Source organism: Channa argus, chromosome 8 (assembly GCF_033026475.1).
Source record: "Channa argus isolate prfri chromosome 8, Channa argus male v1.0, whole genome shotgun sequence".
In the NCBI taxonomy this organism is placed as follows: Eukaryota; Metazoa; Chordata; class Actinopteri; order Anabantiformes; family Channidae; genus Channa; species Channa argus.
This window is the reverse complement of record NC_090204.1, coordinates 2,540,865-2,680,137: the sequence shown is the minus strand read 5'-3', so window position 1 is coordinate 2,680,137 and position 139,273 is coordinate 2,540,865. Positions and strand designations below refer to the sequence as shown.

Below are 139,273 nucleotides of genomic sequence, written 5' to 3'. Positions count from 1 at the left end.
AGAAATGAAAATGAATGGTAAACAAAGTAGATGGATACCATCTTTATTCGTAGCCAGCAGTTGGATTGTAGTTTTGAAAGGAATTTAAATGTAAATAAATGGAGTTAAAAGCCTTAAAAGCATTTGATAAAAGAATCAAATCATGTCTTTGCGAACTCATTAATGTTATCAGTCCTCAATCACAAGTTTTTGTCATGACATGTTGTGATTTCATTCACTTCCTTTGCTCAGGCTCTTAGGCTGGAACAAAATGCATACTTCAGTGCTGGTTATAGGCAAAGCTAAATATTTTTCTTTATTAGATTAGAAAATCAAGGTAATTTAAAGGTAGGTTGATTTTTTTTTTTCCAGATGTAATGCTGCTGACATTTCAATGATTGGAACACAATCAGAGTCATTCGGAAATCCATACTTCACAACACTGCATACTCTTCATTAATTAACTTCCTATTGATCACTGACCTCGCCACTTCAACTTCAACAATTTCCATCTCACACATCAGCTTACAATTCAGTCAGCTTGTGTTAAGGCAAAATACAGTGCATGGGTAATAATGTAAGTTTAATTCTTTTAGCCGGTCCTGTCACCAGCTTGGAGATTTCAAATGCTTTCTTTCATTAATGCAGCCAATAGGGCTCAAGGACCCATCCAACAGCAGGCTCAAAGGTTGGAGGACATTATAAATAAGTCTTTGGCACTTATCAGAACAAATTTTTCAAGCTAAACATGAAGTGTGTGTGTGTGTGTGTGTGTGTGTGTGGTTGTATGGTAGTTTTTATTTTTTCTAAACACTAATTTGCACTAAAAAGAAAGAAATAACAACAAAAAAAAAAAGCACCGAGATTTTGGATCACTCTTCAAAACCCGAAATGGTTGATAGAGCAACGCTTGCTCAGGAACTTTTAGGAGCGAATATTTTTCCAACCCTTTCCGTTCTGTTCTCTGACAACACGTCTCTGCGTTAACCTGAGTTAAGGAGCATATTTCTATTGAAAAACAGTTTTGAGAATGTTACATAATTTGTCTTTAAGTTATGCAGCATGCTGTGGCTTAATAAGAGCAGCTCTAGATGTTTTGTTGAAATTCTTGGAATACCAAAAAAGTGATAATGCTGCTTGCTGTGTGTCCCAGACTATGTTCTGGATACTATGGCAGAATGTGCAATTTCCTGTATTTAGGATGGAGTTTGTTCAGGCTTACATAAAATCATATCCTCAGAGCCTTTAATCTGGGTCCACACCTTAAAGCAAAGTTGGAAGTAGCCTGTAGATGGAAATTTAGCATCTTTGTCCATTGTGTTTGCTGAGAGTGTCCTGAGCATAATGACAGCCATACTGCATGGAGGAGACACCATTATATACTCAACAACTCCTCAACTTTTTGGACCATCTCCATGCAGCATTCTTTTTGCACCCTGAGCCTCCAGCCACCTGCACAACTCGTAATAAAACTGTCACAAATGAATGAAAGTCGGGTGGAGGCAGGAGGCGGTGGGGGTGGTTAACACAGATGTCCAAATAAAGTGTGAATGATTCATTTTGCCAAGATTAGTGGCATTCTCCGGCAGAAACTTTCCCATGCCAAAGGAACTCGACTGCTTTCATTACTGGCCCACGGATTGTCATCATAAATTGATTTTCTCTCTGAAAGACAAATTAAATTGCATATAAAATACAACAGAAAGAACAAGAACGTGTCTGTTTCTCCGTTTTCTTGCACAGCTCCCATTCCCTCCCTTCTCTTTGTTGTCCCCTTTTTGTCAATTTCCCATGTCTCTCACATCTAAGTGATCCAGAGTGTTCAAACTTAAATTAAGATCTCTGGCAAGATAAACAGTTAAAACCAGTTCCCATAGTTACGGCTCACACAGTGTGGTGATTGCATTATAATCCGACAGCAATCAACTCTAAATGAAACAGGGATGATAAGGGTGCTATTTTCTGTGTGTGTGCGTGTGTGTGTGTGTGTGTGTGTGTGTGTGTGTGTGTGAGTGTAGCTTATTTCTTTCCTTTGTTCGACTTAGATTTTTATTACCTTCCAATTAGGTCAGCTCCACAGTGCAGAGTTTTTGGACAAACATGGCCATGATGTGGGCAGAATGAGATTAAGACACTACAGGCCTCAGTGAAGGGCCTTCTGTAAGTGTGGAAAACTCAGCGTCCCGTGATAACTCGTGAAATAATTCAATTGACACTAAGCATGAATGTGAGTTTTGCCCTTCGACATTAAGCAGCTTGTCTCATCCTGCAATTCATTTACCTAAAATAGAAGAAGGAGTCTATGGGTGTGACATCATTCTGGACCTGCTAACATTTGAGTTTTACCAAAACACAATAACTATGTGTCCAAAAACCCTTGCTCAATGTAATGTGCAATCTTTATTACATTTTTTAAAAGTCCTTGTTTGGCCTAGAAAATAAATATTACTTTAATGTCACATGTCTGTCACATGATATGCTTCACATAACATTACAATAACATTACCAGTAGTTTTAAACCTGTCAGACCCATCCATCCAATCCAACCTCCTGACTAATTTTTGTGGGTCTACATACTAGCTGATGGAATTACGATCACTGCAACTGCTAGATGTCAAAAAGATAACATAACCGTATCTTTGGGTTGTTTTAGTCTGCTGGCACAAACAAACGAGCAAATCGTATTTTCAGACAAAACTACACACAAAACTATACATCCTCACGATCGTATTCTGACTGCCTCTGTGCAAAGAGTTACTAGAAAGAAGTCCACCAAGCTAAATGGCAAAAGTTTGGGTAGACACTGTCCATACATTAAAATATGTTTATTGATACAATGTACCAGTGTAGTTTGACACACTACATCCACATAATTGCAGAAAACAAACGTATAGTAATTTTACTTATTCTAACAGTATGATCCTTTATTGACCAAACCACCCATACGACATTGTCCCTGAGGTTTTGGGGGGCTATGACATATGTCAGGCCACAGTCATAACTCAAAAAAGCCACAAAAGGTCATTGTCAAGCAAACATACTGTAGGTTTTTCCAGGGCTTTGAACAAACATCCGAGGCTGTCATGAGCACAACATTTTGATATTTGTTCTTTGTTTCTAATCTTTATAAATTCTGGAGCACTTCCAACTTCACCATCAATTTCCCTTGGCCTCTTCACTAAACGGAGGGGCTTTCTTGTTCATTCTCCCATGTCTGAGACTTGGTGTCTCTGGTGGGAAGAATGCTGCTCATCTGAGATGTCTGCAGGTTGTCAGAGCAAGAGGGGAAAGGAGTGAGGGTAAGGAAAACCCTGAGGCAGCCCCCCCAGAACAAACAAGAGAGGCATCTGTGAGGGGAAGCCATCATCAGTCATCCTAAAGAAATTATCCCCTCCGCCGTGTGCCACTGATCAACAAGGAGCTGCGTGCTTAGACTGTGGCCTCGTGAAAAGACAAAACCCTCTTTCATTACTGGCTTGTTTTAATCTACATTAAAGGGTGAGCATATCACTGAATCTTACCACTTCTTTCATTTGAAGTTTTAGATAATTCAATAAAGATGGAGCAGATAGATTTGATGTGGTGCTTCAGTGAAAGAGAAATTAGCAGTGTGATGCAGCGCCGCTAAAGAAATGGCCCCAAAACGCAGCCTGCTTCAAACAAAGCAACACCATCGGCTCCCAATCCCTGTCGTGCTGTATAACAGCGACTGTATGCACAGTATGCAGTGTAGAGAAGAGCGTGTCATTGTAAATATAAAAGGGAAAGAGCAGTCATTCAGTAAAGTGGGGTTAGAGCCAAATGAAATATGCTCCCAATTACGGCAATGGGTGTAAGGAGCCAATAAAGTGAATGTCCCTACAAGACACTGAACCCTAATGGATCCCAACTAATTTGCTTTGACTGATGAATTTCCCACTCCGTTGTGTGGGGTTGAATAATTATGAAATTTATCACAAGACATTGAGACTCATTAAGGATTCACGACATTTCATTAAAGCAGTGTTGTTAGAGGCAGCACATGGTGTTCTGTTTGTGTTTGTACGTGTGCGCATGCAGAGAGTCTGAAATAGTGTGTAGAAGTAATTATCCCACGATTAAAGCACTTAAAGGAAAGGCTGCTTTTGCTTCTCTTTCATTTAGTTTCATAAGTCCATCATTTTATGTACATTTTTTTTACCTAATGCATTGACATGTCATTACTGTCAAGGGCTCCTGATGTGTTTTGAAAATGTGCATCTTGATCTTTCCAACGCCTACAAAATCCATTACATCTAAATGAAAATGTAGTGACATACTAGCTGTGCTCGTTTTACAACCCCTCCAGGATTTAGCAGATGTATTTGGGATTGTTGCGGCAAAAAATACCTCAACTTTGCATCAGCTTCTCCCAAAGAAAAAATAGTGATGTTTTTATGATGTTTTAAATTGCAAGGTTGCACAGAATTCACAGGGGATTGGTTGAAATAATTGTTGTGGTTATTAACCCATTAGAGGGTCAGAGTAATCAGTGTTGACGTGTTGCACAAAATTGTTCAGTATTTTGGGACATACATTTATTTGCTGTCTTTCTAAAAGACAAAAATATCAATGTCTTATTGAACGTTTTTGCGTTGAGTACGAAGCCATTGCTTAGAATAAAGGCTGGAGGCGAGGAACGCTGGCCGGTAGTGATGTTAAAAGCAGGCTTGTCGACACAGTATCAACCTTTCAAATATGCTTTGATGTCTCATTTGGCCACGACATAAATGACCATGTCACACTCATGTCATGCTAGTTTTGAACAGTACTTCTCATTCTGCAAAAGTATTTAATGACAGCATTGTAGACTCTGTTTTGATAATCAGAATTTTACTTTGTCCAGAGTAAATTATTTAATTCTATGAACTTCACTAGTTCATTTGTGGCCGTGTCTTGCAGTTTTTTTGCAGCAGGAAAAAGCCGGAAACAGAGTACTGAAATATCCCTGCCTTTTAAATTGACATCCAAAGCAAATTGTTGCCTATTTACTTATTCTAACAACACATCCAATGTTTTCTCTCTCTTTAGTTGCTGTAAGCACCAGTGTTCACCAGTGGAATGTGCTCACTGTTCAATTACTTGCTTTCTTCAGCTTCTACTGGTGATACTACTGATGCTAACTTCAGCTGACTATCAAATATATCATGTTAATAGAATATAACGGTCCACAACAAAGATTTGTTAATGCTATAGTCAGGGGTGAGAAAGCTGTGGGTCCTGATGCCAAAACAATGAGTTAAAATATTGATGAGGGGACATTCAATGCCAGATAATAATTTTACTTACTTTAATATAAAAACAGAAATTATAGCAGCTTTAAGTTATGTTGCCACTCTGACTGTGAGACTTAAAACAATCCTTGCACACTGTAATTCTGCTGTTTGCCAAGAAATTCTAACAGCACATAAATGTCCTTGAAATCACAAATTTCTTTTTATTTAGCAAATGCTTTTATCCAAAAGCGCAACACAGGGTTCAGTGTCTTGCTCAGTGACATTTTGGTATGCGACCAGGAGGAACTGGGGATCAAACCACTGACCCTGTGGTTCATGAATGAGTACTCTACCAACTGAGCCATAGTTGCCAAAAAACTTGGAAAAACTCGGGTTAGATGTGTCCGCCTTTTTCTAGTCTTTATACTAATCTGTGCTAAAGATCACGTTCATGTCCTGGGAAACAAAAACAAAAACTGGTCTCAATCTTGAACAAAGAAAACGTGTATTTGCCACAATGTTGAACAATATTTAAAACAAAGAAATCCTGCTAATACAATAATTTGCATTGTTATGACTAATTTCTGTTGTGTGCATGTGATTGTTGACTACTCATATCAACCGGGAACAGTAAGGTGCACAAGACTTACAGATTGTTCTTAGTACAATATTTGTTTATGTCTTTCTTAGCTGTTGATCTTAAGACCACTGCATCGGCCCTGACACAGTTGTTGCTCTGCCTGGGACTGATTGAATCAAACAACTGACTCAGAAATCCACTGATATATAGGGGGTCATTTTTAAATTGTGGATTCTATGTACTTAAGGTCACATGTTTTCTGTTTAATTGCAAACAATAACTAAACAAAATCAATACAATGGAATTAGGCATATTTTGAGATGGGAATATTGAGCAAGACACTCTTATGTGGGTTGGATTAAACTAATTTGGTCATTCTGAACGTACTTATTTTGATGCCATTTCAACTATAGTATACCTACCATGACCAAAGTCTCCCATAACATTGAGCTAAAATCTATTGGTTTGCAATGTGTTGAAAAAAAAAAAGGGCTTATATGGTGTCAAGAAATGCATCAGAAATCCTATTTTTTTAATCAAACGCAACACCAGGTTCCTTTACAGAAAATAAAAATCAGTGACACATTAAAATACAAATAGTTAATTAGTGAGCTTCAGGCAGATTTTGTTACCTTGGGACAGAGCCAAGTTAGCTGTACCCAATTTTAATTTCAATTACTTTTCAGGTTCCAGCACATCTGAACTCCAGCTATTAAACTATCAGCCTGAGTCAACATACTTCAACTTGAACATGATATCTACTTTACACCACTGTCCAAACCCCACCAGAACCCTCAGCTACTGACAAGTCCTGTCAGGTTTGGTTTCTGTAACCACCCTCTACTGTACTTCATTAATGAATTGGTTGGGAGTTCAAATCCATGATTTTCTTCCTTTTTTTATAGATTGAAGAAAACAAAAACTGTGGCTCATGAGGTAGAGCTGTTGTCCAATAGTCATAAGGACAGCACTTTGATCCCAGGTTCCTGACATACATCAAAGTGTCCTTGGGCAGGACAAAGTCCAAGTTGCTCCTGGTGAGTGAGGTAAGCACCTTGCACGGCAGCTCTGTCGCGATCAGTGTGAACGGGTGAATGAGAAGCAACTCTGGTCTGCACTTATATGGCACTGATAAAGTGCCATTTAAGTGCAAACCATTTATTTATCATTACCATGTAGAGAGAAATCGTTTCCTTTGACACAAATAAAAATGCCGCAAAGCACGATGAAGGTTAGTGTTGAATTCAGCTTGCCGCTGTACTAATTTTTCAAAGCCATTGGGATTGACTTATTCCCATGCCACTCAACTTTACTTTGTATGCATGCAGGCTTTACATTGACTGTGGTATCAACTGGAGCATTATCCATACAATGTTTAAGCTTAAAGAACTGTAAAAGGAATCTTTAATAAACTAACAAATCTAAATCAACCAGATCCGGAGTTTGCACAAACTTATATTAAATCAAATTGTACATGACATTTTACTCGACCAACTTTTATGGCTGTTCTTTGACTCCTCTTTTTAAGTGGAAACAACAAGTTATATTTTACAGTGCAGATACGAGAGCGGTATCAGTCCTGTCATCTAACTCTGCGGAAAATGTCAAAGTATTTCTTTAATGTGTTTTTAGGTAAGTAGCCAGTTGCTCATTCAGTAGATTTCATTTGGAGATCTTACTGCCATCCTCTGTGCAGTCATGCAGTGGGTCCTCTATCTGCAGATAATCTGAACTCTAATCTTCCCTCATCAGTTGGCTCAGCTAACAGAATATCATTCTCTCTAAAAGACAACATGCACACACACGCGCACACACACACACACACACACACACACAGAGTTGTAATAAAGTGAGTGTGTATCCCAAACAGAAGACAAGGCCACACAAAGCTGTGGTAAACAATCAAATGTGATCTTATGAGATGAGCTGGAGATAAAGTTATGCTGACCTACACGTTGTTTGGTCAGAAGACTGCCTGCGGTGTGTAAACTAGCTAATTGAAACGGGCCTCTCAGTGACTCAGTGTCATGTTAATAGAATATAACGGAGCAAATCCAAATCTGAAGTTAACCACCGTGTTGAATGTGGCCCTCTTGCTTTTTCCCACAGGACAAGCAGATTCATTATGAAGCACCGGGGTCTCCTTTTCATCTCTTCGAGATCACCCCTGTGGGGAGGATCAACACTGTGAGCCACATCTGACACTCTCTTGTCTTTGTTTAGACATTGAAATAGTATTCCGCCATATTGTTGTGGGCCACTGTCTTTTTATGGTCTTCCAAGCAGCTGCATTGTGAAGCAGGCTGAAAGATCTCAGTGGAGAAAGTAGATGATCAATTTGTGAGGGACCCCCCCCTCACACACACACACACACACACACACACACACACACACACGATCCCTCTCCCCTCGTCATCTCCAAAACCATCTTCCCCAAACAGCTCCCTGACCCCTCCACCTCCTCCTCCTTCTCACTTCAACTAGCCATAATTGTTTTGCAAAGCGAGCTCCGGCAAAAGAACACGCAGAGTAATTTCTCTTGCCCAGTTATGAAAGGCTCATTAAAATAGGCCTGGAACAAACAAAGCTTTTCCTGTGAGGCCTCTTTTCAAATCCATTTCATAATTTCCCTCTGTTTTAATCATTTATATCAATTAATCATTCCTTGGTGAAAAAGATATTCTTTGCCATCTTCTGTGGGTTTTTTTGTTCTAGTGAGGGAGAGGCTTGATGAGAATGTCAAGAGAATATGGCTCATACCAAGGTGGAGTAACACTGGCTTTGCCAAAGGGAAATCAGCTTGATGCATGCAGAATCTCTTCGGAGCTGCAGGAATAATTAAACAATTAAAGTCAAGAGAAAGATAATCTTTATACATCTGATGTCTTTCTAATGAAGCCAGGGGCATCCTATAATAAAGCTGTTTTGTCATGTAAAACCACTCAACCCGGCAGCAAATGGCAAAGAAGTTTTCTATGAGGTAACTTTTCTCCAATAGCAACACTTTTTTCAGTTTAACTGAAGAAGTCACCTAGTTTTGCACAGCGCAGTTTCATCGTGCCAAACTGCATCACTTTAACCTCTCAGTGGATAAAAGCATAATCTAAAAGAACCGGAATTCCTTTCTTTTGCAGGGTAGTCGTCGAAAATGTCAGCACCACATTATTTTCATTAAAAGGTGTTGCATTTGCTTCCAGTGCATCGTGTCTTTGATGACTGAATGAATTAAAGGATCTCAGCCAAAACGAGGTCTTGCAGATTAGCCTTAATAGATGTTGAAACCAATGACCTGAGGCTTAATGAGGTTGTAAACGACAGCAGGCCTTGCTGCGATTATTTCCAGTGACAGACGATGGCGCCACTACGCAGCTATTAGGCCTTGATATTTCCCAGAGGTTGGAGTCACCCTCGGTAAACTAAGTAGTTATTGAATGTCAACTAATTAAACTCAGACGTGAGATGAATGTAGCCTATTGGATGTTGCCATGCAGTTTGCATATAAAAAGCATTCAGGGATCCCGAATGAAAAAGTTAAAAATGTAGAAAACGATCTCGTCAATTATGAATGATCGTCTTTCAAAGTTAGTCACAGCCTTTTGTGTAAATCATCAACATTAAAGAAGATAAATTAGCTTTCACTCTGTGTTATAGCAAGATAATTAACAGCGCACACACTAAGCCTGTGCCTATTATAATGTTTTTTTTATTATCTTGCTGTCTCTCCAAGCTGTCTAGCTACGTGTATTTGACAGTTGTCTCTGCTCATGTCTTTTGCACTCCTCCGGTCCATCTCGACCACTGTCCTCCGTTTCCATCGCTCTGCTTGTCCGAGTCAACCTCGCCGCCCTCTGATTGGCTGGATTTGTTATTCTTCTTAAATGAACTGCGCGCCGATTGGCTAAGGCGGCACCTTCGTCACGCGGCTAAAAGGGGTTTTTACTGGAGGTTTCTTCCTGTCAGTGACACATGTAGAACAAGCAGCTAACGGGACCCAGAGACCAGAGCAGAGGACAGTCAATTATAGCCTGGCAGCCTCATTATTTCTTTTTTCCTTTTCTTTTGCCAAAACACGCACTTCTTTGGTTTCGAGGAAATAACGGCATGCGTTGATCTGTAATTACGTCTTGCAATGGACTCATTTTGTTGCGGCGAGAACAGAGCACTAAAGCAGCAACAGTAAAACGGGAAGCCTCTCCAGTGGAAATACTATCTGATAACTCCATTTGCTCGGCGCTCCGCTTGTCGCCAGTGAAAACACGAGCTCGAGTCCTTCGCTGAGGTTCGCTGTCGCGCGGAGCCGGAGGCCGACCGCGCGCGATAGTGCGTCCGGTTTTTCCCTGCACTTTTTGGGACTCCTGCAGCCTGACGTTACCCGTTTACCTACCTGCGCTTCCAAGTCATTAACTTTACAGCCATTACACTTACCAGAGACAAACGAGGTGGGTGTTAGCTGCTACTTCGGGCTCACTTGCATGTTGACTCAATAAAATGTATTTTATTCCTTGTGCTTGTGTTGCTGTTTTACGCTGGAAACTAGCATCGGCGCTTCCACGCGTCTTCATTTTAAGCATGCTAACACTTAGATTTGATAGCTTGTGTTACGTGTGCGATAGTATCCGTCCCCTGATTGTCTGCTGCTTACTCGTTTTACCCCGCAGCAACACCAGTGTGATGCTACATTTCTTCTAGCAACCTATGTTTTTTTTTTTCCTTTTCATTAAAAACAGCAGCCAGCGGACAGGACCTTTTAGCACATGACTGCCTGATCTGTTCCGTCGCTCCCTCTCTCTCTCTTTTCATTTCCATGACTTGGTCTCTGCGCCCAAATTGCCTGCCCGTGTAATTACTTGAGTTAGCCCATTTAAGTTAAAAGCCACCCCCTCCTCTTCCTCTCTTCTCCTCCTGTCCCCTCCGTCCCTCAGCGGAAAAAAAAAAAGAAACTCCTCTCTGAATGAAACTTGACGATGGTTCGTCTTGTTTATCCAGGGAGTCACTTTCAGGTCGGCTTTTTGATTCATCTCCTTTTAGATTTAATCAGCACTAAGGTACGCTGTGGTTTGTCCCTAAGAGCCATCGCTAATGGGCTTACTGAATGCTTTTCTGTGTGCACCCCCCACCCCTCCTCTCCCAACTCTAATTAGCCTACCTGCCTTTCAACAAAGATTTGGCTTTATCCAGGCATGTAGTCTGCCTGACCAAATTGGAGAGGATTCCATTTGAAAGAGCCCACATTAATTTTGGGAGTGAAACAAATGCCTGCATTTCATTAGCTTAGATCGCTCAACATCATTACAGCAAGTCTGTGTAATATCAAGGCTGTGTCTTCTGTTTAGTTGCTGCTAAATGTTGGTTGATAGTCCTGAGACGGATCATATAGTTTGGGTCTTGCAAAGCATCAATTGTTGGTTAAGGTAGAATCAACATGTCAACATGTGTTTAACCCAATTCTGTTTCAGCCTTTTCATACAGCATTCATTTGTGTTTTGCAGTAACACCACCTGCCAGCTATTCAAACTATTGTGTCTGTTCAGATTTTCTTAGGACAGCTCAACAAAAGTCTGTGCTGCGTAATTGTTCCTCTGATCCCCTGTGTTATCAGTTAACAGACATTCATCATGAGAGGTCCAATGAAGCAACAGCATGGGGATGAGAAAGAGATCAAGGGCAGATTAGTTCCCTAAATGACTCGTAGCTCTTTTGTAGCAGGACAGGACTCAGAACTCTTACCTTAATGAGATCAGTGATTTTGCTTTGGTATAGTTTGCAATGCACAACTGATGCCACAAGATGTTCAAGGGCCTGGAATTTTAAATGTGATTATTTACTTGTTGAGTGTGGTTCAAATCACACCACCTAGGTGTATAGAGACCCAAAATGTCTCTGTGACCAGACACATCCTGACCCTCTCAACACTGTGTACAAACCAATATTTACCTGGTAAAAGCAGGAGCTATAGCGTGTGGTGTGACATGCACAACTGATGGGAATGTCAACATCATCTCCTCTCTGTGTGTTTGTAGGAACAATGGTGAATCCTGGAGGCAGCACCCAGCCGCCACAAGTGGGCACGGGTTCCCTGTCCTGGAAGCGGTGTGCAGGGTGCGGGGGCAAAATCGCAGATCGCTTCCTCCTCTACGCTATGGACAGCTACTGGCACAGCCGATGCCTCAAGTGCTCCTGCTGCCAGGCCCAGCTGGGCGAAATCGGCACGTCGTGCTACACAAAAAGCGGCATGATCCTCTGTAGAAATGACTACATCAGGTGAGAAAATGATGTTGAAATGCATGCATGTTTTCTTTGGATTAGCACAACCTGAAAAAACTCACTTCACATCTTGTATCATTTTCTAAAAGAATAGCATTTCTTAGAAGCCAAATAACTTTACTTTAAATCTGTCCTGGAATATATTAAGCAACAATATTAAAACAAGTTAAATGTTAGGACTAAATGTACATAGATCTTTGCTGGTCATGCATTGATCTGCAAGTTTGAGTGTTTGTCTGCAGCACATGTGTCTCAAATTGTGCTAACATCATCAGTGCTCATTAAAGTATCCTGGTTGAAGTCTCCCTGCTCTACCCCAAAAGAGGTCAAACATGCTGGCACGTTGACAGAGCAAGAAAACAAACGGGTGGTTCTGCGGGCCATCTGCATATCCGTCCCGTTTGCCGTTTATGGTCAACTGAAGGACAGAACATTGGTCTTGTAGTATTTACAGTATGTTTTCGGTGGGAGACAAGTTTTGTGTTATTTTTTTTTTTTTTTTTGGTCTTTTTTTACTATACACATATTTGTATTTTATTATAGCAGGTAAACACTATTTAATTATCACAAATGCCCTTCTTAAATATTGAAGTAGCTGTGCATGACACCCAACCAGAGCTTATTGATGACACTCATTCTGGTAATGCAGAGCAGTCTGATGTGACAGGGTCTGGCACAGTTTACTGAAAGTTCACATACTTTCTTTAATCAGCTAGAGGTGCATTATACACTTTTGACTGCTATTCTTTAACACTTCCATGTACATTGTGGTGCAAACAATACAATAAGATGTGTAAATTGTATTTGATATGTGAACAGTTTATTTCTTTTGCATTAATCTAAAACATGGTACTGTACTACAGTTCACATGCAACACTGCTGTTAAATCTAATTCAAAATCTGAAGTGTGCCTGTGCGCTCTCCTACCCACCTCATAAAAAGGATGGGGAAGTCAATGGGGTGCTTCATTCATAATGGGACTATAACGTAATTAAAATTGGAAGGGGGAAAAATGCGGATACACCTTTCCACTTGTAATGAGAGCATGCTTGGTGGAAGAGCTAAAACGCATATTATGGAACCATGAGATCTCTGTAGAGATAAAGACAGGAGCAGGGGAAAAAAACATCTGACAGTGAGTCTACACAATTAAATGCTTTAATTATAGTCCCCCTCCATTTCCTTTAGTCCTGATGGGTTTTATCTAATGAGATCTGGTCCCTGGCTTGTATCCTCTCCCAATGACGTGTCCGAAATGAATGAGAGCCACACTGCAAACAAAACATTTAATTAACCAAATTGGCTTTTGAGAGAGAGCAAGAGAGAAAGACAGATAGAGAAGAGGGATTATTGCGAAGGCCATTTGCCGCTGATTTTTTTTTTTTTTTTTTTTTTTTTCCCTTCATCTTAAAGGGACAGACTCATTATAATAAACTGCCAGTGTGCCAATATGACATCCATTTTCAGCTGTATCTCCAAACCTTTATTAATACGGGTGATATGAAAATGTTCATCTGATTGATCATGAGTGGAAACGCATCACATCATTCCCATAATAGGGTGCATGTGTGTCCTGGGTTGATACCCATCTCCCATCAATCAAGGAGAAATATCGAAACAAACATTACAGGAGAAGCACCAGCTTTGTCATTTTCATGCAGTGCCACCAAAGGCCATGTCGAATCCTAATGCCCCAGTTGCTTTTGCCATGGAGATCATGTTGTTTTAAGCTGGAGGTGATATTATTTCTGTGGGCTGCTAGTAGAGGGAGAATTAATTTACTTGTGGCTGCTGGATTCAGGGAGAATGCTGTCCCCTTAATTGAATAAGCCTAGGTAATTAAATGGCACTTTTCCAATAGAATGTGTGAGGTAAATCTAATAGTTGGTTATTTAATATCACTTTGAAGTCTGCCCACTCAAGCACTATGACAGCACAAGAGAATGTTGAACTATTAGGCCAGGAAAAAACGGGATCTCAGAAATTAATTAAATCGCATGCAATTTAGGCGAAACGTTTATCTTGATTTGTCATAACAGAATTAATTCAAGGCCTTCAATTCACTTGGGGCCAGATCTGTTACTCTGAATTAACCAAGTGTAATTTGGCTGATCCACCACCACCCGCCACCCCTACACACACACACACACACACACACACACACACACACACACACACACACACACACACACACCTCCCCATCCCCCTCCTCCCAAAACACATGCAGATACACAACACAGATCCATGCACACCCTCTCTCATCCTCGCAATCTACACGCCCCTCCCCAGCCCCGGCCCCCCCTGCACCCTTTTCTCTAATGCAGCTCTTGCCATTATGCAAAGCCCCGCTTTAGTATCAATATGGCCTAATGCTTTTAAGGTGCTTTGGCTGCTGATGTAGAGAGGCATTTTTAATGGACTGTGTTGCAGAAATCATTGTTGTGGGGTAATTTTACCCTACTCAAAGGCCTTGGTGAAGGGGGTCTGCATTTACCAGACAGCCCAGCAGCAAGCCATGCTATATTTCACCTGGCAGTCAGTGCTGAAATGAAATCCAATAGTCGTTGCCCATATAGACAACAGACAGCTCCAAATGTGTTTTTATTTATTTAATTTTTTTTGTTATTTAATATAATCAAATGCATTGGTTGTAGCAAAGTCTGATCCATGGAGGGAAGAAAACAGATAAATCAAGATAAATCCATCCCCCAGAAACATATTAAGAGGCTTCTTTCTTTTTTTAGGAGGTGAAAAAGCAGAAACCCAATGTGTCATTGCAAATAAAGACTCCCTCGGCCTTAATTATACTGACCTGGGGTGTCTGCTTCACCACGGTGCTGTAGTTCACTAGCAGAAGAGGCCATTAGAGCCCAAGTTCAAAACGATATAGCAGCTTAATTGAGCACCTAAACGCTTTGGCTCCTTAAATCAAATGCTATCAAGAGCTATCCCTCGGTAAAAATGATCAACCTGGTATGTGTTCCGCACAGTGGTGAAATACAAATGGCTGAGGTGAAAACATCCTGTAGTCTTTGTTTCGACACCTCTCAAAAGCATTCATGTAGAGGAAACTCCTCGAGGAGTAAATTCAACTGAAACACGTTGTTCAATTCAAGCAAAGTTTGACTTGTAAAATGAGGTGGCTTTGATAGGCAGAAATGTCTTTGGGGGAGAAGCGTAGTTTTGCTTCTGCACACACAAACCTGCACGAGAGTCTTAAAGCAAGGCCTATATGTTCATTTCCACTATCATGTTTGTCCCAGTGAAATCTGCGAATTGGCAGTGTTGTGATGACAGTCTCCAGTTAATTAGTTTCTGAAATTGGGTTTTGATGAAGCCTTTCTAAATGATGCCAAAACAAAATTTGCTTCTGCCTTAGCCTGTCTTATTGAAAGCCATTTCTGTGTCCCTTTGCAAAGAGCTCTTGCTTGTTTGTTTGTCAATATATCTAAACAACTGCTTGGGTTATGGTTAGGAAGCATTTGGGCTCACGCTTCGTCTCAGCGTAAATTTGTTAAAGACTTTTCATAATATTGTCCTCAAGACTGTTTGAACAGGAAACATGGTAATCTTACAGCGCTTTCCTTTTGTTGTGTCTTTTTGTTGTTAATTTTTAAGAGCCGTACAACTTTACGTGATGGACACACACCAACGTTAACCACTCCCCATATCCCTTTCTTTTGCCATCCCTCTCCCCCTCTATCCCCTTCTCTCCGGAGCATGTCAGATGCTGTGGTCTTATTTGATTGCTTAGGAAAAGTGCAGTGATAGAGCAAACACCCGGTGAGATATGATGACAAATGGGTCCAGATCCCAGTAAATTACTTTCTGCTCAAATCGAAATTTCATTCAGTTTGCTGCTCACCGAGATGAAGTAATCTAAATTGTGGACTCAGAAGGAAGATAGAAGGGAAGCTGGAGCAAGCATTTCATTATCAAGAGGCAGAGGAGAGAGAGGGAGAGAGAGAGAGAGAGAGAGAGAGAGAGAGAGAGAGAGAGAGAGAGGAGGTTAGGGACGTAAGAGATGAGCAGAAGCAAATCTAAAGTGTTGACACCATGATTGAAAAGGTTAACCCATGCACATTATATATCAACCCGAGTAGCTACGTGTTTCTAATGGAAACACAGCACTGACAGAGCATTCACAGGAGTCGTAATGGCAAAAGCACTATGTCTCCGCCTGGATGTACAATCAGATCCTCTTAGGCCCTGATTGCTTATGTTCCAGGTTATTATTAGGTTGCAAAAAATGTGCACCAAAAGTAATATGCAGTTTCAACGCCAGATGCTTGTAGAGAACAGAGTACTGGATATTGTTGATACTGGGATGATTTTCTGTTTCTCTCCCTTGTTTAGTTTTTTTTTTTTTTTTTTTTTTTTTTCTCTCTCTCTCTCTCCTGCGAGTTTCTCCATCGAGTTAGAATTGGAGCTGAGGAATAGTGAACTTAGCACTGAATATGGTTTTCATTCAGTCACACACTCGGCAGACAAAAGAGTCGAAGCCGCAGTCCATTACACAAGGCCAAATCTATGCAGATGTTTACACTGGAGCCATTGTAACACTTGCTCCTTTTCTTCTTCTACTTTTTTTTTCTCAGATTATTTGGAAACAGCGGAGCTTGCAGTGCTTGTGGTCAGTCCATTCCAGCCAGTGAACTGGTGATGAGGGCACAGGGCAACGTGTACCATCTCAAGGTAAACTCCAGTTTATGTATGTGGCTTCGAGCCCGAAGTAAGAATGTTTCTCCCAGTTTTCAATACGCAACTTTGGGCAATCAAGCTAGCTGTGGCATGAAACAGGAAATTGGTCCCACAGGTTATCAAACTCTTGACGTTTCAAAGTCCACAGCATCTCATAGATTTGCGCAAGGTACCCTGGGCTCAGAGTTTGGCTTTCTGTGATTGGTTTGAAGGGAAAGCCTCACTCAAAAACCGTAAATATCTCTGCTTTGTCAAGTTTTCAGACATGTCTACTAACAAAAGTTACTGTGGCTTCACCGTGTTTTCTGTCTTATCCTAGTCATTGTTAATAAATGATGGAGTTTGGTTATATTGAATGATTTAATAGTTTGTTTGGATATCACTCTTTTAACAATAAAAAGCTTAACATTTGCAAAGTTTCTATGTAGCACATTAGATTTGCTACTTTTAAAAAACATTTTTTACAAACATTTTGTCATTTTACACACATTTGAATATCAATAACATTAGAATACTTGGTTAATATTGATGTTTCCCTGTACAATTTATTGATTCTCCCCACAGTGTTTCACGTGTTCCACCTGCCGGAACCGGCTTGTTCCTGGGGACCGGTTTCACTACATCAACGGCAGCCTGTTCTGTGAACACGACAGACCTACAGCACTCATGAATGGTCATTTGAGTTCGCTGCAGACAAACCCACTGCTGCCCGACCAGAAGGTAAGACCCCCACCGACACTCACCCTCCTTATGAACCTTCAGTCTTGAGTTCTTTGTGGCCTCATTTCAGAGGCTGCAGGCTGATAATTTCAAAGCAAAGGGCAAGTCGGTAAGAGCTTGTCATCAGTCAGCTGAAGTCGTTAGCAGGAAAAGAAAAACATCTGTAATTTTCACACCAACATTTTTCACTCTGGTTATATTGATGTTGTCGAATCAACTTCACTGCAAGGTATGCAGCAGATATTAAATCTTACGAAGTTGATTTTTATTTTTAGACAGCCAATGGATTTTTCCATTGGCTGTCTAAAAATATATCATTCTTGTTGGAGGATACATGTGAAAGTGATTTTATTTTTTTTGTGCTGCTGTCCTCACACTCAGTTTGTTATGAGCAGATACATACTTGACTCATCTTGAATTTATTTGCTGTCCCAGGGAATTGTGCTGAAAAATGACACATGTTGCCATTAATACAGAGTGTTTAAAACCGCATTTGACTTCTCTATCAACAAGACTTGGATCACCTGCTTAAAGTTATTACTCCGAAGCCAAAAATATGTATCCAAGGCCTGAGGTTGAACGCAGGCAGCAAACTGCAGCAGGTAGTACATCATGAATGCTGTCATCATGGCTTTCCCTGATTTGATGTTGATGCCTCCAGTGAAAGCAAAACAGAAGGCCTAATCATATACAAAGGATAACTTCATTCTTCAGGATAGCTTCATTCTGCCCGCAGGAGATATAATCATTTTTGCCTCACAACAAGGAGCTATATTGATACCTTGTCTGCACACAGAGCACACACAGAGATATGGTGGGTGCAGTGTGTCACAGTAAGACTGAAAGAGGAATTATATTGTTGGGAGCATGTATTTCACCTTGAGTGGTTTTGTGAGTAGAGGAGAGGTAGAACTCCATTAGGCTCCCACCCCCCCTCCCTCCACACACACACACACACACACACACACACTATCCACGTCACAGGCCTTTTAAGGGCTTGTCACTTTTACAAATCAGCTCTTAAAGCTCTTAGAGCTCCTCACATTTAAATTGAAAGCCGTTGCATTATCTAGCTTAATTTCAAATGTCTGTTTAAGTCCTTACTCCCACCCCCAGTGTCTCTTCTAGCGGGGCTAGTGTAGTAAATATGAGGCCTCATTGTTTATTTATGTGCTAACATCAATTGTAGTGAAAACTGCTGAATTATTGATGCTAAAATGCAATCTGAATATTGGCCCCGGTGCTTTAATTATAGCAGAGAGAGAATTATTAAATAAACAGAGATGCGTCGCTCAGTGGGTACAGTGTCAGGATGCTTTTGTTATCTCAGTGAGTGAAATCGGGAGAATGAAGCACTTCATCACACAAGCATTTTCATTTCTTTTGCTAAAGAAGAATTTGGACAGCCCCAGATAGCGCTGTTACTGCTCTCAAAATCAATATACCTCGTGTATCCTCAACAGCACTACATAAATTCAGTACAGCAGCACAGTTTGATTTAGCAGAGAGAAAATGAAGCAGTCACAGAAACACAGGGTTATCTGCTGACCATTGCTTTGATTATGTGCGATTCTGCTATGACATAATTGGTGTTGTCCACATTCAGGGTGTAGGACATTTGATGTTCATTTATTAAGCTTTCTTCCCAGCTTCTTCCTAATCTCTTTGTTCACAACAGACAAATTACCTCTCTCACACGGAGCTGCTTTGACCCAGGGGAGTGAGACCCTCCCAGCGTCAGTCACTTTAATTAGCCTCCAAGTAGGAGTTTGCAATTACTAATAGACTGAAGCCCTCCTAGTGATTTCAGGGATGAAGGGGGGGGAAAAAAAAAAATCGCCTCTTAGAATTATGAAGGAAAAAAATGCAACAAAAATAAAACAAGAAAGATGAAAAAGTTGGATGCTGGTAGAACTGAGACAGATAATTATCTTGACTCCCCTGCATTTTTCGGTTTCACAGGACTGAACACCTCCTGCAGTTATGTTGGAGCGTGGCTATAATTATACCAAAGAGATTCGCTTCATGAATGCACTTTTAAGTTAATGCTAAGTAAATGGGACACCAGATGGTTTTCAAAGCCTGGCTGATCAATAAATTAAACACTGGGGCTGGAGGAAAGTCGATTTATTAGGGTGTAACATTGATGGCGTATTGTAAACTGATGATCTTAATGATGGCCCACATTTTTTGTAATGTTCTGTGTCTGTCACTACTCAGGTGTGTTAGGCGGGAGCTGTGTGGGAAGCAGGAAGTGTGCCTTCATTTTAGCCCTTGCTCATTGTCACTTGAGACAGCGTGGATCAGCAGCACCCCAGCCTTTCAGATCTGTCCTCCCAGGCCCTTTGCCCTAAAGGAATCCTCTACCCATCTTACCAGTAACTTGACTTTTATTTCCGCAACCCACACCCAATGCTCAGCCTTCACCCTTGGCTTTTCCCCAAGTATGGGTGGATTCTTGCACTTACCACACCTCAATCGGGATGCTGAGGACTCCGTGACCTTGGAATTAAAAGACCGGAGACAGATCAGAATCCAAGGGGACTCTTCAGGAAGACAAAATTAAATAACACACAAGAGGATGTTGTGAATGAAGTGAGGGAAAGAGAAAAAGACTAATGAGGTTAGAGATGCAGGCTTTTCAACTCTGCACAATTTGTTAAAAGACATTTTGGGGAAAACCGGGACCTTTTCTTTTTTCTTTCTTTTCTATCTTCATTTCCCAACAACATGGTGTTTTCCACTTATAGATTTTAAGTGTTGTCAAAGGGGAATGTGTTTTGTTTCTCTTTTTTTTTCTTTTTTTTTTTTTCTTTGGTGGTATATATAAATATATAAAAGATGGGGTTTAAAAAAAAATCTGTGGCTTTTTGTGGAAAAAACGAATCATGAACACTCTTGGTGTATTTGTAAAACTACCATGTATGTACAGTTTGCATGTAAATGTCGTTGTCCAGACGTGGCTACAGTACATTCAACCTCTCCGCACTCAGTTCCCTCCTCCCCTTGAAACCCGAACCCATGGCAAAATGAAGAAATTTGCTTTTAGTCTGTAATGTAGAAACCATCACCAACATATAAATGCTGTATGAAAGAGAAATTTGTGATATTTTCCGAGACATTTGCTCCAGTATGGTGTATTTAATTAATAAAAATATCGAAGAGTATAAGGCTCCTTTTAAATTCATTGTAAAACTGCAGAATGTGGACTCAAGTTGGCTCAATGCGGGTGTATATTTTGCAATTATGAATAATAGTACTCGCAAGAGTTGTATTTAACTCCCCTAGATCTGCGACACTTCCACAGGCCCTTGTTTTTAACAGTGAAGCATTTATGTCTGAATGACGTAATTACTACAACATCCCATTAACTAAGAGCCCAAGAATTTATGTTACATGCAAAGGGGCTGATTTCAATGCGTGACTAGTCTGACTTACCATTGAACATCCTGCTGCACTGCCATTCAGTTTCCAGCCTGGCAATCATCAAGGCGCATGATGAGCGTCTAACTGAAAATGGATAAACATGTATCCTCTCTTTCTGATCAAATGACCATTTGCTATTCATCACTCTAAGACCTGACAGAAATAGAGGAAAATGTCCCTTTGAAGATTCAATTACTGCAGAGAGGGAGAGAGGTGTCTCTCCTTGGCAGGCACAAATTGAATGGGCTATTTGCAGAACAAATTGGTGTTTGAAGTCCTTGCAAGACCTAATAGGTCTGAAGGAAGGACCTGGTAATGGCTGATGTGCTTATCATCAGAGTCAGGGCCCCTCATGAGCCCGCTGCTGTTGCTGAAACAATGCTCTCGCACTTTCATGCAAAAAATCTGCTCAAATACAAGAGGAACGAGGCCTGAAGAGTAAACAAACATTTGTGTCTTTAAATTGGAATTTGAACGCAGCTATAAGTCCAGCAAAGTTAGGAAAACAGAAACGGACTCGATGCCAGCGTTTCTGAAGTCATATCCCAAAACCATGCACGTTGATTCCCAAGTATTGTTTTTGTATTGAGTGTTGGTGTTTGATTGTTGTGGCATCTTTAATCCTATGGTTCAAAGTTCTTGTCGTCTATGCCTCGTCAAATCCTACACACAGGAGATTTTTATTGTGCACTAGATGTTGTAACATGTCACAATACAAAAACAAAAACCCCCAAACAATGCAATGAATAATCCGTGTGCCACTTAGCTGCCATTTTTCAAGTTTCCATCCAAATATGGTGCCAATTTTAACTGAATTTCCAGAAAATCTGCCAAGGAAATTGATCCATTAAACCACGGACATGATTAAAGTAACATCAGTCAGGCCTCAAACAAAAACAATTTATAACAAGTTATAAAAACAAAAAATTAAATTTTTTCTCTGGAGGAAGGTTCAGTGTCGTCGTCATTCTGTTTTCCTCTGCCCCTTTTGTTTGTCTTTCTAGTGAAAGCTTGAGAGACGTTTAAGTCACAAGCTTCTTGTAGATCAGTTTTTCCTCCCGAAGTCTGTTCCATTGCATCTTGCTGCTCGCTGTTTTTAATATTTGTAGATGATTAGAGGTCGGTTCTGTTACTGATTAATACGACAGCAAAAACAAATTGATCCACGTTCAGGACACCACACAGATTCTGGTCTGACTCACAGCTGGTAAGAACAAGGAGTTAGAATGTGCCATGCTAAGAAAACTTGGTAAACGATTTTAATTTAGATTTTAGATCTGAAGACAAATGCAAATTTCTTTTTTTTCTTTTTTTTTTTTTACTGAATCAATGCAGCAACAACCCTACACTTGGTTGTGGAACATTAGTGGTAGCTGAGCTTGAGAACCTCACTCATGCAGCAGAGTCTCACTGCACAAAGCAATATGGTGAGATTAACAAAAAACTGAAACAATCTCCGGGGATAATTTAGCTTTTTCACATGACATTTAAAGGGAGCTTTGGCTAGATGTTCTATGAACTACTTAAAATTGGAATGTTGTGGGAATAGGGCTGTAAACGTCTCCAAAATGTGGTCAGCATTAGTACTTAGATAACTAGAAAATGCTTCAAAACCATCATCCTCATTTACAGTAGCTTAACTCGTGCATTTGATTTAAGGTCTTTTTACATGGTTTCAGTATGAATTATAAGACACTTACAGTTTGTCATCCACGCTTAATGTTCAGAGCACGTCTGCCATTTTCACCTGCTTATTAAACGCTAAAGTATCCCATTTTTGTGTTTAATGAATTATCCTTTAAGTTGATTTGGGCTTCGATTTTGCTTTAAAGTGACCTCATTAATCCACATCAGAACAACAGTATTTCGTGCTACACTAACGTTGGCCTTTTCCATTATGAAATCCGCTTGGTTCCATTAAGCTGTTTACTCTCTCTCTTTCACACACACACACACACACACGCACACACACACGAATACACATAAGCTGTACACGTGTGCACACAGATACAAACACACGTGTTCATATGTCTTTCCAAATCAACTTGTTGAACAAATCACACGGCTAAATTCCAGACTGACTGTAATTAGTTTAAAAACACTATTTAAACACAATCCAGAGTGAGGACTAATGGATCTCACCCACAACAATGGAGCACACGCAAATGACGCGTTTGCCTTTAAGGGAAAACACTCCAGCTCCTTCTGCGCTCACTTTGGAGTCGGTTTATGCTCCACAACTGGATTACATATTTATGATTAATCACTTTATATTTATTTGTAGTTAGTTTAAGTCATTCACACTTCACAATTTGATTCTGTGTTACTTATTATAGACTGTAAATGTGTGTTGAATAAATGATATAACACCTTATAGATGCTTTATGCCAATAACTTCAACACTTTATAAATGTATTTATTGGGCAGCATAAAGTTTAGTCTAAACTTCCCTTCTACGTGTAAGAACTGTAATAATTGCAGGCTTTATCCATGTAAAAAACTTTTCACAAATAACACAGATGGCCCTGTTGTTTCACTTGTCCTTTGACTTATGCCATCAAGTGTCCCACTGAAGTTGGAAAGACACTGGTCACAGACTGACACTACTTGTGACTACAAGTAGAGAAATGTCTTTTTACACCATTTTTGAATAAACATGCACACAAAGTTGATTTTAGAAATTCATTTAAATCTGTAAGTTTAATAATTTTGTGAAAGGCTGTAGGCACGGTAACGCTAACTCTAAAAAACTTAAGTGAGCCAAACCCAACATGAAGTCAATATAATTTCTGTATTTCCTGTATGGACCAGACCTAAATTAGGTAACGGCAGGTCCTGTCAGACTCGGGTCTTTTCAGTCCTACCTGGTTGAATTAATTTTCCCCTCTTGGTGTTGGACTTGTTAAGATCTGAACACAGCAATCACACCTGGACACAGACCAAACCAATCACACAGAGACCTTTAACTCATGTCCCAAACGTGACACAGTGAGAGCAGCATGTTTCGGCTAAACAGGAAGTTGACGGTTCATCTTCTTTACCGAGTTGTAAGCAATGGTTTGTTTTTTTGTATGTTTATATCTGCTGCAGTGTTTTGCTTGGTTTATTGCGTAATTTCATAGCATTTTTCCTTCCACAGGAATATCCATCATTACGTACCAGGGTCTACTTCCTGTCTTTACTTTTGTGTTCCTGCCCCAGATCCATTTAACCAATGAGTGGGCAAGACAATTCCACCTTTCGTGATGCATTCTGGTTCGCTTGGATTTTCCTCTGAGATTACGAAATGAAACCAGGGGGAAAAAAGTCATAAAAGTTTAAAAACTGGTCCACTGATTTAGACCAGAACCAACCAAGTTTAAAGGTGCCCTTTGAGTTATTTGATCGAAAAACTTCCCTGCAGACTGCTGCTTCTTTGTCCATGTGCATTTGTTGCTTGAAGGTATTGATTTTGGAGAAGGGGCTTCCTTCTTAGTCTGCAGTTTTTAGGTCTTGACTGTAGAAACCCTGCAGTTCCTGGCTTTTTCCTCTGTCTCAAGTCTGTACTTAGCTCTTTGGACTTTCATTGGACTTTTAAGTTGGCACAGAGAAGCCACCTGCTGTAGTAAGTCATAATCACAAACAGGGAGTGAAAACTGGCAAAAAAAATAAGACATTTAGATCTTTAAGCAGCACTGATTTTTTTATATGTATAGTTTTGAATCAAGCCTGATCACCGTTTTTAGTTACAGCTTACTGTAATAACTGTTGGGGGACTGGAGCACCATCTTTTGAGGTATGTGCTACAGCGGTTACCAAGGGTTACCCACCATCTTTTCCTACTTTCATGTAATGATTTTCTTACAGATGCTAGGTTAACACGGGTTTCTGTTTGGGTTGTAAGTTGGCTAGCGTTAGCTTTAGGAACGTTTTCATTTCAAAAGATTTGTCACTCCAACTCTAAAAAGATATAGCTGCAATATGTAAATGATAATACATGTGTCTGGAGGATGAAGAAAAACTAAAAATAAAAAGCTTTGCGCTTTCAGTTGTATGTTGACAATATATAAAACATACATAATTACAACATGGCAAAGTGCATAATGGGGCATTTCATGTTTCCAAGACCATATGATGAAAAAGCCTCTGCAATTAGAAATGACTATTAGTCATTTCCTGGTTTTCCTATATTGTACTTCCTCCAATAGTCGCTCAGCTATTATTTCTTTACTTGTTCCTTCATTGGTTCTTCCATCCATCTGTTTTCTTGGCTAGTCTTAATCCAATTTCGCCAAACCCGGTGAAAATTATGCATCTCACCATTGGGTTCCAGCATTTCTGTAATTACACTGATTAGGTCCAATGGGTTTCGTCTGTTCCTTTGTTCATTTGTATCTCATAAACCATTTATCACATTTTGATAAGACATGGGCAAGTGATGCATTTCACACTGAACTCCAAACTTTCAAATTCATACCAATTATAAGAAAATGACTGATTCTGTTAGCTATTTACTTTTGTTTCACTGGAGTCAGGATGGGTTCTTAATTAGCACCTGTAAATGTATTTTGCAGAATATTATTTTTATAATAGTTAACATCTGTCACATCTGTGCGGGGAGACTCTTAGCAGGAGGGGCTCTGATTTTAAAAAAGGTGCATCTATAAATACAGAGCTTCATCTGAACTATTTTACAATATTACAATTATCTATAATATCTAAATATTCTAAACAGGCTGTGCTTCACATTCATTGGTGTGAACATGAGTCTGCTGCAATAAGCTACAGATATTTCAATTTTATCTCGATAGAAATAATTGCAACAACATTTTTTTCTTAAAAGAAGTCTTTTTTTTCCACTGGAGATGTGAATCCAATCTAACAGACTCTTTAAAGAAGTATCCACACATGAAATAAAAAAAACCCAACTCATCCCGGAGCTGCTTCCTGTAGCTTCCAAGATCAGACAACATCCAGCGTAAATCAGGGTACTATGACTGTAAATCTCCATCAAGCCCATTACCCAAACAGGACTATGAACGCTCTGCCAATCAATTTCGAATAGTGTTTTACATATAGCGAATGGTGATGATGATCATGCAAAAACACTGCTAATATTGTGATGATAAGATTAACAAGAATGCTGGCAGCATCAGCAAGCCTGTCTGTCTGTGAAGACTCAACACATAGCAACGTGCTGGCCTCATGGCAACAAGCTTGTAGAGTTTGACAGCAGTGATTAGAGCGATCTGTGCTTACATTTAAAAATCTAATGCAACGTGCATAAAGAAATGGATGATCATTTTTAAATATCGGTGTGTACTTAAATTCAGTAAAGTACTACAGTACTACAGTAAAGTCCCGAAGCAATGTGCACATTAATCATACAGTAAAATGTTTTCCCACTAAAAAAAAATAAAATGACAGATAAGCTTGGAAAAAGATGGGGCTTCCATATCCAAACTAAATGTAAAATCTCACCTACAGTACATATGGTAAAATGGGTTCTGCCCGGTACATTTGATGTGAAATAATTAGTCTACATAGTATTTGATAGTTGTACCTGTATACAGTACACATAACCTGAGTATACTACAAGCTTTGGGAGCTTCAAATGTGACACCTCACCCATAACGAACATTGATATTTGTTCTGTGAAACACAGACTTTTGGGGTTTTTGTTTTCCATCTGGGACTTTGGGCTTCACATGTGAGGACAGTAACATTTGCACATGGAAAAAAATGTATTAAAAAAAACAAAAAACTTTTGTGTTTCCTACTGTTTGCCCGGTTTGTTGTTCTAGGTGTATGACTCTCATTTAAGGTGTAAGAGGTCCTGGATTCAGATCTCAGGTGAGCCCTTTTTCGTGAGGTGGATGTGGCTCAGTTGCCCCCGATGCCTCCGAGTGTTCTCAGACAAGACACTAAAACCACCTAAGAAGTGCCATCAAACGTGTGCGACTGTATAGTTTTCCTGTCAAAAACAAACTCTGTAATTCGACGTCGCTGCCGCCAACACATTCAACAGCCCCACGCTGTGTCTTGTACCTGACCGCGGCGAATTCACAGAAATGAGACCTCACAAACAGGAAGAAAATGACCCAGGGTGTTAATTCGTGTTGAGAGGAGCACGTGTCTGCAGACCACACATCTGTATAGCTGGTACATTAACATGGCATTCAGTCGACCAGGATCCAAGCTTTCAGTGAAACCTGAAGCCCCCTAAAACACCATAATGGTGCGAAATGTGGTTCATAATTGTCTTGTTTCAGCCCACCGTGGAATCAGCAAACAACTTAAAATAGTGCCTGAGCTCGGGTGCTCAGTTACTTAGCAGGGTGTTCAATAACACAGAGAGGGACATGCAAATATTGGTAAGGCAATTATTGGCAGTCGTGTTCGGCCTGAAGTAGCAGGTAACTCTATCTTCTCCATTATGGCTGCTGTGAACGCTGGTGCAAGGAGCACTGTTGAAGCTTTGCTTTTTACTGTTAAAAGGCTTCTTACCTCCCGACAAAATGAGGCTCACTTTACACTCAGATGTCCTTCACATTGAAAATGCACTTGTAATGTAGTCCAGGACTCTTGTCCTCCTGAAGCCACATTTACTCAAAGCAGAAACGGTCTGCATGCAAACGGAGTTTCAAAATAAAATGTAGGAATAAATGTGTGTTTTTACGTAGGAAACTTTGCTGCACATTTCCTTCAATGTATGGACAAAGTATCAGTTTTCCCCTCTTAGAAACAGAACACGACCTCGGAAACAACTATTATGACATTAGGGCTTTTAATCATTTTATAAAACAGTAACTTCATCATCTTTTTCAGAGAAAAAATAAATACACAACTTTAAGGAGATGGAAGCCAATGTCTGCATTGACACAAATGTTTATTTCACTGGAGAATATTACAAACATGACATCTGGGCAGAGGCAGCTTTTATGAGACAATGAAAAATGGAGTGTAAATACAAAAGGAATGAGATATTCAACATTCATGTTGTGTTTACTCTCTCGCATAAACATGCGCGCGCGCACACACACACACACACACACATCCCGTCCCTTTTTACTGGTCTGACTCTTGAAAAGCATTCCTTTTTCCATTTTCTCCCATTCTCCTCAAGAATGTAGTAACAATAATAACACATTAAGTGGGCTGAGTACTCTAAACACTCAGGGCTTCCTCTCACAGTAAGTGCAGAACCAGTTTGCCTGCTGTTGAAAGCATCTCACACAGAGTCCTACAGCGCATAGACAGTTCGCTTCTACCCCAACCCCCCCACCACCACCCCTCTCTCCCTCTCTCTCGCAGACTCCCTCACACACAATAGACCTCTACGCACTGCCTGTGACCGTGCGTGATGAATCGAACGCGCTGACCGGTGAATCGGAGGACCCTAACGCGTGATATCATGGTTTTCCTGCGCAGGTGTCCTGCGATGCCTGCAGAAAAAGTCCCATCTGAGTTCCAGCGCGCATCATGCTCCTGTCGGCTGGAGCCACCAGCATGGTGCAGCTCTGAGCAGGGGGTTAAATCCCCCATAAGAACACCAAAAGGTCACCAAATGCTGTTGTTTATCAGCCATCCTAAAATGAAGCCCTGAGTGGGTATCCTGTGGATTGATTTTAGCCCCTCCGTGCATGCGGCATAGCAAACACACCACGACGATTATCCCAATGCTCCCTTGCACACAAATACTGTGCGAAAAATAAAAGATTTAAGAGTGCAAAGGTCGAGGAATTACCTTCATTGCAATGATAAACTGCATGTGTTAGCGATGAATAGTTGCATAATTGCTAAAAATGATGTGACATAAAGTTTATGCATGTTTTGCTATAATCCTTCAGCATTAGCCTGTGGATAACAAGATGAGGACAACAACCTGATCAGGTTTACAGTGATGGTGGGACCCCTGCAAATGCGCGCGCGTCAAAGTCTTCATCCATATGAAAATATATATAAAACTTTCTATATTTCCGGCGTGTTTCCAGTTGAGGCGAGCAGCTGAACAGTACAAGTAGAAACAAAGAATTTCTCAGAGTTTGGAAGTGGAAGCCATTAAAGAGCACTAAATCAAGTTGCGAGTTGTCTCAGCCAAAGACTGTGTGATTTGGCATTATCTTTGCAATTACAAGGAAGGGAGTAGGATCTGTGTTAGATCTCTCTGTCTATGCCCTTTAAACACACACACACGCACACACACACACACACATACACACAAGGCAAAGAGTGAGTGAGAAAGACAAGCACTCCAGGGAGAGAAAATACACCTGAGGGATATCCTCTGTCTTTCATTTCATAGCTCTGCCTAAGTTCTAAATGAACTTAAATACCACAGTGATATAAAAAAAAAAGTGGGTGGTGGGGTGTGGTTGAGGATGAAGCATTTATCTTTATCAAACTGGAGTTATGTCTGTCAAGCGCTGTTTTTTTTTTTTTCACTCAGTGTCCCTTCTTTGCAGTAGTTGTCATATTATATTAAAGGCATACGAGTACATCTGAATGTAAAGAACAGGAAATTAGCAGAGACCAAGCCCTGAAAGTGAAATTCCTTTTTCATCCCCCGGTCAATGACCTATACATGTAATTATGGGACCAGTTCAAGCAGCTTCAAATATACCCTGAAGAGTGTCCTGCAACATCACTTCATCGCCTCAGAGCCGATGTTTTTTGGTTTTTTTAGGCATCGCAGCTCGCTGTTTCCTCATATGTCACAAAGATTCAGAATCTGTGACCTGAAACAGCCTGAGGAGAGCGACTTCACAGGCAGTTTCCTCGGGGACTAATGTGTTTTCAACCCGGCGACCAGCTTTTTCTCTGTTTAATGAGCTCAGTCATAAATAAATGCATGGCCTTAATTAGCCTGCGTGTGGCGGGGGCACTAGAATTAGTGTGGAGCTGTGGAGATGGAGGCTCCATGCCTGAGTTCTTCTGGAGATGGTGATCCGGGCGTGGGGTGGTGGCCTTTGAGCAGATGCTCTCCTCTCTTTCTGCTGGTTGAGGCTTTCATGGCTTCCCTCCTTTCATCTTAATCTTAAGCTGCTCCTCATGGAGCTCTCCTTGGCCACGGAGAGGCTTATCAGACCGTGGGCCAAACCTGGGCCCGATAATAATCATTTGTTTTATTTAGGTGAGGAGAAACAACATCACCGTCTGTGTCTTAAAACCGATTTCTTTGACCCAGCTGACTCAAGAGCACAATATTATGCCATGTTTCACCTGTTATAGATGTGAAAAGTACAGTTATGTGGCCACAAATGTCAGTGATGAGAAAAAATAACAACGTGTCAAAAATCTCAATAACTCACTGCAGCAGCCCACCAACTACTGACTATTCACATTAAGAAGAGTATGAATCAATGAATCACGAATCATTTAGACTATAAATACGAACAGTTCACGTTAGTGTCGGGTGTGAGTTTGACTCCAGAGACCAGCGCTTGGGTAAGTTTAGGCAAGAAAAGCATTTGGTTCGGGTTAGAGAACGACTGTTTGATTCAAGGTTAATGGGCACATTGTGTGTAAAGTCATTGTCGCATTGGCTTCTGCGAGGCCAGAACAGTGTTTTTCTAACTTTAACCAAGTGCTGTGACTGTCTAAACTCAACGTAACGTTTAAATAGTAGCCCTGTGTTTAATGAAACTGCTCAGAAAGGATGTTTATTTTTGCAACATTCCCTCATTGTGTTCATAGAAAATATAATTACGTTCTTTCCAATGCATATTTGTGTTTTCACTTTACTGGTACATGAACATACTTTTTAGAAGCGTTTAGACAGCGCTGACCTGAGGATCTGACGTTTACCCACATGAGACTAATTAGGACTCTCTGTGTCATAAATCCACGTCCTGGCAATGGTCTTCTTGATTGTCTTCAGCCAGAGGTAAAGAAATGAGGTGAGTGTGTCAGTCTCGGCGGCTCAGGTGAGCGGCTTTAATGAGCGACAGGACCGTTTACTGTACACAGGTGGTGAGGTGGGTGACTGCCTGTCGGGGATGTGGTGACTAATTCTGCTCTCACATTGCATTCTAAGTTACAGCGCAACCGTGAGAAGGCTGGGGGCCCCTCCCCTCCAGCATTGGCCTAAACTTGAAAACACACACACACACACACACAGAGAGAGAGAGCATCACTCTGATGAAAGCAGAGAGGGGCCTATCATCTCTCTTGACCAGTGCACCCGTCATCCAAAACATTAGTGCTCTTGAACATGTAAACAGCTCTCGCACGGTCCACTTTGCCGTCTCGCCACACATTAACATTTGTCCAAAACAATCTGTGGAGAGTGGTCCTGCATCAGGATTGTGCAAATACATTAGGAACAGACATTAGTAATATTGCAGGGCCATATGTGTGGCAGACCACTGAGGTCACCTGACACTGAAGGTCACCTTTTTCAGTTCAAATTATTAAGTGCTTCTCCTCTAATCAGATGAGACGTCCCACATACTGCCCTGCACATAGCAACCAGTTTATTTATAGGCTCCGAACTGAAATGACCAGTTGGTTTAATTTAATAGTGAGCAATAGGATTATACATGGAAACAAATTACCTAAGTGGGGGTACTCGCTACCAAAATCTTTTAACAATGATGGAAACCACGGACATGATGTCTCCCAGTATTATTTCATTATTGGGTTTAGCCTCCGCATCTGTCGGCTAGGCCTGGCTTCTGGATGGTCCCAGCTTGTGTCCAGACTGACGCACAGCTGCTAGCAGCTCACATAGAGCCGCGCGCCACGGCCATCCCACACTCCGGGGTCACGAAGGGGAAGGGCAATGTCTTCCCCTCCCACCAGCTTCCACAGGCAGTACTCAATTAGAATTCAAACGCAAAAGACGCCGGACGCCGTGAGACCCGACGAAGACTTTATCTGCACATCGGTGTGTGTCTGTTATTATGTCTCCCTCACGTTCCCGGCAGTGAGCAGAGCACCTGTAGTGACGCTGAAACTCTTTAAACACGAGTAAGCTCAGACATTATTGAATCAGATGGAATACAAGGGGCCGACATCAGCATACCAGCAGAAAGCTTAAAGACTGTGTAGTAAACCATTTCTCCTCTAAAAGAGTTGTGCTGGTGACAAGAGTTTTTTATTATCAAGGAATGCAATTAGACTTCAGCCTTAATATCTCAGAGGCTGTCACATTCTTAAACTACTCTGCTATGCTTGCCAACTGCAATCAGAAATAACTCTGTCCCTTCAACTTAATGAAAAACAAGTACTTGGCTATAAACTTGTAGTCATCCTCTATCCAATCACATTGTCTTGAGTAATTAAAATGATTAGCTTAATTAGCTTAATTAACTAAATTTGACTACAGGACATGGCCATATGGTGAAGAAAAACAAAGATGGGAGCTAATTAAAGTTAAAATAATGCAGGTTTTAATTAACTCAACCCTTAGGCATCAACATTTTCAAATTTATCCAAGCTGATAATTAAAAAGTCCTCTTGCCCAAGCAACATTTCTTCTCTGAGCTAATTAAATCTGGAAATAAATTAGCAACATGACGCTCCAAATATTAATTCCTGCTAGAAGATGACTTCACTTTCTAATGAAATTAATTAGCTGCACTGGACCCTCAATCAGATGCCAGGCGCTGTCCGTGAGCATAGACCTCATGTAATCTAGCGCCAGGCTAAGGGCCTGAGGGCAGAAATTTACAATTGTAATGAACACTCTTTAACTGTGTGTCTCTGTTAATATACCAAATGAACATGTAGATCTATTTATGCCAAGGGCTTCCTCATTTATAAAGGAGTGGTAAGACCAGCTAGTTAAAACTTTCTTTTTTTTTTTCCCAGAAAGAATGTGTAGTGTGAGAGAGCACATAGCTGCCAAAAGCAATGCCAAGACCAGCTTCAGCAGCCTGTAAGGTTCCACAGGCTGTGCCTGTGTGTGTGCCAGCCTATTACAGAAGACCCTCATGAATTCACCCCCCTACACTCTCTTGGCAGCTTAAGGGGATGACACTGTGGACGGGGGGAAATGCAGTAAAATGTATCCGCCTGCATTTTCTAATTCGTACTGTCCCCATTGCCTTTGCATATGATTTACTGTATATCGTGGGGGTAAAACAAACTTCATTATCCACCATTATGGCTGTGTTTAAACAGATGTCTGGCGCGTTAGAAACCTGACAAGTCAGCAATGGCCTAATGGTAAAATCTGCTCTCGCACAGAGACCTTAAGACTCGGCATCAAGCAGAAAACCCAAACTTTTCTTCATCAGTGGAAAACAGGTTACAACGAATTCGCAGAGATTTTTAGATAATGATTAAGACGATAGGACTGAGATGAATTTTTAATGACACCCATAGGGAGAATGCATAAAAAGGTCCCGTGTGTGGAGCCATGACAATGAGTCAGGTAAGATTCTTTCTGTGATAGTCAAATATGTTGCTAACACATGTGACACCTCAGCTACGGCAGCAGAAATACAATGTAGGTCAGCTTGATAATACGGGCACAATTCACATGTGCACAAATAATTCCTACGCATGTCCCAGTTAACACTGAGCGTTATGTTTCTTCTCGGAGGAGGAAGAATGTCTTTCAAGGCCGCGTTGAAGTTTTGTGTTATTGACACTGTACCTGCTACGACCGTACACAACAAACTGCATGGTTCTGTGTCGGGCCTCTGATTTCCATTCAATAATTACGTCAAGACAAGTCTGCTGCTCAGTGAAACCGATTGATAATCCGCATGTTCTATCACGCAGAGCCTGACACGGACACAAAGACGCAGGCCGCACAGTGCGTTGGCCCTCCAGAGGCTGTACCGCGTCCTCGCTCGGATGCTTGTTACAGCCTATTGGGAAAGTGCGGCATGAAGGGCGAACCTTCATTTTACCCTGGTGACAGAAGATGCTCTGGCCTTTGTGTGGAGCATGCTCCTTCCAAAAAAAGAAGCTCGCGGTGTCTTTAAAATTGAGATAATTGTGTTTACTGGGCGAGGAGTGGCTTTCCGTCTGTGCAGACAACAAACTCTGAAGAGGAAAAAGCAGCTCTTCTGGTTCTGTCACTTTTTCAATAATTAATACTCTCCGCTGGCGATTTTGATCCGATATGTAAATAGCTTCTCATCCCATTATGCAGAGCGCTGATGAATATGACAAAATTCCAAGAGATGACAGTCCAGCTCGCACAGTTGTAGGCAAACATTACAATACACTAATGACCCCGGCGCCTTTAATGTCATCCCATCTGAGACATTAGGGAATTTGAAATTAAAGGTACAGTTGGCACACACGCCAAAGTGGCCCTCATCTAAGAGGAATACCCACATCAGTCAGGATGCAGCCATGATGCGCCCGAGCCGAGCTTAAAGCTAGTTATAGCTCACATCAAAGCCCCGTCATCATGCCCAACAGCTACCCTTGCCATTTGGATCCCACTGAATCCGATCCTTTAGTTACATTTTTCAAGCTATCTCTCCTCCAGCTTCCACGCTTAACGCCATTAAAATAGAAAATATTGTGTTTTCTGCATCGGCCCCAGCCTTCGTTATTTCACAGACTTGTCCTTGTTATCTTGATCGCAGTAAACAAGCAGCATACACTCCTCTGAATTCTCCGCTCCAGTGTGGAGTTGTCTGACAAAGTGGTCAAGAATGCAGACACAATTAGCTCTACAAAGAAAAAGGTGGTTCGATGACCTTTGAAACAAAGGATTCTAAACACCGGGATCATGAAAACACCTTAGCTGCCGCCGTAAGGGCCTAACTCGTTTATTTCAGGTGTTTTTCATATGTTCGGCTTTGAAGAACAATAAATCTCAAAGCTCTCATACTGCTGCTCCGGGCTGCGAGTCTCCCCCCCTTTGGATATTTATAACGCAAAAAAAATAAAGCAGTATCAGTATCGGGTCACATACATACAAGGCTTTCAGACAAAAGAGGCCAAATCTGATGGCGACTGTTTACTTGATGTTCAGGGAGCTACTTTCCGAATTATCCTTCCGTGGGTTCTATAATAAGAGATATTGGGCTTTTTTCTCCCTTTTTATTGATGCAGATTAGTTCAACAGAGCGTGGCTGTGATTAACCTTAAAAGGTCATTTAAAATAGCTTTCAGGGAGCGTGCGATGAAACTTGGATGACCATTTCTAAATGATGTACTTGGAGACGAAGACCCTACACCAGTCTTGTTCAGTGACCCCCAAAAATACATGTTATGCTTTAAGAAGCACTGACAGCAGACAGAAGTCATTTCTAGAGCTCCTGGCATATGCACCTGCAGAAAGAATAAACCGTCTTCCAACAATATTACGTCAAGATTCCCTTAAACGAGTCTTAACATGTCTCCACCTGCACCTCTTGTGACCTGCCTCCGACATCGAAGGTTAATTCACGACGGGGTTAAAAACTTCTCTGGCCTTTCTGGTCAAACAACATCCCAATTACTTTGAGAACCTCGCGGTGAATGTCGAGGGGAAAGACGGAACGAAAGAGATGGAGAGAAGAAAAATACAATAGATAAAAGTCTGTCTCGGAGTAAAAGATAAGTTCTTATCTTAATCTAATGACTCCGCAGCCTTAATTTGTCAGACCTGGCTTGCCTGGAAGGAAGGAGAAGGAAAAAAAAGAGAGTTTCTTGTACACAGTGTTAATAAGGGACATCTCTCAAGTCTTGGTGTCTGCGAGCAGAAGAGAAAGGATCATCAGCTGAACGTTCGGTGGCAAAAGCGAAATGTGCTTCATTCTGTGGATGTAGTTTTTTACGTCTGCTAACAGTTGCTAATTAGCACCTTATCACCCTCCAAGTAGCTCTATACTGTGGAGACGCCAGGCACCGAGTATTTATAACCCAACTCCTGTGACTGAGGAGATAAACAGCTCCGTGTGGCCAATGGCCAGATCAAATATTTTGCCGGTGTTACGAAACTATTTAGCTGCATTATTGTGGATGAAAGGAGGAAATAAAAAGGCTTTTTAGATCAATTCACATGAGCTCGGTACTTTAAATGACACTCTGTTTGCTGTGTTAACGTAAAGTGTGTGTTACACCACCAGCAAACTAAATGTAATTAAAGACACTTAAAAACCACTTTATGAGTATTCACACCTACACAATCAGTGTGTCACGTTGGGTGTTTGCAGACAAACCTGCTACTGCTACGAGTGTATTAATTTATTGCATGGATGGATCCCTTTAGAACCAGACTGTTAAACCTGGCAGTGGTGGTGACATGCTTTGCTAACGGAGCTACACAGGACCAGACTGATGTAAATGACATGCAGAGAAGAAACAAACAAAACCAAAAAAAAAAAAAAAAAAAAAAAAAAAAAAAAAACACGCCTCCCGAGCCGCATTGCTTTGATGAGACAAAGAAAATAGAATGTGAGCATTGTGCGAGAGCAAATCTCAATAGATTAATTTGAAGTGTTCACTGAATTGTGATTCCTTTTAATTAATGATAGAATTAACTGCTTTGTTAATGTGTTCCTGGAGGAAATGAGCTGCTGGCAAATTCTGCAGCGAACAAAAGGAGGACACATCTCTCTTGACATTTATACGCGTCTAACTTTGCCAGTGTCAGGGTGCAAACAGCTCACATTGGGCAAAATTTGTCTCCAAGTAATGTTTTCCTGCACTGTTAGGAGAGAGTGATTCCAAACCACGACTGGGTTTGAAATCAATGAAAACGCTGCGCTTCTACAACTTGCTAAGGACGGGGGGGGTTTCACCGTCTCTCTGATGCGTTACACGCCCTGCCGCCCTTTCAGATACTGTGTTGTTCTTTTTGCCAGCACAAAAAGGAACCAGCTAGGAAGTCGTTCTAAACAAATAACCTGGACCGAAAGCCGAGCAGTTATCTTCGCAGTTTGGCTACAGAAGTGTAAGACGTGAGTAACTCTGCTTGTTGCCGTTTCTGACAACAAATCTAAAGTTAGTCATTTGATTTTTTTTTCTTTTTTCTTTTTTATTTGTTCTGTGTGCTTTCGAAAGATCCAGGAGAGGAAGGGAGTGGCCTGGCTGTCCCCAGTCCTCACAGAGGTGTCTCATTAGGACTGGCCCTAGGATTTCTTGGGCTCTAGACAGGTTATTTGCCGAGGGGCCCTAATCCGAAGGAAACAGGATATTGCCCTTTCATTGTATCGTCTAATAAGGTTGGGGATTGTGGGTGAGGTGGGTTTCCACACACCACACTTTCAAACGTTTCCATATAATCTCATTGGACTGATTTTAGGGGCTTGACCTATGTAACCTATGACATTCTTTATTATTGATGGTCTTCATGTAGTTTTATGCTGTGTGAAATTGACGCACTTTTGACTGGGGCAGATTATTAGATCTATCAGCTGTGGCCTTGTTTTTTGGTTATTTCAGGGATTAGAAGAGTTTCTTGCTTGCTTTAATGTCCTCACTGCAAATACTGTGTCATGAAGCAACCAAAAAAAAAAAAAACTCCCTGTAATAAACAACACATTCAAAGACACAGAAATACTAATACTAATAAAATGAAAAATGACCTGCTAAGACAGCTTTGAAGGAGACGGACAAGTCAGAATCTGTGTGCAACAGCTGTGCGTTTGAATTTAGGTTAATAAGTCTGGAGTTACAGAAGAGTGAAATAATAATTATTTATGGTACTGCTGCTGTGCCACATGTGTAAATTGTGCACCTTCCCTGTCTGGGTTGGGAGATGTGTCACGTATTGATCCTGCAGCTGTGTAACAGGCAGAGACATTTGATAAAGTCAAAGGAAAGGAGCAACATGCTACATCTGTTTGTCACTGTGTCTAAAAGTGACCATGTTCAGGACAGAACAAGAGTTGCTACTACACCCTGCTCACCTTTGCTTTGACTGGACCTGGGCCCGTTCAACCCCACAATCCTGACTTCTACACATATCAGAACAGGTGGAAAAAAACTCCAGACTCACTGAAAGGATCTGTTTTGAATGGAATTCTTCACTGCAGTGACCATAGACTGTAATGAACACTATCATCTTAAATATATACATTTTCATCCTGTGTGAACATCTCATTTTTCAATTCTTCCTTTTTCCTTTTTTCCTCTCCAGGGAGATATTGGAACTTGAATACATTTTGGCAGCATCGGATTTTTCTTTTTGGCACCCGAGTCGTTCTTGCACCCTCCATTAATTTAGAAACTAATAGTGCAGGTAGCCAATTTGTGCCACAATCAAAAATACAGGTGGCATCAACCACACAATCACATCCAGCATGTAAAGAAATCAAAGGAAAGTAGCTAAATGTTACCACATAGGGATTGTTACGCCCTCCATTCACAAAAGAAAAAACTCCCGTGGATCGGAGGATGCAACATATGAAGAAGGACAAAAGGTTAACTAAGTTATAATCCAAAGCTTCAAAATAAAAAAAACACTAAACATTAATACAAAAGAAATAAACGGGAAACAAAATGGACTGAAGACCCCGGCCACAGAGAACAAGAAAAAGAGAAGACAGTGGGCCATTGCTCTCGGTTTCTCCCCCTTTCACTTCCTAATACATGAAAACTAAATCTAAACAAATAAAGAGACGAATAACTGAACTACTGGTCATTTCCAGGCGCCACTAAACGTGCACCCAAACGTGCAAAAAGAAAGGGAAGGAGAAAACTCCTTACCAAACATGCAGCTGCACGTGTGTGTGTTTGCATGTGTTCTCTCCCTCACTTCCTGCACTACCTACTTCCCTTTTTTCTCCCTCCACCTGAGCATCGATTATACTCAGGTAACCTGCAGCAGGTTGAGGGGGGAGATGAACCTGAGGGGGAAAAAAAATGCAAAAAGAGCAGGACACACACAGGCGGGATCACTAGTGACCACCTAGTTTACTTACTGTAAGACATGGGCTGGGTCCGCTGGCTCAGTCCGAGTGCACGTGCTTGTTTGCAGGTGCGGGTGCAAAATCAAAAGGAAGGATATGTGATGCAATGTGCTGTGCTTAAATTAATATGACCTTCAATTACTTGTTACTTTCTCATTTGTTTAAATGCCTAATCTGGATCCCAAAGCCATCTCGAATCTGGCTTTGCGATGTTTACAACCTTTGTTTCGCATCATCAGTCAATGAGACTAAAAAGATAAATTCCAAGTTGTAATTACATCAAAACCACACAAGCTTCTCCCCATTTACTGCAGTTAAATGGACGCTAGGAAAAAGGTATTTGTGTAAAAAAAGGTATTTTTGTAAATGCACATTAAAGCTACAATATGCAACTTTTGGTTGCGATGCTGTACCGTTAGCACGAGTCTCAACATCCATCTGCTACACTGTGCAAAGATGTTGAAATGAATAGGAAGCTATGAACCAGGCAGAAACAATCCCCCACCTGTTTAATTAAAAGGGCTTCACTGATAAAAGCCTTAGAAAGGGAAAATCTCTGCAGCCAGACTGTGTCTTAACCTGTTTCCCCCTATAAGGAGAAGAATGATGCCGGGGAATCGCCGCCGTGTTCAGTGCGAGGAAACGATCAAAGCTACATTTTACTACCACACATAGAGAAATTGCATCGCGAGATCATCCAAATTAACGATGAGTTGGACTAAAAGCACTTGACAGCAGAAAGCCTACAGATCAACCTCAGAGATTTGATCCTCCATCAGGGTAACACTGCATGCATCAGCACAAACGCATGTTTGGAGTGGATTCCATGTTGCAGAACATTTTCTTTTTGGCAGCGTACTTTGTGATGATTTTGTGTTTGGGCAAAACATAGAGACAGAAAATCATTGCAATCTCAGAAACAGTGATATTGGATGTGGAATTGAGTGAGTATTACAGGCTACATCCCTGCAGTGGCTTTTAACACATACTAAATTACTCTGCGTCCACACCCATACTCAATATGAATCCATCAAAAGCGAAAGAGAGGGGGGGGGGGGGTAACAGCACTACATCTTTTCATCCAGTCATTCTAGGCATTTAATGAACTATTTGAAATATTCTCTCCAGTGAGTTCCGACATGTTTCCTTTAGTAAGAGCAGATTTGAAAGGGCTGTTTACTCAGAAACAGCAGCATGTTCCTCAGTCCTGTGCCACTGGGTATTTCTATGACAGCATACTGTGCTCTTTTAAAAAGGACAGGTGACCTATGTAGCTCTAAATTAAACAGACGTTTAACTCAAATAAGCTTTGGCGCAGGTTTTTTAAATAAGGCAAACCGTTGCTGGCTGCTGCTTCTTTGGACTAAGATGTCAAGATGGTTCACCTATCAAGCTAGGGATGTTCACACAAATGTCACCTTGTGTGAGTAGCTCTACCCCCACTGACCCTCAAAACAACAAACAACAGCTGCATATTCTATGCAGGAGCAGGGCAACAGGGCATCCGTTCGAGCATAATATCACGGAGCAGGCGATTCTCCCCGCGCAGGCCTGTCGAGCATGATGTACGTAGCGGACCAGTATCTTTCCTAGCAGAGCTCAGATTGTTTTGATATTTTTATTAACGTGTCCTCAATCATAAATCACCTTGGGGAACGGAGGCTGATCCCTCCTCTCTGCGCAGCATCAGATTACAGGTAGAAGACAAAGTTATCAGACACCTTGCCACGTGTCTCGTGTTTAAGCTACAACATTTCTTCCTGTGTTCGCGCATAAAGACCTAAATTCAGTTTACATTCAAACTCTGGAATGCAGTGGAATAAGATATACATAATATTATGTAAATGTCCTATATGGTGGTTGGGATTCAAAAGCAGCCTTCTATCCTTCACCGGTTTTTATCAAAGCTGGAGACAAAAGCAGTTGGACAGACACTTCTTGCCATGTCAGGATTTGATGTCATATCTCTTTAAATAACCTCAGAGGACATCATTTTGTGTTATTGTGCATCTTGCGATGTTATCTTCACAAAAGAGACATATTAATGCATTGTCTCAGCACAATACCGTCCATTTGCATCACAATAAGACTGCGTTTTTGTTTTTTTGCTTTTTGACTCCCCAGCAAACCAACCACACAGTGTCCCTGACTCAAGCCAAGCAGCAGCTGAGCCGTTCTGCAGCCACACACATTTTCATGTCATACTAACTTGCCAGTGTGCGCAAAACTGTCAGACTCCCTTAAAGGCTCTGGATGCTATGTGTAATTCCTTTAACACAAGGCCACGCAGATATCCTTATCATTGTTGTAATGGCGTGCTCATGCCACCCTGCATCCTGTAAGCTCGCACGAGGCAGCTGGTAATTCATTTAATTTATTCATCTCGACCCGCACGGGATCAGGTCGCACCGCACTCGTGTTGGAGGCCGGACGCTGCGATTGGTTCCTCAGAGGTGATCTCAGGGTCATTTGTGATCCCGTCCCAGGCGAGAAAAGCATCACTTACGACCTCTTATCTTCTGCCATGGATTCTGTTTCCATGAAGAACAACTATGGGAACACGAGGCGCAATGATAAGTATCGATCAAAACTGTGTCGGTTTGTGTTACAGCTACTCAGAATTTTAACTAGCACCTAACTTGATGAAAACATTTTCGCCGAACAGAGATTTCTTTGTTTGTTTAATATGTAAACACCATCTGCATTTGTTTAATCCTCCTCAACAGGTAGCCAACACTAAAGCGGATCCCCTGTCACTCACAGCCTAGGATATTTGGCACTCTGACACAGCGATTCAAATCTCTGTGTTGTTGCTTCAAAGCAAATATCTTGTTCACATGTGGTATGAGGCTCTGCGGGCGTTTTTAACTGGGTCTCAGTCAGTGCAGAGCGGGAGCTTTATCGCTCCTGATGGATCCGGCCACTCATTACGAGGTGGACTCGTCTAATGAGCTATGATTTCACAAAGGCCTTGGCTTGAGTTCAATCTAATATGAGTGTGAGGCATTAATAAGTTGGGGTGAGTTTTGTGAGCATGCACTCTGCAATTCTGAAATAGAATCATTCGAGTTTCCCAATTTCACACAGAGATCTTGCTGCATATCTTATGCATCTGTATGTTAATACGCAGTGTATACACCTTCGTATCAGTGTTATGTGGTAATGGTGGTGGTCACATTACTGAATCCTGCTTCTCCCAAAGTCATGTTAACCAAAGGTTTCGCTGCAGTGAATTTCCACCAGTCCTGTGCTACATTCAGACTGAACAAGTGATTCCCTGCAAGTAACTCGACGTACAATCTACTGTTAACGTCGTTAAATCTTCTTCATACTTACTGTTTACTGTTCATTGCTCTCCAAGTGGAATAAAGTTTAAAGCATAAAGTAAAGTCAGCACAGAAATATACGGTGACTTTTGTCATAGGCAATGTATTTCTCAACGAAGGTCATTATTAAAATAACTGCTTTCGTAGTCGATTATGCTGTTTTTGTTGGATAATTGCTCAGATTTTGTGTGGAAATTGTGAAAAATCTCTTCACATTGGTTGTGTTACCCAAAATATATCCCCCGTCCAAAGGTATTATATTTACAATAATAGCCAACAAAACAGAAACACATCTTCACATTTACTTTTAATATCTTTTGCTTTATAAATGATCAAAGCAACAATCTGTCATGCTTCAGATCACAGTCTGTGACATAGCCAATTTAATTAGACACCTGTCGGATAGGACCTACTGCATCTGTGTGCACCTTCCTCTGGGTTGGTGGAGACCAAAACAGAGCTAACATAACAGTGAATGTTGGAGTTAATTTAGCACATGGATGAAACACAAACACAAGCTCTGTCTCCCTAAAGTGGCCCAATAATAATTTATTTTGTGTGGACTTGACTGAGAAACCGTTTCAGCACTTGCGTTTTCTCGTAATGTAAAGAACATTTTTTCACACTGTGCAGCTGGAAACCACAGGCTGACATTGTCGGAGAAGTAGGTGAAGAAGAAATCCTACTTGCCGGGATTCCGAAGGATATTTGTCTTTCGCGATGGTCTTTTAACCTTTCGATCTGTCGTTTGCAGCGAGGCCTTGTCAGTGGGTATAGATCTAAAAGAAGCCCAGTGGAGGGGTACCCTCCCCATGTGCCCACCTGCCTCTCTTACTGCAGTCTGCTGTACCATGTGGAGCCCCAGATGTAGCCGGCAGAATAATCCACACTCATACACTCATGAAAGTGTCCATCTGGCCCCACATACACACATTAAGCCCTGGAACCATACAGGCATGGGGACACTGGGAAGCCTCTGCAATCCTGTCGTGGCATTTACCAGATAGAGCCGTGTGAGATACTGCTCGACTTCTTCCATTCTGTCCATAGAAAGACCGGAGCCGAGATGGAGCGCAGCTGAGAGTCACTTGGCTGTGACCGAGAGGTGAAACTGAGAGGGACTGAGCAGGATAAGGCTGCAGAGCTCACTGCTAGCAGAGCAGAGCCGAGTGAGGAGGATCTTTTTACATTAGCTGTGCCTTAGGCACACGCAGATTACAACCGAGCTCCTGCCTGGCAGGAGAGGCAACCACCACTACATCCCTGCATCACAGCTGGCAATGTTTATGCAATCAAAACAAAAGACTGTTTTTTTTTTTTTGTTTTTTTATTTCAAGGTTTTCTTTGCAGATCTGAAAAATATTTTATGTATTTTTCTTTGACTAAAACACACATAGACCTGAACAGCAGATAGAAGCCTGTCACAGCTTTTATTTGTTTCAGTATACAACAGTGGAGCACAACATTCAGTTATTGATGGTAATTATTTCATATACAGGCCAGTTTCCTGTAGAGCAAATACAAAATATATATAGAGGAACATTTACTTAAAATACATCAAGAGCATGTACATACATTGAGGGAGAACTCCTGTGTTATGTCCAGAGGCTTCGTCAGGAGCTATGTCAAGTGTGACAACGTAAGTCATCGTGGTCATTTACATTTAGGTACGACAATGAGCCTCTATCACAAATGAGTTTGGACTATCCAACAAACAGATGCTACTGGTGTCAGAACGATGCTGTATATTAGATGGTGTGGTTTTACCACTCGTGTTGTCGGAGACCTGTGGACAAATTCTTTGAATATTCCAAATAAATTCCCGTTAAGTAGTTATAACCTACATGTTAGGTATTATCTATGTATCCCGAGCCTGGTTGGATCTGATTCCCTCTCAACTTTTACTTTCCTAACTTGTATAACTGTACAGTTAATGTGAATTCAAAGCTGTAATAAATGAAGATAATCTGTAGATAATATGATGGTAATATAGCATAAGGGCTACTTGTGTGGTTTCTAGTTTATGTTTTTCGAACTCCCGTCTCACTGGGAAGCTTTGCTGCCGCTTCGAAAGCAGCAGCGGGACAGACGGTGCTCTCACCCCTGTGCGCGTCACCACTTCACAGGCTATTCAATTAGCAGAAGAAGCATGAGAGATATCGGCATAATGGAGCTGATGAGATGCACAAGGACAGGTGACACTAATCAGAGCGGCGCCCCATTGTCTCTGTGTGGGCATCATTAAGGAAAGAGAGTGATTTTTTTTACTCTCTGAGTCTGAACACACTCACGGAAGCTGTGTGCACTCTCCTTTCTATCATCAATTTGGAATATGCGAGAATATATCCACTGAATAAAGTGAAAGCGTGAGGGTTTCGCAGAGGAAAACCAGAATCTGACACCTCGAAAATAGGTTTGAAAGTGTCGGATCTCATAAATGCCACACTGATAAACTGAAACGCTGATACCTCGAGCGGCTGTTGGACACGTATAATACCCCATAATCTGTAAACTCCTCCTGTTAGCAGTTTCGAAAAGGCTAAGACCTCCACTTCACGACACATCCATTTTCCTCCCGTCCTCCGGACCGGGTGAGGCCGCTGATGAAGCGGCCTTACACAGATCCCAGCAGCCGGGGCTCGATCGGTCCTCCACGAGGCCTCTGGGCTGGACGGTGAAGGCGCTCTGCTTAGCCTGCTGGTACCGACTGCTGAGGTAGCTTGACAGACACCTGAGAAAACACCAGGGAAGTAAACATTAAGATAGAACAGACTCAGGGCCTCAAGGTCTGACTGCTTCATCCCACATATATCTGTCCAATTAGCCACACGAACACTTTGGACTTATCCCAAATAACTTTGTTAGTATAATAACATAATCCTGATCTCATTATTAAGTCCCTGTCCTCTTATTAACAGAGTCTTTAGTGCGTGTGGGAGACTCCTGCTGAATCCAGGGTGCTTGCTAAGCCATCTTATGTGATGTGAACATCCCAATGCAGGAAAAATGTCCAAACCAAGAACAGAAGTTTCATTGAGTATTATGTTGATTTTAAAAGCGTTTTATTTCACATGTGTATCACAACCTGCATAAATCTGGCAAATTACAGTAAAACAAACAAAACAAAAAACTGCTTGATACATAAAACATACATCATACATCATATTTTTTTGTCAGGCACATTTTGGAACATAAATGCCACGGGCCACCTTTTGTGTGATAGGAGTTTTCCTTTTAGTAGACCGAGGCCTTTAAATTTAAGACTACAGTAAAGATCAAAGTCATCAAATTTATTTTGCTTTGACTTTATCGATATTTGATATATTTAAAGAAGCCATATTATGCCCAAATTCTAACTTATACTTTATTAAGGGGGTCTATTAAAATAGTTTTTTTTTATTTGAAATTCAGAAAATACAATATTGGCTCTTTCTGCTACAGCTCATCCAGCCCAGGGAATGAAGTGGCTTGTTTCCGCACACTCTGTTCTGATTGGCCAGCTTGCAGAAGTCTTCCTGTTGGATTTAAGGGCATGGGGACCCCGAAAACGGAGGAAAGCCTGAAACCTTTTCACTTACACAAACACAGGCTCACCTGACACTTTGGACCTTTGACTATGTGCAATAGTCACACACAACTTTACAGAAGTACATTTATTATACCTGACCACAAGAAGCACACTATGGCCACTGTAACCAACAGCAAACTCTGTCTATTAAATCTGCAATAATTGATCTTCTGGACACGCGAACAACACAACATAATGTTGACACACTAAAATACAGAGAATGTGTAGCTGACTTCCCACTGTGTTAACTGTTAGGCGACGCAGGTACCGTCGCGTCAGGATCCGCCTGCCTTTCTGTTGCTAAACTCGAAGCTGTGTTTTGACTTTCTGTCATGACGCTGAAATGTGGTAGGTCAGTAGCTCAGTATAGCAGAAGTAAGACAGCGTGCTGCTTTTCCTTTGTGTGTATGAGTGTAGTCTGGCCGATCGCCAGCTTGTGAATTGGCAGATTTTGCACAGAGCCCCGAAACCTGTTTATGTATTTATGGTTAATAGGTTTTCAAATGTCATTGCTTGTTATTATTATTTTATTTAATTTCCCCAGGTAGGGTCTGTTTTCTTCCTCTTCATCTCTTCCCATCTCCATCCAATTTGAACAGCACAGATATGATTTATGATGCAAAACTAGTTAGCAAATCAAATTTGGAAACAAAACTAAGCCAAGTACTATTCACCCTTTAGCTCTAATTTGCCATCTATTGACCCTGGAAAAAATATCTGCCTCTGTAGCTGGTGCTCCATTATGTTCAGCCAGTGTACACTTGGTTTATCGAGCTTATTCACTAAAAACAGCTGCCTGCTGCAGCTGGAAACAAGGTTAATGATGGCGGTGAGAACGAGCCAACAACATAAAGCTGGGGGCCATAAAGTCAAAACAATGAGCTGAAAGGTGCTAAAATGCCGTGACCAACTATAGCGAAAGGGTTGGTCAGTACAATCAACACCTGTCACATTATTATTAAATATTAATTATGGCAGGTTTGATATTTGGCTCAATTTGCTCAAATCTTCTTTACCTTTTGTTTGTTCCCTTTCAGGGGTCGTCACAGCGAATCATGTGCCTCCATCCAACCCTGTCCTCTGCATCATCTTCTCTGACACCAACTAACTTCATGTCCTCTCTCACTACATCCATAAATCTTCCTCTAGACCTCCTGCCGGGCAGCTCCAACCTCAGCATCCTTCTACCGATATATTCACAGTCTCTTCTCTGAACATGTCCAAATCACCTCGACCTGGCCTCTGACTTTATCTCCAAAACATCTAACATGAGCTGTCCCTCTGATGTCCTCATTCCTGATCCTGTCCATCCTCGTCACTCCCAAAGAGAACCTCAACATCTTAAGCTCTGCTACCTCCAGCTCTGCCTCCTGTCTTTTCTTCAGTGCCACTGTCTCTAAGCCGAACAACATTGCTGGTCTCACCACCGTCTTGAACACCTTTCCTTTCATTCTCGCTGATACTCTTTTATCACACAACACACCTGACACTTGCTGCTCGCACTTGGATCTTTACCTCTTTTCCACACTCTTTGTTGCTAAGAACCGTTGACCGTAAATACTGCACCTTCTTCTCCTCTGCTCCCTGTAACCTCACCGTTCCACCTGTGTCCCTCTCATTGACTAAGCTTCATTCCTCTGTTTTCCAAAGCAGACCTCCACCTCTTTAGATTTTCCCTGCTCTCACTACAGATCTCTCACAATGTCATCTACAAACTTCATAGTCTATGGAGATTCCTGTCTAACCTCATCTGTCAGTCTGTCCATCACCAGAGCAAACGAGAAGGGGCTCAGAGCTGATCCTTGATGCAGACCCACCTCCACCTTGAACTCCTCTGTCACACCTACAGCACACCTCACCACGGTCTTACAGCTCTCACACATGTCCTGCACCACTCTAACATACTTCTCTGCCGCTCCAGACGTCCTCATACAATACCACAGCTCCTCTCTCTGTCATACGCTTTCTCTAAATCTACGAAGACACAATGCAACTCCCTCTGACCTTCTCTGTACTTCTCCATCAGCATCCTCAAACAAATACTGCATCTGTTGTTCTCTTTCTAGGCATGAAACCATATTGCTGCTCACAAATGTTCGCTACTCTTTCCCACAACTTCATTGTTTGGCTCATCAGCTTTATTCCTCTGTAGTTGCCACAGCTCTGCACATCTCCCTTGTTCTTAAAAATGGGCACCAGTACACTTCTCCTCCAGTCCTCAGCATCCTCTCACTCTCCAAGAACAAACTAGTCAGAAACTCCACTGCCACCTCTCCTGGATACTTCCATACCTCCACAGGTATGTCATCAGGACCAACTGCCTTTCCACTCTTCATCCTCTTCAACGTCCTCCTCACTTCACTCTTAGTAATCTTTGCTACTTCCTGCACCAGTCACCTCTTCTACTCTTCGTTCCCTTTCATTTTCCTCATTCATCTACTCTTCAAAGTTCTCCTTCCATCTTCCCATCACACTCCTGGCACCTGTCAATACATTTCCATCCTTATCTTTAATCACACTAACCTGCTGCACATCCTTCCCATCTCTATCTCTTTGTCTCACCAACCTGTACAAATCCACCTCTCCCTCCTTAGTGTCCAACTTAGCAAACAAGTCCTCATATGCTCTTTGTTTGGCCTTTGCCACCTCTACCTTCACCTTACACTGCATCTCGCTGTACTCCTGTCTACTCTATTCAATCCTCTCAGGGTCCCATTTATTTCTTTCACTCTTTCTCTGTGTACAGTCCTCAATTCTATAATATATTAGATATTAAAATATCTAATATATTATATGATATATATTATATTACAATATTCTAGCTGAAAAGCTCCTTAGCTAGAGTTTCGTTCATCCACACCTTCACCTAGGGTTGACAAAAGAGTTTTTCATCCCTAGGAATTCAGATGATGTCATCTGGAGGAACTCTGGGGAAGCAGTATGACCCTGATTACAAACTCCATAGTGTGCGCAACAATATAACACAATCTTAACTGAAGGTGATGTCATCTGAAAGGATTTTTCATCTAAAAGTAGAGAGAGATTTTGGTATAGCGTCAAAGTGAAGTGTAATTCCATTACATGTAGTACATGTACTACCCAAACTAGAACAATAGGAAGCCAGTTCAAAATCAGTAAAGGTCTAAGAAGTATTGCATGTATGTGCCAACATTTGTTGCAAAATATCGAAACGTTTTATTCCCAAAGAACACAAACAAATATTAATAAGCAAAAACATGAAACTGCAAAAGAACATCCAGAAATTACAAAAGCTCCTTTAATGTAGCTTATATAATACGCATATTGTCTTGAGAGATGGGTAAGTGCTACCATGTGATTCTTCATATTGCTGCATACTTATCACAGCACTAACTTAGTTATCATGAGCTGTATATGACTGATGTAATCATGACAGCTTGAATCTGACGGCCTCAAACTGTATCATTTTCCACAATCAGTGGCCACTTAATATCGAGACATACACCTTTTAGAACGGCCTGGTACCTGAAGGGGGCACCCCAGAAATCAAGACTGATGCTCGTTCCACCTACACCTTTTCAACTATAAAGGGCATTTTAACTATTGAAAGGTTTAGTATTGAAAGTGTTTGCTACACTGGACAGGAAACAAAAAAACACCCTCTTGCAGTGGACTGACTGAACACAGAACCTCAGGCCACACAGTAATTGTCTGCTCAGGCAAATCAATGCCTCAGATCAGAATTGAAGCATTCTGCTTGTTTACAACATCTATCATTTGTTCTTATCAAGTGCGATCAGAGCAATTTTCCCTCCCTTAATATAGGTTTGATGGGACATAGAAAAGCTCAATTCTGCAAGAATTGGAAAACACATTTCTTGTGCTTTGTGGTAACTAAACTGTCAGCAGATAAGAGAGTCTATAGTATCAACTTGTGGGTAATTCATCGTACAATTGTGCTGCTGTGTTTTCTTTTGGAGCAGCTTGGAAATATGGTTTGAGGCCTTTGCTCAGATGTCACAGCAAATGGTTCGTCCAACTGTTCACATGTAAAATGTAATGCAAAAATGTGTTTACTGCTGTCTTTGTCCACTAATTCTCTTAACTTATACAGCTGCTTTTTATTTCAAAGAAGTACATTTGTAACATTGCGTAGACTTAAATAGGCAAAAGGGCGACGGGCTACTCGTCCTCGGGCAGCCCTGCCAACTGCTGTAGACAGTAGCGTGAGGTGAGAGAGCAGTGTAGGCCACTTTGTATCATGTCAGTGCTAGCGGTTAGACGCCATCTCCACAGTGTCCCTTGTCACCAATCACATCCTTTTAAACCACCCAGGGAGCTCGACACCCCCCCCTCACACACACTCTCTGCCTTATCTGTCAATGCTGCTTAAATAATGTAATTAATGACTTAATTAACATTTCCATAATCTATTTTAATAAATCTAACACGGCATAATGAGAGTTTCTAACCTCCAGGCAATGGCACATAAAAATTCACAGTGCAGAGCTGCATGGTCAGGGCACTGTCTCAGCGCTGCAACTCTTGCCATGACAGTAAAGGAAGGAGAGGGCACATGTTGTGTGACAGCCTTCTGAAAGGGAGTTCAAGCCTGGCAAATGTCATGTGACTTCGTGAATGTGTCCAATAACAGAATGGCAGCATGAGGAGGAGGAGGAGGAGGGCAGATTGTTTTGAAGATTACTTTGGAGGTTCAAAGTGTTGAAACGAAGCCAGAGAGCAAAGCACTGAGATGGAAAGATTGTTGTGAAGACGTTTGTAAGTGGAACAAATAATACAACATTTAGAGGGTCTTCTTTTATATTATTTTATCGGCTATTAACACGTGAACTTGAAGCAGCCCTAGTACTTTTCGTTTTCCTGTCTTACAGTCTTTATCATAGCAGGACAATTCATTTTCCATTTGTAAGTAAAAAAGGGAGGACACATAACTGAAGAACTACACACATTATCACAGAGTTAGTCTGACATTGCTCGATAGTTTTTCATTTCCCGTCTCGAGCCAGTTTGAAAGCTTGGTATCAGCTCTGATCCAGAGCCCAAGGTAAACGTCCAATAATTAAGCTTTTGAACTTTGGGACCTTCTGTACATGTAACAAGTAGCTTGTAAAATACGTGTTGTAATAAGTCGACTAGTGAGTCAGAAACATATTTAATCAACATTTAAGTAAATATATGTATTAGATCAGACTTGTACCATCATGAAAGGACTTGGGTCGATATGTTCTCAGTTCTAGATGAGTTTATAGCAGCAGTGTGTGCTCATACTAAAGAGGAGTGTGGCTCACTCATTTGTTTTTTAATGGTTTAAGGACAATATGGAGGATTTTTACACAGGCAATACGTTAGTGAGGTCACATCACTCTTGGCTTTAGTCTTTTTGGGACATTTGTTGCTACTAGAATAATATTCAACAACAAGTACCAGTAGCTTGAAGAGCATCAAAATCAACACAGCATAAGAGATATAGTAATATTTGACCCTACACATCTTCTTGTTGAGATGTGGTGCTTACATTACTTACAATGCAACTTTGTCCCAGGCTGTCCAGCCACACTCTCAGGTGCGTTTTGCCAACGGCAGCTAATGGAGCTTTGAGTTGCTATCCTTTAAGTGAAGACAATGAGTTGAGCTAGCGAGGTCTTTTAAACTCCCCTCTCTCTAATTTCACACCCTTAGATTTCTACCATTTTCAAGCCTGCAAACTTCAACTGATGCTGACTCTGGTCACACCACTTGAGGCAATTTTACACCGATTTTACTCGGGTCCCTCTCGAGTCGCAAAAGCATTTATACAATGTGTTTATGCCCCGAGATCGGTAAACAGACTTGGATGCGTGAATCAGTGCGGTTTCCCTTTGAAGACAGAGAAGTTAAGGGCTGTGACACACCGAGCTGACATTGAGGTACTAGCACCAACAAAGACCAACAGCTGCGTCAGCTCGTGTCGACTTCGTCTCGGCCGACAAGTGGTACTAGAACACACCACAAAGAGGAGAGCCAAGAAACATGCAGAAACAGAACGTGGATAACAAAGCAAAGAGTTATCCATCCATTGTCACACTCTTCTGGCTCACCCCACAACGTTCATAACTACTTTTAATAAAAGATATGCGTGATAAGGAGTTACAGCAACAGTAGAAGTTGTACTGGCGTTGGCAGGAGTAGTGGCTTTCACCGAAGGGCTGAAGCAGGCCGGTTCAACAGCTCAAAATCGTCTGAAAAGCCACTCCCAGGATCTGACTCGCGCCAGTGGTGCGGGACACACAGCAAAGACTAAGCTGACGGATGGTCCACGACAGCCTGATGCTGGCTGACAGCGGACAGTTGTCTTGGCGTGCCCCGGCCCCAAGATAGAAAAGCATTGCATGATGAACAAAATGAGCACAGCTTCTGAAATTCTGAATAAATACAATGACAGAGCTGGTTTTTAATTGCTTTCCAGCAAGCTAAACCTGTGTCCAGAGTGTGGCAGCCGCGGCAACTGACAACAGGTAAAAAAGACACAGAGGTGCAGGCTCTCGGGGAGTAGCAAAAGGCTGCAGCCCCCCTGCCGTTAAACAGGCAGCACTGCACGTTGCCATTTCATTAGGAGTCATTGTAAATGATCACATGAGTGCTCCACATGGCTCCAACACAGTAAAAGGTCACTCTGAACTGTTTATCTGTGTCTTAAAGCCCCGTTCCAGCGACTAACAGGTCATGTAGTGGGCGACAGACAAGGGGGTTGCTCCTTACAAGGGCTCTCACCCTGGGGCTGAAAAGTGACTGAGATGCACCCTGACAAGGGGCAGCAGGAGGCTGGCACATCCCAGACAGCACAAGCACCATGGGGCATGGGTCTGCGAGGCCCACCATTACTAATAAGGGCACCCACCAACCTTCCGACTGTAACATTAATAATGTAAGCATCAGTTGGCAGCAGACCTGTTCAGTGCAGTGGAATACCTCCAGTGTGATGGGCTGTGCGTTAAGAAGACAAATATATGTACAACATATGATATTTCTGCTCCATGTAACATACAGTGCTTACTCTAATAATTTAGGATTAGAGCTTTAAAACAACACAAATATGCAACAATAATCTGAATGAGTTTTATTACTAGTGCGACAACATGTTTGAACCTTTTTTCAATGTGAAAAATAAAGCAATACCTGCTGCCGACATATGCCAAGAATGTAGCCCGTCTGAATGTGTTGTAAACAAACCAATTTCCTATCATAAAATTACAGCTCATTACCAGCGTGGATAAGGGCTACAACAAGATAATGATGCAGAAGCACATTACTAGTGCAACCATATTTATTAATTACCACTTCACTAGCCACATTCCTTGCAAAGGCAGTTAATGGGGGAAAAAGTTAAGAGCCTTGTTGAGTTAATTAGAAACAGACCCTTATTTTAGTTAAGACAAATACTGGGGGAAGCAGAGATGTAGGAGACAGTTTTAATTGTACTTGCTGGCACGAAAAGCAGTTAAGGGTAAATGGATGGTTACATCATTTCAACTACTGCAACTTCATAATTTACAATGAATTTCATTAAGCAGGGGAACTTGTCTAAATTGCAAGTCAGTAAAATCCCATCAAAAAGGTGGTTTTAAAAAAAATTTGGTGTTGCATTGTAAAGCTGAGTACTTCCCAGTACTACGCCAGCTTGGTTGAGATACTGCTTTAGGCAACTATAGATTACATAACCTGCATTTGTAATCCGACTACAGTATTTGCCATATGTTGCCTTCTAACACAGAGGAGATATTGTTTATGCCAGGAATCTTATGCATTATTTACAAGTTAGATGTTAATAAAAACAGACTGTTCATTTACTAATGGTTTACAGAACCGCAGGCATTGTTCCAATTAGCAATATCAAAATGGGAAAGACGACAAAATGAAAACGAGAGGGGTAGAGGGTGTTGCGGGTCAGACAACAACATGTTTTCAGAGATAATTATTTGGGGGACACGGATGGTCACGGCGTCTTGTTTTAAATCTTACAAGCAAATGAAAAATGGCTTGAAAATATGTGGCAGATTAAAAACACAACACACTACTATATTTGGAAAAAAAAAAAACCTTTTCATTATTTAAACCCATATATTCCGACGGTGTTTGGCTTACGTAGTTCAGTCCAAGGGCACTTAAACTGTGCAGATATGAGGGTTACTAAACACTGAGTACCAAGTAAAAAAATACTCACTTGATCAGCAGGATCTCTGTCAGAAAACCAAACGTGGCTGCTGCCACTTTGAAGGTGCTGGGTGGAGGTGGATTGGTGAAAGCGGTCATCATGCAGTAAACAACAAAGGGTACCAGAGCCATCAAAGCCAAAGCAGTAATCAGCACGAGCCACATCTGCCAATGGAAGGTAACCGACCGCCATGGACATCTTCTCTGGAGCTGGTACTGGGTAGTGAGAGAAAAACATGCAATCACACGAGTGAATGTCTTCGCCAACTTGGATGGTGACCAATGTAACCATTACATCTGCTAAACTTCAACATAAGAACAATTTGAGTGCGAGGACTGTGAGCATTTCAGTGTACACAGTGTGGCTGTATACTTTTGTGGGGTGGGGTTATGATAATAATTTAAACAACAAATTGGCGAATTTCAAGGCTCAGATGCCAAAAAAATGTTCTCATACCCTGAAACCCTGAAAGTTTGCGCGGTAATTACTGAATCTTTTATCAATATAGCTGCAATTAAGTAGCAGAAATAAGCACTTTTATCTAATTCCTGCAAGACATTATGCACTGTGGCAAAAGTTGCATCGGGTTAAACTTTTTTGGTGGACAAGCCTAGATTTTTTTTTTCCCCCCAAATGCCCTTTCTCTCAGGCTGGATGCTTTAACAGACTGACCTCATTTAAATGAAAGAGGAGGCTGTATATTTCGCACAGGGCTAAAGTCAGTCTAGATACAGCCTTAGTCTGCTAATGAGACTGAATTGCCATTGATTGTGGGTCACCTCAGTCATTAGGCCTGACATCAGAGCTAACTTCTGGCTTGGAGGTTGTTGTTTTTTTTTCCCCTTCTTTTTCCTCAACCCAGTAATGAGTGACGTATCTGGCCTGCTGATAGTTTTCAGTTCCAAGGAGCAGCTAGTTCAAAGATTTTGTAATAACAGAAACCTCAGAAATACAAAGAGATGCCTTCAAAAAAAAAAAAAATAAAGGAACAAATAAATGGCAATAAGCTGAAAAGCAAACAAAAAGTAATTTAGAATAAAATAAAAGTACAAAGAGCTTGGGCTTGTTCTTTCAATTACATTCTTCAACTTAATTTAAAAGTGTACATCATCAGGAGAAAACTTCTGTCTGCACATAAAAGATTGCTTAATCAAAATCACATGGGAATCTTTCAGCCAATCATCACACACTTGCTGGTGATCAGCTACTCTTAACCATGACATTGAGCCAGAAGTGCAGAACTCCAAACCGATTTGGCAGGCAGCTCCACAACGCAGTGACACAATGTGAACAGTACGTGTACCTCCTTCACAAGAACACTGTCGAGGACACTGACATAAAAATTCCAATTTACATACCACCACCGTGTGAAATAAGTGCTTGGTTTACTTATCTAACACATGTATGTGGTCATCTGTACAGTGTCCGTCTGGAGCCTATGAAACTGGGGTTGTGACAACATTTATGCTACATTACGGAACATTAAACAAATCCAGTTGGGGCTAATATGAACTGGTCTTAAAGAAAGTATTTTGACTATGTTAGTCTGTTTTTTTAAATATTGATGTGATGATAGCAAGCTTTATAAAATAATAATACTTGAATACTACAGGTTTAGGTTACATTCCAGTAAATCAGGAAACATTCTCTACTTACAAAGAATCTGTAATAACTGCAGATTGACCCTATGATGGTGTGAGTAAACAAACCCCTAATGCTGGAATAAGCTAAGTAATTCAAGCCCAGACGTGTATTGTATATCCAGTTCCTTTATATCACAGGTTTGGCACATAACAACGGTATAAAACACTTAAATGCATAACATGAATTACAAAAAAAAAAACACATATAAATACACACACTGGCTGATACCGAAAAACAAAACCCTAAAACATGCAGTCATCAAACACTGCCTTAAATCCTCGCCAATGTCGCCTTGGCCTGGAAAGAAACCAAATGACTCCAACAATGTTTGGTTAGTGGCTGGAATTCATCTGCAAATGCACACTTGCTTTGTCCTTTTTCATGGCCGCTCTTTATTAATTAGATTCTTTGTGCAACTGAGCTATCCTCAATGTTTAAGGTTACATCAGGCCCCAGTAAGTGGCTGCCTGATAACAGAATGCATCCATCTTCATTACTCAGCCCTTTCTGTCTAGGCCTGCTCCTCCACAAGTGAGCTATGTCCGTGGGTTCTAAGGAACTGATACATTTCATTGCATTCAGACCTGAACTTTTTCCTCCTTTGATTTTAGACTCTGTTATTAAATTACTGGGTTGTGGTTACCTTTCATATTGGGTCCTTTTGTGGTGAGTTGTCTTTCTCAAGGTAAGGCAGTGTTGCAGCCAAATGAAAACCAAACACCTTCTTTCGTGTTTTTAAATGAAAGACCATCTTTGTGAAGGCACTTTTGTCTGATCAATATCGCAGCCAAGTAATCTGTAAATCTTTTGCTATAATGACATTTCATCCTGTCCTACTGCATTAGCTCCATTTGAGCCATCTTTAACAAATTTGGGGTATTAAACAAAAACATTTTAATCACTCGGGTTACGCTGTCATTATTCTGGACAAGCTAAAGCTGTAAACCAAAGTCAGGTCAATTTCTTAAAAACTGTTGCTTGTTGTCATTGGGAACATAGCAACTAATAATTCTGAAATGAGTGCATCTGAAATTAGATTTCCAGCAAATGAATTAATAAATTAATCATATATTAATTAAATCCTAGCATTGAAGAATATTCAGCTTGTGCAATGTGTTTTTATAAAGCAAACCGCTTCCTTCTAATTTATATTTGCTTGCTGCGGGACAAAAAAAAAAAAAAAGAAAAGAGAGAAAAACGTTTCCACTGCTTAAGAAAGCCCAGATTTTTAAACAAATGTCTTCACAAACCAAAACACATGTTTTCAATCTTAGAGGAAATATCAATAAACTCAAATCCCAAGGTAACGACGGAGCGAATGTGTTGCCACACAGCGAAGGCTTCGTTTTGTTATACAGAGAACAGAACCTTTTAAGATGCGACTAAATGTGGTGGTCAGTCCTTAAGGTTTAAAAGCAATTGAAGACATTTTGGTGACAGTCCTTAAAAGGCACGGTTAAACGAAGCTGTTTGCCTCACATCTATCAGTAGGACCTCAGCCTTCAGTCATTTCAAGGCCAAGGCATGTTGAATCCAGTTAAAAGCACCACGATATGTTTTATTGTATTATTAAGCCAAATTAATTATCTGTGTAGAAGCTGAGTGAAGTAATCACGAGGACACAGACCTGTGTTGTCTCCATGTGACTCTGCATGGAATGTAATATTTTGGAGGGTAGTGGTTTTAGAAGAAAACCCCAATTAAAGACACACTATATGATGTGTATCCTACGCTTCTCAGACATACCTGCCCATTTTTGGTAAAGAACTGGAAATCACATCGGCTCGGCACCTAATCCTAAATTCCAACAACATGTATTCCGAATACTAGATTGAGGAGCAAGCTATAACGTAAGGAGTCAACAATCCATACATTAAGCACTTGTTAAAAATCACAGTGTGTTAATTACATCCTCATGTTTTATGGCTATGACCTTTAAACACTATACCAATCAATCAATACAGGATGGAGGCAGCCTATTGGGAATATTTAGATCCACAGATTCTGAAAGTAGGACACTATTTATCCAAACACAATCATTATTAATAGTCGGGCAGTCAGCCCAAATACATTTTCTGCATATTTTCCACATTACCGCCTCTTCCTTAGCACAAGTACAACCACTACCACATACACATTGTTCACCATCGAGATAATTAAGTGCTGCTACATTGGTACAGTACGGCCAAAGGCACAAAGGGACAAATGCAATGTCATCGTCATAAAGTCACTGTTAGATATTGTTGACCTCATTATTTTAACAATGTAATATCAAACATCAATGATAACATAAAAAGTTTTTGTATGACATTCTCAGCTATGCTCAGGATTGAACGCACGTTTAGAAAATCAACGGCAAGTTGGGTAGTTGTTCGTGGAATTCTAGCACAGTGCAAAATTCTTTTGAAAAGCAAACAATAAGCAGTTAATTTCAGAACGAGAGAATTTTTTTTTTTTCAATTGACATAACAGACTAGAAATTTAGCCTCTGGATGACGTTAAATTTTTTGTTTTTTTAACCTTTCTGAAGGTGATAACTCAGACAAAGTCATGGTTTTGATGGTTACAGACATGATTTTAATGCTAAGTACTGATCCATGCATGCACCCAACACACACACACACACACAACCTCCTGTAAAACTCAGAGAAAAGCACGGGCAGCAATACAGAGATATTAGTTTTTTTTTATAATTTTCAGCAAGGCTCAACCCTCTGACAAATCAGAGAACTTCAATTGTTTCTGCTTAATTATTAATTACATTTATTGAAATTTCAAAGCTGCCACTTCCAAAACTCTGCTATAGTATCATCAGGGACCAGCTCCCTTGCACTGGATATGCCAGTGAAATACCACTATCTTACATTCACAGGTTTCCTTTGTACAGCTAGGAATATTTAATTATTTTAATTTTTTCTTTTTGCTATTTGCTCTTGAGTTTTTAGTTTCGAAGATGGAAAAATGCACCATCCAGACTTTTGGCTATTGGTCAATTCCTCTTTAAGCAACTGTAACAGGGCCAAGTGTCCTTGAGCAAGATACTGAACCCCAACTTAGTTGCTCCCGGTGAGTGTTGGCCAGCTGCATAGCAGCTCCCCCATCGGTGTGTGAGTGTGTGTGTGATTGTGAGTGTGAATGGGTGAATAAGAAGCAGTGTTAAGCGCTTTGAGTGCCGATAGGTAGAAAAGTGCCATATAAGTGCAGGGATCTGGGTTTGTGTTCGTAAACTGGCTCAGTACTCAGTAACCTTTAACTAGCCGTTGGATTCGTGTCGACAAACTTTGCATAGATCTCCTAACTTCAGGTGCGACACATATTAACTGTATAACGTGGAAACGCAGAGCAGCTCTGAGACTGCCGCTCATATACATGCCGCTTGTTTGCCAACAAAAGAGATGAAGTTCTACTTAGCACAACCAGACTAGAAAGTCTATTAACTTATTGAGATTAAAAGCCTGATGCCTTCCCTCCTACCAGCCCCTCCATGCTCCCTTCCCCCCGGCCAGAACCACACCTCCGTAGGAGAAAGGTGATTGATGAGAGGCATCCGGCAGCTTGGAATCTCTTCTCTCATTAGTCTCCTTTTGCATGGAAGCCGTTTTAACACACTTTGTGAGAGCAGGGAATGGGGGGAGGGGAGTAAGGTATTGTCCACTCTCTGACTCTTTAGAAGTTAAGTACTTGCACTGAAATATTTAGCTTGTACATTAATCTCTGGAAAATTAATTTGCCATTTATACTTTCTCCCTTAACTTAAATAAAAAGAAACTTATTTTTTTTTTTTTTTTTTGTGTGAGGTTTCCACTCCCTACTCTTCATGCTCTGTGAGCTCTCTCTCTCTCTTGACTCATGGGACTCCTTGGAAATTAATGTCCCTAAGGGAGGTTGTTTGGACAATCAGGGTGGCTCCTATCATCGACCACTGAGGTTCTTTTGAGAAGACTTAGCTGCATTGGCAAAAAGGAAGCGGACAAATGTTACATATGCATATCTCTAAGGCAGACATGCTCAATCACATTAATGCCAGTGCAGCGCATTATTATGCACTAATTGCCAGTGGTTAGTAGGGTTACTTTAATGTGCTGCTGATTGTATTGCTGCACACCAAGTGGGGTCCATTTACTTTAGATAAATAACTTAATTGAATGCTAAGACAATAATCAAGATAAACAGAATCAATGTCCGTTATGGAAACAATTTACCTTGTGTTGCTCCTGATTCCATTTATGTTCTGAGTACACGTTAATGCAATTCAACCCACACATCTATGAAATGTAAATAAGGAATAATGATTAAAAAAAAAAGTAAATCTCTGCCTCTAAATTGTTACGGGACTGCATTGGATTCTACAGGACTGTCGCTTTAGCCTTTTCTAAACCAGAAAAAGCCAAGACAAACAGAGCGAGGAGTAGATGAAACCGTGTGTTTTATTAGCTTCCTGTCATTTGCTAATATCCTTTTTATTTTTGGGACTCATTCATAAATGAGTACAGTCACAATACTGATATATATATATATATATATATATACTGACATATTTCATTAGCATTAGTGGATTTGAAGAACTGTCCACTTAATCAGTACTTGTTTCCTGATATATTGCTAGTTTATGAGAACATGCTGTGTGAGAACATGAACATGCATAAATCTAAGCTTTGTTGTGGCCTGCCCAGGTATGTATGCTGAGCAGTACACCAAAACTAAATCTGATCGGAGACTCTTCATTATCATACTCAACATACCAATATTATAATTTGTTTAACTTAGAATTAAAGATATTTCCATGTCTCATACATGGGCCAACCAGTGAGAATTAAACCCGTAAGACCGATTCGTATTTCGCTTCACCCACCGTTACAGTTGCATTGTTTGTAGTGATCATCATCATGCATCTTTATCACTGTTTTATGATGTTGGTGTCAGCAGAAGTCAACAGAGCTGATGTTAGCTAAATCAGCTCGCTCATACTGTCAAAGCCCAGCTGAAAAAACTGAAAGCTGCAAAGTAAAAATGACGTGACTGCCTTTGTCTACCTCTCTTTCACATAGGATTTCATAAGGAAATCAACCTGCAAAATCTATCTGCATTATTTCAAATTGCATATGTGCTGTGCAGGAACAGAAACCTTGACAGGCGCACGAACAGTTACTTGGCAGATGGTCAATTGTGGCTCCGTGGCTCCATGCGGGGAAGTGTAAGACAGTGTGAGAGGATGTGCATGAGTGTATGTGAGTGGGAAAAACAGAGAAGGCATTGTGTGAAACAGTTTGTGTGTCAGAGAACGAGGGAGTGGGGTTTTGGTCATCTGCCATCGGATAAGATATCCTGACAAGGCAATCAGAGGCAAACAAATTCTGCAGCCACACGGGTTCAACTCTGTCGTTCTTCACCTTGATGAGCTTTTGAAAAATGGACTGCAGTTGAAATTGGTTTTGTATGAGAGGCTTCAGATCTGTCTCTTGTCAGGATTATTGCCACCTGTCTTCATTGGCTGCAAAGGTCTGTTAATTAATCTGCCTCTCCTTCTTAGTGCCCGGAGAGGACAGGGTGAACAGCGCTGCCTTCCCACGTCAGCACTCCAGCGTCAGATATACTATTCCAAACAAATATATGTTTAATTTAAGTGTAATTAAAATGCTACATCATATGTTTCCTCGCTAATTGTGTGAATTAAGCTCAGTGCATTGAGATATTTAATTTAGTTTACTACATAATTAAAGGCTTTTGAGGGACAGTGGTGCCTCTCACAGCCAACAAAGGTACAAACAGAGCTCTTCTGAGTGATTCCCTCCTGACTGATAGTGTCTCACAGTGAGTGCAGGGTATTTTTAAAAAAAAAACCCCGTTAAATTGACTATTTGCTCCCGAGGAAATACATGCAACGTGGTCCGTACTATAGGAAGGTGATCCCTGATTAAACATGTCAGCTGATATCAGTAAATGTAAGTGGAGGCCTGCAGTTAAAAGCACCAGCATGCGATCCAACATTGATTAATTGCACACGGATGGATTAATATGCCATTGGATACCCATGCCAAGCTTATCAGAGTAAAAGTGTTATTACACAACCATCAGCTGTGATGCTGTAAATGAGCAGGAGCAAACACATGTATTAGCTCCGGCTAGTGCAAGACCAATGGCAGGGGAACAAAAAAAAAATCCCAGCTCAGTGGCCTTTTTTCTTTTGTTGCATGAGCCCCAGTCACAATCCCACAGGATCTTGCTATTGGCCTCAGCCCCTGCAAAGTGTCAAATTGATCAAGTGTTAGCTGGGATTGTCTGCTGCCGAGTGTCTGCACCTGTGCATTCCACTAAGTGTTGAGATCCCAGTGATTTTGAAGTGAAGTTTGAACTTGGCCTGCTGTTTGCAGCTCAGGCGTACCCAGACATGCCTGGCTGAGAGCTGCTTGTATTGTACACACAGTCCTGTCACTCTCTGCTGTTCTGTTGGTATGTAAACCATCAGTGTCACACCAGTATGATATACTGGACCTGAACCTTTTTTTTTTTGTTGCAGTGCAGGTGCTGTCTAAAGCATAGCACGGAAATACTTCTGCCAAGTTACAACATGCAAATAACTCAACGGAACAATAACTTGGAGTTGGCCCACTGCAAAATTTAAGTTTTCTTCTGTTTTACATGTCTGAAGAAAGGGAAAAAAAAATCATCAGACAATCCATATTACCCCTCTGAATGCATGCCACAGTCCCCTTAATCAACAGCACTTTCACATAGGTTTGATTAAAGTAAAAATGAGCTGTTGTTTCTCCAAGGACATCTTTTCATGTGAAGAATACTTTTTCATTTAGCAGATGCTTATATGCAGAACAGTGTTGTTGCTGCCCACAGGTATAATCAACCAGAAAATTAATAATCATTCTGCAGGACTACAATTATTATGCTTTAGACAATTAATAATGGAGGCGAAGCTTGGGATGTCTGATTACAATAGTTATGCTGCATATCATCAAGATTTAAATTTAACATGTTACAATGGAATATCAGACACTAGTGCACATTACAGATGTTTAAATTTGGCAGTAGGGCGGGTCATGGGGGCTGAGGGATGGTGTGTCACCACCCACAACTCTAACCAAACTGCTATTAGAAAAATTACAGTGCACGGTAAGAACAGGCTTGACTACTGAGTAAAGAAAAGAAGTAAAAATAATGATGTGTCTCACCCAACACATTCTGCGGGTCCCTAAACTCATTATGCTGGATTAAATTAGTTGAATGCCTTACACTGTATTTGCCAAAATTTTGTTTAAAACTGAAAAAGTGCTGGTAAAAATCCCACTGTGTTGCTCTTATGCATTTCAGCAACAAGAAAGTGCTTCGTCACCATTATTTTGTTGTCAACTTCCTGTCTGCCAACCCCCTGTCTGCTCTGGACATCCAGCATGTGTCACGTTTTGTAACTTGACACCTGCTGACCACCTTTCACCTAAACGAGTTCACCTGTTTTATAATCCAGTGGACAATTTGACGCACTGCCAAATCTCTAAGGAAAAGACAGTTTGACAAACATAGCTGCGCTATTCGATCGGTTCACACAGCGGCTGTTCATCCTGTTGTTACAGTCATGATGATCAGAATGTGCTTGTGTGTGTGAAGTTTGTGTGTGATCATTTTTGGTAACTCTACATAAAGATAATAACTATGTTTAGTGGACAGTTTTAGTCCGATTTTTGTGCCTGCTCAAAGACAAATCGAAACAACCAAAGTACCAACACTTTACAAAATTATAAAGAGTACAAGAAGTGATATCTTGGTAGAACCTTTTTAGTTTGATCTGAATATGGACCTTAACCAGGGGAGGATGCCGGAGAGGCAATAGCACAATCAATGTAAAAAATGAACAATAAACATCAATTTAAACCCAATTGACAACCAAAAAAAACTTGTCTGTTTCCTCATTGCTTGACACAACAATGTCAAAATAACTTTGCACTGACAAGCATCCAATATCACCTGTGAAGGTGAACCTTAGCTTAAACTTTAAACACATTCTGACAAATGTCCTACCATTATTTTTTTCGTTACCCATCGGAGCAGACGTCTTACACACCGTGAGTCCAACTAACAATGAGTCCACTCAGTTTTGACATCAAGCTTTCACAGAATGAAAGAAGAAATACTGAAAAGCACTGGGGTCCAATACCTGAGCAGGATAGTCAGCTCATTGAGTGGACATAAACTTCCTGCACCTGACATGTGGTGGGAGGAGGATTAGTTAAACACACTCAACCTTGGCTGACTCACAGTTTGTGGAACCACAAAGTAATCTCGAGGCACATTCACTTAGCAGGCAGCTTGATGATCCCAGGCCAGTGATTTATTCATCTTAGGCACGTTGCGAGGCTGTAAGAATTTGTCAAGTTAGAATCCTAATTAAAACTGTTAATCACAGATTCCTGTTTGTTCAGCACTTGAGTGAAATGAAAAATGTGATCAAATTATTCATTGCTCCCTTTCAGACAGGTAAGCCGGTATAGCCCTGAGCGTCAAAGTGCCACAAAAGTTTTTTTTTAAAGGCTTATGAAGACTTTAGGACCTGACTTTTTCATTTACTTGATGTACATAGAAATTATACGTTGACATCAACAATTTTACCACCTGATCAGTTTGGATTTATTTATTTATGTAGATCAGCATGAGATGAGACATCATTTGTTTTGCCCAACTGTGACCTAGACATGTGCAAAACACAAACCCAGAACAAGTGCTGGGCAGCACAAACTCTATTAAAAACAATGCGCAAACCTAAAGGTGGTCAACCTACAGCTACAGCTGTGCCCCTTTGGTGTACAGTGGCTACAAGATGAGTTAAAATAAATAAAAAATGATTAACAAAAAAACTGTAAAATAATCATGACTGACCAAAACACTTCTCTCGGTGCAGAGTATAGAGTTGCCATCCATTCAGTATTGAGAACAAGCATCACCTTATGTCAGAATCCATTGTGTCAGATGACATTTATGATAAAAAAAAAAAGTTTGACAAGGGCTGGATCCAAATATTAGATTTTTGCCATATTTGTTTGTTGGGTTTTACACTGTAAATGTTCAGATACACTGCTTGGCACTACTTTCTTAATGTAAAACCAGTGCACAGAGGCAAATAAGAGGTCCACTTACAGCAACAAGAGAGGAAGTATCTATCCTAACCTCCATCCAGAGTTTAGGGTACATAGAAATATACCATTAGCTAATTCATTGGTTTGGCAATGAGCATTTTTCAAGTATGAGTAGCAGCCAAAGAATTGTGTAAATGTTTACACTGTTTAAAAAGTAGGGGATAATTAAATAAATCAAATAAAAAGCCTTGGGCAACAGTAGTTATTGGAGTTATTTTTTTAAGTTGCAGTTTTGTTTGTGGCTCAGATTACAATGTTGATCATGCTGTGAAACATTATTATAGATTAATGTGTTGCACGATGAGTGTAGACATTGAGCTTGTTCTTATGTTGATATTTTTAAACCCTTAACCTGCTTGGCTGGATTGAACAGGTGACAACATTCAGGTTCTATCATGCCATAAACCACCACATCAAGATGTTCCTTCAAGCAAATGATTTAACAATCAACTGGAAACTTTCCAGGGTCTCCACGTTGGGAAACTCCAGTGAGTGGATAACAGTGAAGAATTGTGGGGAGGTAAAATTTATATTACTGTAATTTACCCACTTGCTAGTGTGATATGAACCAATGAAACAAGGTTCCTATAAAAAACATGGGACCACCACCCTGTCGAAGCAAATTATAATGAAACCAAACAAACAAAGTCTGGGAGAATTGTACTAAGTGTCAATGATAAGATTAAAAGCATCTTGCGATGGCCTATCAACATGGAGATTAATATCCATAAAGAGCTTTTGATCTCCCCAACATAGGGTAAGAGCTATTCCATTGAAATGTAATACTCTGAAACAGGCAAAGACTGACATATCTAGGATAAGTCTATCTAGGGGACAGTATTCAGGAGGTGGATGTCCTGAAGAGCATGGAAATGTCAAATGTCAAATGTCAAAATACGGCAGTGGCATCGTGCTTATTGATATTACAGAAAAGAGCTTTTGGTTACACACTAAAGGCTTGTTAGTCCCACGTGGTGGGTTCATCTATCTTTTTATTTTAGATTTGAAAAGTTTTTTGGCATCTACAGTACTAGAGTATCAAAAAGAACACACAGTATATATGAAATGCATGGTGCTATAATTGGCTAGAAATCTTTCTCATGGCTTAATCAGAGGCAAAAGCCTTCCAAATCTGAACAACAGTCTTATTTTTTATTTTCTCAGTGGAAATGTTGGAAGTGAGCCTGCTGTCCTGAATTTCTTTTCTGATCTTATATTATAAGGTAAGAAAAGTAAAAAAAACAACAACAACAACAAATTAATGTTTATGACGTAAAATTTATTATGTAAAAAAAAAAAGGATGGTGCTCACCCTCTTTAAAATGAGTCACTTACATCACTGTTTTAGGTTAATGGTTTTAAAAGTCACTAAACTTGAGAAATGGAGATTATCTAAATGCAGTGAATGTGTTTCAAGTGACAAAAGAACACTGCCTCTGTGAAAGTTACTGGACTAGAAAGAGGTTCTGAGGTCTGATGTGACCATTTAGATTTTTGGTCATCAGGCTAGATGCTGTGCAGTGTCAGTCCAAGCCCGGTAGAAATTGGGGAGGGTTGCAAGAGAGAAACAGAGCTCCTGAAAAAAATAGTACAAATATTTAATGAATGGAGAAAATGCTAAAAAAGAAGACTTTTTTAAAGTGTTGGGATCCTGAGAAACATTGGTCATTGCAGTGAGGATGCAAAAAAATGATATTTGAGCTGCAGTAACCTATGGAAGCAGTTCCGTGTCAAAAATGTGAAATATATTAGCATCTATTTAGCAATTTAGTAATTTAATTCACACTTATATAGTTTAAAAGTTGAAATACATTTATTGCATAAGAGATTTGACTTTGAAAAACAATATTTCTGAATTTATGTGAATTATTGTTTACAGTTAATTTCAAACTGAAATTTCTAAAACTTGATTTCAATATATTTTAAAAGAATAAAAAAAATTGCATATTCAAAACCCAAAATTAAAGTCTCAATTTCTTCATTTCAGTAAGCCTAGTTCTGATCGAAATATTCAAGTTAACTCAAACAGACTTCGAAATAGATTTTAAATTCAGATCAGAACATCCGGGAGACTAAGGAACAGCTGAGGTTGGATGAAATCGATCTGACTTCTGGACAATGTGCTTACCAGGGTCTTTGTACCTGGGGTACTCTTTAAATGAATAGGAGAGCCCCTCCTGCGCAGACCCTGGTTAAGTGTTTTTTTTTTAGCTGTGTGTCTGCTGGGTGCACAGTACCTGTCCTGCCAAGCAGTGTTTAAATAGTTACCTGTTGTCTACCCAACAGTGGAACTAACTGTAAGCAAGCAACTGCAGAAAACAGCACTTTCTTAGCTTTATTTCTGTGTTTGGAGCAGAGCTTAGCATTAGATCCCAAAGCTGAGGAGTGACTGGAATCTACTGATGACATTTGGGATCTAACTTTCACTGCTGGGTTGGTAACGGTAGTCAATCTAAGTCAATTAATTAATGTAGTTCTCCTACAAAAACTGCACGCTAACTCTACTTCACTTGACCCTAGTCCACCCAAGCAGCCTTGTCACTTACTGAGAATTTTGCCTAAACTAAAAGCTTCGTTTTCCGTTGAGGGCATCGCCAGAGGAGCTACTACATGTCTTCTGGTGTCTATGGATCGTAGACTGAATCATAGGTTTGACGCCAAATACTATTTTACATGGGTACAGTCAAAGCTAAAGCGGTTCATTAACTGCACATCATACTTATTTTCATTCCTTGAAGTGTTTCCTCTTATTAGATGATTGGATAACATGCATTTGGTGATTCAGTGTAATAATAGCAAGAAGCAATAAGCAAACAAAACAGTGATTACCAGAAACAGCTGAGAAAATTACTGCAATATGGCTTCCTTAGCTTTATTTATTGGATGTTATTGTGATAATGTGATGTTAGTGATGCATTTTAACTTAATGAGGTGAGACAATGGTAAAACAGCAGCTTTTAAATTGATACATTGCTGTTGTCTTCACTGATTTTCCCTATGGGAGACTGCTGCTGTTGGGACCATACTGAGCGTTTATAACATTTTTATTTTGCCCCTTGGGCCTTTGTTTCATGGCAGTGCAAAACAAGTGGAGGCAGTTGTTTATTAATGTAACATACACATACTGAAATCTTTGAATATACTGTAACTGAATAAATATTTAAACAAAAATGAAATTATGTTTTAGTTATTTATACTCAGTTGGCAGAGCGGCTGCCCACCGACCAAAGGGTCGGAGGTTAACGCCCCGCACTTCCCGACCCATTATCGAAGTGTCTCTCGGCAAGACACTGAATCCCCAACAGCCCATCTCAATCCCAGTGAGATGGGCTGGTAGAAATTAGGGAGGGTTGCATCAGGAAGACAAAAATTACATTCATGTACAGTACAGGCAGGCTCCTCAAATGTCCAGTACTGGTTCAATTTTCATTTTGAGCAGTTTAACCAAAGAAAATTTGGTAATTATTGACTTTCTTTACACAAGAGAAATTATTTCATAGCAGTTTCCTCGAGAGAACGAACCCTACAACCTCCAACTGAAGCTAACGCCAGTTTGTCCTGTACCTGCTCTGAAACGCTTTACACTGAGCTACGATCACACCCCTTTAGGTAAATGCCCTGATAGAATTACAATAATTAAGAATGTGAAAAGTGTCTCTGAGTGACTTGAAGCGTGAGCCTTTTGCTTAGAAACTTTTAGAGGCGAAAATCTCTGCACCACCAGTACAGTACCAGTCCCAGTACCACGTCATCTACGAACAAAAAACTAAAATCATGTCAAATCTAAAACAATACATATAATTCTTCATACAGTGGTTCCCATATCCTGGTAATGATACAGATAGCACTCATAACACATTTGTCTTTCGTTTAAGTGTAAGTAAGTAAGTGATATTTAAAAAGAATAGAAGAATAGTTTTTGCGTCAGGTAATGTGGGTGAAACACAAACTAAATTCTAAACAAAGCATAGTGTTGAATTTGTGTGAATTTGACTTTCACTTTGTGTTTGAATTTGAATTTAGTGTTCAAATGGGTTACAGTTGTCGCTCAAGTCCTCTTCGTCAGACATAATTATCCCCCGTCCTCGCTCAGGTTAAGGTGTTCATTCTACCGTGTTGACAGTTCTTGTAAGTGGATGGCTCCACTCTAGAAGCCCATCTAGACATAGATGTGCAGCACTGGTGACCTTTAATTTCATTCAGGCTGTGTACAAATGACATCAGCATAGCCCACTTAGGAAAAAGAAGCCTATGAAGGAAAGTCTTTGCAAGATTGTAGCTAGTCTGGGTTTCGGCACACCGGCATTATCTACTCCCGGCCTTTAATGACTTCCTGCCGAGAGGAGCCACGGTGAGAGCCTTGACAGTCAGACTAAGAATAGCATTAGACACAAGGTTATCTGGGCATTACACTCACTGTAACATGCAATTAACTCTACTGCTCCATTTTCATTACACAATTATTCATTAATGTCAAATTAATTTTATGCATTGTTCTACATGACCAAAGCCTGATTACGGGGCCCTTGCACTCTAATATCCCAAGTTAACCGGTGCCAGCCTCACTTGCAGGCCGACTAATTGCAATTTAGTCCTAGACAGCACCTCCCTCTTTAAGCCCTCCTTAATGGAGCAACTGATTCACAGACAGGTAACGATTGGAAAGACAAAGTGCTTCTCTCTGTGAATGGAAAACAAATGCACTGCTGCTAAGCTGTTTTCTTTGTGATAGCACTAAGGTCTGCCCTTTGTATTCAGAGAGGGACAAGAGGTAATGTGTTTCCTTAAATCCTATTTGTCTTCCAATTCTATCTCCATATAGAAATAAGAAGACCCTATTAAATCACACGGGGATGTCTATACAGCAGGAGCAATGGAATTTAGTTTGTGGGCAGATAACAATTTGCATTTGCCATGTCAAGATTAAGGTTCCATATGTAAGTTTTTCATTATAAACTAGCTGAAAATATTCTAAAATGGTCTAAAGATTTAGGGAGGAACACCTTTCTGATCCATTTATTCTCTGCCTGGGTTTTGGGTATTCGGTTCAGTGATTTCTTTCCCCAGTTAAAAAAGAATTAGCTCCTAGTGCCTCCTACTTCTATGAAAAGAGTGGGCTTCACTAGCAATATTTCTCAGACAAAATGCGGCCTAGGGTCACACAGGCCACGGTTATAAGTGCCGTATATGATGGACAATTCTCACTTAAAACTTCAATCCTGCCTATTGGTTCACAAGGTAGTAGACTGGTGATGCTTGTTCACCGTCCAAAACAACTACCGATGTTTCCAATAAAGAACTAACGGCTATAACCAAGTTAGTCCCATTTACCACCAATTGCGGAGACGGTACAGCTAAATCTTAGAAATAGCCGCACCAGTGCGACCTGCAAATGCTGCATGCCGGCGTTTGTTTTTGATTGATGACATCATTGCATATTATGGGAAACACAAGCAGCGTGGGACTGTGCATTTCACACTGAAAAATGACGTAGAGTGTGCGAATATGAAAACTTATTTGATGTCTGAGGTGCTAGGATATTGATACTACAGTATGGAGCATTGGAATCGACCAACGACTCACATTCTCCGCACACAGCGGACAGCAGGCACAAAGAGAAACACAACTAAACAAACAGCCATGTTATTAACATTAACTTCAAAATTTAGATGAGATGAGGATCAAGAAATAACGTGTTGGACAGGTGGAAATTTCAGTCAGCTGATTGCACTTGTTGAAATGTCAGGTAAAAAAAAAACTTATTAGGTTTTGTCCTCCGAGAACAATGTATGGCTAAACCAAATATAATGAAAATCCATTCAGTTCATCTCCGTTGTTGAGATTTCATTCTGGACCAAAGCGCTGGGCTGAGAGATGGACCAACTGACATCAATATCCCCAGAGCCATGTTGGTAGCATGGCTAAAAAGGGCTATGACTGACCTTTCGGTTCCATCCATCTGATGGTAATTAGGTGCTGCAATCCCAGTGTTTATGAAGGTATTAACACAACAACTGTTAGGGCTTTTCTTCCCATCTTGTCTCTGTCCTCTATAATGTCTTTCACAGCAAGCAGCAGTGTGTGTGCGATAACTCAAACCTTATTTAGGGACAGCAAAATTGTTTCACACACTTCTGTAAGGGTAATGTGCCTCGTGCAATAATGGTAGGAAAAAACCTAAACTATGATGGACATTTTTTTTTTTTTTTTTTTTAATACACCTGGCATGGAACACATGATTAAAGAGTGCAAATTTGAGGGTCACCCCAGGCCAATTGGACCTGTCTTTCATGTACTGATTCACATCAAAGACGCTCAGGCAAGACTCCTCAAGGCATACAGTATGTGATCAAAGCACGCTCGTCTTTGCAAATTCTATTTTATGCTTGTTGTTCATATTATGTTTCAGAGTAACCATACAATCCTTATGCATAATTGGGAGGGTAAAAGACATTTTAATTTTTCCAGGACCACATTTCATGCACAAAACAAGAAATTGTAATGCAAGATAATGATTAATGTACTTCTTTGTTGATTGACCATTGAAAAAAAACTACTCTTTTATTCTTCTGTTCAACAGACTTTGTAAGCAGTAGGGCAGCAATTATTGTTCATTTTCAGACCAGGAATAATCAAGCCCTTCAAAAGAAAATTAGATAATAAGCATATAAAATATGAAAGGAAAGAAACAGCCAACTAGAGTCTTCACTCGGAATAAAAGAAGATGTGATTAGCGTGGCCAAAGGTTTACAACATTTTGTTGAATATAATAGATATAATTACTTTCATGTTGAATTGAATTCACTTCATAACAATATATCAGAATGGGGTGAAATATGTCTGGATTAAAAGTGTGATATTCTTTCTTCCGTGTCTTTGTTAGACTGAAGGTAGATCATGCTGCAGTCTGTTGTTGTTATTATTATTTTTATAATCACAAAAAAGTCTTCGAAAAAGCACGTTAATTATATAAATTATTTTTTGCTCCCGCATCAACACGCACATACAAACCATTAACAGAAGAAATACTTGGCTTCTGCAAAATCATTCAGCATGTATGATGTCTATAACGGCTCTTATTGACCTCATAAGGGCTTCTGAGCTAATCAGCAAAAGTGCTTTTCAAGAGGTTTTTTTTTTTTTAAATTTGCTGAATTCATCCTACTGAATTCCTCTCATAGAAACACATGTGGCCCTATTAATTTATTATTTAAATAAGTTCTGTGCTTGGAAATGAGTCCAGTAGCAATAGGCTATGTTATGTTTATGTGTAAAACAAATCGTATATTATTTTTGGGAGGCCGTGGCACGTTTGGTAGAGCAGTTGTCCACAAAGCACAGGGTCAATGTTCTTTTTGCCATTGAAGTCCCACGTTTCCCAAATGTACTGCTCACTTGTTTGACGCTTTGGAGGAAAGTGTCAGTTAAACAACTAATTGTACTTAAGCATGAGCTGTTAGCTGTTTGCTAACAAGCTAAATGTTAGCTAATATGCTCTCATGCTCTGTTGACCTTTTTCACTTTACAATTTCCCTTTGTATTTTCAGCACGGAGACAATGTCTTGTTTTTACATTGCACTTCATTTATTACGTTATTTAGAAAGTCTTTGGTAGTAATTCATACATTAGCAGTGACTTCCCTACTCATCTTGAGTATATTTCGAGTACAAGTCGCCTTGAGTGTTATCTTCAGTCCTGATGATTCAGCTACTGGCGCAGCTACAGGTTCATACCGATTCTGCTTGGTTACAAAAAGCACTTTCTTCAGCTACGCTTATTCTCCCTCTACGTGCCTCTTTTACTGTGTATTTCTACTGTAAACACGATACTGTATTGCAACCGGTATCTAGTTTAAGTTACTCAATCAAGAGACCACAATCAAACAGGAACTAGCTTTCTGGGACTATGGAAGTGAAACAGGCAAATACAGATCAGATATTTTACGTAATCATATAGCGGCTTGAATTTCAAATAATAAATTATCCACCGTGTCCGTCTGTATGGAAATGCTAAAGTTATGGGCAATAATCTTGCTCACTGATGTGTTTCTAATAGGTTTTGGACATCGATTGCATCGTAAAGCACAGCGTCATATGTTACAGTGTATCTGGCATCAGCTGTACTAACATTAGCTGTGTTTCGAGTATCACTAGTCTTTTCCTACAAACATTTTTAATACCAGACATTTGGACTTATGTTACTAATGACATTAAAATGGCTCATTTCTTACTAATCATCTTACTAAAGCCAAGACAGCCACAGTAGGCCTGCTTCACAGTATCAGGACCCTGACCAGAAGTAGTTAAATGGAATCCAGCCATCTTTAACTGTAATATTTACACCTACAAAACATGTCAAAATATCTTCCAAGACATGTGAGGAATGTTATAAACATATTAAATAACCAGACATAGAGTATCACAGATGTATTTAACAAATGAAATTTATTAATAGACAAGGCTTGAACACTAAGTCCACCGTTCATTATGCCATGTTCTTGCATATTACTTATTTTATTTTTTGTATGCTGTATTTTTTCCTGTATATTTAATGTGAGTATAAAAGAAAACATGTGTGCTGCGTGGATGCTAAGTCGGGGGAGCATAACCCACAAAACAGTTTCGTCAGTATTGCAAACGTTGATTTAGAAAACAGTTATCAATCTGTCTGCTCTTTATTCACATCACCGTGTTGATAGTTGTTGTGCCATTATCACCCGAGCTGATTGTTGAGGATTGATTAACAGCTTTGTGCATCCCCAACTTCTAATTTCTTTTTGTCTTTTAATTAAAACCCAGTGCACATCACCTCTGGCTGTATTATACAGCAGCCGAACAGAAATGAATGAGTGAATTGCAGCCTAGGGGTAGGAGCACTCCTCCTAAGATTATAATTGTCAAGATGAAACTCTCCTAAACAAGCTTCAGCAAAACAAATTTTCAAACATAAATTAATTCATCGCCTTGTATAGTGAATATATGCATACAATATTGTGTCACTGTTGTATTATTAATTCACACTATTAATCACAAATGCCAGTGTAAGTGTCCTGGAGATTTTTTTTTTTTTTTTTTTTTTTTTACAGATTTCCTCCTCCTTAATTAATAATTTTGAAGTGTTTGAATGAAAATAAAAAAGAAAGAAAAAAAAAAACTACCATAAAACCACTTTCATTTAAAATCATAAATAAACTAGGATTAGTTGATTTTACATCATGTAAAAAATACAATGCTCTTGTATTACAGAGTGGAGTCATTTCCCAGCTAATTGAGACAATAAAATAATTGCGGCTGGAAAATGCTAAACAGCAGTGCTGACACCAGTGTGTGTGTGTGTGTGAACAGTTTATGGACATAAGGGAAAACATCAGCGTGAGCACAAGAGGCCCTGGATGTTGATGGTGTACTATACATAGTATGTCCAGCTCGAGTGTTAAGATGGGTCTTCGTATTGTCCACTGAGAGTTGTTTACATTTCTTCAAAAGCTCCATTTAGTTTTCCCTGACAAGGTGGAATAAGTGACTTGGCCATGATGGATGGAGGCACCCGTGCTAATGGTGGCTCAAACTGTGCCCACTAGTGCACGGTACATTGATAAATTGACAACAGTTGGGACATGCTCCGCTAGCAGGGAGAATGAGGCTACCAGGACGTCCGACTGCTCACCATGTCTCCATGTCAGCGTTACAGCTCGCGGTGTGGAAGTCCCCAAACAGCTGCGGTGGAGGAGTGAGTGCTCGGAGGGGTATTTGGCAACTTGTGTTTGATCTTTGTTACCGCATGCAAGACTGAAGATGACTATTACTAAAGAAGTAAGAATTGTAAAGGTCCACAAATTTGCCATGTAGTGTAAAATTCTTGAACCACTTTTCAAACCTAATCCAAATGGAATCATATATAATGAATCAGTGCTTTCCTTACAATAGAAACTTAACTATTTAACTACTTTACTTGTTTCTTTGTGATGATTCCAAAGTCCTGTTTGATGGTAGTACAGTATTTACCCAAACCCAGACTTTAAAGCTGCGGAACTGTTTGTTTTTCTACAAGGAATCCTATAAATTGCGTAAAGTTTCCGTTTCTTACGCTTGGTCTTCTCAGCTCCTTGTTTTGGTTTCGTGGCGGGCAGAGATAAAAACTGAGCTGAAAGTCTACTGGGTGTTTGACTTATAATTGTCCTGTAACCAAAACCCAGACATCGTAAATGTTTACGTCGCTTGATTTGTAAATGAGCAACTTTTTCCTAACACGTTACGCACAAGAAACTTACATTCAGTCATTTATGCAGACGCTGTTTCCAAAGCAACGTACAAGTGTGGCACAAAGCGAGTTTACAGTGTTAAACTCTCACTTTACTATTTACAGCTTTTTGTGTGGCCCAGAAAGGAACAAGCTGCTTTATTCCGGTAAAATACACCAAAACAAAATTCTGCATGTTAAACTCCTCATGCTTGAAGCATCAGCATGTATAAAAACAGAAGTGCTTCAGTGTACAAATTCAATTCCGTTAATAATGACCTATAAACTTCAAATGGTTGTTATAAAACCTGCAGTTAGTTATGTAATCTGTATTGCTGACTATCTTTCACACAACTCATACAGTGTATAATGAGCATCAGTTCAGCTTACCTCAAATGAGACTCATAAAGCTTCCCTTGGCATCCTCCCTGCTGTCTGTTTTGCCTTAGTGTGATATTGGGTCCATAACAATCAGCACCACCCTAATTATTTTTGGCACTTCAAACTTGCTCTGAGGGAGAAAATACCAATTTGAGGCCTTTTAAATGCCTTAACCTTCTTTTTAAAGAGCCAATTATCTAGCATATCTACCCATGATGCTCAGCTTTACACCATTTCTGTCACTTCTTTGCAGAGAAACCTATTTTACACAATTAATGAAGATACTTAGTAGCTTGTATTTCAAAGTCCAAGCTCTAGTGTTGTGTGTGCAAGTTTATCTTTCAAATATCCTGCATGTGTGTCATCGCAGATTCTTTTACTATTAACAAGGACTCAGTTTTAAAGTGTCTTAGACTTAATTAGTACACAGACATGGAACGATGAACAAGAATTCATAGACTTTGATAAGTTTCCATTAGCATATCACCTAACTGTGGCAGGTTATGTTGCACTAACGAGAAGTAGGGGAATGAGATAGGTCGCATATCTCCCTTCGTATTGACAGAGCAACTTCTGCAAATTCTAAATGAAGTTAGTTGGAGCGCCTGTCTCTGCAATTATCTTACATTTGTAAGTACTTGGGTTACTCTGGTGATTAGTCAAGACCCCTCAGGCCTTATGAGATCAAATCCAGATGTGTCGGTCTGTTCACAGCTATGCGTGCTTAATTAAAAATAAAATATAAACCGTTGGAAAAACGACATTTTACACAACAAATTGTTTACTGAATGGACTTGATCATAATCTTACAATCTGAAGAACCCTACAGACTATGAGTTTCGTACTTTCATCACATTTGGAAGCTAAAGCCAGTCTAAGCCTCATGTGACTCACGTTTGTTGATATTTGTCTCATGGACATATGGTAAACGCCATGAACGGTCTGGTATCAGCTAATGCTGTTGTGCATTCAGCTTTGTCATACATGTGTCACTGCAACATTCTGCACAGTTTTCTTCTGATGTGATCAGTTTTCCCATTGGTCTTTACCAGGATGCTCTCTTAAATAACAAGAAGTGGAGACTTTAAACTAAAAGGTCTCATGTTTCCATTGCTTGCTAAAATTTCTGACTTTTACTGCCTGCGTGTTTACGTTCTTAAAAAATACAATTGTTCCTGAAAAAAATAAAAATAAAAACTGCACCAGCACGGCAATTAAGTGTCTTTTCTCCTTTTCCATTGCTCCAACACTTAAAGGCAGGTGCTTTTATTTTCATGACCAAGTGAGTGCCATTAAAACTCCATGGAAACTAATTTCAAATGTGATTACTGGTATACCTTTGCTGCAGCAGTAGTGTGATGAGTTCAAAAACAGCATATGTCTGTAGAAAGAAATGTCCATCTAAGTAGGTCTGCAACAGATGGTCCTTAAAAATAAAAGGTGTTCATTACCACTTTGTCGCATTGCTGAAATTGTAAATGTGGTACTGGATGACACTTCACTGAGGTGCTTGATAACTCTGCTAACTCAAAGCTGTATTTCCCATCACAACATCAATGTACATATAATGAATCAACATCATTACGATCGCACAGACATGCATGCATGTTCAAGAGCTGAATTTTAGGGCCAATTTAACCTGAACTCTTCGTCTCTGTTCACAGAGAGAAAGTCTCCTTAGTAACATAGAGTACAGATGCTTAGATGGCCTTTGCACAAGAGCCTGGTCCCATTACAATGTGTCATAGCAAAATCCATCCGCATCTTTACGATACAGTAATCTTAGTGAGTCACCTTACGTCTGGTATGTCCGAATGGTTTTCTGCTAGGATCTAAACTGACGAGCAGTTAGCCCAACATACATAGCATACATCCACCTGTGTTCCTTTGAAAGCTAAACTTAGTTTGTGGAAGTATTAAAATTCTAGCAGAGGAGAATTAAATAAAAGATGATCGTGATACAGCTAATGATAGGACAGCACTCTTACACGCTCTGGATCTGCGTTTCATCAAAGGTTATGATAGTTTGCCATGGGGTTAATGATGCAACGAAGAAAAAGATATGTGCAGATTTCAAATCCCTATACGTAGCCATTGAAAACCATCCACTTCTTCCACTGAAATAAAATGATTTTGGAGCTCGTTGTTTTTAAATGCTACAGTGTCCAGCCCGTACATGAGGAATCATAATAAGAGCTATGCAATGACACATTAAATAGTTTTCCTAATATTTTTTTCCCCTGTATTACGCTAATTTTACATTAGAGCACATTTCATACAATTTTCAACAACTTGATTCAAGAGAATGAGGGATTATGGCAAGATCATTTTATTACCATCGCCACATTTTACTATGTAGTAAATTAAAGCAACATACAAGTTGTGTAGGTTGCTTTAAAGTTTTAGTATTTTGTAAATAATACAAATTTTAAGGCTAAATGTGTTGAGCTTAAAATAAATGCAGAGCCATTCAACGGAGGGGTATTTTGTGTGTGAAATCAAGAAAGACAGATTGAGAGAGAGTGTGTCGGTGCATTTTGAGGGGGAGGTGTGTGTGCAATGTGAATGTCACATATTTCAGGATCTCCCCCCCCCCCCCCCCCCCCCCCCCCCCCCCCCCCCCCAACCACCTCTCCAAGCCTAAAATCATTTATAGGCCTATAAGCAGGTTGCCTTGACATTTTTGCAATGTTGTCATCAGCTTAGCCTAAATGCTGGGAAATATTGGAAATTTTGGAAAACGTGACGAGCCTTCACGTAGCATCAATTCATTCTGTTAACTTCAGAACTTTCACTTTAGAAAGCCATATACCAGAATTCATTTTTCACCGTTGTCACACATTTAAGCTTTGACAAGTGTTTGACTTTAAAACAAAACAAAGAACAACCAAACACACAAACAAAAAATGTCCAAAAATGAGAAAAGGTATATACATGAACAAAACATGCTACATTGAAAATCCATCAGCTTGAATAGAACAATTGCCTATCTCACTGATAGCTGCAGTGCGAAAGTTGAATAGCGCAGGGCCAGACAAAAACAACCCCTAAAGCCTGATCTATTTTCTTGTTTGGAGGTAACATGAGTTCATACATACCTTCTTGTGATTTAAATCAAGGTCATTAACTGCGATGTGTTGGAGGATGCAGAAATTGGGACATTAATCCTGAGGAAATAGTTATCTGCCTGAAGAGGTGTGATCAGAATGCAATAGGACTGGATAGTAGTGGATGAAAAATGTGACACCAAGTCTATGTCGCCAGACATTATCTTTCACAACTTTTGCACATAACTCCTGAACTATTCAAGATGTCACTGAAAGAGGAAAATCTAGGATCGTGCCTTTTGTTCCCGTGAGCCTCATTTCTCAGCTATTTATTGTGCATTGCTGTAATTCTGCCTCTGTTCTGGGCCTACTTTTCAAGATGAAATACATATTAACAACAGGCTTTACTTGCATTTTAGATAAGAATAATAGTAGTATCACAAAAGTATGAAAGCCTTGAAACAGGTTTATATGAGAGACCGTTATTTCTAGTTTCCCTCGTTCTCTCTTTTCATATGTTACTGTTTCCTTATCGCTTCCCAGTTTGATTTGCAGCTCTCAACTACTAATGTGCACTTTAAATCTTCCCAATATTTATATGTTGTCTTACTAAATTCTGCATAATGAAAACATAATGCAACATTTCCATAGCAGTAAGACCATCAGTACATCAGAGTCATGTGTTATGAGTTTCCCTCTCTACTCCTATTTTCAGTTGCTTGCATTTAGCAGTTTTTAGAACACAGTCAGGTTACTGTCAGTGACCTTTAATACTTCCTGCACTGATGTGCATTGGAAACACCTGCAGAAAGCGATGAGTCGAAATGACGCCAGAGTACAATCAATAAAAAGTATGACGTGGCTGTTGTTGTGGAATTCTGTTAGTCATGTCATCATGGTTTAACCTCTGCCTATTTCCAGTCAACTAGTTATTATGTGTCAGTTTTCCTGTGAGCAGCATGTGCGTGATAAGAGCTACAGCCTGGCAGAGCTAACATGGTAACGCAGGAATAAGTCTGGGGTCAGGCTGAGCATTATAGCACGTGACTGGTTAGGCTATGTCTTGAAAAACTGACCACCTTCTCTGGCGGACTTCATCATAGTGGGTCCTTTGGGAGTCTCCCCACTACTCCCCCAGGACAGTTTCATGTCTGATTGCTCAAACACGTTCCTTAAATGAAGTTAAACGTTAACAAAGCCATTAATGCATCGTACACAGTGCCAGCAACTTTGCTCCAGTTTGAAAGACGTTGCAAATGCTGCTTGTTCTCCAGAATATCTTTAAGAGTCCTCCCTCCTGCGAAAAACACTAATTGCTGACCTCATAATTGTACTGTATATCCATAGCTACAATAGTTAACCAAGTAGCTCTGCAAGTAGTTAGTCCATCACCAAACTTATAGCAGCATCTCCTTTGCATTTTTTTGTGTGACTGAAATGAACATAAAGCTGAATTTACCATGTAAGTTGGTATTAGTGACTGAGATTTAGCTTTTGCTATGTGACGCTAACGCTGGCAGTGTTTATTTGAGAATTTAGTTCTACGGTTCATATGTGTCGACCCTCCCTGAGGTTACAGTTATAGGTGGACTGGTGGACCCCTTCTCTTATTGCAAGTACTGCAAGTCTGTCCTGAGTTTCTTTTAATCCCCGTATTGAAAAGTGCTCCTCTAAATTACTGTGTTATTTGGAGACAAGATCAATTACCATTTCCCCACAAACATGGGATTATTTAAATTAAATTAAATCTATTTTTTCTTCTCACCTTGTTTACTTTCCGCTGCTGTTAATATCACATGGTTTCCCTTTCTGTTTTGGCTCTGTTAAAGAAAGCTTTAGATAATTCTGTGCATGTTTCAATTAAGGTGGGACATTTGTGTAGCTGTCCGTGTCCTAACATCTTACTCAACGCATTTTATGATACTTTCTACTGGGTATGTACTACAGATCAGATGGTGTTGTAAGATGGTGTTATAAAGGCAGATATTTCTTGTGCTCCTCGGGTTAGTGGCACCTGCCAACACCCTTTAAACAGATCAAATTTACTTAGGTGTCTCGCTGCACCGACTTGGTAAATACAGTCACACGTGGCAAAGGGGTAAGAATCTGGTTATGTCACAGAAGTTACCTTACGGAAATCTGATTTGTCAATTTCTTTCCACCAACCAACAGGGTGATGCCCGACTTGAAGACGAAGGTAGAGCAATATTGTTGTCGAGTGTGTACTTCACTTCAGCATCAATGATTTCCCTCTTCTCTTCAGAAACCCTATAGCATCGCTGCGTCACCGACATCAATGTCGTGCTCTAGGAAATTTGTTTTAGAAGGCGTGTCCCCAAATAGAGACGGATAACTTTTAATTAAATTCCCCAACTCTGAACGCCTTTCCTCAGGTAAAGGAGCCAACAAGGCATTGATCATCCTGTTCTTCTTTTCTAAAAAGTTCAACTCCTCTCAACTGAACTATTCAGTGGCAGAAAAAGAAGCTTTGGCTTTAATTTTGGCTTTGCAGCATTTTCATGTTTATCTTGACTCAGCAAGGCCAATACTTGTATATACTGACCATAATCCACTTGCATTCTTGAACTCTCTTCAGAATCCCAATCTGTTTTTACAGCCTTATAACCTAATAATCGAACATATTAGGGGTAAAGTTAACGTCATGGCACATGTTCTTTCCCGTGCATCTATATAATGTTCACGGTAGGAACCCTATCTTATGGGGGGAGTGTGAGGGCCTAAGCCGGATCTGGGTTTTCTCTTTGCCCATGTGTGGTTGGCTGTGTGTGCTGTGTTTTCCTTGTTTCCAGGAAGTCAGAGGGTGAAGTTTTAGACATGCAGCACACCTGTGTCGAGTGGGTTGGGATTCCTATAAAGGAGGCCTCAAAGATCTCCTCCATCTCCTCCCCAGCCTGCTAAATCTGCTACATTTTCACACCACCTATCCAACACTGCATGCAACACTAACTTGCTCAAAAACATTATTTAAATGTCTATATATTCAATTAAAACTTGTTGAATTAATTGAGAACTTTGTGTGACCCCCGTCCATTGTCACAAAGTATTGAGCCAGGTTGTGACACAGGTGAGAGAACTGGACTAGATCTCTTCGTGTAAAATGGGGTTTCTTCCGACACTGAAGTTACATTGTGACCAAAGGCGATTAGTTAAGCTAAACCCAATCTAGATATCAGCTTTGCTCGCTACAGTCATTTGCATATTCTGAAGCTATAAGATAGGATCATACACCTTTTACACGTTCACAGATGGGATCATCAAGGATCAATTGATGCATCAATGTATTTTGCTTTTCCTTTTTTTTCCAGCATTAAGTAGCTTTTGATAAAGTCTTAATTTCCTTACTACACCATTATTAGCTTTTGATACCAACGTGCCATCTGGCAAATGTTAAAGTACAAGCAGATAAGAATTCATAATGAATATGGTTGACTCTATGACAGATTGTAATAAAAGAGAGGGGCTGTGACAATTATCGCAGAGACAGAGCGTGAGGGCATTTGACAATGTGGCAGGCCCGCACTTGCTAATTGCAAATCTGCTCGTACTGTACATTTCTACAATCTCGCCGGCCATCAGAATTCTTTTATGTGCAGTCCCATTTTTATGTTCCCACTCCCAAAATCCCACTCTCCTGCATAAGTCCGACTGTGTTTTTAAATGGATTTTATTTAGATGTTAAATGGGGTTCAGTGATATATAACAGTAGACCTATAACACTTTCCCACCTACACATGGTGAGAATGAATCCAAATCGTTCTATTTCGCAGCAATGTCAACTCCTCCCCAGCACCACCTGTCATCAGGATATTTTGCAGCAATATCAGAGGAAACACTTTGGAGATTGTGTGAGCTGTGTGCTTTCATCAGTGCCCCTTAATTAAATCTACCTTTCCCCAGGCTCTTCCATGATCTCTGCAAATAAAATACAGAGTAAACACACCTAATTAAAGAAGTTAAAACCCAACCCAACCAGGTTCTGTCTCAATGTCAGAGGCTGGCATATCTGCAGAGGTTCTGCAGTGCACTGTAATTCCTCCCCTGCTCACAGTCAATGCAGGCTAAAATCATGTGTCATTAGTAAATTACACAGGTGCCAGAATGAGTTTATCATCTTGAGTATGAAAAGCTTAATAACCTTAATAACCTAAGGAGGTGCTTCTAAAACGGTCCTATCTTTTAAGCTAAATGAACATGCCACACTGATATGAGATTATCCAGCTTTAGAGCAGACACTGTTGCCGCAAGGTCTGCAGCCAGTTTATGATGCACTATTTTCCTCTAATCTTTTTCAACCTCAACAAGCAAGAGAAGAGAGAAAAATGTGTTGTGGTTGTTGTATTCAATGGTATTTTCCAAAAAAAATAAAATAAAAAAATAAATCTTCCAGACTAGTTGACAATTGTGGGAGGTTTTACTGTTAGAAACTTTAAGTGTATAGCCACACAGCTGCATAGAGCTCTTTACTCTGCAGCATTGTGGAAGGAAGAAGGCTTAGTTACTTAAGCAGTTTCAGTGTAATGGCAAATTATATTTTGTCTTTGCAATTAAAAAAAAAAGATTATGGAATTCATATCCTGGGTCTGACTTTCCAAAGCAAATAATCAAATAACGTTTCAATAGGTGGAGTGTGTTTACCAATTTAAGCAAAGACACCAATGCTCTGTCAGTATCTGGTATTTGTTTTGTGGCAATGTTCTTGAAGAAGACATAACATTTAAATGGGAATGACATTTTAAGAAATATTCAGTATTAGTCAACTATACCATGCAGGGTGCCCTAAAAGCCTTTTTAATATAAATAAAATGTAATGCATACAAAAGTAAAACTGTTATTTTCCAATCATTTCGTTACAAAATGTATTCCACGGTAAAGTACTGAAAGAAAAGAAAATACTGCAGACTAATGAATGTAATGAATATTCTATGCAATTTACGACTAATAAAAGACAAACACGATCAAATAAAAATGCAACAATCCCCAAGCAAATCTATATTTATCCAATGGTATAAAAGACTAAACAAACAAATGGAAAATAAACAAAGGGCTCAGTATAATGGTGGAGTTAGTCTGTGAAAAACGTCTCATATTTTTAAACTTGTAGTCATTTTTGGTCATGGATTATTGGATAATTACGTTTTGTTGCATTAGTACTTAGTTGCAACTAGGCCAAATTAATGTAGATGTACTGTATTACTCACTGCATGGAATTACATGATTGTAATGGCTAATCGAGGCTGCGGCGACAGTTATAGATATACTGAATAAATAAGTCCCTTCCACAGCTTCTTCTATCATACTTAAAACTATGCCTATTAGCTAAATACATTTTTGGTGTTACTATAGAAGAAATCAAATATTCAAAAAATCCAGTTTACAAATACTTAAACTAGTTTACAAGGTACACAGCAGGGTTAGTTTATAAACCTCTAGCTTTAAAAGTTAGCTTTATAAAGTTTTATTAATATAAACATCATGAAGGTACTTTTTATGGTAAACTTTATATTTGATTAACTGTAGTATTATGTACTAACTGATTCTTTGATTGTCATTTTCATCTGTGACAATTTTAATGTGGTTGCCAGATGCAGAGTTTTCATATGAGCGGGAACATAAACAATTCTTTGCACTTGTTAATTAATGTATATAGTATGGTGTATATCACCTCTCAGGTTTATAAATAGATAAGTAGATGAATAAATCAAGTTCCTCTATCTGACACCATGTCTTAAGAAAAAATGTTGGCTTAACAAGTCGAAAGTTTATTGTACAGTTACATAGGCGTCAGTGCATATTTCTTTGAACCAGCAATTCAAACATTGTCAAACAGAGAGATTGCCACATTTAATCAAGATTAAAGGAGAAAAAGTGCAAAAGGTGGCTGTGAGAGTACCCAGGACACTAAAATGCACATTCTGAACAGAGGATTCTGATGTAAATTGATGTTGCAAATAACGGTGGGTATGTTAAAAGTTGGAGTCACATTTTTATTTTTAATTGTATACTGATGTCATTTTTTTTTTTTGTGGTCATCATCGAAAGTTGTAGGTGGATGTAAACATATTAAATATCTATGTAATATGTATCTGTTATTTGTATTTCACTATGTCTCATATAAAAATTACTTGATTAAAATACTTATATATATATATACAAATTTGCACATAAGTAGTTTACACCAGAAACATCTAATGTGCATGTGCAAAATACAACAAAGTAATTTAGTAGTATTTGAGTATTTGGATAGCAAGTCTAAGAAATCTGTAAGTGGTACATTTCACATCACTGAGTATTTATATTTTGTGCTAATTCACATGTCTACTCCAACACAATTCTGAGTGAAATATTTTTCTTTTTAGTGCAGATTTACTTCAGATCAGATTTTAAATGCAAAACCTATATTGTTATGTGTTGTTATAGATTGAACTGCCTATGAGTGTACAGCATCAAAAAAAATTAATGATGAATTAAATTACATTTGAAACAATATAAGGTTTTAGAACAGGTCAGCTTATATAAGTACTTTTATTTTTATTTATTTTTTTATTCACAGGGCAAATGATGGTTTGGATGAAGGAGGAACAACTTCGGATGGGGGACAATGTAAAGTCATAATTTCGGATAAGCAGTCACATCTACATTTCTTCTTGCTGTAAGTATAAATAAACATTGATATTTAGAGAGTTTTAAGATGTTTGTTCGAGCTTTTTTATGTTCAGTTTAGAACCAGTGATTGGACAGACAGTTGGTTACACAGAGTGTGGCTGCGGTGGTGGAATAAAACAGATTCACAGTGAAGATCCCTGTGTGGTACCGATCACCTGCTGCGGGTTCTACTGTTCCGATCAAGGGCAGAAAAAGCAAGGAAGCCAAACCTTCCTCAAAGATCACCTGAACAATACTAAGTATCTGTCTGAGTAATAATGTGTGGTAAAGGTTGTTTCCAACCTAAAAAAAAAAGAGGCTAAGAAAAAACCTATAATTTGACTGTGTACTTGTAAATGTGTTTGTCAGTCTACTGCGCTTCCACTTGTGGCCTCCACAGTATGTGACTGTCTAACACTTATCTCTCCAGGAGTTATGGGAGTTAATGAGAGGAGCTTGACAATGTGAGACTACCTGGAGCCTGAGGGCCTGTTGGGGAGTGAGTAAACCATTAGCCATAGCTTCGGGGCAAACTGCTCCTAAAAAGTGGAGAGTTCTGCAACACCATTTATTACTAAAGCCTCCATGCAAAGGGTGACACTCTGCTGGTATTTACTGGAGACAGGGACAGGTTGCTTTGTCCTGCCACTGCCATCGCAGATATCTAATACTGTGTCCTGTCAGAAACTTGAAGCCTGGGCTGGTCAAAACAAGCCAGAGATATAACACTGACATACAGTAATCCCTGCAGCCAGCATACATGCACTGGCTTTTTAGAAAAAGGCAGCGAGAGTTGATGGAGACAAGAGTAATGGGTCTCTCCACCTGTAACATGATTCTGTCTTTACAGAGAGGCCTGAGGATGGGTGGGTGTGCTCACCCTCAGCTCTCCCAGTTGGACACCACTAATCTGCAGCTCATTGTCATTGTGTGATGGGTCAAGAAGATTAATTCCTCTTAGCTTTCTGGTTCTGCAAACAGCCACAGAAAAATGATAGCCATGGGAGCATTTTTTTGGCATCATATAAATAAGAAATGCAAGTAAAAATAGTACTTGTATAATTTGCGAGCACTGTTGCGATCGACAGTCATTCAGCGGGCATGTGAGACGCATGTCCACGTGGTTTATGTCAACCAAACTTTCCATTATTGATCAGCTCTTAGAAATGGTAACATCATGTAACACACTATAATGTAGATGTCGCTGTTTTGTATATATCTATTTACAGTAAGTCCCAATACAGCATGAAGTGTCAGTAACATATAACAGATGGTTGATTAGACAGTTACTACCCCATATTACCATATATTAAGTAATTAAACACTTTCTGGTGTAAAAAGTTTTATATGCTCATTTATAAACGTCTTAGAACTTATTCATAAATACAACCAATTTCTAATTGTTATTCTGTATCGGCAGATATTTGTTGACTTTTTCGCCTCCCGCAACTCTGCAGGGACAGTAGGTTATCGACATATAACAAGTTCTGTGCCTATTTTTTTTACGAGGCAAGATTTCAAATTTACTAAGTTATCTAAATCCTTTTGCTTAAAAAAGTTTGCTTTAAAATGTGTGGCATTAGTCTGCTGTATTTTCTATATAAATGTTAGGGTGGAAAGGACCTTGTACTAAAACTGAAAACAGAGAGAGTTATTCATGAATAACAACAAAAATGAGGCTTGAGTTCATGAAACATTTCATGAATATAGACAATGTGAAACTGAACAGTGTTTCTCAGACAAAGAACTCGAATTCCATTTCTTGGCAATAACATGGATGAGCATTAGAAAATTCAAAATAGTAGTAGCTCAAAATCCTAAACATATACAGACAGCTGATATCTGCAGTATAAAAGTATCTGTTTACAACAGGGAAAACACTCCATAAAAACTCAACCTGGTTAAATCTGACTGACATTTAATTTAAACAAAGGATAGAAACGACAACAACCTCAATTTTCAGCCGGACACAATCAGTTTAGAGTAGATTTATTTTCTTTCAGTATTTGGGAACTTGGGTTTTGAACCACAGGCATTAAAAGATACATAAAATATAAATAATGCATTAATGTTTATGCTCTATACTTCTAATAGGGGAGTGAATGTGAACCACCGTGCAACTATTAAACTCTTACTTTGCTGTACAGTTCAGATGCCTAAAAACCAAAGTGCCATTTTCATGGTAACACAGCGGAAGTTTGATGTAGGTGGAAGGTTGAGTTAAACTTTCCAAATCTTAAATCTACAAAGGTTAAGAACACTGGTGGATCACCAGACTTGGGGTCTTTTGAGTATATTACAATTACTCTAAAACACATGAAACAATTCCAAACATGGAGGTGATTTATTACATTAGCAGTGAGCGGTAGAGACCAGCACAAAGGGAGATTGTATGAAGATTACAGTGATGAAATAGTCAAATTTATTATCTTGACAGCTGGATATTCCAATTTCTTTGCCGCTGAGCCATGTAGATTTTCCAGAGAGCAAACACGTTTAAGTACTTCTTCAGAGTCAATTAAATCAGATACTAGTTAAATTACCATTTTTATTAACCTACAGGTTCACATTTTTGTAATTTTAATCACTATTGGAAAGACTATTAGAACAGCTTTTCTATGAAGACAGAACTAAGGGTCATTTAGAGAGCGGCAGAATTAATCACACAATGACACTTTAAATCTACCTTTCAATTCACTTTACACCTCGCTCTATGATTTACATGTGCATGGAGAATTAGCTCTGGTTAGTTAAAGGAAAGATTAGGAGTGGCAATGGGCTGCACCCGCCTAAACCTCCAGGAAACTTCAGCATCGCACCTGAGCCAAAGTAAGATTATTAAAATGAAGGTTGTACAGTATTTCAGGGGGCTTTAGAGCAGAGACGTTAAATATCCAAAGTTCAACTACTGTTAATATTAAGCTACAAATCATTTTCCATACCCCCTACCCATACCTGTAGAGTTTCCATCCCCTCCTCCACTGTGTGCCTCTGGAGTGTGGACAATAAATAATATAGCAAGAGAACATTAACCTTTAGTTGTGGTGTTAAGATGGAACCTTAATTAACGAGAGTAAATAATCCTTGTGATTACCTTTACTTGGCCTTACCTCATACATAATGTAATTAAATGGACCATCAAAACATAAAGCCACAACTACTCAAGCATTATAGTTAGGTAGGAACACGCCTACGCATGTGCAATTATGAACACACACACACACCATTTGAAAATACAATAGATTATAAGCACTTTTTGTCTTAAATTAGCTTCACAATTGAATTAATGAAATTAAAATAAAGTTAAATTTGAACATACACACGTGATTGTGGAGAGGTGCTGTCAAAAGCTTCGGAATTATCTCAGTGCAGAGATATTTAAGTGTGACTCACCCTTCTAAACAATCAAAGAAGGTGAGTTATTTGTGCTGCAGTAGATTGGAAAGTTTAGTCTGCAATTTCTAGTCTGTATCCAGCCAAATACTTCTGCCTCGTCTTGTCTTTCAGTTACATCTTGCAGTTACTCCGAGAATTTGTGAGGTTGTGATTGGAATAAGTAATTCAACCAATCCCCCTGTGAATTCTGCGCAACTTTGCAATTTAAAACATCATTCAAAACAAAGCAGCACACAGTGATGAGGGATGAATGTTTGATTCTAGCATTTGAATATCAGGGCTGTGGAAATTAAAGCATTATTTTTTTGTGATTAATGTGAATATAATGCATTAATAATAGGTGTAGGGGAAACATCTGGAGGCCACATCATAAAAATCGCACTGCTTTCACTTACAAAATATCTGATCGTTCGTCTCAGCTCTCTCAACAACAACAGTGTCTTAGAGTTGCAGGCAGAGTGTATATGCAGACGTGCTCTGTGCCAGCAGGGAAGGCAGGCAGCTGCTTGGGGCCCCAGGCTCCCGAGGGCTGACAAAATGTGAACTATGTGCAGCACTAACTGTGTGCAAAGTTTGCAATGACACTACCAGTCGGAGACCCTCCGTAAGAGGGCCTCAGCTCTCACTCCACTGCAAGCGGCGTGTGATTCCGTGTAAGCAAACAGGTCGAATGAAGCAAGGCAAGCGGAGTTATCATTCTGTGGAGACAATAATGATTTAATATAATAAAGTAAATTGCATTAGCTAAATGCTGCTAGTGAAGCTGTAATGGTTGAATAACAGAACTACCACTGCCCCCACATTGTTTCTTTTGTTTACTTTGACATGTAACACGAGTTCACTGAGCTAACTGAGTTAGCAGAGCGGCCTTATGTGTCCATTTTTGCTTCAGTCACCTGAAATCAACTGGCTGCAAATCATCGGCTAACTCGGACAATACTTTTTCTGCAATAAACTGAGGAAATCTGTGTCCACCTGTCAAGCTATGAATGCTAAGATTCAAAGAAAGTTAGGTGTGCATTTCATAAATGTACTTTTAGTATACTGGGCAGGGGGGCATTTATTATTAAAGCATATTGCATTTTATCAAAACATTATCTTTTAAGATATCGGATGGTAGTTCAACTGGATGTTTTTTGTTCCTGCTCTTCTAAGTGCCATTACTCTATGAAATGGCCGCTACCAGTCGCCAATAATTAAGGTACACGTGTACAACCTAATACAGCAGCTCTGTCATGAATTCAGGTTTTACGAGGTTAGAACTGACCAGTTTTTAAGTTAAAGCTGTGTTTTTTTTAATGGTCGTAGTGGGTGGTGGAGTCGCACTGAAGGGCACTGTATTAAGAGGTGGTTGTAATGTTTTGTCTCCTTAATTTATTTTAAAGGGGTTATTTAGTAAGATTGGAGTAAAAACTGACATGAATGAGTGAGTCTGAAACAGTGTGTGAACACTGCAATCAAGCTGAGAAATAGTGTATAAAAAAAAGACATTTTTATCTCGGCTTCATATTTAATTTGTTGTCTACAAAGTAAATATGAAGCCGAGATATTTTAACATTTTGTTAAAATACATAAATAAGTAATAATAATAATAATATGTGTTTGTGTGTGTCCACATAAATTATTGCCAGTGACGGCAATATCAGATTATTAAAAAACTGTACACATTCTCAACCTCTAAACAGATTCTCAGTGGACATCTGAAATATTTGATGTCTTTGAGCAATAATATCAGATTTGGTTTCATGTGTTTGCAGGTTGGAATTGGTTTAAATAGGCCATAGGAAATTGACTCCATTTAATCTGAGCATTGAAATGTAGACCGTGTAATCAGTTCTCCTTCACATGTGAGCCAAGATAATACTGGTTTTATTTGTGTGTAAATCTATCCTGAGAGGCCTCATTCTTGGCTGTGGCTATAGTAAGCCATGCCTGCAAGCTATAACTCTGTGTGTGTGTGTGTGTGTGTGTGTGTGTGTGTGTTTGTGAGTGTGGACATAATTGGTCCTTTACTTGGGTCCCCACCCTCTGCCTCAGGATTCTTGTGTAATTGAGAGATGATATGGGCATCGCACACAAAGCATGGTCACACTCTTTCAGGAAGTGAGCACAATAATCTTTGTAACGAGGTGAGAATGCCTCTTCCTCTTTCATACAGGAATTAGGGAAATAAAAGTTAAGGGGAGATCATATAATTCCTTAAAAATACTCTTTAATGTGAAAAAGACAAGAGTTTGGATTTAGTAAAGTAAAATCTGGCATGTATTATATATACGTATATAGCTCCTAACACCTCGGAACTACAGCCGTCAGTGTGTATGAACAGCGTACCCTGTTTCAGCAGAAGTTGCACTGTAATAAAATACGTGGATGTATTCTCAATCATTTGCATCCATATCCTGCACAGTGCATTATGAAGAAAACTTGATTGTGAGTTGTCACCTGAGCCACATTTCCTTTAATTACAGCCATTGCATGGACATATATGCATACAAATTGCTTATTTGAAGAGTGGATGAAAAGGAGTTCATTTGAAAAACTACAACAAAACCATTTGTTCCCACCAAAAGAGCATTTGCTGTATGACAAATGATGCTTTAGTCTTATGAATAATTCTGAAATTCTAAGCAATCAAGCTGTAAAGATATCGTAAATCCTGTTTAAATGGCCTCATTCATTACACGACAGAGATTGGAAGGATACTAATAAAGTGTTAAGTCTGAAATTGTCACTGACTTCATGCGTCACTGGGAGATGTTCAGAGCTGAACTGATGTATGGTGCGACTAACTGTTTGTAGATGGAAATGTTAATGTGGCCTTGTTAGCATTCTGGTGCAACCCTTGGGCAGGGGTGTCAGATTTCCTCAAAATTTACAGCTCAGTTTGAGACCAGAAAATTCGGAGCTAAATGATCAAGAAAATACTGACCCGGAGGAACAAGGTCTGCGTTGAGGAAAATGTTGACCAATGAACAACTACATACACGAAAGGTTAGCAGTGGTCACGAGCAGGAAAAACATTAAACCGAAATAGCTGTCAATTGCAATTTCATAGTTTTTTTTACCTGCATTATTTTAATCGCTTCAGTTGCTAAGACAACTGCTCCATGTAGTTATGTCTGACTTCACAACCTTTGGGATTACTGCCTGCGTATGTGCCTTGTAGTTATAAAGAGGTGTTTTAATAAATGGTAAGCTGACATTATCAATAAAACAACAACAATATTAATAATAACAACACTACTACTACTGATAATAATAATTCAACATTAATATTTACTCCATTCAAATGGTCAAAAAACAAGAATAGCTCTATTTGGACAAATAAGGTCTATTTGCAGAGTTTGTGGCTGTAAACTAACGGATGCTGTGTACTGTCCTTCAACTGTCCAACACCCCTCTACTGAGGTAAAATGAGGGAGAACTGACAGCTGCCAAGAGTGAAAGAACACATCTAGTAAATAAATCATTTGCTGCCCGTGTTTACTATAAGTATGAAGAACATTCACAATCTTTAGTTGCAAATAATTATGCTACATTCATTTCACTGTACACTGAGACGTATCTGGGTACAGAACTGGCTATGCATTAAATTGTAATGCACAAAACACGTGAGCATTCTTGGAGGGAGAAACTGTAGAATATACTGGTTAACTCCTCGTAAAGAAGCTGTCAACAATGTACCCGTTATGGTCAACATCAACTACATGTGACTGACACTTAAACAACTGGTCAAAGGTGATTGTGATTGGCTGTTTGCAATGCATGCAGGGCCTGCGTCTTTGTGCATCCACGAACCCTAACTTGTTAAGCCACGCAGCCTTCCACTGGCGCGTTTGAGTTTATGTGCATTACTTGAAATCACACAGCTTGTAATGTGACTATTGTGTATGTGCACATCGTGATGATGATGCTGAAACTATATATATATATATATCCTGCAGCCCTAGTATGAACTCTGTGGCTTTCTTTTGACTTAGCAGCACATACTGTAAACCACACTGCCATGGCACATACTTAATGAGGAAGCAACTATATACTAACCCACAAGTGGTCAGTTCATTTCTTCTATTGCTATTTAAAAATAGCCAGACTTTTTCTGATTGTATTTTTTAGAAGTATTATGAGCAAAAGGCTTAATATCTTCTGCCTCAAAGTCTTCGATGATGACAAATGAATACACAGGTCATATTTTCTTCCTAGAAAATAATTAGGTCTATTTATCAATTTTTATTGTTTCAAAATATATTTTGATGTGGATGCTTTGTTTTCCATGTGTTTACCTGAGACGGTGGCTAAAAAAATGGTAAACACAAGATCAATACCGATGCGAAAGACGACAGCAATTCTTTTTGTTTTGCTAATAAAGATACACAGATTTGATTTGTCTCCGAGTATTTAAATGAAGAGGCTCTGAGATATTCCTGCATGGCGGGTGCTCTCCTGTCCTGCTTCAGAAGTCTCATTCCTTGAGCACTCTGCTAAGAAGGGTAGAAAATGTGAATTACAACTAAGCTACTTAACCACAATGAATTAAGGCCTAACATTTGAAAATTTGATACTGAAATTACTGTCATTATGGTGCATTATGTCTGAGCATAATGACTGCTTTGCCGCTGTTTGAAGACAAAGGCAGACTCTGGGGGAGAGTACAGTCAGAGGAGAAGTTGATTTCATGGCTGTTAATGATATGTGAACTTCAAACCTTAATTTTAGCAGCCATCATTTCCTGCCATTTCACAAATCAGCTTTTGTTAGTTACCTAATAGTAATGTGACTGCAAATGATTTCTCTTTCTCCAGACACGGAGCCATAACCACAGAGGGCAACTTGTCAGACAGAAAAATTGCTCCTATGTTTGCTTTGTACAACATGTACTTCAATTAAGAACAAATTAGAGGGAACGCACTGGAAAGGCTTAGCAGGAATGCAAAGACTGTTTTAATCTTTCATCACTAATTGATGCAGTGGAGGGATTTGGATAACAGCAAAATCCATAAGAATCTTTTAGCAAAAGTAGGAACAGTAGAATACAGTATACTGTACTTCTGCAGAGTTGTCTTTGGCCTCTGCTGTGTTTCCGTGGGAACAAAGTTTGCACCGAATGTCTAAATGTGTTGACAAAGAGATGAAGTGCATGCCGAGTGCAAGGACCACACAGCAACTGTGACCAGGTTTTCCTCACAGCTGAACTACTACAACAGACAGTTGGAATATGGGTCTGAGTTACCCTGTATTTTAAAGGATGTTTCCAAGGTTGCAAACAGTGTAGAGACCAACTGGAGCTGTTATTAATTTTCCATCAGTTCCAGTTTGGATGCCTGAAAGCCAATTAAAGGCAAACTTAATTGAATCCGCCCCGGGACCTTCCTGAACAGGAACTCAAATGAATTGTGAATTGTGAGAAGGAGGTCACTGAGGTTAAATAAAAAGGGTGAAATTACTTAGAGTCCAAGACTTTGCTGAGAATAATGGGGAGTCACAAACTAACCATGCCGTGATGCAAATTAAATCTTGTTTGTAACCTCATCCAACCAAACCAGATGCTGTGGTTTTTGTTTTAGTTTTGTCTGGTGACCTTATTGACTGTAGTATTTTGGAACTGTCATCAAACAATGACGCCAGAATTACATTTGTGGGCACCGCAATGACGTAGCCAAGATAACAAAGTAAAATAAAATATGCTATGAAGTTTACAGCCTAGATGAGATCTGTACTGTAAAAACAGAAAACTAACTATCTGCTAGTTTCACCAACTAACTAAACCCATGGAAGAGATGCAGCTAACACTGGCTAATTCTCCTTCATATAATGCCTAATGAACAGAGCTGCCAAATGCTAACTTAGGAACTTTAGAAAAATAAACTTTTTGTACCAGCTAACTCGATTCCCGCTCCCAGCAAGGGATCCAGCCTTTTCCGGTATCTTAGCTTGCTAGCTAGCATTTTTTGGAGTGGACCAAAAATGTGATTGTGTGATGTTCAGTGTCTTGCTCAAGGAGGAGCCGGGGATCGAACCAGCATCTGAGGGATTGATGGGCAACCGCTCTACCACATAAAAAGATCATAATTGCTTTTACATTCGTTCTAATTTTGGCTACATAACTTTTTACATTTAAACTGTTTTAAAGGGAGAATAAAACATAATGCAGAGATAGTGAGTAAACAACATTCTGCTGCTCTTTACTTTTGTACTGAAGTTGTTGAACACTCACACACATGCACATACACACTTTTGCACCCCCCTGAATTACAGGGTTAGTGGTTTGGTTTTCCATGTCCTTGGGCGAGACACTGAACACCGAGTCTCTCTTGGTGTGTGCTCCTTACTTTTGAGATGCATTGGATAAAAGCCCCTTACCCTCAGTCCAACCCTTACCGTACCCATATAATTATAACTTTGAATAAAATTCAGTCCTAACCCTCAAACAGCGCTTTAAAGGTGTGTGAGAAAGTGAGGCTGTTCGTACTTCAATGTTCTAAAATTCAAACTGGTTGTCAGTCTGCTGGCACACACACACACGCATACAAGCACACAGACTTAAACACGTTTAGTACCTCAAGGCCATGTTCCATTGTCCTGGGAAAGCCATGAGCAGGAATTCCTTTCATGTGTCATCTCCTGTCACTGTACGATACTGACAGAGGCTTAGGAACATACGAGAGGCCTCGGCACAATGTCCTGCTTTTAGTTAAATGAAGAGTCTGGCAGCTGCTGCGTTCATCAAAATCAAAGGATAATCTGCTTTCCGTATAAAATCAAGAGATGATTAACATTTTTATCAGAGGGGGATGGGAGTTTAAATGTTGGCACCTTTAAGGAGACACTTGACAGACACAGGGCGGGGAAGGTTCAGATATCGTGTCGAGAGATTTTAAGTTTCATGAATGTGAAATAAAAACCTTTTGGGTTTTGGTTTTGCTGTGTGTGAGCTTACTCTTAAGATTTTAAATGTCCACCATCTTCATTGTTGTACTACCTCAAATACTATTTATTTATGTAAATATCCATCTGTGCAGAATTATACAACACAGCTGATTTTCTTTACGGTCTAATGCTACAAAATGTAGGTGAACGGTTTAGAAAACATAAAAACACATATATTAACTCACCAAATCAAGATGTCTTTGACATCAAAATGCAAAAAGTCTATAACAAAATCAACCTGCAGTTTGTTTGGACTGAAGGGGACTTGAGACTTCTCTCTGCGACACGGCAATTTAAATAAAGCTATTGATTTTAGCTTTGACATGTGTCTTTATTTCTTTACAATAAAGAAAAAACGTCTGGTTTTGGTCTATTAAACTTTTATTAATCAGACATATTATGTTCCTTATCCTTTTACAGTGTATATAAGCAGCAGTACAGATAGTTCACTGGCTCATTGGAATGTAGATATGCTTTTTAGGAGTCTGTTTAAAATCCGGCCTGCTTTACAATCCTTTTTGTGAGCCAGTGCAACCAAGGTAGGGCTTGAAAAATACACCCACCTACCTATTTCAGCAGAGGTGGGTAACACAGTCGCTCCCACTAGCCACTTTAGCAGGTTAACTTTTCAACATATATTTAATCGCAGTCTGTTTTGCAGTCAGTTGCCATCCAAAATCCAACTGCAACGTGACACTGCGACACTACAACTCCCATGAGCACTACCTGCACACAGTGTTTGCTTATTGGTTCATTGGGAAATTCTGTGAAGCCTATTGCCTTGTGCTTCTGCTCTAGTGAGTGACGACAGAAGACGTCCCTGTCAAGAACATGTTGGAGATGTAAACCCGAGGAGATCTGTAGTCTCAAATAAATGGTGTAACAAAACGCAGAGACAGGTCTGGCACAATAATTATGTTCTTTAGTTATCATACAATATACATGCTATCCTTTGATAGGTTTCGCGGGCCAAGATGTTGTTTGTGCAAAGCGCCGTAAGTCGAACACTGTGTGACAGATTATTATCAGCAAACTAATCAAAAAGCTGATCGAATATGTATCTGCACCTTAAACTCAGGATAGTTGTTGGGGTAGACATCATTTCTCTTTGTGCGTGTTGGTTTACATTAAAGAACAACTCCCCCCCACCCAAACACACACACAGACACAGGATAATATCATGTTCCATCCACTGGACGAGTTTGTGTCAAGTCTGTCCCAGGGTTTGGCTATATGAAAAATTTGTATTGTGTCTGCAATTCAAAAAACAAAAAACAAAACTAAGACTACCCTTTTTTCCTGACTTGTAGCATTGGCTGTTATAATACTTTGTTACCTGTCAAGGACATTAGGATTGGTAGGACATAAACAGCAATCCACTTCTCTTGAGCACATTTCTCTGTTACACCAATATGGCTCCAACAGCCAGCAGGAGTGACACCCTCCTGGTACCAAGAATTACTATTTTTTATTAAGAGGGCATCATTAGACACACAGTCTGTCCTCCTGACCCCAGCTCTGTGTTGGACTAATCAGGGCCAAGGAAGGGATGTCTTTCTCCTTCACAACTCCCCACCAGTGTTTTCTCCATCGGACTCCAATCAAAGGGAGCAGAGGCCATTAGGCAGCTTTGGACCTCCTTTTCTTTATAATTACACCCTCCTGGATTGACCGAACACCAGCTAGCCCTCTGCTATATTGGGTAATTAGTTCAGAATGTGAGCTGTCAACATGCAAAAATCGTGCCAGTAGGCCCACAATGCCACAGCCACCCCCACTGTGTTCAACAACAACCACCTAGCCTCTTTTTTTTCCCTCGGCGACTCGTGTCAAATCCAGGTCCCTCAGAACAAAATCTTAATAATTAACTGGCAAAATTTAACATGATTGCTTGTGACACACCTACTCTGGTAATTATTGCTTTGAGGCCATGTGCTAATGAAATTAATGCATTCATTGCCCCAACAAATTAGCATAACTCATACAAATGGCCTACATTTGAGAACTCATTGCAAAAAGGAAAAACAATGTACAAGAAAAAGCATAATCATCATCAACAAAACAACAACAACAACAAAAAGCTAGAAAATGAAATGGCTGGCATATTGAAGGGGGAGCCGGTATGATGAGCACGGCTTGCTCAAAGACTTAATGGATAAACCTTCTTAATGTTAACCAAGGGTGATTGCGGTATTGTATTACAGAGGGACAGCAGAGCAGGACAAAATGATTATCACTATCATCATTGTAGTCATTGCTGCTCTACATATGTGTCTGTGGACAAATATTAAATGGCGTGTCACCGCAGACATTAAAATGTTATTATACTGATGCATTAACTTACTGTGGCAGAGTTCATGTCAATATACAGCATAAGCATCCAAACAGTCATTCACTAAATGCACAGCTGCCACTCGCAGTATTCGCCAGTCCTGCCACTGACCCCTGTTCATGGCTGTTTGGTCTCTCAGTGGGAAGTCTCTCAGACATTTGCTGCTCTCCATTAATAATTGATGACAATGCCATCGGTATAATGGATGAAGACGAGTGCAACAGTCAGTTGGAGGTGCTGCAAAAGTGCAAGAAATGTCCCCTCGTAGGTAAAAAAAAAAAAAAAAAGAGCAGAGATGATTTTAACACCTAAAAATGTGTTTGCCTGCAGCCAAATACTGACAGGGAGCAGGAAAAAACAACAAAAAAAACAAAATGGCTTCCATTCAAACCACACTGACTTTGTAACAGTTAGTTGAGATTCTGCTGGTTAGTATGAAAATGTCTAGTTTCCAAAACTTTTCCAGTTAGTCCATGTGGAACCATTTGTTTGGGGCTCAATGTTGAACTGAGATGAAACTTTTTTTTTATACAGCTATTGATGGTGGAGTTTATGTATTTCATTACTTCATGATACTTTTAATACAGCATTCAGTCGTTTTATTCGTGCGGCAAACTCCACTTGTTTAAACATGAAAACAGAAAGCGAAGTCTAAACATTTTGCCACTGCCAAAGATCTCACTGATGGGAGTCTTTCCCTAACTCCACCTTTACTTCTCCATAACCCCTTAGTTACCCGCTTCATAGCTTTTTTTTCCACTCTGTCTCAGATGTTTATTGAGAATGTCAACACTATATTCAGTGGGTCAGAGTAGATTTACAGTCAGGCTATCTGGCCCCGATACCCCTTTTGCCCTTATTGGGAAGCGCTTATAAGATTTCAGAAATTCTTGCAATGTTGTTCCGCTTCAACAAGCACGGCACCGACCAGCATTTCATAAAACATAGCAACTTTTGCTGAGAGGAACAAATAAATGAATAAACAAAACGATGAGAAACAGATTTAGTATAAGATCCTAAATCTGATCCTGAATGTTTTCTTCTTTCTGCTGATCGGCTTTACTTTTGTCATCACTAATCTTAAAACAGACAAGTACACAAGTAGTGCACTATGAGGCAGGGTTAGAAAATTTTATTCTTCTATAAATAACAACAATACCAGACTTGTTCTTTGACCCTAAATGGAGACAAGCGCAAATTGCTAAATGAATAAAAACATCCCTGCTCACCGACATCAGTGGAGACTTCCCACACACTAAATGTTTCATTTAAGTTTCATCAGCGGTGCGAATATGTTTGTGCGCATGATTTCATGTTTAAAATATCTTCAAATACTGAAAGGTCAATGTCAGTGCTAGTGTGACATTTTCTTCCACAGAGTGTATCCCTCTCGTACATACACACCAGAGCAGACAGCAAAGATCACATTTTCAACCCGCTGCTATAGAGCAAACAATGAATAAAACACTCAGTAGCCAGCTTGTGCTGCTTTGACCCACAGCACAAGCATGAATACATACAACACATCAAGCATACTTCCTAATCTGAGATGGTTAGTAATGTGGCCACCTTCTCCATCATGCAACCCCATCTGTGATGACACATCAGCTTCACCATTTCATCCAAATAAACTCACACAAGACACAATGTGTTGACGAAAAATTTGCATCAGGAATGTACCACAGGAAAGCACGATTAATTTGTGCTCATGAATTGAATACAGATTTTGTCATTACACGGCTTGTATCCTTTGCCAAATATTGCAATGTTTCTCCTTCCTTTTCCGCAGTGTGTTCTGCTGCAATAATAAGGAATAAGAGACAGCTTACAGCTCATAAGCAACTGCTGGCAAATCAGCTAAATCACAGAGCAAAACAAAGATCTGATTGCTCATTAGTATTATGGATCTGCTCTGTTCAAATCTGTTTTGTGAGGAGCAGCCGCTGTTTAATGACTTAAATGGTGTTTGTTTAAATGCTCACTACCTACATTTCACACAGTAAGATTAAAAGAATGAGACATCATCAAATATCTCATTAAATCTTTATAATATTCCCCTGACAAAACCCACACTTACCTTGGCTTTGCAGATTATGCATCGCAGCCTGTCTTCACTTCCACACCCCTGTGAAGAAACAATATTTTGAGACTTTGAAGTGATTTAGTGACAGTGGACTTTCAAAACAACACATCTGAAGTTGGACGAAGAATGACATGCATGAGTGGCAAATCAATTGTTTGTGTATTGATCAATAAAACTAATTGCATTGGTCTGAAAAATCTAATTGCAATTGCAAACCAAAACGTGCATTTTGCATTGTGATATGTTTTTAATTACAGTGCTACTCTGTACATGTTGGTTGCCCTGCGGTGAAAACCATCACAGTATTAGATAAAACACAGTAACAAAATTAGATACATTTGAGAAAATATAAAAACAGAAGCAAAAAACCCAACAAAACCTCCAGTGTTTTGCACCTCAGGACCAACACAGCATAGAATAATTCATGGTTAGCTGTACATAAGTAGATGTTATTTAATTGCATTCACAAAATGTTCCACTTCACATGATAGAACCGCACATTCAACAAAAATAACTTGCTGGCAATAATCCTCAAGCTGGCGCTAACTAACTGAAGATGCTAATAACAAGAAAAGCATTTGTACAAACTCAAAGTGCCAAATCCACTGCTAATATGCATGGCATGTCGGAGAACATTTGATAGATGGTAATGGCATATAATTATAGAACACAGCTATTAGGCAATGTGGTTTTATAAAGAGGACCGTTGCCCCTGGCACTGTGGCCTGATTGCTGTGAGTGTTGGGCTAATGAATGTAAACCAAGTCTGTTTGCTGTGATGAGAATTATAAACCCATAAGAAAGAGACAGTGTTTGTTTGTATGTGTATGTTTTTCGGTGTGTGGGGGGGGCTCCAGGTACATACACCCACCCACATACACCTATATATGAAATATGAGGAACATATCTAATACATATCAACGTGTAAAGCCATCTTCTATTGATGTTTTTCATCTGGTGACACGCTGGTCAACGCTTCCCTCTGTACTGAATCAATGCTACATTTAGCTATCAAGCTGTTATTACTTTTTAAAGCTGTTCTTCTCACTTTTTTTCCCATAACTGCCATTTATTATATTTCAAATGGATAAGATGCTGATTTTGTTTCGTCTCAATAGAATGAAGCCAGATGTATAAAAATTAAAATATATCTATATCTATATATATTCCTCTGAATTGTGTGGGTATGCTATTACTTTCTTAATGGCTGCGACTTTGCCCTGTATTTTCTCAAGTCGGTTGTTGGGTTTCGCAGTGAGACACACCAGGCCACGCTCAGCTGGTGTGGTAGAAGCCATGCAGTCCTCCCATGCCCTTGTACTTTGTGCTACGAGGGGTTTCACCCCTCTAGGAATGCACTCCCTATAATGAGGGTCAGAGGTCAAAGTGCCGCTGCGCCTGGAGGCCGGGATCTCCTAGGCACATTCAGTCACTGACTCTGTCCCTATATTTAAATCCTGCCTCAGGACATGTTTTTCAAAGGGCATCTTCTAACTAGTTCCTGGTTACTAATTAGTTTTGTGCCATGCTATTTGTCTTTGGGAACCTGAACAGGGATGGTGGGCCGGTGGGGGGGGATGGAGTTGGTGGGGGCAAAAATGAGGGAGTCTAAAAAAAGACAGCGTATGGTTTGCCTCAGTGCAGATGATACTCATTCAGATAGCCCTCTGCTGCAAACACACTGAAGCATGTATCAACAGTTCTGGAAATGAATGCCAAAGCCGTTTTGTTGTGTTTCAATCCAGCCCACCCTCTGTTTTGTGACAACATCTGTGTCATACTATTGTGGCTGGAATTAAACAAGGATGTGGAATTTTCCCTTTTTTTCCTGCTGTTGTTCAAGCTGCTTTTAGCAGTGGTAACGGTGCGTGCTATCACTTCCAGCTGGCAGGCTCTCTCTGTTGCAAGTCAAATCATTATTGGATTACATTTTCTGGCTTCATAAAGTGCGGTTAAGAGGCACTTTAGACATACGTGTATGACCTGCTTTCCAGAGATGGCTATCAGAGCAAAAGTGACAGGTCAATTGCTGATTTCTGTTCTGTAAAAGGGAGACGGGCTCCCTACCCTGAGCACTCTAAAAGGTTGCACGATCTCTCTTTCGCTATCAGCTTCTTTCTCACACACACACACACACAAAAAAAAAATATAAAGCAGTCTTGTAACATCAGGACACACTCTCAGTAGAGAGCAGGGTTCACTGCATGTTTGTGGGTGCCATCTTCATGTGCCTGAGCATGTGTGTCTGTATATAATTGTATAGTGGGAAGACACACACTTAATGGAAGTGGCTCTTCACTCTGACAGCTGGGTGGTGCGGATGAAAGGTCTGCTGTAGCATGTTGTCTACCACTTGTGGAGTATCTGAAGAGACCCAAAGCTCACCAGAGTGGACAACACATATTGTGTATGGTACAGCAAAGCACGGTGACTTATAGATAGTGTGCATTCTGAGCAGAATTAGATCAAGACATCATATTTAGAGTTTCACTGGGCGCACCTCCTATTGAAGCAGGCATTCTGAAAAACTGTGGATGTAGATGACGTACGTTCCAAAAGTGCATAAGTTACACCGATTGAAGCAGTTTCTGGTTTATCGGCTCTATGGCACTCTAGTCAAAGTGGTACTCCAGCAATTTAGTTTTTCCCTTTCATACAAGTAGGCTGACTTTTGAGACAGATGGTGGGCAGAGTCTGAGATATCCTGACTTCATGTTCCAGGTGCTGATCGAGCTTCTCGAACACTAGGGCTAGATTTTAATTAAATTTAAATTAGCACATTTGTAAACATTATAAAGATATGAGAAATAACATTAGGAGCATCTGTGCAACACTAACAAAAAAGAGATTCCTACCTACAGTAATTGCATATTGCGTTTCTGAAGCTCTGAGTGCTAGAATATATGTAACCCAGGCTCTATACCCTCCCTGAATGCACCAACAGCGCTGTATGTTTAGAATAGGTGGCTAACACTAGGGATGCTATGGAGACAAGGAGTTACTCTGTTTTATTATGAACCCCACACAGAAAGACAAGCGAAAGAGAGGAATTGAGATGGGTTACATTCCACACCGCTCAGTCACACGTTCTTTATTTGGTTTTATTATTTATACCTATTAGCCACTGAACTGCATACTCACAGGTCCTGTAATCAGTTCTTCCTAACGTTGAGACATAGTCAATAATCAACTTAAAGCTGTACTTTTAACTATTAGCAAATTACTGTCCACATACACTACAGAGCACCCACTATACTGTTGGAGAGCACCAACCTGAGTGAGCGTGAGCCTCACACAAGTATGAACAAATGTGGTTTTGAAACAGAAGCAAACAGAAGGTTAATTAGAGTTTTGTACTGATGACAGTGGTCTGTCGCTGTTCATAAGAACGATCATTAAAAACATAAACTGAAATAGCAGAACTCTGTAGAGCTTAGAGAAACAGTTGGGGGATAATTCTGTATGGGTTCATCATCCGGAGAAACTCAAGCCCACATTACACTCAGGCTTTTGATCCATCATTTCTATGAAAAAAATGGATCAGTATACTATATCCTACAATGTCCAGCATTTACAACTAGTGCTTGTTCTATCATAAGGTGATTGCTATGATGCCTTATGGAAGTCGGGGTGATTATATTATGTAATGTAATAACGAGCAGTGCATCTATATCTGCCGCTGCTCAAGTTCATTTTCATGCTACACGGAAAAAAAAAAATCTGCATAGAAAAGAGGTTTAGGAGTTGGGAAAACCGAAGGTCGGCAGTTTGTGTTGGCAGAATTTTTATTCCACTTCAATTTACATTTTTGCTCTTATACTTTTAGCTTTTCATTTGTATTTTTTAGAAAATACAAAAAAAAAACAAAAAACAGTGGTGTCAGACAATTAGTTTGCAGGGAATTAATAGTAGAAGAATAATTAGCATGAGCAACAAAAAGTACCATGACTGAACAAAAAGAGAAATGTATGCGACCTGCAGAAATGTATATTTCATTAACACAGAGGATTAAAAAGTGGTGCAATGCAAAAACACTGCAGCAGTAACTGCAATAGTACTGGTGCTTCAAGGAGTTCTAGAAATGTTAATGAGATATTTTGCAGTGGGTGACAGGTGTCTGGTGCACGATAGCTTTCTGGATTTCTGCCAGTCCATTACGAGGTACTTCTCACTGTTTCAACCTCTGTGTTTCAACTGTATAACCATGACGTGTTACCATTGTTAGCAACCCTCATTAAAACTAATTGGTATTGCTATTTGAAAGGTAGCTCATTAACTTGAGGCAAACAGAAAGGAATGCTAACATGGGAAACACATTTATCCACCATAGACATTTTCAACTTTCACATTTTCACAAATGTCTGATGAGGGAAAAAATGCAAAGCGGAAATTCAAAATACCAAGGTTCCCTACAACGGACAGTGTTTCTTACCCTCTGGATCCATGTGGATAGACACACGTGATGGGCAAGTAAATTCTTGCAGTCACAGAAATTCCTCAGTGGGTCACTGGCTTGAAGTTCAACATCCCTGCATATAAAACACTCTGATGTATCTGTAGAAGAGAAGAACATAGAGGTTAGAGATGGTTTAGCACTGATTTCACATTGCGTGAAAGACTAATCCTCATGTATACTACAACTTGTTTCTTAATACGTCATTCACCACACACGGTATAGTTTCCTTGAGCACTAGGCCTTTTTTGTTCCTTGTGGGAGCATAGCAAAGTGCATCATAAGCGTGAATATTCATTAATTCTTTTACTGCTACTATCTTGTTCATCGTTTAGTTTGTTGTCTTTTGATATCCAAGCTATTAAGTGACCAACATTATCTTTTCTTTTCTTTTTTTTTTTTCAAGTTTTTACTCTGAAGAAATACCATAAATCGCAGTAAAAAAGAAAACAGTGTTTTCCCCAAATACTGTGTTTGGTGATAACAGTTTTTTGAAAGAATAATTAAAGCTTCACAAGTTAATTTTACACATTGGCTGCCCAAATGTCAGAGCGTTATCAAACTGAATTTTCATTACCCAGAAACCACAGGACACAAACTGCACATGTCTTACATTTCATTGGTTTGCCATTGACAAGCACTTAAGAACTGTTTGAAGACAAAAATGACAGGCTTTTTTCAAACTACCCAATGGCTTACATTAGGATTTCCTACATATCTTGGTAAGCCAGAGGCAATATGGGAAATGCAGGAAAATACATAATCTGAATCAATAAAGAGATGATAAATGGCTCAATCTGTTTTATGACTTCTATAATCTCAAGAGCTTGTGTATCTTGGGAGAAAGCATCCGACTGCATGATTTAGATCAGAATTGGTAAAGCAGGGACTGCGTTGGAGGTTTGATTTGATACTGCATGGACTCATCAGGTTTGACCAGTTGCCACTATGATTATTATTTGTTCAGTTGGAGCAGCTATAACTGCTGACACGTAAACGCTTATGCAAAAAAAGTGCAAATCTTCACAAACAACAAACCAGTAATGAAAAACCGTGTGCTTACTAGTAAGCTACTGCGCTACATGTTCCATTCGTGTAACAAACAATTTCATTTGATCCAAAATGTCAAACAAAACTAAGCCAAACTAAAGAGAGATGTACGCTGAGAGTGAATAAAAAAAGTGTGAAGCTGCAAAAATAGATTTCGGCCATCTTAAGGTAACAAGAGTAACAAGCTGAACATACAACATTTATATATTTATATTATATAAAGTATATACCGATCTCCATTGTGTCTTCACCTCAGTTGCAGAAAGAAATGCTAATTTACATTTTTTTTTTATTTTCAAAATGCTGAAGTTGTTGGCTTGAATAAAGCCACTAGAATGAATCGGAGAGCTGAGAGAAAATGCAAAAAAGTCTTTATGTTTGTCACTCTAAGTGTCTCCTAGATTAGCCACAGTCCTTTGAGCCGTTATTCTTACAAATATGTTGATCAGTGTGGCTTCAATTCCGTTCCAGTTCGGGTTTGGCTGAATAATTTTGCGTTTATAATTTTTGAATAAATAAACCAATTAAATAACACTAATTTCACCTGCTGCTTTTCCACATCTCTCTCTTCATCATAGTTACGTTATCTCTAGCTGCTTCAGCTTGCAGCATGGAAATGTTTAAAATATTATTTGGAAGCTAAATCAGACTGGCCTTACTGTTTTCTTACATTTCTGACTCTGTTTTGTTAATACCTCTCATCCAGACTGTCTTGGAAGAATACGATCCTATATTAATCTAGATTGAGAAGCAAACTTTCAGCATCTGAGGTAATGACATCATCTACATGCGCTTGTAATCGATAACCTAACAACCCAGTTGCATTCTAACGTTGGCTCACCTATTCTTACTAGCTAGGTTGCTTACATGTTTGCTAATATTTTATCAGAAGATTTGGGGTTTTTTTGTGACTGACAGCTTTTACAGTGACAGCTGTTCACAATGACAGCTGCTCACTCTGCCTCTGCACCCACCGAGGGTGTAGAGGCAGAGTGAGAGTAGGAGAGAGAGAGAGAGAGAGAGAGAGAGAGAGGTTGGCTGTGCAGCTCTTCCATAAAGTAAATAAAAATAAATAGAAATTCAACATGTGATGGTCAATGATGATAATGTAGCAGGTTCCCACTGATAACTTAATATATGCCAATAATAGCTGCATGTACGACACAGGCCCCTAACAATGGGAAATGTTGGACTTACTTTGCTTTGCAGCGGGATAAAAAGACTTAATTACCAGGAACTGGTAGTTGTCAACAACACGTGATTTTCTACCTATACAGCGGTGAGATGAAGCCTCATACAGTATGTCACAGTGAAGTGATGGGCCCTGGGTCACTGAGGAGGGGACATAAAAGGTGAGCAGTGGGTACAGTACATCACGGGCCAGGCGACGGACAGCCACAAGATCCATCAATTCTTCTATGATCCATTGTGCTGTAACCCAATTCAGCGAGTAGTGAGGAACTTTACCAGCCTCTTTGTTTAGTGATGATCCTCACAGAGGAGCTTTGAAGCTAACTATTGGACAGTAGCTGCGAGCCAGAGTTGTTGGTTTCATCCCATAAAAACACTGGGAGACAAGCAGTGAGGACTAGTTTTGGTGTGTGCGCTCGCCTGAATGGGGGATAAACTGCTGCCTCAGAAACTCCTGTCTCTTTTGGGGATCTCATTGAGCAGGATTGCTTCAGGTGAAAATCTATCTTCAGATGAAAAACATTTTAATCAAAGGATGGGGTTTTAGTATAACCCATAAGAATCGGTGTAAGCAGATTTTATTACTGACCAGGCATATATCTCTACCGACATTAATATGTCTGAAAAAAGGCTGTGAAATAGAGAAAATGGATGAACTTTTTCCCCCCCTTCTCATTAGGGTTAAATCAGAAATCAGGCATTTTTAGAACAACGTGTGGCGCCTGGCTCGCACTTTTTTTTTTTTACTACGCTGTTACTGATGCCAACCACCTGGCCTACTAATGGAAATCACTCAAGTGAGGCTCTCTCCAAACGCGAGTGCGTGTCGAAATTCATATGTTTACTTCCTTTTACTTTATATTAGGCTTAGTTGGTTTTCACTCATTGTCAGAACAGGAGGAGCACAAAATAATGGAGCCATGCAGACGAATACCTATAGAGTATGACAGTCAAGCTAAAAGGGAGGCTGCGTGTTTCAACAGTCTGACCGAAAATATTCCCAAAGTTACTGTGATGGCTGCTCACCAATTATGGAGAGTCCTTTTTAACATTTTATTCCCTCGATTCTGCCCTGCTTTTACGATCATTATGGCAAGCCCCCAGGCACTTCTGGAGCTAAATAACGGAAGCAACTGCAGCTGAGAAGCTGACTAGAATACAACATTACAACAGAGATGTAAACATGCCGCGTGTCAATCGCAGCCGAGCTGACACGTCTGCGTGATCTGTGACTCCCGTAATTAACTGTCAGCAGTGTCAGTGTTCGGCAGCGTTTCGCAGGAAGGTGAGCGCCTGACTAACTGGCTAACAAAACGTCCCGTGTGCAGCAGCAGCAGCAGCAGCAGCAGCTCCAGGCTGTGTTGTTTCCATACAGGGTTGATGATGTCCTAAAACAAAGTTTGTCAGTTTGAAACGCTGATCTCCTGCTATCACAGAATTATACCAACTATGTCAAGAGCACTGTTTATACTGGCTGACTGCTTGAAAATTGCTTTAGTAGTGGGCATGTGTCAGTGATGTTTTAATTCACTGCTGCACAGCACCACTGACATAAATAATAGGGGAAAAAACTGTGAACGAATACCAGCCACCATCTCAGCGGAAGCACTCAAACTGTGCAGTGTTATTTGATAAATTTGAATCCACATCACGGGTTTGCTGCACAGAGTACTGTACAGTAAACCAATGAGGAAAATGCCAGATTGGGATAATTTAATTGTCTGTTGCATTGCTAACGACCTCATTAACAAAAGAATGATGGGAAATCAGCGTGGTCTGGGCGTAGTACCACCTATGTGACGGCCATCTGGCTACAATAGGGGGTGGAGTTGGGTGGGGGTTGCAGGGCTTGTAAGCTAACACCACTGTGGTCATGATTTCCAAACGCAAGCCTAGAGCACCTCTAGATGGGAGAAGGATTAGTGTTTCACTGACCTATGCAACGTCGATTCGGATCTTTCTGTTTAGAGCATTGTGTAAATAACAAAATGTATATTGTTTAATATGAAACATGTTCCTGGAACTGAGGTGCACATGACCTTAAAAAGTATGACAAAGGTTAGTAACAACCACAAATTAAGAACAAATACATCTCATATACTATAGGGATTCTGGTAATGTGCAGATTCAGTCATGTCACTTACACATACACTTTATTTAAGCAAATTTTGGTTATATTAATGATTTTCTGATTAATTGATTATGGGCCTATGACATATTGAAGGTATTTTCACATTGTAACTGTAGCCTTTCGTTATTCTGGACTGTAATTTTATTAAAGGGCCTCTTCTGTAAGTTTGTACAGTATTTTTATACAGTTGGGAAACTTTTGTGAGGAAGACAATAAACTTTTTTTTTTCTAAATCACAGCAGCAGCCCTCTTCAGGATCTTTTCATTTTTTTCCTAATTTAACTCAAAGGCATCTTTTATATGACCCTGCGCGCCTGGTAAATGCTCATGTATTGCAAACGACACAACCCCCAGATCACAACACAGGTTGTCTGCAAACAAGTTTTAGTCTTAAAGTTACTCTGTGAGTCCTTAAAACGCTCCCACCACAGCTACAGAATACAGGCTGAGAGTTTTCACAGGCTGTGACAAGTAAACTGAACATGATGTGGAAAAATAAGTGGAGTGCCCCTTTAACAAGAAGTGCGGTTTAGAGGAAGCTTGGTCAGTGGGTGGGAAGTTCTCCATGGAGAGATGCGTCACCGACCATAGAGGCTTTGCAACATTACAGCTCTGCATGCAATAGACAGATCCAGCATTGTTACATGTGCAATTATCAGTTGGTTACCTAATATTTGTTAGCGTATGTACTGTAATATAATGTAAGTGTACGTTTACCTATGAAAATGTTTAATTGGTAAATGTCATAAGATGTAAGATATTTAAGTGGTTAAATATCTTTCATTTGCTTCTGTAGTGTACATTGCAGAAACGTATGTGTAAAAAAAACCCAGCCATTCCTGACACCAAATAATTATACGGTGTTTTATAGACACCAGGGCAGGTAAAACATTTAGAAAATAAAAATGTATTTAAAATATCCTGTCAAATACGTGACAACAGACCCTTAGGAGTCCGTGATTATGCCGCCGTGACATGATTGCTTTTTAAAAACTATGCCAGACTCCTAAGGTTTAAGCAGATCGTACACGTAAGATATGACTTTTAGCGTTTCATCTTGGGTCACACAGCTGTTTCAACCACAACACCTTATCCAACAGAATCCAACAGAAAGAGAGCATGTTCTTAGTCCTAGCGCAACTTTCAGTAGATTGAATTCTGAGTCACTATATAATTACAGATCCTTGTTTTAGTAACTGTGGCAAATAAAGTGAAATGTTTTAGTTGTTAAACAACAGTAAATTGAACTTTGCACTTTACATATCAACTAACCTGTTTAAATACATGTAACCTTCTAAATGTTCGTCATGAACCTTGTTAATAATTAAACACAACAATGTACATACCTATGAATAGACTTATGCAGGAATGTGTTGAGGACAGAGGTTGGTAGTCACTGCCCATATTTCCCTTCTGTGGCTGACAGAAAACGTCTTCCACCCACTTCTAAGTACTTCCAGATAGCAGCGGTTTTCTCCACTTCCTGCTCAAATTCCTCTTTTCTCTATCTTGCTACGTACCTTTAGACACAAACTAATGTGTGAACACAGAAGTTTACGACTCTAAATACACACATTTCCTAGTGGCGAGCTCGATCAGCTGATCGCTCTGTGTTTTTGTTTTTGAGGAAGCTGTAAAAGTGCTCAGCCAATCGCAGGCACACACTGAAGGCATGTCAGGACCGGAAGCCAAATGAAGAGAAAAAAAAAAAAAAAAAAAAAACGAAGACAGAGAGAGAGAGACAAGACAAAAGAAATAAGAGTTTGCAGTGAGCTGTCTTCCCTCTGTCATGACAGTTTAAAATAGATGTGGGTGAGAAACTAATGATTGTAACAAACAGGTCAGGTTTCTGTTTTCTTTCTGACACACGCATTTTGTGTTTAATGGAAAGGGTTTGATGTTGGCAAGGTTTCATAATAAAGGAGGGACTTATAATGGCAGAGACTGCTTTCCTACAAACCCCGTTTTGCAACATCAATTCTGTATACTCATTGCCGGGAAATTACAGGTTTTGGAACTTCCCCCGAACATCATTAATTCACATCTTTTAATACGTTTTTTTGAAGTAAATGACATCTAATCACAACACGAACAAGCCACTTTTACTAAAATACTGTAGCACAAAAACGTGCTTTACGGAAAACAAGTAAAAAGTACATTTGATTCAATCAAAAGAAAAAATATTTTAAAGTGTTTACAAAAACACTTCCTTTAGAGAGTAAAGGTCTACAAGATATCAGGTAGAACTAGAGCATTTCAAGAGTGAAAATTACAAACATTGCAAAATGTAACATTTCAAACAACGTAAACCATCAACCTTAGCAAGACAATTCATACTAACATACTAATTATAGTAAAAGCTAGCAATGCTTTTAAATCCAGTAATATTTTATCATATTATGCTACAAAAATCCCAATTTGAAAAAATCCCGAGCCTTCTACAACACAGTAGAGGGCTTTCCCACAGGACACCAGAGTTTAAGGTCCAGAGTCACTCTTTGTTACTCTGTTTGAACAATTTACCTGATGTAAGTCGTGTCAAATACATCACAGGACTAATAAATGGAATGAATTTTGACGTCACACCCTCTCGTCTGCCTTTCGTCTGCAGGTCACCGCCTTATTTTCCTACTTTCTAACTCACTTTTCCCAGATACAGGCCTCATCAGTGCTTGCGATGTCTCGTAACCCTGCCACACAAGTCCACCGATTCACTCCAGTTCCTCTTCTCAACAGCATCTCAGGCTGTCAACGGTGGGTCACTGCAGCTGTGGGAATGTCATAAGATGTGTTAACCTGACCTGCCTTTAACTACTGGCTAAGAACGCTGCAGATTGTGATAATTAAAAATATCATGTACCTATCTAACACAGGTAATGAGCGTTCACCTTTGTTTTGACTATAAGGAATTTCTAGCTAATGTACGATTGACAAAATACACATAGCTACCTACATTTCTGTAGCTTCACCCTGGTGGCAGTTTGAGGGGATTGTAATCTTGTAATACTAGCCTTTTTGCCTGGTGCCCTAGGGAGCCCACCCACCTATGAGAGGGCAACTCTTTCTCTCTTGAATTTGGCATTTAGGCAGTGTAAGAACTTTGGATAGGGTTAGGTAAAGGGTGTGGTTTTGTTTAAATTTAACTCTGTATCTATTAAAAGTACTGTGAGAGTCTAAACACAACAAGTTAGAAGTTAGTATTACAAAAAAATGATATGTGGAATATAGTTAAAAATACTTAGATAAGAGTTCTCCCTAGTTTTTGAAAGGGCCCTAGGCACTTTCTTCCATTCATGTTGTCCGTGAAAATGCCTTGCATACAGTGACAGAAGCAGAAGCTAAGCGGTGTTATTTGCTTCTGTCACACGCCAATTGATCATATTTGTCAGTGTTTGCCTGAACACTGGTTCTTCATTGTCTTTTCAAGTTCGTATGGCTTAAGGCATAAAACCACAAAACCACTGAACGCTTCTATGCTAGGAGTAACCATATATTTACATCCCTAAACAAACTGACCCTACTGTGCAATTCAAAGCAGCATTGTGTCTTCTATAAAGATCTTTTAGCACAGTATAACATACACTGATCAGGCATAACATTATGACCACCTGTGCAATTTAATGCAATCCCAATACAGTGGCTCTCTCATGAATTCTACTTTTTCAAGGTGAGAATGTTTCACTTTTATAGGTTAAAACGGTCAGAAATGTGTTTCTTATTGAGGTCAACGTGGGTAGTGGCATCATACTGGAGTGCGTTACCAGCAGAGGTGGTTCTAATGTTTTAGCCAACTTTTCACTTTAAACAGGTGGTCATGATGTTAATGCCTAATTTGGTGTATATATGTATATTAAGTTTTGTGTGGGTAGATTTAAGAGCATTTTTAAACAAAGTTCTTGAATTAAAATGATTCAAATAAAAACAAAAACAAACAAATCACGGGACAAAGAAACTCTAATGTTAACAGTAGAGCATCAACAAATTACAGATAACGAAAGCAAGAGTTTTTATGTAGCTCATAAAATTGACAGAAGGGCCAGAAAGAGAAGCCTTGCTTTTATTTCCTTCTGAGTAAAATCCCCAATTCACATTATTAAAAATTGAGCGCATACTGTTAAGTACATGCCCATCTATCTGGCTTTTGAGTCTAAAATAATAGCCTGGGATGTGTTTAGCTGACTAAACCAGCCTTGCTGTGCCCAGTTTCCTAAGTGGGCTGTCGCTAAATGACATCGCCTCATATTTGATTAAAAACAGCTTCGCTTCTGTGAGTTGACTAGTAGTTAATGTGTAATTAGGAAATTTAATGTTATCAAAATTCTATTTCGGATTTTTATTTTTGTATCAGTCAAATACTTTTCGTCAGTGTTTACATCGCCCAGCTTTTCATCTACTGTCAGAAGCTTTCTGAAAACCACGAGATCATACCGGTTTTTCTAATAAGTTCCACACCTTCTGTATCAAAGCACTCAGCTCCAAACAGAAGAAAAAACTCTGGAAGTTGTCGGAGACGGGATAGGTCTACACTCTGCCTAATTAAATGGCACGTCTCCTACTATTCATGAAGAGCACTTATTAAAATATGCATTCACATCCAATCCACTAGATAAATGACTTTACACCAAGTGCCATGAAGCCCATTAAATTGCTTCTTTAGAGATGGATCAGGTCCAAACACACAATCAAAGGATTTCACTGGGATTATCTCAGATTAGAAACACTCAGGGACAAATGAGGAGATGACAGGATATCATACATTGAAAGGATAAATTAGCAGTCACATACCAGACCAAATTTGCAATGGGTGTTAGGGAATAAAAAGCGGGGGGGGGAAGATTGAGTGCTAAAAAGCAAGAAACAGCTCTTAGTCTTTAGTAAGCCTAATGATACATGGCCAATGTAAACCACAGTAAAAGCTTTTCCCTCTCCCTCTAAAACATCCTGCCCTGTAAATAAAATTCACATCAGGGAAAGTATAAAACACCAAAGTCTGAGAAATGGAAACAAAGTAGCCTGCTTCAGATTAAGCTGTTATTTTATGATCTTATTGTTTTCCATGAAGAAAGATCTGAAGTTATTGCTCAAAGTGTAACGACGTTATTAAAACACAGTAAAGAAATTCACATTAATACTATATTACAGTCTCACCATATGCTGACATTATAAGCAAAAGGGACATTTAAAGTATTTCTTGAACTCCCCTGTGGTCAAACCTGAACCTGCAGAAATACGGTAGCAGAAAAAAAGATGCTATTGATTATTATATATAGCTAAGCCTTAGGCAATTCCTTTAAAAATTGCAGCTCCACAGAATTTGCAAAAGCCAAACCATGTTTAACCAAACATGTGAGAATCACTTAATTTTAAAATCAAATGTAAAAGAGCCTTTTTCTTGCATGGTAGATATTTTAGTTCTGCTGTAATTTGAATATTTAAAAGTAAAGTGATGCACGACTTGTGCTGATAAAACACTTTTCAGTAGGATAAATAATGTAGGCAGTGGTTAATGTTAGCATGTGCTTCTTTGCATATTTTAAACCAGATGAAGACCTTCGTTGTATCGCATTAAAGTGAGGCTCTTGCTTTCTCCTAGACAGCACTAGAAGGTATTTTGGAGGGTTTGCACATTAAAGAAATGTGACCTGTGAACTCAATATAATCTCCTCTGTCATATCCTCACTTGTCAGCTTCTTTTCCTTCTGTGTTATGACGAGGTGGCACGGACAGTGGGAAGCAATAATGTGGACCAATCGAGTGTCTGTTAAAAGTCAAAAAGCTCAATTGACCTACTCTTTGCGGAGGTCAATTGACGTGACTTACGGCTTGTCATTGTATGAGATTTTATTCGAGATTCTCCACTGAATTCCTACATTTCATAACATCAATATGTGTTTAACTGTAGATCTGTGCTTGGGTAAATAAAATCTTCAATGTTCATACGTTGAAAAGAAACTGAAAAACCTACGATGTGCATAGAAACTTTTTCAGAAGTGGTTGAGATTTTGTGGATAATATCTGTGTGATTACCATTTAAATTAAACCTATAAAACTAAATTTGATTAAGCTAAGCTTCAGGAGGACATATGTCTTGGCAGCAGCTGACTGGATGGCTTTGAGAAATGGCCTTCTGAAAGCAGACAATGTCAACTTCCATGTGTTCAGAGCATGTCACAACATTTATGAAATGAAAGCCCAACGTATTAGAGATGCTAGAGACAGACAGACAGACCTCCATGATTGTCTACACACCAAATGACCCTTTGGACTGTAGGAGGAAACCAGAGGACCTGGAGGAAAGTCACTCAAGCATGCAGAGAACATGCAAACTGCACATGGGAAGGCTGCAGCAGGTGGTGGACATGAACGTGCCACCAATGTAAAAATTCCCTTGATTTTAAAATGTATTAAATGGTTTTGCTCATCGGCCTAAAAATGACATTTTCTCGTCCTCGCATCAAACAGCAAATTTTTCATAAATGTGCATTTCTTCATAATTAACTGGTCTCTAAGTGCTAAGTTACAGTGTAATTTTTATTATTTCTGAAGCATCGTGAAGCACTTTGCAACATTACTTTGACAACCTATTAACATGAATAAATAATTAAGCAGAAGCTGGAATTGAGCTCCTGTTAATGTTAGCATGGACTTCATTTTAACACCAAATGCACTTGGTGACGTGTTTATCCCACTAGATAGGGTCTCGCGGGTGTTTCCCATCTCTCTTTCATGGATAAAGCTGTGGCAACAGCAAATTAACCAGACTTCAAGTCAAAACTCACGGCAACAAATGGTCCTATATAGTCGGCTTTCTATTTCATAAATCAGAGACGGAACAAAGAAATGATGAACATCATCACCACTCCCCACTGGTTAACTGTCTGTAGACCCAATGGAACTATTACCGTATTGTTAGTTGTAACTTTATCTTTACACGGCTCAGAGAAAGATAGTGCATGGTGTGCTATCACAGCACAAGCATAAATTATTTCTCTCTCTTTTTAATTGTAAGATTTCATAATGTGGAAATCTGACTACACATAGGACGTGAGTATGTTTCCATCTGACAATATCTCTACCACATACACACTTTCAAAAAAGTACTGATTGCCTTTGATTATTCCACTTGATCACAACTTTAAGAAGTCAGGTGTGTTTGATCTAGGAAGAAGTTTTCATGGGCTGCTGCCGACGTTTTCTCTGTCTGCTTATAGTTATTTTGTTATTAGTTATTTTGTCTCTAAATCTATTAACGAGTGTTTTTTTTAACAAGCACTGCCAGAAACAGATTCAAATCTTTTGGATTAATCTGCTTACTACTACAACCCCAATTCCCCCAAATTGGGAAGATGTAAAAATGTAAATAAAAACAGTATCCAGTAATTTGCAAATCACTTCAACCCTCATTTTATTCACAATAGAACATAAACAACATATCAGATGTTGAAACTGAGACATTTTACCATTTCATAGAAATAAGCTCATTTTGAATTTGATGGCAGCAACACATCTCAAAAAAGTTGGAAGAGCGGCAACAAAATGCTGGAAAAATATTCAGTCTCTCAATGTAAAATTGTAGTGACGTTAAAGATCCCACTATCTACAGTATATAATACCATTAGATTCAGAGAATCAGGAGGAATCTCTGTGCGCAAGGGACAAAGCTGCATGTCAAAACTGGATGCGCATGATCTTCGGGCCCTCAGGCGACACTGCATTAAAAACAGGCAGGGTTCTCTACTGGACATTACTGCGTGGACTCAGAAACACTTCACAGTTCATTGTGAAATCCACAAATGTTAGTTAAAGCTGTATAGTGCAAAGGCGAAGCCATATGTGAACACGATCCAGAAATGCCACAGTGTTCTCTGGCCCAAATCTCATCTGAAATGGTCTGAGGCAAAATGGAAAACTGTTTGAAAGTTTGAAATGCTTTTTGGAAACCATGGACGCCGTGTCCTGCAGGCTAAAGAGGAGAGGGACCATCCAGCTTGTTATCAGCGGACAGTTCAAAAGCCTGCATCTCTGATGGTGTGGGAGGGGTTTAGTCCCTATGCCGTGGGCAGCTTACGCATCTGGAAAGACTCCATCAATGCTGAAAAGTACATAGAGGTTTTAGAGCAAACATATGCTCCCATGCAGACAATGTCTCCTTCAGTGAAGACCTTGCATATTTCAGCAAGACAATGCAAAACCACATACTACATCCATCACAACAGCATGGCTTTATAGGAGAAGAGTCCGGGCTTTTCACCAATAGAAAACATTTGGCACTTCATAAAACAAAAAATCCAACAAGGCCCAGGACTAATTAGCATTTAGAAATCTTCCATCAGACAAGAATGGGACACCATTCCTCTCCTAAAACTCCAGCAACAGGTCTCCTCACTTCCCAGACATTTAGAGACAGTTGTTAAAAGAAGAGGAGATGCTACACAATGGTCCACCTCGCCCTTTTCCAAATTTTCTGAGATGTGTTGCTGCCATCAAATTCAAAATAAGCTAATATTTCCCATGAAATGGTGAAATGTCTCAGTTTCAACATCTGATACGTTGCTTATGTTCTACTGTGAATAAAACATGGGTTGATGAGATTTGCAAATCACAGAATTCTGTTTTTAGTCATGTTTTTACAAATAAGAAATTAAGACAATTCGGGCGACTGTGGCGCAGGAAGATAGAGCGGTTGTCCACCCATCTCACAGTTGTTGGTTCAATCCCCAGTTCCTCCGGTCACATGTCGAAGTGTCCTTGAGCAAGACACTGAACCCCAACTTAGTTGCTCCCGGTGAGCGTTGGCCAGCTGCATCACCGGTGTGTGAATGGGTGAATGAGAAGCAGTGTAAAGCGTTTTGGGTGCCAATAGGTAGAAAAGCGCTGTAAACATTTTTTTGGAATTGGGGTTGTAAAAAATTAAAACCGTTACTGTCCCAAACTTCTAAAGCAAGGTCAGATGTTCAAGGTTGCAACACAGCTTAAATATTCAGACTTGAACGTGTAAAAGCTTCGGGAGGTAGAGCATTTTCACTCCATTAGAGAAGGGACAAGCATAATTATGAAAATGAGATAAGGGAAAATCAAAATGACCTGACTGAAAAAAAGAGAAAAAGTCCTCCAGTGCAGAACTTAGTTTGATTGATTCAGAGCAGATGAGCCCAGGGCTCCACTGTTGGCAGCCCAGGGTTCGTGCTGTAATGATAGCTTTATAATTAAGATTAAAGACCACAGAGCACAGACAAGACACTCGAGTGGTGTTGGGGGTTTCTCAGATGACACTGGGAATAATTGGAGAGAAGTATCTACAATCCCTACCTCCCCAAAGAGTAGGATACTCTGGGTATCGCTAAACGCAAACACTGGATGTGACTGACAACCGGAATGAGGTTTAAATATCAAGAACACTGAATTCTTTACGACTTTGCGATGACTCCGAATCTCAGTGCCGCTTCAGGATCTGAAAGAGGAAGAGGCCGGATCTCTGTATTACTGTAGTGTATAATTTTTTTAAAAATTGAAGCAAAAGGCATGTGTTAAACAGCAGATTAAGTGTGATTATGATGATTCACTCTTTACACGGGGCAGATTGGAGAGCCATCTGGGCAGCAGTTATGACTGAGGCAGACTGACTTCTGTTACTAATGAGCTGGGCAGCATGAAAAGAACAACCGCATTCTCGACAACAGTCTTGGTTTTTTTTTGACATTTAAGGAGACAGTGACACCTTTTAGTCCAATGCTTCAAACGCTTTACGAGGGAAAAAAAATGTCCCCGCGTGGACATTCTTTTCCTAAATGACATTTTCAAACGCCCCGATTTATCAGCTTGTTCATGTTCAAAGTGGCCATCGTTTCTCACCTTCACTGACATTTCCTATCTGATGAGGGTGAAGTCAAGTCGCTTAGATGACTAATAATCATATCAAAGGTGCCATGTCACACAGCAGATTTAAATAAGAGGGTTTGGGTGAGCATTTGCATGCATCTGTATATGCGTGGACTAAGAGGCTAATGTCATAAAGTACAGCACAGACATGATTTACTGTAATCTGTCATGTCATATGCTAATCTTCAGTCGCTCAGTAACAAACAGCATATTAGCACAGGGAGATTTCAAGCAGCGCCACATTACCGTAAGTCACAAGTGCAGCACTGAGCAGTCGGTCGGTGCTGAACTAATACCATACGTACTGTACTTGTTTACCAGGTCATCTGATCTGCTGTGCCATTTCCAACCCGCGTAAAAATGTTTCTACAAAATCGATGGCAAAAAAATGATGAATTCAAAATCCTTTATGACCAAGACAACTAATAATAATAGATAAAAATGTATCATTTGAAAACAGAAACTGAAACAGTACAACACATGTTGCAACAACAAATAACTAAACAACAATGTCAAAGAGGGACAAAAGGACATTGGGAAACCATCTTAATTGTCCTGTTACATGGCTTCTGATCAATAAAAAAGTTTCCAAAATATCTCTGGGTAAAAAGTTGATTTAGCTGCTCAATCTGCTAAATGACTAGTTGTAATTGTATAATGTATGGTGTTCAGCAAAAGACATTTTACATCAAAACTTCTCAATGATATTGCACAGATGTATAGTTATAAATATTAAAAACAGGGGATTAAAATGTGACTATTCTTTTATTACAGCGTGATTGAAGTGAATTATACAGAAGAAAAAAAAAATCACATTTTTTAATTTTCCCATTTTGCCCTAATTCTTGCAGCAATGTGTTGTTGTTTGTTTTGACCCAACTAATGTACTAAGCAGATGGTTATCAATCTACACAAGAGCTCAACCTAAAGCAGGATGAAACATTCATAACTTTCCACCTGAGCTCACTTTACCACAGATGTTACTCATTCTAACACTAATGTTGGCTTCCAACCGCTAGCATGTCCTAAAAAAAAAAAAAATAATGTCCATAACCCCATTGAAGCTTGTAGTTTTTATTGGTAATATTAGTATGGTTCACAATTACATTTAGTCATCTGGGAGATGCTTTTATCCTATGCTTAGAGAAGTTTTTTCCATTTCTATTTTTGCAATATTTCTCAATCTCCATTTAATGATGGAGGAGCTATTTCAGCCTTTCATCCAGAGGGAATTACAACACCTTTTCAATGCATGGACAACAAATCTGTGTAAAAACCTGTTTAAACCACGCACTTGTTAGATGACTGAGGTATTTTTAGTTCAAATACAAAGACGATTTATAAAGCAGGACTTGCATATAAGTTAAGTTGCTTTTGCAGTTGTGTAAACTTATGGCGTTTTTTTCCTTTTTGGTTCGCATTAGAACTTTTACACAAAATTGTATTTGTTGATTGTATACGCAGGTCAATGATCAGCTTTTCTCTCTGTTTTGAAGTGTTTACACTGGATTCCCATTCTTGCAAAACCACTTTGCACTTAGACTTTAAACTTCGAAAATACTGTAGCATTTGGTTGATCATCAGCTGGACGTGACCTTTTCTTGATGGGGGTAACGCTCTCTGTTCATACAAAATGCAATTCTCAGGCAATTCTCTTTTATCATCGGCTCACTGTACACATGGTAGGAGAAAAGAACTAAATTTGGTCACAAAATGCCAAAGAAGGAAAAATAAATTCACTGGAGGAAAATGTCAGGTACGAAGCTGTGAGAGATAACTTGGAGGTCTGACAAGACACAATTACAGACCAGCCCCCCCACTGAGGACCGGGATGTGGTATTTTTATGTTGGTAGTCTCTCAAGAAAGCCCACAGCAGTGTGGCACACCCTACTTTGATCTGTGTGGAGGGGGCATCTGATGCATCCTTCTTTCACGGCTGATATAGTGTGGGAATGAATGTCAGAGCAAAGTCGGCAAAGGGCCAGCCCAAGCAAACTCCCAATGTATACAAGCACTCAAATGTGTAAACCGGCATAACACTGAGTTCCTGTCTATGACTGAATATCCTCAAAATGTGGCAGATTCTTTTATAGATGATCTACATGCTGATATAAACACTATATGCTCTCACCTCATAATCTTTCCAATTATTCATACCCTGAAGTCAGCCTGATAAATTGCCTGTAGTAATTAAAATGATCAAGTGCGAAGTGCAAAATGGTAATTCATCCTTGCATGATAGAGTTAAGCAAACTTGGTTATAAAACCTCCCTAATTAACCACTGTAAAATAGAGCAGGGTGTTAAACCAGTGAACAGGCAGTTAGGGAAGGAAGTGTCAGACAATGTCAGACATGGCCGACCATTGGCTTTTCATATCTTTGTTAAAGTTTTTTTTTTTTTATATATATATAGCTTATGAATACAAGAAATGCAGAAGTATGAATTAAAGCAAATTACGGCTATAAACTATTGAGCATCTAGACACCTGACAAATCTATTTTTAACATTCAAACACAGATACCTGTGAATTTATAGCGCTTTTACTTTGAAAACCATTTGTTTTAGTGTATATGATCTAAGTATGTCTCACTGGACCATTACATGTCAGTCTTCTTAAAGGGCAACTTCACCAATTTTCAACTTGCTTTCTAAGGCTTTAGTTTAGGGTGTAAATGTACATTAATGCTTTTAAACGTCCATCTGGCTTCCTTATATTAAAATATTAAAACTCCTCCAGATTACATCACCCAGACGAGTTTTTCACCATTAGGACTATTCGGTAGATGATATCATCTGGGGGAGCTCTGGAAAACCAGGTTGACCCTCATTACAACCTCCATAGTATGAGCAACGAGATGACAACTGAACCGAAGGTTTCTCCAACCGATGTCATCTCCACTCATTTGTCCGCTAAAAGAACATGGACATTTTAATATAGGATAAGTTTAATAGCATGTGCAATAGCATGTAGCATGTACCCAAACTAGATCCAAAAGACACAAGTTCGATATCGGTATAGGCGTCCTTTAACAAAAACAATGTAATCTTCAACTCATCTGTTTGTCTTCATCCTGCAGCCTTTCACATGTAAAAGAGTGGCATAGAACTTCTGTTTGAAAGTACAAATATAAAAGTAAAATATAGAGGCTCATTTATCTAAAAATTAATATCGAATATATAATTCTTCCGCCAAGAGTGGCTACATGACAGACTGCCATCATTCCTCACCAGGGGATGACACTTGTAGAAGTAGTATTAGTATTACAGGCTTTTGTTGCAGGGTAGCTAGTTGAATCTACAGCATTAGCAGAAGACAATATTATAAGGACTCGTGAAATGTTTTAAAGCAGTGTATTAGAATGACAATTCTGGCCATTATCTGGCTTCCTTACATGCTATAACTGGTGGCCTTAAATAATAATTTAATGTAATTTGTTAATTGAAGGATTTTTTTAAATTGTCTGCTCATTTGTATCTTTATGCTAATCCAATATAACTGTCAGATTTGATGGCAAAGTCAGAGAGAAATCTAATAAATTCAACCATCCGTAACGTTTTTTTCTCGTCATTTATGTCCTTTGATACATTTTGTCTCAATTTGACGGGGCTCTTCTCGGCTAAGGTTAGCGTTTCTCTGCCTCCCCTGTCTCTGATGTGAACTTAAACTATAACACCAACCAACAACATGTCGCGGCCAATGCAGAGCCCACAGAGACGTGCACAATAACCTTTCCTGCGTCCTGCTTTCCTAACTCAGCACCAGTCTGTCACATGCTCGACAGCATTGCATGTGACACTACACTGGGGGGCAGATTTCTCCCAAATATGATTTGAGATGATTGAAAGCTTTTTGATTTGGAAGTGTATTCTCTTAAGCTAAGTGCTCTCAGAGACCATCAAGGAAATTTAATTGCCTCACTTAGAGAAAAAAAAAATAAAAGCAGGTTTTCTGACCCAAATGATATCAGAGCTTAACATCTCAATAGAAACACATGGAATTGGATGGTCAACTGGACGCCTAATGTCATTGGGAAATGCAATTTTCTGATGGCATTTCCGAAGTCTGTCTCACCGAAAGCACAAGATTGATCAAAATCTTAATGAGCCATTTTCAGAAGTGGACTTTGGCTTTATGGTAGATTATGGAGCCAAACAACCATGAATGTTGACCTTATAAAAGGAAAGTTTCTATGTTTGAAAAACCATCGACCTGATGTGACTGCCAAGCAACCATACACTTTTTTAAAAACAAAGGGGAAAAAAATAAAAAGAATACTGTACATGCACTGTACCAACATAAAGTGAAACGTCTACTAGACATCACACTCATAAAACAAACTAACGCGCTGCATGTAAGTACTTTGGAGCAAATTCTGCACTATTTTGCCCTGCACTGACTTGTTAGACACCTCCGTCTGTGTTTTCTCTGTCCAATTTCCCACACGTCATGCAGTATACTGTGAAGTCCACACTGCCCCAGTGTCGTCTTGGATATTCATGGCCACGGGTGATGGTGAGATGAGGTAGATCGTCCCGACCTCTTTAAAAAGATCCAACGAATACATCATTTTTGTGCAAACAACAAGGTGAGTTGTACGATGCTAAATATGGGTCAAGGATACAACTCTTTTCATCAGATCATACATTCGGGTTGTTGATATTCAGCTAAAAGCAAATAAAGTTGCTCATTCCAACAAACCCCTCAACACGCTCAGTGCCATTACACTACACTCAACTTGGCTTTGCTCCACAAAACAGGAAAAATAATGGTTTGTCAGTGGCGGCTAATGTCATCGAATGTTCTGCATTTCATTACAAAGCCCATCGCATTCATCCTTGATCACATTACTTTATTATCTTCTGCCTATCACTCATTGTGATTTCAACATTACCTGATGTTGAAAAAGCGAATTGGGTTAATTGTTTGCACCTCGGCTTGTTCCACTGACTTTAATTAGTGCTATAAAAATTAATTACTGTGAGTTGAGAAAGAGACACTTTGCTTAGCTTTGGTCTGCACTTAATTTCTTTTCTGACTGTTCTCTTACATGTTCATTTTACCGTTCGACCTAGTACACATGTAATTTAGGGCTGTAGTGTAGAGTAAACACAGTAAATGCTATTTACCACCTTTGTCACTGTTATGAATGATTTTAACTGTACATCGCAATGCTTCATGGGTACAAAACAAACACAGCAGCTAACAGTTACAACTGACATTTTTATCATATTGTACAATTACAGGCAAGTTGTGACTTGTCTGAAGCAGAGGAGCAACAAGCAGTTGTCTTACAGACAAAGTTGTCTTACTTGTACTGTAGGAGTGACTCTAATTTCCCATTATCGTAACTAAGCTGTGTTATGACCTCAGACAGATTTGAGATTCAGCAGAAGATTACAAAAGCTAGATAGAGGTGAAAGTTTATGGCCATTAACTTAGTGGATTTGGCCACAAATTGTATTGTCTTATCAACCTTTTGCATCCTTTAGTTACAGGTGCAAAGAGAAACCACATGCTTGAGTCTTGGCTGTGTGCTTAGGATTGTTGTCATGATGGAAGATAAATCAGTCTGAGGTCCTGAGTGCTGTGGAACATGTTTTCATTTAGGGTTGAGGAAAGACCAGAAAATCAAGCTCCTCACGGTCTGAGAGTCCTTTAAGCTTCCGTCTAGCCAGTTTGCCATAAAGCCCAGGTTACAGGGCTGCAGTGATGATTGTCCCTCTAGATCTTTGTCCCATCTCCAAACAGGATCTCTGGAGCTCAGTCACAGTGACCATCAGGTTCTTGCTCACGTCTCTTACTAGGGCCCTTGTCCCCTGATTGCTCAGTTTGCTCAGTGACCAGCTCTTGGGGACTTCAGGTTGTGCCAAAAATCTTCCATATCCAAATTATGGAAGCCACGGTTCTCCTGGGAACCTGCAGTTCAGATTTTTTTGTAGCCCTCCTCAGATCTGTACCTTGCAATAATCCTGTCTCTGAGCTCTGCAGGCAGTTCCTGCAGTTCATTCATTTTCAGCTGTGAGGCCTTCTATAGAGAGGTATGTGCCTGTCCAAATTATGGCCAATAAATTGTATTTACCTCAGATGGACCCCAGTCAAGGTTTACCGAAGCTAAATTTCAAGTTTTGTTGAAAAAGGGTCTGAATGTGAAATTTCAGTTTTTCCTTTTTCATTTATTTGCATTTTGCGAAAAAAATTCAAAAAATCTGTTTTCACTTTGTCACTTATGACGTAATGAGTGTAGTTTAATGACAAAGAAAATACATTTGAATGATTGCCGTATCAGGCAGAAATACCATACCATAGTAAATAGAGCTAGTTAGCACTGTGTATATTATTGTTTTTGATTATTTTTGTATTGTTGATTTTTCCACTGGGGCACCAGGGTGGCAGAGGTCTCAGCACTGTGGTCTCACAGCTAGAAGGATCAAATCTACCTGCAGACTGCAGCCTTTCTGTGTAAAGTTTGTGGAGTATGTGTCCGCTCCTATTTGAAAAAAAAAAAAAAAATGACCCTCTCTACAGTAAATTCTGATCAGATAAATCATTACTGATTCCAAAAATTACAAACTCATTTTAGATTTCTATGAATGTAGCTAGTTCTCTGACCTCCACCCTTTAGGTGGAGCAATGACCCCCTAAACAAGTATTTATACTGTAGCTCCATTGATATTTGACCTCTCTCCTCCATTAGGATGATTTAAAATATCCTTGTGTGAGCAGTATTTGTAAGCTATGTAACTTTAACATTATTTTGATATTTTTTTTATAGATATCCCAGAAGAAGAAGAAGAGAATAAATAAGGAATCTAGTCAAGCTCATCAAGCTTGACTTTCCTTGAGGCTTTGAAACAAAATCCATTTAGATTGTATGCCAGAGTAAAGGAATATGGCCTATAATAATTACAATGGCTTTGTAGATAGTGATCAAATGAAGATATCTGAAGAAAATTGCTTGAACCCCACTACTGATTATGATCCAATTATAGAATGAAGAAAAAAAAAGCTCCAATTAAAATTGGGATAGTGTATTTTGCATGTCACCCAACTTGCCATTATGCTGTCATTTTATTCAGGTCTGACAAGAAATGCTTTCATTTTTGTGAATTTGGTTTATTTACTTATAATATAGTTTTTTCTTTCCTCACTCCTCATCCTCAACTGTTCAAATCTGCCCATGGTTATATACTTTGTCTACAGATATACCCAAACTTTTGGAATGACCCAAGTTAAAACAGCCCAAGTGTTTGGAAATTTCAAACATTTACATAATGACACATAAAACAGATTATACATGGATAATATGAAACTGAGGTGCAACAAATAGGACAGCATGTTCTTTAAAAATCCTCCCAGGACTGTACGACCCACTATGGCGTTTGTTTGCTACGTAGTAATAAACTTGCTTGATTCAGTAAAACCGAGCTAGCGCTGCCACACTGTGACAGCAAACCTCCCAGCTGCCTGGGAAATGAGACAAACTATTAGCAGATGAAACAGAGGTATCGGTTCCATCTCACTTGAATCAGGAACTTGTTTGCCTCTGCACAACCTTCAGGAAGTACACAGGCTTCGGCCGGCATCGAGAATGACACCCAGGCACCAAGTACAATTAAGCCCTGCATGGCATGGGCAGCCATTATGGATGAAATCAAATTACCTTCATTAACCTGCCAAGTTGGCTGAAGGCGTCACTACCCACTGGTTCTTACTCCGCCCTCACGGAGAAAGATGAATGACAAACCAAAAGAGGTGCAGCGTGCTGATATCCCTGTGGAGTTCTAATACAACATTGCCTCCCAAAATTTCCTAATGCATTCATACTCATGGAAACCATTTGTGCTCCACCACGTATGTTTTAATGTTGCAAAATGAAATGCATGGCTTGAAAACAGTATCACACGGTATGAGATAATTAGCTCTCCTGGCTTGATAAATGGGCCAATACCTATGTGCATACATGCTTTTGAACACTGCATATGTTGCCTTCATGAATACGCTTTGGGCTGCATCCCCAGTTGTAATACATATATTTACTGCTACAACTCTTAATTCCTGAAAACAATGTCTGCATAACAGTACAGTTATGTCGTCATAGAGGACACTTATGACGACATGACAGTCTTTTTAAAACCTGTGCTGACTTTCTACCACTGACCTCATTTCCCGCCGTGGACGATGTCAAACCGTGTTGAATTTACACCGTTAAAGGGAAAAAGATCTCCCCCCCACAAATGGTTATTTCTCATAGGAAAGCACGAATCGAGTTAACAGCAGAATGCAATCCTGTCTGGTTGCACGCATAATCATTTGGCCTTATGTAAAATTACCAACAGAGGCACAGGGGGGGAACTGATATTTGTGGTGACTGGCTATCAGAGCCAGCATCAGAGGTAAGTGATTCTATTTAGATAGATAATAAATATGCGGTCATGGGGAACCTATATCCAAAACCCACATAATGACTTTCTGCTGCGGCGGGAGGAGGAGGTTGCCGATCAGTCTTTACAATATTTACAACAGCTTGCTCCCATTCATCCTTCTTTCTGCTAATTCTATTTCCTCTTCATTACAAACACCGTATTTTAATGAGAGAGGCCTTTTCCCAATCTAAGTGTCTCCTCAATTCTCGTATTTATCAATCACAAAGAGGCTTTTAGGCTGGAGGCACACGAGTATCACATGGGGAAATCGGTAAATCAGTCTTGAATTCCACTTAGCCGGTGCACTGACTGATTAGGGAATTAGCTTGAATGCTATTTTGAATGATGGTCATTCAACAGCTTGGAGAGAATTGCAGAATATGAGAAAAAAAAGGAATATTCAGAAACGTCTCAGACAATTTCATTCGGTCTCGAATTGCATGCTTCTGCTGTAATTTAAGTTCGTAAAGCTTTATCTAAAATTACTGGTTGCATTGCACCAACTAAAACTAAACAGTTACATGTTCAATGAGAGGCACCCAGGAGAAATAGTGTTTCAGTGAGATATCTGCCTGAGGCCAAAGCATGAACTGTGCAAAACTAACAGGCATGCAAATTTTAAAGGATATAAAAACAGGCTTTGTGATTACAGCCAACAATGAAAACATCAAGGTGATTGTACATTTCGCAGTTAATTTTAAACAGTTTTAAGATTTAAACCTCATATTCCTGGAAACATTTCACTCAGCTGCTGTACTAAGTTCGATGAGTTTGACAAGCTCTGTCACGAACAACCACTGTGATTTCTCAACAAAATCTTGATGAAGTAATCAAGCAGCTTAGTTCTTTCACCTGCTCCCTTGATCCCAGCTCCAGTCTGTTCTTCTTTCATGTAACATGCTGCATATCGTTAATGCCTTGTTGCTTGTCGGGACATTTGCTATCGCCCTTAATCTCATCGTTTTGAAAAATGAGAATCTAGATCCAGTTGTAGTCCAGTTGTAATTAATTAGTAACTAAAGACAAATGTCAAAACTTTGCTTCATCACAAGAAATATTGCAAAACATGTGTAAGCATGTAAACAATTATCTACAGCTAAAAAGTATTGAAAAGAACCAGTCGGGTTTAGAAGGTTTCTTAAGGTTTAGAAGTCCTGTAATCAAAATGTTACTGGGTTCAAACTTTGGGGTCATTATCTTTGAAACGACACAAGCTCTTACTTGGCAGCATTTCGAGGAAACACAGCATATCACATGCTGATGAAACGGCTTCAAATTTCTCTGTTCATCGATAATCCAAACCTTAGTAGCAAGGAAAATGACGGTCTATGTTATGGTCTATTTAACAATGTAATATAATATCTTCAAATGAGAGTAGATATTATCTGGGATTTAGGCAAATGTATATATTTTCATTCAGTCTAAATGTTTTTTTTTTTCAGAGTCAAATTCATATTTGAAAATGTCATATATTTTTAAAAAGCACCGATAGCTAAACCTGAAACATCGTCACCTTATTGTTAAGTAAAGTAAAGTGCATTATTTGTGATTATTGTCATACATACAAGGTTATGCGTCAGATGATCAGATGGAGGGTTAGCGGGTTAGAGCTGCTGCAAGCCGCCACTATGGCCCAACCTGACGTTTAGTTTTTTTTTAAGTTATTAGCGTAATTTAAAAAATGTGCAGATATTTATAAAGTGTATATGTAACAAAGCAGGACTGTACAATTGCGAAAGCAGAAAATCTATATACTTAGAAACCGTCACACTTATAAATGTGCTCCACTGTCTGCAGAACATAAAGAGCTGTAAGATGATTAGTGAACTCGTGAGCCAGCACATCCCGAGCAATGTAATCATTCATCTAGTATTGTGTTTCTGGCAACATGATGAATATAACTCCAATATTCACTTTTCTGTCTGTTTTTGGTCTCCACCAACTTCTGTGGGTTACAAACAGTTAGCAGAAATATATAATAAATGAATGCATTTGTTTTATTTTAAAGCTGCAAAAAGGTATTTGTTTGTTTGTATTTGTCATTTTAAAATTTTCTCCATTGCCTTTGATTCACATTGTTACCATTGTACACAAACATTTTCCTCGTTTTTTTAAATGTATTTTACATTAATTTGCATTTTGATGTTTAATGCTGTCTTCATTATTAAAGCATTATGCATTGCACTTATAAGAAGCCTATTAAGAAATGTTGTAGCCACCTGACACTCTATGACAGCCATGTCAATACAGGCAGACTTATTATATCTGTGTCTGTGCCACTGATTTTATGAGGACTGTGTGCGTGGAAGTGTTTGTGTGCGGTTCATTGAATCCAGTACTTTTACCATCTCGTCTCTTCTCATCTCATTTCACTTCTTCGGGATTTCAGCAGACGTGAAGCATTCCAGTAACTAAAGGAATCCTTTGTAAGTATGTCATCGATTGGTTCTAATAGGTTATGGTAAATCACTTTTTCCCCCCTCATCAATTACTCTCATTTATTTAGTGGAACATAACTGTATTTATGAATGAAAATCGTATTCAAAAGACAAAAATAAATTAGCTGGTGGGTGCTAAATTGTTGGAAAAGGAAGAAAATGAGGTGTCTAACCCAAAGTGACATTTACAAATTACCTGTTAATTTCAACTGGGTTGAAGGATGACAGGACTGAATTAGGCTGACAGGAGGGTAACCGGGTAAGGAGAGCTGAGTCTGTAGTGGCCGAATAAGTAACCTGCACTTACACGGAAAGTGGCTTTATTCCATGTGAGTGTCTGAAGTATTTTCAGCTTTTATCTGAACTGTATTCCATCCACACACACCTGAGAGGCTTGTGCCCCCCCCCCTACAATCTACTTTTTGTCCAATTAAGTGGAGGCTGGATGATGAATAGTTACAATCAGCCTTGTTTTAGAGGCCTGTGCTCAGGAGGATACTAACCATACAGAGAGTGTGCGAGAGAACGTCCAGGTGTCAAGGTGCAAGGTGAAGTGGCGAGACTTACAACGGTGTCACCTTGCATCCATCCCCTGTAATGTATGCTAAAAAGTCCCTCCCACTGCTGAGACAAGGCACAAACACTCGCGTCCCTCATCCTTTCCGCGCCCTCCTCCCTTCCCTATGCCCCAAGCAAACATTAAGGGAGAGACGACAGTGCCAAGTGGAAACGGGTGACATTTGAATTGAATACCTCAATAATGGATGCCATCTCCCCGTAACCTCCATTTAGCTGGCAGAGCCGTGCCGGCACAAAATCAAGACAAGATCCCTCAGGTCAATGGAAACAGAGGACGTTGGTTAATGATGCTTGTACTGCTCTGAAAGCATCATGCTAGATGCAACAGCAAAGATAAAAGTCCTTGTGCCTATTAGCACTGTAGAGAGTGAACATTTTGACTATACAATAATCTTAATTTCTTCGACATTCCCATGATCACATGAAACTAATTCTAATTATTCTCTAATGAAAACCAGCTCAGAGTAAACAGGATCCAAGTTTGCACCACATCCCTAAAAGAGGACTGTCCCTTTCCATTAAGTAGAATCAGATGTTCAGTAGAATTTGATGTACAGACAGCTGCCATACTGCCCTGAATTGCCTATAAGAGGGCACCCAATATTAGGCACAACCCTGTCAGAACAGACTCTACAGCTTTAAAACTTTTCCCGGTGAAGTTACAGATAACAGCTACACACATCCCACTAGGACCAGTGTGTAATGCAAAATGCCTAATGTGAGGAATTTAGTGACCTGTCACTCTGCGGTTGCCTATTAATGTTTTTCAACATCACTCCATTTTTTTCTTCTTGGTACCAGGAACTTTGCTTTCCACTGCAAATGTGGTGCCCCTTTAACGTATAGCTGGTTGTCATAGCAATGCCGAGCGAAACTGCAATTACGTCACCATCGACATAGCAAAACTGTAGGAATGCTGACAAAGTTTGGTTTCAAAAGCATGTGGGGGACCCAAGACTGCTGAAATAATCAGATGAGCTGGGAAACACTTTAGAATTCAGATGACAGGACGACTATGCTCAAAGGTGACACGGTGGTCGCGATGTTCCTCTCTGACCAATCGGTAGGCTGCAAGGTCGCTGCATCATCTTTAGGTATCACCTTTGCTTGCCTAGAACCCTGACTCAAGTCAAAGTTGAGCAAAAACTAATAACGACTAAAAACCCGATACGATCCACAACTTCGGCCCCAAGGGAAAACCAAAAAAGTCAGTTAGAGTCAAGACGATTTGCGCTTGTACCATGCAGAAAAGTGGCTTACACGGGCAGACGTGACAGGGCCAGTCGGGAAGTCGAATCCGTGAACCTAGAATTGACATATAAATGCTGGAGGTCTCCATATTAATATTTGTATATATATTTACCTGGGTGTTCAAGTACTTTCATCCAGTTTCATATATTTACATGCCAATATAAACAAGGTTGCTCACACCCTTATGTTCACCTGAGGGCAACCATTTGTGGTTGAAATATCATGTTTATGTAGGAGTGAAGGATAAAAAAAAAAAAGGACTAGCAGTGAAACAGCAGGATGGAATATACATTTAAACATAACCACAATCCCCAGTTTTGTTCTGTCATATTTATCAGCTTAGGTCCGTACTTTCCTGGACATGTCAGAGAAAAGAATAAAGACAGAGAGAAGGAAAAGGAGATAAGGTCAGTTACGACTGTGTGCTGATTTGTTTTAAAAAGGTCACCCAACTCTTGTCCTATTGTAGGATACTGGCTGGAAATTCCTCTAAAAGTCTCTACGCTGGCTGTACAGAGCAGTAGACTCCACCCTGACCTCTTTTGAAAGGCCGGCCCAGCTTCTATCTCACTCGTTTGACCGGAGAAAACTAATGAGTGTGAGGCTGTGGGTAAAACCTAATGGGGCTCAGTGGTTTTTTGCTCCGGGCTGACGGCTGAAAATGAACATTTAACCACAGCTCGAGTAATTGAAAAAATGACAAGCGCTGCATACAGGCCAATTGCCCCACACAAACACACAGAGCGCCCAAATTATTCTGATTATTTGCCACCTCCGCATTGGAAGTGCCTCTCTGTGCTGTCACTTACAGCACCAACCAGCAGTAGTGTGAGAATACACAGGAAAAAGCGGAGCCGTGGAAGTAGCATAATTTAAAATGAAACTGTTGGCCTCAAGTTATGTCTGATAAGGAGTAAGTGCAGGGTCATGAGGTTTTGATGTTACATGGGCTTCAAAGTTTTAATAACCTTTATCCATCTATGAGGAAACTTCACAGGAGTAAAGCTTCAACACATCTGTCTTTTTTGAAAAAAGGAATTTTACTCTGAGTTTTTCTGAGCTTAACTTTGCTCATAGCTCCACCTGCTTGTCATTTATTGATATTGACACTTATGACTGTTCAATTCAATGTCTAACTGGTGGTGTATAATTGATGCAACCTTGAAGCCCATTACATTTGCCTCGTGGATTTATGTTAACTCCCCATTACAAAGCGGAAATTAGAAAACCAGAGAGTCAGATTATTAGACTCAAAACTAAGGGCTAAGAGTTAAATTTACTAAAGTCTAGTTGGAGCTTCGATGCCTCGTGTTCTTGTTGCCGAACTTTAATATTCATATGCAGTAAACACATCTATCACAGGTCCATTAAAAATATTCTGAACAATATTGAATGAAAACTGGGCCTTTATATTTTTCATATTTAAGATTTACAAAGTTTTCTGGAAATATTTCATTACAAGTAAAAGAAAACCAAGACAAATTCTCTGCGCTTACTTTAAATCTCACTTTTGTCCCTCTGAGAAGGCTTTTGTGTCAGCAAGGTTAGTTTTTAAAAAAGGTAGTGACAAGATAGCAGCAATCTTTCAACCACTTCACCATAGACAAATATGAATCGAATTAAGTTACTTTCAGGTTTTCAAGTATTCATTATATCTAGATGCTAGGTTTGCTTTGGTCACGCTCTAGTTCTGGTCTCCACTGTGACCTAGTGATAGGTCAAAACGTAACTCAACATGAACGCTGGGCTTTCATACCAATACTCACCCAACATTTGGTGCTTTACCTGTGCATTGATATGAACTACTGTTACTCGCTACTTTCTAAAATGTATTTTTATTTTTTTTTTACAACAAGCTATATCTTTGTTGTTACATTAGCTTTAATATAGTTTTAAAGGTTATCATATTATTTGTGGGTCACAAGGGCCACTGAGTGCCCAAGTGGATCCAGGGGTGGTTTAAAATATACAAAATAAGACACATTAAATTAAATTACATGTCAGACATTAACCAGTTTGAACACTAGCACTGAAACCGCGATCCATCATAATAGCTGAGCATTATCTTAAATGTCCAATGGCTGTTCCATTTATGAATGTTATGCTTGATGGATGATGGCAATTAAAAAATGTAATCTCTAAAGACTTCTAAGAATTCTTGCCCCACATTAAAACACATGCTTAGAGCACACCATACCCCGTTTGGTGTGCCACCCCTCAGTAGAGTTAGCGTGTCATTTAAATGATGCACTGAAGAAGGGTTATTATGCTTTCAGAGCCATATTTTCAACAGAACTGAAACAGATGTGACTGTTAACTTCAGATATCAGTCGTCACATCAGGTAAATATATTTGTACAGACCTTTCGTGGCAATTATCAGCAGTTAATAGGGACAGTGTCAGATTTGACACTTGGTGCCAGTGAAAACAGCATTTCTGCAGAAGACTTAATCATTGTGAAACAATGGTCCCCGTTTGAAACCTCAGCATGCAGAAGGTCTGTGTTTGCAGTCTGGGTCTCTCACTGTGCTGAGACACTGGACAAGCAAAGTCTAGATCTTCTGAAACTGAAACTGTGTCTAATCTAAATGTCTTAGATTAAGATAAATACAAATGTGCATTATTTGTTACCAATCACAATTCATGAACTAAATTGCTACAGTAATAGATACAATAAAAAAAATTAAAAACAAATTATCTCATGAACAATCTTTAGTACCACCAAGACTGTACCACCGCATGTAAAGATCACCCACCACCAAACTTTCTGTTTTAACCAGCAACGGCACCAATCAGCGCTAAACAATCAACAAAACACAAAGCTGCTCCGTGACTTTTTTCTACACTAAGTTTTAATAAGACACTGTCATAAGTTGATCGTGTTTGTGTGGCCAAAGGATCTGTCACATTTGCACATTATAAATCTGACTTGCATTCACTTGGATTCAATCCAACCTGACCCAGCCACCAAGGGTCACCTTGGTGCCGGTCCCGGATAAAATGGGAAAGTTGAGGCAGGAAAGGCGTAAAAACTCATGCCAAATCAACATGCGGAATTAATTGAGTAGTTTTCAAGCAAAATATTCTCTGGTTCCTTATTCTTTCGTCATAGTAAATATAGTAAATACAAAATCTCAGGGTTTTCTTTCCTTTGTTCATACTCGCTTTCGTACCTTAGTATTTTTGAGCTATGCCTTTTTTTTTCTAAATTTGAACATAACATTTGGTTGCATGTCACTAGCTTTAGACAAAAATATATATATTTTTGGGAAGAGTGCTCAAAACACAAGAAGTAAAAAAATGTGAGAGTCTCCACCTAAAAAACAAAAAAATACATTTAAATTACAGCAGTTAAATTTGCCAGTAACTTAAATTAAAGATTACACGTTGATTACTGCCGACGCAATGCACACCCAGCCATGAAGACACACACTCGCAAAGATGCAAAACCTACAAATTTTTAGGTACATTCCAATAATTAAATCTGAGCTTCTTTGTTTTATTAAATGTATTCAGTTTTACAGTTGCATGTTTTAAATAAACAGTCCTCATATTACTTAGTTTTATTATACTTTGTCATTTCATTTTCATTCAAGGACTCTACCTGTTTTTCTTCTCTCCCCACTCCATTGTAGCCTGACCTCGTGGGGTTATCATTACCGCAGCATATGTAGATGCTGCTGCCCTGACTGCTTTCTGTAATGAAGGAGAGGCTCTACATATGGGCACTAGTTCAGTGCAGACTTAATGCTGCTGAAAATGTTTTTTAAAGAAAGGCTTCTATCAAGAGTGATGCAGGGTCAAATGATTGGTGTTGGTCTCACAGCACCGATGATAATGATTCATCCAAATGCTTTTTGAAACCTGCACTGGCTCCTCCTTCCGTCACTGCCGTAATGTTGTACGGTCCTCATTCATAACTGTCAAGAACTTACTCATCTGTACCCTCGGCTTATTTGGGTGAAAATCACACATAAAATGTATTTTCCACCGCAGAGAGGAATGAAGAGGGAACTAATCTCATTTCTTTTGACACTTCCATATAATAATTTTTAGGGAAAGGAGACAGTGGAGGATAATCCTTGGATGGATATGAGCCTACTGCATATCTGCAAGTTTGGTAAAAGCAGGAGATGCAAGTTGACTTTCAGATGTACCCTCCAGCTTCTGCAGCCGGGGTGCAGAGGGGTAAAAAAAAAAAAAAAAAAAAAACAGAGAGAGGTAGAAGACACTAACAAGATCATGCAATATTAATGAGGTGTTGAGATGTGGGACATGCAAGGCAAATCGGCCACTGTGTACGCATGAAAATAATATCATACATCAGCATGAAGACTTGCATTTGTAAAAGTGACTAATTAGTGGTTACAAAAAAAGCAGAGGGCCAATGTACCTAAAGATTTGAATTGTCTGGGACGACATTGTCCTGTTAAACATTGTTGCTTCTGCCTTCCTCTCTTCTCTCTTTTAACTACCATTTGCTAATACCAGCTCTAGTAAATAAGTCAACAAAATGTTTATTATATTTTTCAAGCTGACACATTCATATAAGATGTGGCCTAATGCTTTGAAAGCCAACATAGATACCAGGGCTGTGTGATCTAACAATATATGAATATTGTGTGATGTTATGCATGTTATGCGTTGTCACTTATATCGGCGCAACACATATTACACCCTTTCTGGCAGTATGAGACAGCTTTCTTCCATATGGCACAAATGCAGCACTGTAGCGACACTAATCCACACAGAGCAGAGTGAAGATGACTACTATATTTAATATCTGATATTGGACCCAGAAAGGTGGAGGACAAGTGAAGGAGTAGGAAGCCAATGTATAGTTTATTGAAAATAAGTGTAGTGATGTCAATACTCCAAAACGCACTAAATCCACGAGAGCCAAGTTGTGTAAAAAGTCTCGTAGAGGCAGGCACAAAAAAGTAGACAGTAACACGGACAGGAGAAAAATCCGAGCTTACTGGGGGAAGAACTTAGATCACAGGGAACAGGAATACGATCTGGCAGAGAGGAGCAGGTAACCAGGGCGTATAAAGGGGAGGAGACAGGAGTAGAGAGCTGGCACTGATTAGGCAGCACCATGAGGCGGGAGAGACGGAAGGAGATCAGAGCAGAGAGGAGAGATAGTGATGATCACCAGGGCAACACGGGCCAGCGTGACAATGACAGAACAAAGTAATTCAGAACCTGAGGAGGTGTACGCACGATTTAAGATCTATTTACTTGTGCAGAAAGACAGAAAGCTGCCAGCTTATTTTTGTTGATTATATTTAATTTACAATCAGTTTATCTTATCAAATGAACTTTTGTACATTATTTAAATTTTTTCTTTGGTAGTGATTTAGTTATGTATTATTTATTGAACCTGACAAAAACATTTGATGGAACGAAAATGACCTATATTAGAGTGGAAGAATTTTTACTAGGTCACAAAAACTTGTTATAAATTGTTGATATAAAAGTAATACAGCAATCCTTAACACTGTAGCGATGATGTGGATCATGTATTTGCTAATCAAGACCACAACAACGGATTTCAATTGGCACAAGAAGACACTTTAACAATTCAGACGTTAAGCTAAGTTGTAGATGGGAAATGTGGCGATAAGGTTGCAGAAACACAGCCAAAGTCTGGGCAGGAGGTGTAAGAGTCGCTCATGCAACTTGTGTTGTTGATATAACGCACGAACCACATCTACAAAATTAGCTGACTTGATGAACAACCCAGTTTCTACAGGCTTTTCAAAGTGGGTCAGCATTTCTACTAACTGGTCCAACTCCATTGGAATTTAAAATGTCTAAGTAATAAAGATAATATGCACACAAATCCAAATTTAAAACCCTAAATATCATTTAACATGTCCACAATATTAATTCTACAACAAGCTTTCAGATATTTTGGGAATTTCTAAGGAAAAAGTACAACACAGCAACACGACTGTATGTCAGTGAGATGGTCCCACAGGGAGAAATGAGACCATCTGCCCCTCTGCAGGTGACTGTCCCTGGATAGAGGATGGAGTTAAGCTGAGACAGCGAAAGAGAGCAGCAGGGTAAACCGTCCTGCCTACGATAAGCTACCTTACAGCTGGCACTGCTTCTCGAAAAACGACTTCTCTAAACCACCTTGGTGATAAACTTCACTTACAGCTGACCGTGTGCTGAACAATCGGGGCACTGCTGTCAGTGCTGCATAACACCCACCTGGGGTGTTCACCAGGCGTGACATTGTTGCCATGGGTTTAGAAAAGGCAGAGCTCACTGCATCACAAAAGAGCATCATTTTCTATGAGGTGGTAAAAACTTAAGAATAACAAAAAGGTCACAGATTCATAGATGGTCACGAACCATGTTGATGTACAGTACGTCAGCATGCAAGTAGCTGCACTGCACTGTACTGTACTGTATAAAGAGTTAACAAATGACAATGAGTTCATTAACTGAATTAAGAAGTAGCCTGAGCTCAAGTATCTCCGTCTTCTATTTAGCTATAAATGTAAAAATCAGGCTAAAAAATAAATAAATTCAGAACCAATTTCCAGAAGCCACCTTAGCCTCACCTCTGTGCACTTGGCCCAACGATGCACTGCTCATTATGCAAATATGTTGCCTGAGGTAATGCAAAGCTAAACAGCCAGACCAAATTAGATGACACAATTCTGTGGAGTGAAGATACTAAAATTAACATCTTACTTAAAGATGTTGCTTTTGTTTTTTGATCAAAGGCACAAGGGCTGTAAGATAAACTTGTTTAGCTTTCATGTTCAGATATGCTACTTATGCTATTCGAACTCAATATATAATTTGCCCCGAACGAAATAACTCACCTAGCATTGGTATCAGCAAACGCTGCTGATAAGGAGACTTATGGCAATTTGACATGCTCCTGTTGTAGCCAAAGAAGAGTTTCTGAGCAACTTAAAAGTAGGACAAATCTTGGCAATATCATCATACTGAAGAATATAAGGCGCAAATACCTCAGTAAATACATTAAAGAAAACAACGTCTGGAATTAATCAGGTGAGGATAAACTTATGACGGATAAGTAAAGCTACACTGTGGCATTTTTATCGTACACAAATACATTTGCTCCCTAAATGGTTTGTGTCTTTACAACCGCAAAAACCTCATAAAGAAATGAGAAGGCCTTTTTAAAAATGAAAATGCATACACGGTATAAAATTGGCTATTTTGTTACAGTGGTGCAAACTTTTTGTTTTAAGTGCATATGCTTCCTTTTTTTATAACCAATGCATATAATAAAAAAAAAAGTCAGAGTACAGTTAGAGATTTAAAATAACCAATTAACCTAACAATGTCTTGCTGGGGTCAGAACCTCTTGGGTTATACAACACGAATTGTATATTTCACTAATTGTTAATTAACCAATGCAGACACTGAAACTATATTTATTACATTGGATGATGTCATAGCAACACATCTGACCAACTTTCTAATTGCCAAATTAGAAATTAATTTGGCAAATGTGACAATGAGTGCATTTACATGGACTTGTAACCAGGTTACAGTGGGCTTGCTCAGGAAAGTTGATTTCTTAAGTGTCATGTGTATAAAAGCTGGTTCTTGTGGTAGAGTGTTGGGGAACGATGGTTTACCGATGCAGACTTCTGTCGGAGAACGTTTATTTCTTTGCCGTGTACACGTGTAACCAGGTTTCGAGTCTCCTTTCTCACACTACACACTACGTGTGTAACAAAAGGCTGCAGACAGTAGCACGCAGTTGATTGAGGGCAGATGCTGCCTCATTTTTAAAACAAAGTCGGGCAGAAAATCTAACTATCGCAAAATACCTCCTAAAAGCCTCCCCCACAGATTTTTTAAATTCAGTTCCCGTTGTGGAGCAGCTGCATGTCTCCCCTATTTTTGTTTCTCCCCCCCCCTGCGCTGTCACTCTCCTGCAAATACACACACAACACAACACAACACACACAAAAAAATAAAAAGTAGAAAGCAGCTGTCAACCAGTTTTCTGTTGCCATACAGTTAAATTCTGTCTGCCAGGATTCCGATAAGTCTAAGGTGGAGGAGAAATCTGGTTACTCTTCTGCTGCATGTAAACTCTGATTTCCAGAACCCAGGTCTCTTAAGTGCATGTAAATGCAGTCACTGGCTTGTCGTTTCACTCTCCCACTTGTGGGATTTCTACCTCTGTAGTAAAAGACAAACCAATAGCTATAAGCATTTTTTTCTGTACTTGTTACAACC

At 39.6% G+C, this 139,273-nt stretch overlaps 2 protein-coding genes across 2 annotated transcripts; one reads left to right on the top strand and one right to left on the bottom strand.

Annotated features, from left to right (window-relative positions):
- Positions 1-9,748: 9,748 nt before the first annotated feature.
- Positions 9,749-22,676, top strand: lmo4b (LIM domain only 4b). The gene is made up of 5 exons (XM_067514119.1): positions 9,749-10,232; positions 11,814-12,054; positions 16,656-16,752; positions 17,323-17,478; positions 19,699-22,676. Exons 2-5 carry the CDS (start codon positions 11,819-11,821, stop codon positions 19,705-19,707), a joined length of 498 nt encoding a protein of 165 aa, XP_067370220.1. The 5' UTR covers positions 9,749-10,232; positions 11,814-11,818; the 3' UTR covers positions 19,708-22,676.
- Positions 22,677-43,432: 20,756 nt separating this feature from the next.
- LOC137132078 (uncharacterized) lies at positions 43,433-110,092 on the bottom strand. The gene is made up of 5 exons (XM_067514152.1): positions 109,802-110,092; positions 104,063-104,184; positions 99,625-99,672; positions 53,788-53,993; positions 43,433-44,750 (listed from the first exon to the last, which is right to left on the bottom strand). The coding sequence occupies exons 1-5, from the start codon at positions 109,857-109,859 to the stop codon at positions 44,573-44,575; spliced, it is 612 nt and encodes a 203-aa protein (XP_067370253.1). The 5' UTR covers positions 109,860-110,092; the 3' UTR covers positions 43,433-44,572.
- Positions 110,093-139,273: the final 29,181 nt, after the last annotated feature.

Coding starts and splice junctions, on each gene's coding strand:
- lmo4b (XM_067514119.1), top strand. CDS start 11,819: ATGGTGAATCCTGGAGGCAGCACCCAGCCGCCACAAGTGGGCACGGGT. Junction 12,055..16,655: donor TGTAGAAATGACTACATCAG/GTGAGAAAATGA, acceptor TTTTTTTCTCAG/ATTATTTGGAAACAGCGGAG. Junction 16,753..17,322: donor GCAACGTGTACCATCTCAAG/GTAAACTCCAGT, acceptor TTCTCCCCACAG/TGTTTCACGTGTTCCACCTG.
- LOC137132078 (XM_067514152.1), bottom strand. CDS start 109,859: ATGGGCAGTGACTACCAACCTCTGTCCTCAACACATTCCTGCATAAGT. Junction 99,673..104,062: donor TATCCACATGGATCCAGAGG/GTAAGAAACACT, acceptor GTTTCTTCACAG/GGGTGTGGAAGTGAAGACAG. Junction 44,751..53,787: donor ACAGAGATCCTGCTGATCAA/GTGAGTATTTTT, acceptor GTGTTTTCTCAG/GTGTCTGTCAAGCTACCTCA.